Raw genomic sequence first — 144,179 nt, 5'->3', positions numbered from 1 at the left:
ATCTTAGAGATCCACGACGCATCTGCGTCCATTGTGATATAAGGTGAGGCGAGTGTTAAGTTGATCAGCCATTTGGGCTCTTTAAAATCTGATAACGACACCCGTCTGTACACGTTGTCTTTGAAGTGCAGGATGTATAATTCATCTTCCTCACCAGGCTGATCGAATCCCTCCTTATCTCCTAGGTCGTTAAGCGTAGTGTTGGGACGATGACTGGTCATTATTATACTATTACGATATAATTTCCAACTGGTTTTCTGTTAATAATTCAGGGGTGAACTTCATACCCATGAAGTGTATGTTGTCAGGCAGGAAGATCTTGGTTAGTGATATCTTGTTTTCCACGATCACGTTGACCCCCTGCAGACTGGTGTTGGAGCCGACACCCACCCGCACGTAAACGTTGCAAACTTGATACTGGTGTCGTTTCCCCCACCCGAGTTTGATCCCCTTCACGATCTCGACATCATTCCCCGATGGTTCCCCTAGGTAGACTTTGATGATCAGTGTTGAGTTTGCCGGTAGACTCTCTAGTATACTGACCACGCCTTCGAATTCAGACACCAACTGCAATGTCACGTTTTGTATGGCCGGTTTACTCGATAGCATGTGGGCTGCCATAGTGTCGAGTGGGCTGACGACTACGCTACGTCTCTGAGTTGGGACGTAAGCCACGAGCAGGGTTCCATTGTTCACGACTTTGTTTAGGTGGTTGTCTTTGTTATCCGTGAACACGTAGGGGGAGCCGAGCCTAATATTGAGAAACCAGTCGTTATCGGGTAACAACACCCACTTGTCATCTTCGGTGAAGACGAGCATATATGGTTTGTTTCGGGCGACGGTAGTGCTCTCAACATCGTCTAAGTCGAACAGTTTACCCCCGAACGATGGGTATATTATCCAGTTATTACCGGTGTTGACAAGGGCGTACTTAGTGTTGACTGTTGCTCTTGTGGTATCTACTATATCACTTAGGGTTCCACCGGAGGTGACTTCAACGCGTTTGTAAATGTTGTTTTTCAGTTGCAAGGCGTACGATTTACCATCTACTCCGGGAGCGTCGAAACTGCGCGTGTCTCCGAGGTCGGAGATCCCGATATTGACGCATTTTTTCACTCCGGGCCCTTGTGCGCTGGTCATTTTACGTGAAGCGTTAAGCTGAGGTATCCTATATTTACAGGATTATGATTTATATCTAACACCGATATTATCAGCTCAGGTATGTTGCCCTGGGTTAATCTCTTATACTGCCGCGGTGAAAACGACTCGGTTCTACCGTCGTTGTATTTCTCAGTTTTCACCGGCACTGCTCTCAGTATAGTGGAAGGGTGACCTCCTTGAATGTTGTACGTTGTGCTCACCTGACCGAGATGAATGTACAGCTCTCGGTACGGTACTAGGTCGGGTAACTTCGTGCCTGTGACGGTTGTTGTTGGTTTTATCTCGTCAGGAGACATACCGAGTATCCTCGCTAATGGTCGGCCGAGCCTCAAGGGGTTTCTTCCGTTGTTGATTAACACCACTGTACCGTTTGAGTCGTTCATCTTGAGTTCGGCTCCCAGGGGTTTGAAGACCTCGTCGTTTAGAGAGCACACGCTGTAGTAGCCGTCAGTTATCTGGCTGCGAGTTCCACTGACGAACAGCTTATTGTTGCTGGCGTTGATGTTAGTCCATTGCGGTAGGTAGGTGATATCGCAGAGTGCGACTTCGAGTTGGCCTGACGTGTTATCGATCACGTGCATCAGCTGAACGGCCTCACCGCTCGTTATTCCTGGAAGTGTTATGTACATATTATAATATATAATTTATATATTATAATATGGACTTAGCACACTTGAAAATTGTGGTGGTAGATAGTACGGGGTTTAAAGCAACCTTTATTAATATCTTTGAAAACTATATCGTGACCGTTAATAACGCGCAGGCGGTGGTAAACTGGAATCAAAACCCAATGCAGTTTTGGCAGAACCAACTCAACTTTGCTGTGTGGTGTGCGACGACAGGGTCGGGTGTGACACTAGACTACGGTATAGACGAACTGAGTAAGGCAGTCATTTTGTTTCATATTTATTATCAAACGAGACGAATATTGAAGGAAATAAGTGCTCCTCTTCCCCAAGATAAAGCGTGGAGTATGACGAATAACCCTATACCCTATGATAAACGCGCTTATGAACGTGTTTGTGGGGAGTTTGAGATTCCAACGAATAAAGACTTTCGCCTTCCTGGTGTTAACCATGGTCTTGGTATAGTTTACGTGTACTTCTACAGGTCCGGAACATATATGACCGGTTCTGCAGATGGTACATACAACCCACACCATCATACATTTACAGGCCCCACAACGAATGAAAAGATCCATGTCAGCTACATAAAGCAAACCAATCCTGATGCAGCCACAGCCTGGACTAAAATGATCTCAAAAACATCGAAAGAATTCACTCGTGCTGGTACAATACGCTTGAACGACTCGATTCGAACGTACGTGTGGGCGCTGTTGGGTGCGCAGTCGATGACGCGTTCCAACATCCTCGGTAAGGGAACTGCTTACGACGCTCAGAAACAGTTCGTTGCCAACATTGAGGATGCTATCAATTCTCCAGTTGATCTCCCGCGGGCCATCGAACGCTACCAAAACGTGTTAGAATATGCCAGATCGAAAGTCAATTACGTGTTCGGCGTGGGGCTGTACATGGCTCCGAGTGATATGCAACTGAGAGTAAAAAAAGTGGTGGGTTATAACAACTAAATAGTCATAGCCACGGCGGATCAAAAGTTGGGCATCAGCCCCGATATTAACACCCCCTATATCCCACACATCCCACCACGTGAAACGGGTATAGTGGCGCCACCCCCGGAGTCTAAAGTTCAACCAACACCACAGGAGGTGGCCCCTCATATTCAGGCCTCCAATCAGCAGCATATTGATAGTAAAACGGCCCTGGTGGTTGGTGGGGTAGCTTTGGGACTTATTTGGTTAAAAATTTCTTAGCAGTTTTAGCCAGAGCGCCCAACAACCACGAGACGATGCTACCCAGGATGCCGGGAAGGGCTTCGGCGGCTTTACCAGCCAGTTTAGCTAGACCTTCCCCGAGTTTTTTTATCCAGTCTTTAACACCACTTGAGGTTCCGCCACTTGGGGTTCCGCCGCCGGCAGGCCCCACAGTACCCCCTGTCAGTGACACCACCAGGGTTGATATGATGAAACCGAATGCAGTCAGAATGCTGGCGATGGTGATCCCTTGCTCCCGGAACAATATCCGAATCCTGTCTGCTAACGTGGTGTCTCGGTAGAGGACTTGATTGATGGTTTCCCGTATACGGCTGACCTGGGATCGAAGCTTTTCTTTGAAGCCGGACGCTGTCTCCAGCCAGGTCTGCCTTTCCTCTTCCAAATTACGTATTCGTTTCTGGATGGTGGCTTTCAGAGCCTCGTCCTCAGTTTCACCGAGTTTGTCCTTTTCATGGGCGATGTGGTCGTCTATCACGCTAATTTTGGCCGTGCTTTTCGCGAGATGTCCGCTAATGGTTTGCATCGTCAGATCCAACCCCCGCAGTTCCCGAAAGGTAAATTCGAGACCCGGGAAGGGCTTGTTCTCGTAGTCGGCCAACACCTTTTTAATATCATAAGTCATGTTTTGATCTGATGTGGCGTCCCTGATGTCTTGCAGACCTTGACGGACCTTCGGAGGAAGCTTAGGCCGCGCGCCACCGTAATCTATGAAACCTAGTTCATCGCGGATCAAGTCACTCCCATGTTTACTGCCCAATGTTGATAAAGCAAGCGGTTCTCTCGTGCGTTTATTCACGAGATCGATCTCCGGGCGAGCCTTCCAATGCAGCTTGCCATTGCTATCGATGGTAAACTTGGAATAGTCTCGCCACAGCGGCTTCAGTTTGGATTTATTTTCAACTGCGTTGTAATAATCGTCGACGGCCTGCCACGTGAGTGCGCCACCTTGCGAGAATGAGGTCTCCTGGTCATCATCGAATGCCTGGGCACTATCGCCCCGTATATCATCCATAGGTATGTCTTCATCCATTAGTATTAAAAATATATTTCCTTTATATAACAATGTACGGCAGAAAATTAGATCCTTTCAGAAGATTGAGAGAGCCATTAGGAGCCAGAGCCGTGCGCCAGTCGGTGACCATCACCAACAATCCCAGCAAGATAGACCAGAATCAAACTCTGCTGGTTAGATTTCCAAACCTTGGTGAGAATGACCTCATTGTACCAGGCACTGTTCGACTGGCGTTCAATATCACGTTGACCTCCGACAACGACAAACGCGAGCTAGTGCGGAACGTGGGTCGAGCTATCATCAAGAAAACGACCGTCAAGATCAGCGGTAATGAGGTGCTGAGTATCGACGACAGCGACGTGTTTCACTGCTACGGGGATCTCTGGAAAAGCGAGGGAGAACGAGTCAATGATGTGTACCAGGGCATCAGCAAATCAACCCGGTCGCGAATAGGGTATGCCTTCACGCCAGACAAGCTAGACAAGCTATCGGACGGTGAAAAGGCCATCGCTCGAGCATACGGGAATCGATTCTGCGTGCCGCTCGACTTCGAGTTGCTCACGGGACACGCGCCATTTTACCAGGCCGCGCTGGGTGATAGGCTCGAATACGAGCTCACGTTTAACGACTATAGCAAAGTAGTGCGAACGGTGATGAGGCCAGTTATGCCATAGACAACATCTCTCTGGAGTTCGACATGGTCACTAGCCCGGAGCTGGCCAGGCAGGTTCGAAGCCAGTACTCTGGGAAGATGGCTATCCTGTACGATCGCGTACTGAGACATAGATCAGTCGTGCGAGATAAGAGCGACACTGTGTGGAATATCAACCTGAACGTGCCGGCGCGATCGATGAAAGGTATCCTGGTCGTCCCCGTGGAGGATTACGAGCCATTCCGGAGGGACAGCGAGAAGTTTTTCAACCCCGAGATTGAAAAGGTGGAAGTGACCATCGAGGGCGTGCCCAACCAGCTGTTCAGTCATGGTATGAGACCACACCAGCAGTGGGATGAGATAAAAAAGCTACCAGTGGGGACCCCACATTATATAACAAAGGACCTGGACCTCGGCTCCGTGCAGATCGGTGAATACCTGACCACCAAGTACGCCCTATGGTTGGACATGCGATCCACGGATGATGATAAACTGCACGGTAGCGGGCGCCGTATAGATAACGGCAGCGAAGGGATAACCATCCAGATTACTAAGAAGGCTCAACCCGCTGGTAAGTTGAAATTATATCGGTACGTTATTATGGACGCGCAACTTAATATAGACAATGGGAGATTCGTGCAAGCCATCTACTGATGGGGGGTACCCCCCACTGCCCACTGACCCACACTGCGCCATAGTGTGCGGGCAGACTGGCTGTGGGAAGACCGTTTTCGTGTTGGATATGTTGGAGGGTTACTACAAGGATGTGTTCGATAACATCGTTATCATGTGCCCTACTCTGAGCATGAATAAAACGTACGCGCGACCTTGGGTGATGACGGACCCGGACGTACACAAAATCGACCCTGGAACACGCCTGCAGGACTGGTTGAAAGCTCTTCACGAGAAATTTAAAGGGGAACCGACGCTGTTTATACTGGACGACTGCAGCGCTAATCGCGAGATAACAAAAAAGAGAGACATGCTATCGTACCTGGCCTTCTCCGGCCGGCATGCAAATCACAGCGTCTGGGTGCTAACGCAGAAGGTCAACTCGGTGTTGAAAGACCTCAGGGAGCAGACGCGATGGGTGGCCTTATTTCACTGCAAGGACAGGGATTCGTTCGAGGAGTGTTTGAGAGAGAACGATGTGATGAGCAAATTAGAATGGGAACGGGTGAAGAAACAGCTCGCTGAAACTAAACACGCTAAGCTCGTGCTCAAGACCGACCAACCAGTAGCATATAGGGTGTGCTAAAGCTAAGCAAAGCTAAGCAAAGCTAAGCTAAAGCTAAGCTAAAGCTAAGCAAATGCTAAGTATAGCTATGATATTTGAAGTGTTTGTCGTGTGCAACTTAACCTTCATTTCTCTGTGTTTTGTCTGCATCGGGTATTATATAGTTAAAACTAAATCTTACTTGTTATATTATAAGATGGAGTGTGAGGAATTGCTCGAACAATTGTTGGTACCTGAGGGTGTGGGGGTCTCCCCCACTGATGATAAGCGAGAGAAACTGGTGGCGTTGGCTGTTGGCGGCAAAGCCAAACATTACTTTGGAGACTACACTCCGGATAAAATTCACAAAATGTCAGCCGAAGAAATCGATAAGCTGTACGCTAGATACGAGTCCCGGCTCGGAGCAGAAATGACAAAGACAATAGGATCGGCTATGACCCAGATATACACCGGTATTGTGTCATACTTCCTTCCCATTCCACCAGACCTCTAGAAAGACCCTTTTATCGAACACGCCGTGAGCTCTATCAGCTGCGAGCTGTACCACAAATATGGCATGTTGTTGGCTCCAGTGACGGCGGCGATTATCACGGCAAAGCATTGTCAATTTGAGAGAAAAAATAATAATAATAGTATAGATGGATGCTGCACAGGAGACCCCTCCCGAGGTGAGGGAAGTGACCCCTTCACAGGAACCAGTGGGGCAAGTGACCCCTTCACAGGAACCCCCAACAGTAACCAGGCAGAAGAATCCTAAGAGAGTAGCTGCCGGTAAAAAACGGTGGTGTAACCAACATAAAATTATCAACCCCCGACTGTTGTTGGCTGTAGGCGCTGCCGTGGTTATAACATGGTTATACGTGGGGGTACCCTCCCACAGTGAGGTGGTACCCCCCAACAGTGAGGTAACCCCCACTGTCGACCCGCATATCATGTTATAATTTTAATATTTTTATATCATATACATAATGTCTGAGGGGAAAACGTTCGTCAACGACGCATACCACGCCACAGTGGTCGCCAGTCTAGCCGTAGGGTACGCTCGGTTGACTAAAATGGTGCTTAAACAACCAACTATCAAGCTAGATTTCAACCTGCAGGATATGGGTATGCTCATAATGAACCTTGGTATGGCGATGGCCACAAAAGACATCCTAGTAAAACAAGGGATAATACCTGAAAACATAATGAAATAAATATAGGATGGCCACGATAGCTATGATGGTCGGTGGGGCGGTAGTGAATGCCCTTCTCGAAACTACGAGATGACCACGCGGCTGAAATACAGGAAGAAAGGAAGCGGCACGATCTCGCTACTGAGAAATTACAAAAGGCACAGGCCGAGTACGCTAAAAAACGCCTCCAGAGGATCGATTTCATTAACGAACAACTCCAGCGTGAAAACCATGCTGTTCAAACATTCAACGATGTCGATGAAGCAATGAAAGAATACTACCTACTAACTGGTAAACGATTGGAACCGCTCAATAAACCCACACTCGCTCAGTACTACACACCATCCAAGGGGCAAATGGATCGTGAACTGGGCTTCATAGTGTTGGGTATAGCAGCTACTGCGTTGGTTGCGAAGCAATTAAATTAAAATACCCATATAAGTAAACATGAGACCTGCTCCATACCGATGCGAATATATACTTATGGGGAAGACCGAGGCCTGTGGTAGGAAATGCAGGAATCAGGGGTTCTGTTGTTTCCATATGGGAAGTCCTAACTACACGTGTTCTGTGTGTGGTATCGGGGTTAAAGGGCACTACTGTCTATGTAAAGCTCACGGAGCGAACGTAGTCAGACATCAACTCATCTACGAGAATAAAAAGGGCTACATAAAAGAACGTAGGCGACTTCTCAAGATAGACTCCAATCAGGTGCAAACTATGACTACTGTACGCGAGCTTAAGCATATCGCAAAACACCGGGTATTCTCGAATGCGGAAGTTGAGATTACTAGGTTTAGAAGCTCAAGCGAACACGGGTACACATGATACCTCGCTGAAAGAAGACTTACGAGAATTGGTGACGAAAATCCTCACCTAGTTTTGATTGGCGGCTCTCTTAATACCAAATAAAATATTTACAATACTATATCCAACAGTGCGAGTACTGGATTCACTATATTTTTTATCAACTCCCTTTACTGTGACCCAATTAGACATTGGTTCTCTTAGGTGTAAACACTATGACTACTGTACGCGAGCTTAAGCGGGTCGCAAAACAGAGAGGTGTGATCGGGTATTCTCGAATGCGGAAGTCAGCATTGTTGAGATTACTAGGTTTAGAAGCCCCTACGGTAAAACAATTAAAAGCTCAAGCAAAACAGCTTGGATACACGGGTTATTCAAACCTGGGGAGAGCCGGGTTAACCGCATTGTTATCACATACCCCCGTAGCAAAACCTCCCACTGTAAAACAACTGAAAGCCGAGGCACACGATTTGGGTTTAGGCGGATATTCCCGTATGAGGAAACCACAACTTTTAGAATTATTACGACAGAATAGAGCTATTGACCTACAGTTCGTGCACACTGAGCGCGCTGTAGGCAACTATTTGAGAGGTTGGCACATTCACGTTGATAGAAACATAGACATTACAGATATCAAGCCTCTGATAGCTGATAAGGTCAACCAGGAACTAAATAACCTAGGAAGTATCAAGTTTCAGATCACAGTGAAAATGTCGCTCGATAAGCAGGTTGGGGACCTCACTGAGTATGTTCAGCCTTACTTCCGAGGTAAACAAGAGGTCGTCACACATACAGAGACCATTGACACATCAATCGATACCAGTTTTCAGCAGATACGAGAATACCTAGAACGCTACACACACTTGGGGTCCGGGTGGGCTGTAGATAAAATCGATAATGTCTATCTAGACATAGCTAACTACGTGCCTTTCAGAGGTGGGTCATACCTAGCCTTGCCCCCCTACTATAGGAACAAACATGCCATAGTAAACGTTAAGAATAGAGGAAACGATTGCCTGAGGTTAGCTATCAGGTCAGCCTTATTTCCAGCTGACACTAATCCGAACAGGCCTTCTAATTATCCTCAGGATGATGGGCTCAACTGGGATGGTATAGATGAACCCACCCCCATATCCCAGATCACTAAAGTAGAAAAACAGAATAATCTGGCTATAAATATCTTTGGGCACGAAGGTAACACAACAATAGTACACAGGGTCAGCGAAGTGAAGGATCGCCAAGTTATCAATATATTCATGATCCAGCGAGGTGACAAGTATCACTACACATGGATAAAACACTTTAGCAGGCTGTTGTATGACCAATCGGCACACAGAGAAAAGACCCACTTCTGTGAACGATGCCTACATGGCTTCACACGAGCTGATTTATTAGAATCCCACCGGGATGATTGTCAAGGTGTGGGGCAGACGGCCATACGAGTCGACATGCCTAAGGAAGGTGATAATATCCTAAAATTCGGTAACCACAAGAACCAAATGTCTGTGCCTTATATCATATACGCCGACTTCGAAGCCTTGGTGGTGGGGGATTCCCCCAGTGGTGCCGCCGGCGAGGCTCCCAGTGGTAGCTTCACCCACAAAACACAAGAGCATAAAGCCTGTGGGTTTGGATACATTGTCGTCCGTTGTGACGGGGAAACGAAAGCTCCGGTAGTGTATAGGGGCCCTGACGCGGCTGAAAGGTTTCTAAAGTGTTTGCAGGAGGAAGAAAAAATTATTAGGAATGCATTGTATAGGATCGCTCCCATGCGTATGACCCGAGTCGACAGGCTAGCTCACGCTAGTAGCACTAACTGTCACGTGTGTGACTCACCACTTAACGGTGATTCGGTGAGAGATCACTGCCACATAACTGGTAAGTATAGAGGCGCCGCTCACAGCGCGTGCAACCTCAAGCTTAAAATCAACCCTAAGACAATAAACATCCCCGTTGTCTTTCACAACTTGAGAGGGTACGACTCACACTTGATCATGCAGGCCATCACGAAAATCGATGGTAATATAACGTGCATCCCCAACAACATGGAGAGATACATCTCCTTCAGCTTAAACGGACTTAGGTTCATTGACTCGTTTCAGTTCCTCCTGTCGTCACTCGACAGTCTGGTCAAGGCCAACAATACCTTCCCTATCACCGATCGATACACAGACGCCGAGACTAGACCCCTGCTTATGAGGAAGGGTGTGTACCCCTATGAGTACATGGATAGTTGGGTCAAGTTCACCGAGACCAGACTACCCCCTATTGACTGCTTTTATAGCAAGCTGAATGAGGCGTCCGTCTCACGAGATGATTACTCGCACGCGACTAACGTATGGAATAAACTGGGTTGTAAGAACCTGGGTGATTATCACGACCTGTACTTGAGGACAGATGTACTGCTGTTAGCCGACGTGTTTGAGACGTTTAGGCGAACGTGTTTCAAGCAGTATAAACTCGACCCCGCATGGTATTACACCAGCCCAGGTCTGTCGTGGGACGTCTTGCTTAAAAAGACCGGAGTTAATTTGGAATTGCTCACAGATTACGACATGCACCTATTCATTGAGAAAGGCTTGCGAGGTGGGATCTCCATGGCATCCAAACGATACGTGAAAGCAAATAATCAATACGTGAAAGGTTACGATCCTAACAAGCCAACCAATCACATTCTCTACCTCGATGCAAACAACCTGTACGGCTGGGCCATGAGCCAGTATCTACCTACAGGGGGATTCGAATGGGTACCCCACGTTGATGTTATGGGGGTTGCACCAGATTCGAACAAAGGTTATATCCTCGAGGTTGACTTAGAGTATACCAAGGAATTACACACATCGCACAACAGCTACCCCCTGGCCCCCGAACGTATGAGGGTTAACCCAGACTGGATGTCTGAGTACCAACATAACTTGTTAGGTGGGCGTGTGACAGACGTTGAAAAACTCGTGCCTAACTTAATGAATAAGACCAAGTACATTGTTCACTATCGCAACCTACAGCTGTACCTGTCGTTGGGTATGAGGCTGACCAAAATACACAGGGTGCTCATGTTCGACCAGAGCCCATGGATGGAGCCCTACATCAAAATGAACACAGACCTACGAAAAAAAGCCACCAGTGATTTTGAGAAAAATCTCTACAAGCTCATGAACAACTCGGTGTTTGGCAAGACTATGGAGAACCTGAGGAAACGTGTGACCGTGAAGCTGGTTCGGTCGAGTGAGGAAGACAAGCTCAGGAGATTGATAGCCAGTCCGGCATTCAACCGTAGTAAGATATTCACAGACAACCTGGTTGCCCTACACATGAAGAAAAGCCACATAAAATTCAACCGGCCTGTTTACGTGGGGATGAGCATCCTCGATTTATCCAAACACCTGATGTACGACTTTTACTACAACGAGCTGAAGAAACAGTACGGCGACAGGTGTGAAGTGCTGTACACTGACACGGATTCCCTGCTGATGGAGATTCGAACCGAGGACGTGTACGAGGACATGAAAAAACACCTCGATTTATACGACACCAGCGACTACCCTAAGACCCATACCATACACAGTACGGTAAATAAAAAGGTCCTAGGTAAGATGAAGGACGAGTGTGCTGGCACGCCCATAGCCGAGTACATAGGTTTGAGACCTAAGATGTACTCCATACTGAAAGCCGACAATAGTGAGATCCAGAAGGCTAAGGGGGTTAAGAAGTATGTGGTGAAACAACACATCAAACACGCCAGATTCAAGGAAGCCCTGTTCAAGACCCGTACCTTTAGGCATAAAATGAACACACTTAGAAGTGATGGACATAAGATATACGGACTGACTATAAACAAGACGTCCCTGTCGCCTATGGACACGAAACGTTGGATAGCTATTGATGGGATAAACACATACGCGTATGGACATGAAAAAATTTGAGGCTATTTACTACAGCCCGCGTGGGTACTGGAAAGGAGCTAGCGCAGTAGATAAGCTAGCTAAAATAGCGCGAGTACCCCCGGAGGAAGCCAAAGCGTGGCTTGAAAAACAAGCCCTGTGGCAGATCTATTTGCCGGCACCACGGTACGTGCCTAGAAGGAGGTTCGGTATTAACATACCTAATAGCGTTCACCAGGCAGACCTACTGTTCCTACCCCAAGACAAGAGGTACAAGTATGCCTTAACCGTAGTGGACGTAGCCAGTCGTTACAAGGAAGCCGAACCCTTGACCACGAAAGATTCGGCCCAGGTAGCCAGAGGATTCGAACGCATATACAAACGCAGTCCGCTGACGTGGCCAACAGAGCTGCAAGTTGACCCCGGACGGGAGTTCATGGGTGCCGTGTCACAACTGCTAGCCAAACACGATACAAAGGTCAGGCGTGGCACGGCCGGAGCCAATCGCAGCCAAGCCATAGTTGAGAGATTTAATAGGACTTTGGCTGAGCGCTTGTTCGGCCATCAGTATGCTAGGGAGATGGTCACCCCTGGAAAACGATCGACTGAATGGGTCACGAGGTTACCCAAGGTGGTGTCGGCAATCAACCATGAAGTCACCCGTCTCACCGGTAAGAAACCGGCAGACGCTATCAAACTAAAATCAATAGTTGCAGAGTCGGCCGCTCCATTGCGTGGGAAGGAGAAACAGATACCAGATAGGGCCCTAGTGAGGTATCTATACCAGCCGGGGGAACACGAGGGTGATAGCCGTAAGCGGGCCACCGATCCTATATGGTCAGTCAAAACTTACAACATAGATAAAGTGGATATAAAAGCCGACGAACCTAACTTGTACTACTTGAGGGATGGGCCGGGTAGGGGGTTTGTAAGAGAAGAATTATTGATCGTACCGTACGGCACAGTGTTACCTCCAACACACGTTAAGTAGTAGGGGTAATAGTAGCAAGAGCTAAGGACCCAACCAAAGCCTTATTTAGTAAATAAGGCTTTGTAGAGACTTTTCTTGAAAGTGTTTTAAAACCCCCATTGTATATACTACTATTGTAATTCATTCGTTTCTGATTTTTTAAATGTAGTTCATGTTAGGTCAAGTTGTGGCCTAACCAACTGCCAAGGAGGAGAAGAAAGAAGTCGGGAAGGAGCTATATTTTCCAGCTTAATGCTAAAAGCAGCAAGAAATGGCCTTATTCTGAGCCCAAGAGGCGGGACAAGCAAAACATTTTGTTATACAAATCCTCATAAAGAGGATTAAAGGCACAATTAAATGCAGGATTAGACTCATTAGTAGCTAATTTTGAAATATAGTTTTACACGGCGTTGGTTGAGAGAAGGCTCATGAGCTTCGACGTAAAGACTGTCGATAGGAGAGGTTCTAAAAGAACCAAGACAAAGTCTTAGGCCTTGGCGGTGCACAGGATCAAGTAGTTTAAGGTAGCTTTGACAAGCTCCACCATATAGGATGGAGCCGTAATCACGTTTAGATCGCACCAGTGATGTATATAATTGAAGACAGGTTGTTTGAATTAGAATTTTGAATTAGAAACAACGTTAACCTTTAATAAATCGAGTGCCTTCGGGCATTAGGGGATTTAACATGCGGGAGAAAGGTCACATGTGAATCGAAAATAAGTCCCAAGAACTTGGCCTCCTTGCCCATTTTGATTGAGGAACCACTTAGAAATAGTTCTCGGTCAGTATGAGGTTTGTATTTACGACACAAGGGTATACAATTGAAGCTGCTTTCTGGAATCTTTATTTATTACACAAGTATATATAATTGGTTTTTCGTTTAGAAAATTTGAAGCCTTTTCCAAAACACTAATAATCTATTTTGTTTAAACACAAGAATACTTGCCATTCAATTTTCCCACGACAAGAAATATTGAAATCATCCACAAATAACGATCCATCAATTGAATCGTTTAAAACGTTTGATAAACTATTTATCTTTATGCTAAAATGTGTAACAGACAAAATACTGCCTTGTGAATCACCCTGATCATGATTGTAATGATCAGACAGGGTAGAACCCACTCGAACTTGAAACTGTCTGTCATTTAAAAAGTTGGCTATAAATTGAGGTAAACGACCTCGCAAGCCAAAGTCATGTAAATCTCATAAAATATCATGTTTCAATGTGAAAATGTTTCTTTATAATCTTCACCATTATCAGAATTGAAATTGCTAGTTTTCCTTTCCTGTTGTTTTTGATACTGCTGGAATTTAGGTACATAATTAGAGGAGGAAGAGTGTTTAGCGAGAGTTTCGCCCAGTTTATTTGCAATATCTGATTTATCAGTAATTCACCTCCATGCTTGAGATGATGGACACTATATTTAGTACATTTACCCTAAATTGCCTACACCATGTTCCATACCTTGGATTGGCGTGTATTCTGTTTAAAAGTACGCAGCGCTTTAGCATTTAAAGTTTTGAATTTATTTGAATTTTGCACCATAGGATGGCGACGGAAATAATGTTCTGCATTTTTTTCCCTTGCCTTCCTAGTTTTTTTGTTTTTTTGTTTTTGTTGCGTTCATTGTTGAATCATGGTTTTCGAATGTGTGGAAGAGCAGAGGACTTTGGTATATATGCACTTATCAGCTATGGAATTCCGTTCCTCAGAAAAACATTTAATAGCATCAGGAACGTCAATAAAACGGTCATGCTTAAGTTTTGCAGCAGATAGTGTTGCAAACAAAGCCCAGTTCGCCTTTTCAAAATTCCGCCTTGATGATGTAGGTACATCCGATGGAGATACAGATTTTAGTATAGTAGAAAAATGGTCACTTCCATAGAGGTCATCGTGGACTGACCATTCAAATTCATTGAGTAGTTTTGAATTTGTGAGTGACAAGTCGACAGCAATGTGTGTGTTAATGTGTGCTGGAACCATCATTATAAATACGTATATCATTGTCAGAACAAAAGTCCTCCAACAATTTACCTTCAGCGTTTATAGTTGCACCACCCCATTTTAGTCTCCTTATTATAATACAGGACTGCTGGAGTTGGGCATATAGAGCCATAAGATCAGTTTTGGCAAACGTCGAAGACGGTGAGATATAGAGAGAGCATAGTGTAGAGGTTAAATGTAAAGTGATTCTCACTGCAACGGCCTGCATATTAGAAATAAAGGAAACAGGGCTATGGATAACGTTTTGTCTGACTAGAATGGATGATCCGCCAGGGGCTCTATCACCCGGAGGTGCAAAACAATAATATGCATCAAAATGCCGAAGGTCAAATGTGTCTGTTTGTTTGAAATAGGTCTCTTGGGGACTGATCACTGAAGGTGTAAAATCTTGGACTAATAGCTGTAATTCGTGTAAATTAGTCCCCAATCCTCTGCAGTTCCACTGTACAATATTATTGGAATAAATTATCTTTTGGGGGGGATTTATTGGGGATCTACCCCGCACTCTTTTGGAGGGCGACAATCTATGTGCCCTAGAATGCATACGTCCATGTTTTCGAGAGACCCATATTTATTGCACAACTGCAGTACAGATCCTGTGTCACTGGAATGGGATGTTGATATGCACTGATCGTTTTTCACAAACCAAGTGAAATATATGTGCATTGTTCCTATCGTCTCATTCCCGCTGTCATTCAGTGCATGAACTTAAAAATGCATTTCAAAATCAGAAAAGCGCGATGAACAATAATCCAAGACCGAAAATAAAACTCCAAATAAAATTTACGCAATATATATATATTCCATGCACAATTCTTGGCATGACCAGCAGATTGGTTGAACCGGGACCCATTCAACCATGCGTCTAGGCGAAGTCAGGGCCAGAGTGGTGTATTGAGCAACAGGAACACGGCTACAGGCCCCGTTTGCTCTCAACCACCAGGACCCCATTCTCTGCGGACACAGGACCACAACCCACTGCAAAAGGGTTGGTGGACCAAATATTCCCAGGGTCCATAGCGGGGGTGAACGGCTGTCAGCGTTACCAAGCACCCACGAGGAGGTGGCCGTTCATGGGTGCCGGATTCTCAAGAACTTCCCTCGGCAGCAGGGTGTAGAGCAGATAGAGTGATCAGCATGCTCGCCTGACCTCAACCTAATTGAACATGTCTGCAATGAACTTTGTGTCCATTCACCCAGCACCAGTGGATCTCCGCGGAGTTTCAGCGGAGGAATGGACTGATTCCCCACAAGCTTTCTTTATGAACTTGTTAAGGATTATGAGAACAAGGTACACCTGTGATTTTCCTGTGTAGGTTGGTGCATACAATTGGTTTTTGCCAGTGGTGTTTGAACGTTTTGTCTGCATAGGGTGTGTCACGTTTGTCAGCACATAAAATATTATCATGACACTCTTATTTGCAAATAAGAACGCATAGAACCCGCTTACGAGAAGTAACAAGTTGCACGGCAATGAGTAGATTCATTTGGTTTGTGAAAGGGAGTGAGTGATTGAGTTAATATTTAACGTCACATCGGCAATATTTCAGCCATATCGTGACGACATCATGTTTGATATTGAAATGAAATATGTATACATTTTAAAAACCTGTCGTCAACGGACAGTAAAACAACCAGAATATCACAGTCACAATTAAAACTAGAGTGCAAAGTTAAAACGGATATCACTATTTGGACAATACAATACAGAATACGGGCTGTAGACCGCCAGCAAGTGAATGTAGATCACCATACGAGGGACCATGCGGACTTACAGTACCTTTGCATGGGCCCCAGATGGAAACCATCCCCTGGGCTATTGGCGATTATACTGACATTTAGCCATTATTCAAAACAATCTTTTGAAAGAGAGAGCAGATGGGGGCTTCTGCACGTGCAGTACATGACAATGACATTAAAATGACACATATTCTACGGCTAAAAAGGTTGAAGAATAATTCTGACTTCAACAGTTTTTGGACTTACATACCCTCTCAGGAGGACAATATCTTTACGGTACTTCAACCCCCTTCGAGGATACAGCCACTAACAATCGTAGTTCCTGATTCGACTTCCAATCTTAAAATATTTATCTATTTACAAGTCATGTAATAAATCTAATTCTTTTAAAAACGCAATGATTAAATGATTACTAACGTTACTAAAAAGATCCTTCATAGTTCCCGATTTAAAATAGTTATCCCTTGTGATGGAATATTCAACACAGTCAAGCAAAACGTGCTTGACTGTGATTCTTTCATCACAAGGGATACAGAACGGAGGAACTTCACCTTTAAGCAAATATTCATGCGTATATCTTGTGTGGCCAATGCGACATCGTCTTAAAATAACCTCTTCAAATCTGGACTGACAACCCAAGTAGGTGTAACCAATGTAGGGTTGTATTTCATGTAATTTGTTGACACCGACTTGAGTGTCCCACCTTTTCTGCATCAGATCACGAATGTAAGACCTAATGGTAGCTTTACAATCAGTGTGTGGAATGAGAATTCGTGTCACAGATTTGTTGAGTGCTGCTTTAGCAGCAAGGTCAGCGAGTGTGTTCCCAGAAATGCCAACGTGGCTGGGTAACCAACAAAAGACGATGTCGCATTGGCCGGTAGCAAGATCATTACACAATTCAATGATTTCTATTAAAAGTGGATGTTTACAAGAAATATTTTTAATAGCCTGAAGGCAAGAAAGAGAGTCAGAAAAGATTATATATTGTTTACGTTTGGGGTGTCTTTGAATATATTTAAGAGCTGTTAATATTGCATTTGCTTCGGCAGTAAAAATGGAGCTGTTATCTGGAATTCTAGAAGATATTGTTCTGGATCCAATGACAATGGCACAAGCAACTGCGCCACCGTCCTTGGAACCATCTGTAAATAAGGGTTTGTACTTGCTATATGTACTTTTTAATTGATTATATTCTTGTTTATATTGTAAATCATTAGTTTCTGATTTTTTACATGATGTTAATGTTAGGTCGACTTGGGGCCTAACCAACTGCCAAGGAGGAGAAGAAAGAAGACGGAAAGGAGCTATGTTTTCCAGCTCAATGCCGGCAGAAGAAAGAAAGGGTTTAATTCTGAGCCCTAGAGGTGGAACCAGAGAAGACTTCTTGCCGTACAAATCCTCATGAAGGGGATTGAACACACAATTATAGGCAGGGTTAGATTTATTAGAGTATAATTTAGTAATGTATTGTAAAGACAATTTTATACGACGTTGTGTAAGAGATGGTTCATCGGCCTCAACATAAAGACTGTCAATAGGTGAAGTTCGAAAAGATCCAAGACAAAGTCTTAAACCTTGATGGTGGACAGAATCAAGAAGTTTAAGGTTGCTTTTGCAGGCTCCACCATATACGATGGAGCCATAATCAAGTTTTGAACGGACGAGTGATCGATATAAGTGTAAGAGGTTAGTTTGATCCCCTCCCCACTTTGAGTTGGAAACAACTTTCAACAAATCAAGTGCCTTCAGGCATTTAGCTTTAAGGGATTTAAAGAAGGTTAAATGAGAATCGAAAATAAGTCCCAAGAACTTGGCCTCCTTTACAACTTTGATGGGAGTGCCATTTAGAGATAGTTCAGGGTCCTTATGTGGCTTATATTTTCTACAAAAGTGTATACAATTAGTTTTAGACTGAGAAAATTTAAAGCCGTTTTCAAGACACCATTTATTTATTTTGTTTAAACACAACTGCAATTGTCTTTCAATAGTATGCATATTTTTACCTCGACAAGAAATATTAAAATCATCCACAAAAAGTGATCCATCAATGGAATCGTTTAAAACCTTGGATAAACTGTTTATCTTAATACTAAATAATGTTTGTGGAACACCCTGATCCTGATTATAATGGTCAGACAGGGTTGAACCCACTCGGACTTGAAACTGTCTGTCTTTTACAAACTGTGATATAAAATGAGGTAAACGACCTCTCAACCCAAAATCATGTAAATCCTTTAAAATGCCATGCTTCCAGGTGGTATCATACGCTTTCTCGAGATCAAAGAATATCGATACAGCATGTTGTTTATTTACTATAGCATTTTTGACAAAGGATTCTAAACGTACCAAATGATCAATGGTTCTTCTATTCTTCCGAAAACCACACTGAATATTTGTAATGAGGTTATTGGTTTCCAGATATCAAATTAATCTGTTATTTACCATTCGTTCCATGGTTTTGCAGACACAGCTGGTTAAAGAGATCGGTCTGTAATTGGAAGGATCAGTATGATCCTTACCAGGTTTGGGTATAGGGATTACAATGGCATTACGCCAAGAAGGAGGAAAGTTTCCAGATGTCCATATTTTGTCAAAGATATCTAAAAGTGTGACCAGACATGGTTCAGGCAAATGTTTCAGCAGCTGATAGTGAATATTGTCATCACCTGCTGCTGTGTCATGAGCTTGTTCAAGAGCAGCATATAGCTCATGTAATGAAAACATTTCATTATAGTCTTCACCGTTATCCGATTCAAAATGAATGCTTGTCTTCGCCTGTTGTTTCTGATATCTCTGAAACTCAGGGACATAATTTGCTGATGAAGAATTTTTGGCAAGAGTTTCGCCAATTTTATTTGCAATTTGACATTTGTCAGTAATTAAATTATCACCATCTTTGAGATGGCGTACGGTAGATTTTGAACCTTTACCTTTAATTCTTTGAACCATGTTCGATACTTTGGACACTGGCGTGCGTGAATTAAGTTTGGAGACATAATTTCTCCACGATTGTCGTTTGTTTTGTTTAAAGGTACGACGCGCCTTTGCATTCAGTATTTTGAATTTGTCTAGGTTATGGACAGTTGGATGACGGCGAAAATAATGTTCTGCCTTTTTCCTCGCTTTTCTGGCCTGTCTACAATCTGCATTGAACCACGGTTTTCGTACATGTGGAGTCGTAGAGGACTGTGGTATACACTCATCAGCTATTTTATTTAGAATGTCAGCAAAAGTGTGAATTGGATCAGTTACATCACTGAAACATTCAGGTCGCAGTTTTGATTGACACATAGTTTGATATAAAGACCAGTTAGCCTTCGAAAAGTTCCATCTTGTAAACGATTCAGAATCGGATGGAGTAATTTCTGAGAGGATAGTTGGGAAGTGGTAACTTCCACAAAGGTCATTATGAACTGACCAATCAAATTCATTGAGGAGGTTAGAATCAGCAAGAGATAAATCCAGAGAAGAATAAGTGCCAGTTGCAGGATGCAGATAGGTGCTTGAATCATCATTAAATATGCACAGGTCATTATTTGAAATGAAATCTTCAATTATTTTGCCTTTAGTGTTAGTGTTAGTACTGCCCCAGAGTGGGTTGTGACCGTTTAGGTCACCCATAATAACACATGGTTTTGGGAGTTGGTCATAGAGTGATTGAAGGTCAGTATGTTGAAGTGTTGAAGAAGGCGGAATATACAGAGAACATAGTGTAAATGCTACACCCAGAGTCAGTCGCACTGCAACAGCTTGGAGATTAGTGTTTAGTATAACAGGGCTATGAATAACATCTTGCCGTATAAGAATAGTAGAACCTCCAGTGGCCCTATCACCCGCAGGGGAAAGAGAATGATAGGCGTTAAACTGGCGTAAGTTAAAATTATCTGTCTGTTTCAGATGTGTTTCATTCAGACAGAATGCGGATGGTGTGAGATCCTGGACTAAAAGCTGTAGTTCATTGAAATTAGTTCTTAGACCTCTACAATTCCACTGTACGATATTAGTTAAATGACCTATCTTTTAGGTGGATGGATAGGGGATCTACCCCTTGCTTTTTTTGAGGGCGACAAGCTATGTGCCCTGGGATGGATGTTTTCTGACACATCCATGTCCTCCAATGAACCATATTTGTCAAATAATTGAAGATGGTTCTCCGAACCCTTTGAAGCTCTGACACCTTTTTTCACTGTTTCTGCCCTAGTCTTGACTGTATTTTTAACTGTTTTCTTTGAACTTGTTTCTGGGCGAGTCTTCTGAGTGGACTGAGCCAATGACTGTGATTGATCCTGAACTTGGATCTGACTGTTTATACATGGTTCCGAAGTCTGAGTAGATTGTTCTTCAGGTATAAGAAGGTGAGGGGTGTCAGCTGTTACCCAAGTCAAATCTGTTTGACACTCTATGGAAAAACTAGTGACTGCCGAATTTACTCTTGACAAACTTTCAGACGGTGTCTTAATGACTGATGCATATGAAACATTGGGTACTGTTGATTCAACAATCTTTTTAGCATCAGCGAAGCTAATATTTTGAGTAAATTTAACTTCGTTGATTTCCATTTGTTTTTTCCATACTGTACAGTCTTTGGAAAAGGATGAATGATTACCGGAACAGTTTGTGCATTTTTTTAACGTACTTTCACAATCTTCAGTTACGTGTGAAGTCTCGCTACAGTGAGCACATGTTATTGGCTTTGTGCACGTGTTGACACCATGACCATATTTTTGGCATCTGAAACATCGCAAAGGATTTGGAATGTAAACATCAACTGACATAGTGCAGTAACCAACCTTGACACACTTAGGAGGATTTGGTGAAGAGAAGGAAAAGAGGTACGTATTTGTTGGAATGACATCATTATTTTTCCGGGTGGTGAATCGCTTGACATATGTGACTCCCTGATCCTTCATTTCAGAAACGATGTCAGGTTCTGACATTTCGGTCAACAAACGATCCCTGTCTCTAATGATACCTTTGCTGCTGTTCAGTGTTCTGTGTTCAGTAACTGAAACCTGGATTCCAGCAAACGTTTCTGTATTCATCAAGTTAGTGGCTTGTTGTTTCCTGCTGCATTCAATCAGAAAAGATCCTGAACGCAAACGTTTTATATTCTTCACCTCACCTGCAATGCCATATATGCGCTTAGAGATTACAAAAGGGTTTAGTTTAAGTGATGTCTTGTCTACAGTACTGAGAACCAGGAAACGTGGCCAATTGTCTGTTGAGTTGGATGACCTCTGTTCATTATCATTGTCGAGCTGACGTTTGGTTTTTTTTGTAGGGGTTTGGTAGTCCATGGTAAGATTATTTTGATTCATCATCCAGGCTCCCCACCCACCACGGAGTATCACAAGGACAATGCTAATTGCAAGTGGGTTTCCTACTTGCAGCACCAAGGATACCAGGATGATATACTCCAGCAGAAAAATTAATAATTAATAATTCTACCAGATTGGCCCATGAGCCACCGCCTTCTGACACTGGCATCTAGGCAAATTTTCTCAATTTAAAAACAAAACAAAAAAACCACATGTATCATAGCATATGTATATATGTATATTTAAATATTGTGTTGAAATTAACACCAAGCCAAAAAATGATCGAGCAATGACATTTAGTGCTCAGGGCTCGGCATGACCAGCCGATTGGTTGAACCGGGCCCATTCAACCACCCGTCTAGGCGAAGTCAGGGCCAAAGTGGTGTATTGAGCAACAGGAACACGGTTACAGGCCCCTATTGCCCTCAACCACCAGGATCCCTTTCTCCGCCGACACAGGGCCGCAACCCACGGCAAACGGGTTGGTGGACCAAATATCCCCCCGGGTCCACTACGGGGGTGTCGGCGAGCTCTTAGCATTACCCAGCACCCACCACGAGGAGGTGGCTCGCCACGGGTGCCCAAAGGTCACTGAAGTGAAATGAATCCTCTTGTGCAAATTGTACATGTATATTGTTACTGTTAAGAATTTGCCGTGGCAAACGATGTAAGAAACCCCGTGTGAACCAGCAAAACAGAACAAAGACAAGTCTAAACTATTCAGATATCATTATGCAACGAGAGCAAGGTATACAGAGTCACATGTCAATTTCACAATACTAATTTCAAATACAATACATGCACAGAGAGACAAAATCTAAGTCAATGGGTCACAAAATATAATACAGCAAACTCACCAAAGTCTTAATACGAGGGAGAAACATTTATGCAAAATGTTAACACAACGAGCGGTCTGATACCGGCTAATGTTGATTCAGGCGTTGACGGATTTGTTGGCGATGATGGATAAACTCCAGAATGTGTCTGTGTCGCAACACAGCAAGCAGCCTTTTTATATATATTCAATCATTTCCCGAAAGTTCGGGCTCATACGACCATCGCCAACACTGGTGAAATCTCTAGCAGCCTTAGTGAAGTAGCAAATAGAAAACCAAGGGCAGATAATTCCCGGAGAGTCTCCTACCAACATCTTAACAATGCTGACCATCTATTATACGAAATGTGACCCATCATAATTATTAATCAAAACACTAAACGTTGTGACCAATAATAATTATTACTTGATTCATAACAAAAATATACAGAAAATACACACTTGTAACAATATGTGCAAGCATTGATATGAGCTTATCTTTTATTTTTTATATGGGCGTAAAACTCAACTCACCCACTCACTCACTCACTGTAAGACAAAAGCTTGGGTGCCTATATTGGTGGAATAAATGCAGTGGTAATGCTCACAATAATTATGATACTGTCACTCGAAAACAAATCTAAACACTGTTACATTTTCGCAGCAATCTGAAATGAGAAATACTTACGTCTTTTCCATATTTTGATTGAAAAACATGTAAACATAAAAGTGACAATCTAAGTGGCAATTCTCTGTCTTTTACACTACACGTTATTTATAATGGAAATTTCAATGAACTATTTCCACCTTTAACGGGGTTTTTTACATTGTAAACAACCGGCATAATGTCAGTGATAGTATGCTGTGTAATGTTACGGTAGTCGATGGTAGCGCCATTTTTGTCAGTCACTAGCGGTTTCAAAACGTTTATGGACCAGTGAAGGTCCCGTATAGAATAGGCCTTCAGCAACCCATGCTTGCCATAAGAGGCGACTGTGTTTGTCGCAAGACTAACGGGACCCAAGTCATCGGTCCCCAATTGCGCAAATCGATGCTCTTGCCTGTTGATCATTGGATTGCCTGGTCCACACTCGATTATTTACAGACCGCCGCCATACAGCTGAAACAGTGCTGAGTGCGGCTGTGGCGTATAATTAAACTCATTCACTGACTCAAAACGTGAATGAATGGTAGCTTATTCCCTTTTACCTAAGTTTCATCGGTGAAATGAAAAATACCCCCGGAAATTCCTATTAACTATGAAAGAAAACAATAGTGTTATGTCCATACAACTAAAACTACGGCTCAAAATATATTAATGTCAGTAATGGAATTGAATTGTTTTGCTAAATGACCAAACGCGCCAGACAGTACCTATCAAACAATAAAGTACACTTTTTGCATGACGTCACTTTGCCATTCTCGTCTGTCCCCTCGTTATTAAACGTACACTTGGTGACCGACGTCACGAATCTTATGAGCTGTCACCGCCTCGTACCGCCTCGTACAGCCTCTTACAGTACACTACTCAACAGCAGTTGCTTCACGTCGTTCACATAAATGGTGGAAACGTTTTTGTTTTCAACAGGTAAAGTGCCTCAGGTCGATTCACAATTAAACACAAGTTGAAATGGTTTACATTCCCACAATGCATGTGTGTCACACTGTAATTCAGCAAAATATTCATGCATCATTCCACCACAATGCAGATCGTAACATGACAATGAATGGGGTATTGTAATGTCATAAAAATGTAAATCTCACTTGGCTCAGTCTCCATCTCAATGCCAGTACCAGTGTTAGTATCAGTGAACCCAAGGAATTAAGAGACGCGCAACAGTGTTTCTTTGCATATTTCTGGACCGTTACAGAAGGTCATGCAATTCGCCAATACTATGGGGATTTTTTTGTGTACATATCTAAGCATTCTATATCACAGTTCTATGAACCATTCAATTTTGGCCACACCAGTTACTATGCTGTGGTTCCCGCCCGCCCCAATGTTATATGTGTAGATTTTGTAGCTGCCCTCAGTCGTTATGATAGATGAAACCATGCGACATGTGTCAGAAAAACCCAAGTTGTCCCGTTGTCCTAAAACCAAATCTACGTTATGGATAATATTCACCGCTATTTGGTCAGTTCTTGAAACATCAACAGAGTCCACCTCTAAAGCCTTGTAAATCCCATTCTTCTGAAGCACGCCCACTCGGAGTGATCTCCCTTCATTCACCTTCAACAATAAAGTTGACTTTGACCCAGACAGTACAGTCCCGGAGTCGTCTATGCTCAAAACCTTATCCCACTGCCTAGAGTCAAGGAACCAGACTGAGAGTTTCACTTCCTCTTTGATTTCCTTCACGCGCGGGGACTCCGGAATGTGAGTACACAGTACCACGCGACCACTCGTGGACGCGATCATCCAAGCTTGAAGCGACCTGGATGAGAAGGCATCTTTATCAGCTGGTAACCAGAATTCCTTAACACCTACAGTCACTTGCCCACCGTGTAGAATTATTTCCCTTGCCTTTGCAATCACATGTTCAACTTTAAGCATGATGTTGTGTCCATACTGCACACCACTCATTAGATGACGGATGTGTTTCTCATTGTTTGTAGGTGAGGTCTTTGTGTCAAGGACATGGTGCCAACACGTGTCGGGACACCAGGACATGGAACAGTAGCGTGGTTCTGTGTTCATAAATTCCCCTCTCAAACGCCATCTCAGGACGTGCTGTCTTCCCGATGTACAGTCCTTGTGTATGAACCAGTATGGAGATGGGTAAAATGCAGTCTGATATTCATCGTGTGATACATCAACTGATCTCTGCCCACATACAGTGTTGTTACGGTCATCTACGTGGTAGGTATCAAAGAAGGGGTCAACTTCACCTTCTGACAGACAGTTAAGCACAGATCCTGTGTCACTGGAATGGGATGTTGATATGCACTGATCGTTTTTCACAAACCAAGTGAACTTTATGTGCATTGTTCCTATCGTCTCGTTCCCACTGTCATTCATAAACATATAAGAGCTCTTTCCGTCTGACACAAACAGCTCGTACTCACGTTGTGGGAATATTTCAAAGGAATCCCAGGACAATTTCGTCAACCCTCTTACCGTCTTCCCCCAAATTCCTGAGTACATTTTCACGCCATATAGACTGATGTAAGCGGCCCTGCTCCAACTGCTAAAGTCAGCTTTAACCCGAACTTCAGGTTTACAGGTTTTAGAAATTCGATCCTTCAGATCATATCTCTGGAGAATCGGAGTAGTTGATGCTGTTGTCCTGGCCACCTGCTGCCATGAACTGTGACACGACACTGCAAATGTTGTAGAAGGAACTGTTTTAGAGGCATTTTAGAAGTCGCTGAGCTAAAGATGAAGGAACAAATTTTATTGATGATCAACTTCTTCATATTCACAATGGCAACGTTTCGGTATGGATTCTTATACCGTTTTCAAGCATATGGAAGGACAAGGTGCAACAGTTTATATACAGGTACATGAGATATAGCTGAGGAGATTAACTATAACAACAACATAATTGAGGAGATAAGATAACAAAAACATCAGAGGATATAACTTTAGTTGTTGAAAATGAAGAATCATCCATAAAATTTGTTCCATCACCTTTAGTTGTAGAAGGAAAATAAATTAAATATACAACATCCGACACGTTCTTTTAAACAACTCTTTAATTATAGATCATTAGGGATGGTGTGGTGGCATAGTGATTAAAGCGTGTGCTCGTCACAATGAAGATCCGGTTTCGATTTCCAACGTGTATAGTTGCAGAATCATAAATCAGGATGTCAGATTAATGACCACAGTGAATGAGGTGTTTAGTGAGTTAAGCTTAGACTGGCCCCACAACTCTTTATATGTGCCATTAGAAATTAGATTGATAAAAACTTTGTAACATCATACCTTCTTTTATATTCTTGCATTGTAGACCTGTCTTGTTTAAAATTTACATTCAAGCTACATATAATGTACACTAACTCACCTGAACATTCAAAGTCTGCTTTGGACCATGTTCCATTAGACAGGCACACTGCCTTCCCAGTCCCCAAGGAAGAATAACCTTTAACGCAAAGATAGGTAGCTTTGGCACTAAAAGTCGTGCTGGTGTAGTCTACCATTGCGCCGTCCTGATATGGAGGGAAGTCGCAGTCTACAACTGAGGGATCACAAAAGTTTAAAATGTACACAATGATGGAATAATAAAAATTTGTTATCGACAAAACATGTGACAAGAACGCTATATAACCATGTTTGGGCCAGTTTTTACTTAAAAACTATACAAACGTCTATATATCCAAATAACTCATGCTTACAGTAAACAGCACACACCTAATACAGTTAGGAATGTAACCCATCCGTAAACACGGAGACCTGAGTCCGAACTTATATCATCAAATGCTTCATAATTCTTGTCCCTTTGTACCTTATTAACTCAAAACCCCAGTCCAATTCGAAACTCCAATCAGTACCCTTTTGAAATGGATTGGGAAGGGTGGTGCTTCCATGGGTTGCCTTTTCCAGGGATACTTGTGGGTGGCTGCATTTTTCAATAATATTTCGTCCAGTTAGGACAGAATGAAGGATGTTAGATTTTATCCATTTATGTCGTTGGGGTTGGGGTTGGGTGAGGAGGATAGGAGGAGAAACGATGCGCTTGAGATTAACTTCGGGTAGTTTGTGTTTTGGTTCTGACTTTAGAATGCCTATGGGGTGCTGGGATGTTTGCTTTTTCTTTGCGAAGATGTCCTGAAAGTTTAGGAGAGGTGATATTCAAAGGGTTATTTAAATGTTGGGGTCATACAAAAAAGAAAATCTGGAACAGTCACGATCTTTGGTTTAAAGCCTTTTTGCTTGCTTTTCATGCTTTTGTATAAATGGGGACTCCACCATGATACATCGACCTCGATGTCTTTCAATCAGAGCAGGAATATCCAAAATGCAAATAACTGCTGAACACTAAAACAACGTTATAACTGCTCATCGGTGGTGCTTCCCTATCCCTACAGTGAAAGTAGGAACTGCCATGTTGCACGAGTGCCCACAGGCTCACGTAATTAACTGTGTCAGCTGTTAAGAGTAGTGTAAGGAAACCCAGTGACCAACTTTTGCCAACTCACCATGCTTTCATCCGGACTTTTAGCAGACGTTGGGCATAACTAACTGACTGATTACCGTTTAGTAGTAACCAGTCCTTCTCACGATCAATGTGTAGGTTTAATCTATCCGACTAAAACAACTTTCTCACGAAAAAGTGCTTTAACTGTTATTCATGCACTGAACATATGAAGTGCTATCTAATACTCGGATGTGCCTCAATCTTATATACGCGGATAACAGAGTGGGTAATATTCAATGAGTGAGTGAGTGAGTGAGTTTAGTTTTACGTCGCACTCAGCAATATTCCAGCTATATGGCGACGGTCTGTAAATAATCGAGTCTGGACCAGGCAATCCAGTGATCAACAACATGAGCATCGATCTGCGCAATTGGGAAGCGATGACATGTCAACCAAGTCAGCTAGTCTGACCACCTGATCCCGTTAGTCGCCTCTTATGACAACCATAGTCGCCTTTTATGGCAAGCACGGGTTGCTGAAGGCCTATTCTACCCCGGAACCTTCTCGGGTCTATTCAGTGTAAGGCCAATGTTACAAAGGGACGTATATGCGTCGTGTACGCCATTAACTTGCCAGTTTGCATTTTCTGAAGGTCCACGTCTTACGATCTAACATCTAGGTTACTTTTACTGCTGTTGCAGTGACGGTGACTGAAAGAGTGTAGCCTCACACGGCCTGTTCCAGTAATATCACAGCTGGGTTTCACACGTTGTACGCATGTCGAAAATTGAGCGTCAGTTACCGGAGTGATCAGAAAACGTTTTAAACATTCGGATCACAACCGCCCTGTTTCAGTGTTAAGATAGTGCGGCAATCACGTCACTTACATTGCATTCCAGTTAGCATGGAGCATGGTCGCCGGTTTAGATAAAACAAACCAATGAAACATGTCACAGTACTTGTTTAATTAATGCTCATTCCTACATGTTTATTGTGTTTGGTTAGCTTTTGTTTCGTTTTTATTTCTTCTTCTTCTTTTCATGGGAAATGATGTCGTATCAGCTGGATAGCTTATGTTTCCCCGACACATGTAGAATGACTGAATAGAAATTTACATCAATACTTAGAAATAATTATTATGGAACGGCAAGGTAATTGTAGAGATAGTAACTGAATAGGCATCGTAGACAATGTAACACGTTAAGTGGTCGTCATGTGGTAACGTAGCATGCACAACAGATGCTAAACAACCACAGGAAACGGTCATTACAATGTTTCTTCACACTGGCATATCAAGTGTCCATGATTCATGGTGAATCATGATTTACAAACATGAAAGACACCTTTGAGAAATTCTTGTATTTCAAGATACTCGTTAAACTGGAATACCTTAGTAATTGTTCAGTTGACATTTCCGCCAACTCATTACATCAGCACACGTTTTATCGACGGTAAAGCCAATAAGACCAAATGGAATCCATTGGGTCAAATTAAATCAAAGACCGCTTTCTCCCAATTCTTCTTCTTACTACATGTGCATGGGCAGGAGAGGCTACTCCTTGTTCTAAGTGACTGTTACCTGACATTTATTTTCAGGTTCATACTTACATGGTATGTGAAGCTGTGACATGCAGTCAGGAGGCTATGACTGATGTAATTCAACCAACTGCTGGAGTTCGACAGGGTTGCATAGTGTCACCAGTATTATTTATCTTATATAAAGAGGAACTCGTAAACGGCATTGTAAATAGCGATTATAGTCGTGTTTAGACTAGATGCATTATCTATTTTTTATCAGCTGGCGACGTCGGCATATCTGGAGATAAATAAATGTGGAAAAGAAAACGGATCTTCTTGAAACCTATTGCTACAAATGGGGACTATCTATTAACAGTCAACAGATTAAGAATTTTGTATTCAAAACAGGTGGTGGACTTTCAGAGAGTGAAACTGGTTTATATGTTCTGAAAGACTGGAATTCGTTCCCTGTCACAAATATCTTGGAATAATGCGATATATACCCCTTGCATTGCAGCAAGCATGGACACTTGCTGTTTTAAAATGATGTTATGCATGCAACATATCACCCTTCATACACTTCACATATCTCTTACAAAATTGAGTGAGTAAAAACTCGCAATATTTCAGTCCGAAAGTGACGGAATGTGTTTCCATATACAATACAGGTTGTTAATTAAGCAGTCCCTGGTCTACCTCTACCCATCCAACCTAGGTCGAAATTGGTTGGATGGGTAAGGGTAGACACTATCGAACATTTGGCCGTCTACGAATTGGCCAGTGCACAAGAGACAGAGCAAGAAACTGTCAAGGGATCTGGTATCGTTTGAGGAAGGTGTGTCAAAAGCATCTGCGTTTTCTCTGTCGGTAAGCAAGACATGGGGACACTTCTCTAGCAGTGTCTTGAAGATTTCCGCCATATCGGAATTTGTCTCTATTTATGTTTCAGGTTCGATACTATCTCGAGCCGAAGTGGCCATTTTGAGGCTCCTATGCATGGTGCATCCATGCGTCAAAGAACCACGATAATGTTTGGTTTTCAAGTTTGTTAATGTCGGTAAAACAATTACATGGTAACTTTATTGATACCAGAGTGAAAACAGCAAACGACGGCAGTTAGAAATATTGGTGAAGGTCAGTATTAAACTTACATAGTATTGCAATGAAATAGACACTATTAACATACCTTAAAAGCAACATACCATTTCTAATTTATCATGTATTAAGCAGTTCACATACAAATGAGTGCGTGAAAAGCTTTAGGTTGAATTTAAGTGATGCTGTTTCAGGTATTTAGTTTCCTCATCCATTCCACAAATGGGATTTTAATACGTACTTGTTAAATGTCGACCCAATGTAAAGCTGACAGGTACATTTTAGCTCATAGCTCATTTCAAAGACGCTTTGGTGCACAGAGAAGAAATGTAGGACATATTCATTTCTGTTGGGGCATGTAAGGTGGCAAGGTTGCTGAACCAAGATAAAGGTCACTGGAATGTGTATTATTAATATTAGTAATGCTATATACTTCAACAACTGTACATAATCTTTCTTGAATCACTTACTGATCAAATCACGTATGAATGGGCGTACGTTATGGTTTAAGTAGAATGTAATTGCAGCTGTATGTGTTTTCTTTATTCACGTTATGATCATTCCACGAATGCGATATCATATTTTATGATACGATACAGTTGTTAGGCAAGAAGAGGACAGGTATATGTCCATCGATGCAGCTAAAATGGTGGTGTAGTTCATCCATTGGTAACAAACATGGTCTAGAAATATTGCTGTGAAGTGAGTGTGAGTGAGTGAGTTAATATTTAACGTCACATCGGCAATATTTCAGCCATAACGTGACGAGAACATTCAACGATGAAACAGACCACATGCACATTATAAAACCTGTCAACGAAGGACAGTAAAAGAACTAGATTATCACAATAATTATTAAAACTAGCGTGGAAAGTTAACATTGATACCACTATCTGGACTAAACAATACAAAAAGAGGCTATAGATCTCTGACAACCGAAGGTAGATCGCCATAGTAGGGACCATGGGGACTTACAGTGCCTTAAAGTTTGCTACTTGCATGGACCCCAGTTGGATTTACACCATCCCTTCAGCCGCTGGAGAGTGTAGGAAATGCTAGCCAAAATTAAAATAACATGAATACTACGATTAAAAACCTGGTAGACTTAGATCTAAATCAAATGTTTTGAGACTTACGTACCCTCTCAGGAGGACAATAATGCTACAATGCCTCAACCCCCTTTGAGGGTACAGGCGCTAACAATTCAAGTTACTAATCCATTTAACTACCAATCATTAAAATAGATCTATCTACAGAAACATATTTCTCAAAATTCAACCATGAAATCAATTTCCTTAAAAAAAACAACAATGATTCAATGAAAACTAACGGTATTAAAAAGATCCTTTATACTTTTGACATTGAAACATCTATCCCTTGTGATGGAGAATTCAACACAGTCCCGCGGGATATGCTTGACCGTGACTCTGTCATCACATGAAGTGAGCCGGTAAGTTCATGGAAAACGACCACTTGGGGGAAAAGTGGTTTCAAAAGCGATACGGTGCTGCACTGTGCTCATAACTCATACACAACGAGTAGGTTGGCGAAGTTTGAAAGAATATGCCTGCCTGGAGTATGAGGTCGTAAGCAGTAGTCTAATCTGGGTTGCGTACACAAACAAGAAGATAACCTACTGGTTTATTGACACCTGTATGTCTGCCTGCCTGTATGCTAGTGACAATATGCAATGCACAACTTCAATCATTGACCACATGCAATTTGAAATTAACAACTATCGGGCTTATAAGCCATAAAATAAAAAAAGCGACCAAGCACACCGGCAAATGTACCAGAAAAGGCTTCGTTATACTTGAGTGCACACCCATCGCTTTTGACTGGGTTCGGTATCACGGCTGCTTCTTTTCGAGGGAGGTAAACCTAAGTGCAAATTATTGCACTTTTGATTTGTGATTATGCTCTTATAACTTCTTCATGATCATGAATAAGTGATAACCGTGCTTTAATTATGTTTGATTTTTGTTTGGTTGTATGTGACCTTTAACAGTGCTTCAGAAACACCACACACATTCTTACAGTGGACTGACTGATTCCTGTCTCCGTTGTTGAAAGTGTTTTGAAGAATTCCTGATTCTGTAAATGTGTTCAAGTCATTTGTTTCTGATTTACGTAAAATCACACACCTATCAAAATCGAATATTTTCTAAACTATATAAATCTCACGTGTTGACAATTTACATATTGTATGCAGATTAGACATATGCATGGAGCTATACCAGAATAGGGACAAATTCGACATAAGAAACCAGTTACCAAAGTCTTATCATTTTAAATACAAAGTGACACCCGCGAACGGCCACCTCCTTGTGGTGGGTTCTGGGTAACACTAAGAGCCGTTCAGCCCCGTTGTGGACCCGGGGGGTATTTGATCCACCAACCCGTTTGCCGTGGGTAGCGACCCTGTGTCGGTGGAGGAAGGGATCCTGGTGGTTGAGGGCAATATGGGCCTGCAACCGTGTCCCTGTTTCCTAACACACCACTTTGGTCCTGACTTCACCTAGAGCGGTGATACAATTGCCCGATTCTATCAATCGGCTGATCACGCCAAGCCCTGCGCATGGTAAATATACTTGCAGAGTGAGTGAGTGAATTAATATTTAACGTCACATCGGTAATGTCTCAGCCATATCGTGACGAGAACATTTAATACCGAAATGAAATATATGTCTATTATAAAACCTGTGAACGAAGGACAGTAAAACAAGTAGAATATCACAAATGAGATAGAAACTAGCGTGGAAAGTTAAAACTAATATCACTATTCGGACAATACAATCTAAAATCAGGTTATATATTGCCAACAACTGAAGGTACATCACCATATTAGGGACCACGGGGACTTACAGTTCCTTTGCTACCTGCATGGACCCTAGTCGGATTTACATCATCCCCTCAGCTGTTAGCAATTTAGACACATCTAGCCAAAAATAAAAAATACACACATACTACGACTAAGAACAATGGACAGTTTAAATTACTGTGAATGTTTTGGACCTACGTACCCTCTCAGGAGGATAATCATTTTACAATACTTCAACCCCCTTTGAGGGTACAGCCAACAACAATTCAAGTTACTAATCCAAACTTCCAATAATTGAAATACATCTATTTACACAACATATTTTCAAATTTCAACCACAAAATCAATTTCCTTTAATAAACCAATAACTATTTGAGAAGCAACAATGGTAAAAAGATCCTTAATGGTTTTGACATTGAAATATCTATCCCTTGTGATGGAGAATTCAACACAGTCCCGCGGGATATGCTTGACCGTGACTCTGTCATCACATGAAGTGAGCCGGTAAGTTCATGGAAAACGACCACTTGGGGGAAAAGTGGTTTCAAAAGCGATACGGTGCTGCACTGTGCTCATAACTCATACACAACGAGTAGGTTGGCGAAGTTTGAAAGAATATGCCTGCCTGGAGTATGAGGTCGTAAGCAGTAGTCTAATCTGGGTTGTGTACACAAACAAGAAGATAACCTACTGGTTTATTGACACCTATATGTCTGCCTGCCTGTATGCTAGTGACAATATGCAATGCACAACTTCAATCATTGACCACATGCAATTTGAAATTAACAACTATCGGGCTTATAAGCCATAAAATAAAAAAGCGACCAAGCACACCGGCAAATGTACCAGAAAAGGCTTCGTTATACTTGAGTGCACACCCATCGCTTTTGACTGGGTTCGGTATCACGGCTGCTTCTTTTCGAGGGAGGTAAACCTAAGTGCAAATTATTGCACTTTTGATTTGTGATTATGCTCTTATAACTTCTTCATGATCATGAATAAGTGATAACCGTGCTTTAATTATGTTTGATTTTTGTTTGGTTGTATGTGACCTTTAACAGTGCTTCAGAAACACCACACACATTCTTACAGTGGACTGACTGATTCCTGTCTCCGTTGTTGAAAGTGTTTTGAAGAATTCCTGATTCTGTAAATGTGTTCAAGTCATTTGTTTCTGATTTACGTAAAATCACACACCTATCAAAATCGAATATTTTCTAAACTATATAAATCTCACGTGTTGACAATTTACATATTGTATGCAGATTAGACATATGCATGGAGCTATACCAGAATAGGGACAAATTCGACATAAGAAACCAGTTACCAAAGTCTTATCATTTTAAATACAAAGTGACACCCGCGAACGGCCACCTCCTTGTGGTGGGTTCTGGGTAACACTAAGAGCCGTTCAGCCCCGTTGTGGACCCGGGGGGTATTTGATCCACCAACCCGTTTGCCGTGGGTAGCGACCCTGTGTCGGTGGAGGAAGGGATCCTGGTGGTTGAGGGCAATAGGGGCCTGCAACCGTGTCCCTGTTTCCTAACACACCACTTTGGTCCTGACTTCACCTAGAGCGGTGATACAATTGCCCGATTCTATCAATCGGCTGATCACGCCAAGCCCTGCGCATGGTAAATATACTTGCAGAGTGAGTGAGTGAATTAATATTTAACGTCACATCGGTAATGTCTCAGCCATATCGTGACGAGAACATTTAATACCGAAATGAAATATATGTCTATTATAAAACCTGTGAACGAAGGACAGTAAAACAAGTAGAATATCACAAATGAGATAGAAACTAGCGTGGAAAGTTAAAACTAATATCACTATTCGGACAATACAATCTAAAATCAGGTTATATATTGCCAACAACTGAAGGTACATCACCATATTAGGGACCACGGGGACTTACAGTTCCTTTGCTACCTGCATGGACCCTAGTCGGATTTACATCATCCCCTCAGCTGTTAGCAATTTAGACACATCTAGCCAAAAATAAAAAATACACACATACTACGACTAAGAACAATGGACAGTTTAAATTACTGTGAATGTTTTTGGACCTACGTACCCTCTCAGGAGGATAATCATTTTACAATACTTCAACCCCCTTTGAGGGTACAGCCAACAACAATTCAAGTTACTAATCCAAACTTCCAATAATTGAAATACATCTATTTACACAACATATTTTCAAATTTCAACCACAAAATCAATTTCCTTTAATAAACCAATAACTATTTGAGAAGCAACAATGGTAAAAAGATCCTTAATGGTTTTGACATTGAAATATCTATCCCTTGTGATGGAGAATTCAACACAGTCCCGCGGGATATGCTTGACCGTGACTCTGTCATCACATGAAGTGAGCCGGTAAGTTCATGGAAAACGACCACTTGGGGGAAAAGTGGTTTCAAAAGCGATACGGTGCTGCACTGTGCTCATAACTCATACACAACGAGTAGGTTGGCGAAGTTTGAAAGAATATGCCTGCCTGGAGTATGAGGTCGTAAGCAGTAGTCTAATCTGGGTTGTGTACACAAACAAGAAGATAACCTACTGGTTTATTGACACCTATATGTCTGCCTGCCTGTATGCTAGTGACAATATGCAATGCACAACTTCAATCATTGACCACATGCAATTTGAAATTAACAACTATCGGGCTTATAAGCCATAAAATAAAAAAAGCGACCAAGCACACCGGCAAATGTACCAGAAAAGGCTTCGTTATACTTGAGTGCACACCCATCGCTTTTGACTGGGTTCGGTATCACGGCTGCTTCTTTTCGAGGGAGGTAAACCTAAGTGCAAATTATTGCACTTTTGATTTGTGATTATGCTCTTATAACTTCTTCATGATCATGAATAAGTGATAACCGTGCTTTAATTATGTTTGATTTTTGTTTGGTTGTATGTGACCTTTAACAGTGCTTCAGAAACACCCACACACATTCTTACAGTGGACTGACTGATTCCTGTCTCCGTTGTTGAAAGTGTTTTGAAGAATTCCTGATTCTGTAAATGTGTTTAAGTCATTTGTTTCTGATTTACGTAAAATCACACACCTATCAAAATCGAATATTTTCTAAACTATATAAATCTCACGTGTTGACAATTTACATATTGTATGCAGATTAGACATATGCATGGAGCTATACCAGAATAGGGACAAATTCGACATAAGAAACCAGTTACCAAAGTCTTATCATTTTAAATACAAAGTGACACCCGCGAACGGCCACCTCCTTGTGGTGGGTTCTGGGTAACACTAAGAGCCGTTCAGCCCCGTTGTGGACCCGGGGGGTATTTGATCCACCAACCCGTTTGCCGTGGGTAGCGACCCTGTGTCGGTGGAGGAAGGGATCCTGGTGGTTGAGGGCAATAGGGGCCTGCAACCGTGTCCCTGTTTCCTAACACACCACTTTGGTCCTGACTTCACCTAGAGCGGTGATACAATTGCCCGATTCTATCAATCGGCTGATCACGCCAAGCCCTGCGCATGGTAAATATACTTGCAGAGTGAGTGAGTGAATTAATATTTAACGTCACATCGGTAATGTCTCAGCCATATCGTGACGAGAACATTTAATACCGAAATGAAATATATGTCTATTATAAAACCTGTGAACGAAGGACAGTAAAACAAGTAGAATATCACAAATGAGATAGAAACTAGCGTGGAAAGTTAAAACTAATATCACTATTCGGACAATACAATCTAAAATCAGGTTATATATTGCCAACAACTGAAGGTACATCACCATATTAGGGACCACGGGGACTTACAGTTCCTTTGCTACCTGCATGGACCCTAGTCGGATTTACATCATCCCCTCAGCTGTTAGCAATTTAGACACATCTAGCCAAAAATAAAAAATACACACATACTACGACTAAGAACAATGGACAGTTTAAATTACTGTGAATGTTTTGGACCTACGTACCCTCTCAGGAGGATAATCATTTTACAATACTTCAACCCCCTTTGAGGGTACAGCCAACAACAATTCAAGTTACTAATCCAAACTTCCAATAATTGAAATACATCTATTTACACAACATATTTTCAAATTTCAACCACAAAATCAATTTCCTTTAATAAACCAATAACTATTTGAGAAGCAACAATGGTAAAAAGATCCTTAATGGTTTTGACATTGAAATATCTATCCCTTGTGATGGAGAATTCAACACAGTCCCGCGGGATATGCTTGACCGTGACTCTGTCATCACATGAAGTGAGCCGGTAAGTTCATGGAAAACGACCACTTGGGGGAAAAGTGGTTTCAAAAGCGATACGGTGCTGCACTGTGCTCATAACTCATACACAACGAGTAGGTTGGCGAAGTTTGAAAGAATATGCCTGCCTGGAGTATGAGGTCGTAAGCAGTAGTCTAATCTGGGTTGTGTACACAAACAAGAAGATAACCTACTGGTTTATTGACACCTATATGTCTGCCTGCCTGTATGCTAGTGACAATATGCAATGCACAACTTCAATCATTGACCACATGCAATTTGAAATTAACAACTATCGGGCTTATAAGCCATAAAATAAAAAAAGCGACCAAGCACACCGGCAAATGTACCAGAAAAGGCTTCGTTATACTTGAGTGCACACCCATCGCTTTTGACTGGGTTCGGTATCACGGCTGCTTCTTTTCGAGGGAGGTAAACCTAAGTGCAAATTATTGCACTTTTGATTTGTGATTATGCTCTTATAACTTCTTCATGATCATGAATAAGTGATAACCGTGCTTTAATTATGTTTGATTTTTGTTTGGTTGTATGTGACCTTTAACAGTGCTTCAGAAACACCACACACATTCTTACAGTGGACTGACTGATTCCTGTCTCCGTTGTTGAAAGTGTTTTGAAGAATTCCTGATTCTGTAAATGTGTTTAAGTCATTTGTTTCTGATTTACGTAAAATCACACACCTATCAAAATCGAATATTTTCTAAACTATATAAATCTCACGTGTTGACAATTTACATATTGTATGCAGATTAGACATATGCATGGAGCTATACCAGAATAGGGACAAATTCGACATAAGAAACCAGTTACCAAAGTCTTATCATTTTAAATACAAAGTGACACCCGCGAACGGCCACCTCCTTGTGGTGGGTTCTGGGTAACACTAAGAGCCGTTCAGCCCCGTTGTGGACCCGGGGGGTATTTGATCCACCAACCCGTTTGCCGTGGGTAGCGACCCTGTGTCGGTGGAGGAAGGGATCCTGGTGGTTGAGGGCAATAGGGGCCTGCAACCGTGTCCCTGTTTCCTAACACACCACTTTGGTCCTGACTTCACCTAGAGCGGTGATACAATTGCCCGATTCTATCAATCGGCTGATCACGCCAAGCCCTGCGCATGGTAAATATACTTGCAGAGTGAGTGAGTGAATTAATATTTAACGTCACATCGGTAATGTCTCAGCCATATCGTGACGAGAACATTTAATACCGAAATGAAATATATGTCTATTATAAAACCTGTGAACGAAGGACAGTAAAACAAGTAGAATATCACAAATGAGATAGAAACTAGCGTGGAAAGTTAAAACTAATATCACTATTCGGACAATACAATCTAAAATCAGGTTATATATTGCCAACAACTGAAGGTACATCACCATATTAGGGACCACGGGGACTTACAGTTCCTTTGCTACCTGCATGGACCCTAGTCGGATTTACATCATCCCCTCAGCTGTTAGCAATTTAGACACATCTAGCCAAAAATAAAAAATACACACATACTACGACTAAGAACAATGGACAGTTTAAATTACTGTGAATGTTTTTGGACCTACGTACCCTCTCAGGAGGATAATCATTTTACAATACTTCAACCCCCTTTGAGGGTACAGCCAACAACAATTCAAGTTACTAATCCAAACTTCCAATAATTGAAATACATCTATTTACACAACATATTTTCAAATTTCAACCACAAAATCAATTTCCTTTAATAAACCAATAACTATTTGAGAAGCAACAATGGTAAAAAGATCCTTAATGGTTTTGACATTGAAATATCTATCCCTTGTGATGGAGAATTCAACACAGTCCCGCGGGATATGCTTGACCGTGACTCTGTCATCACATGAAGTGAGCCGGTAAGTTCATGGAAAACGACCACTTGGGGGAAAAGTGGTTTCAAAAGCGATACGGTGCTGCACTGTGCTCATAACTCATACACAACGAGTAGGTTGGCGAAGTTTGAAAGAATATGCCTGCCTGGAGTATGAGGTCGTAAGCAGTAGTCTAATCTGGGTTGTGTACACAAACAAGAAGATAACCTACTGGTTTATTGACACCTATATGTCTGCCTGCCTGTATGCTAGTGACAATATGCAATGCACAACTTCAATCATTGACCACATGCAATTTGAAATTAACAACTATCGGGCTTATAAGCCATAAAATAAAAAAAGCGACCAAGCACACCGGCAAATGTACCAGAAAAGGCTTCGTTATACTTGAGTGCACACCCATCGCTTTTGACTGGGTTCGGTATCACGGCTGCTTCTTTTCGAGGGAGGTAAACCTAAGTGCAAATTATTGCACTTTTGATTTGTGATTATGCTCTTATAACTTCTTCATGATCATGAATAAGTGATAACCGTGCTTTAATTATGTTTGATTTTTGTTTGGTTGTATGTGACCTTTAACAGTGCTTCAGAAACACCACACACATTCTTACAGTGGACTGACTGATTCCTGTCTCCGTTGTTGAAAGTGTTTTGAAGAATTCCTGATTCTGTAAATGTGTTCAAGTCATTTGTTTCTGATTTACGTAAAATCACACACCTATCAAAATCGAATATTTTCTAAACTATATAAATCTCACGTGTTGACAATTTACATATTGTATGCAGATTAGACATATGCATGGAGCTATACCAGAATAGGGACAAATTCGACATAAGAAACCAGTTACCAAAGTCTTATCATTTTAAATACAAAGTGACACCCGCGAACGGCCACCTCCTTGTGGTGGGTTCTGGGTAACACTAAGAGCCGTTCAGCCCCGTTGTGGACCCGGGGGGTATTTGATCCACCAACCCGTTTGCCGTGGGTAGCGACCCTGTGTCGGTGGAGGAAGGGATCCTGGTGGTTGAGGGCAATAGGGGCCTGCAACCGTGTCCCTGTTTCCTAACACACCACTTTGGTCCTGACTTCACCTAGAGCGGTGATACAATTGCCCGATTCTATCAATCGGCTGATCACGCCAAGCCCTGCGCATGGTAAATATACTTGCAGAGTTAGTGAGTGAATTAATATTTAACGTCACATCGGTAATGTCTCAGCCATATCGTGACGAGAACATTTAATACCGAAATGAAATATATGTCTATTATAAAACCTGTGAACGAAGGACAGTAAAACAAGTAGAATATCACAAATGAGATAGAAACTAGCGTGGAAAGTTAAAACTAATATCACTATTCGGACAATACAATCTAAAATCAGGTTATATATTGCCAACAACTGAAGGTACATCACCATATTAGGGACCACGGGGACTTACAGTTCCTTTGCTACCTGCATGGACCCTAGTCGGATTTACATCATCCCCTCAGCTGTTAGCAATTTAGACACATCTAGCCAAAAATAAAAAATACACACATACTACGACTAAGAACAATGGACAGTTTAAATTACTGTGAATGTTTTTGGACCTACGTACCCTCTCAGGAGGATAATCATTTTACAATACTTCAACCCCCTTTGAGGGTACAGCCAACAACAATTCAAGTTACTAATCCAAACTTCCAATAATTGAAATACATCTATTTACACAACATATTTTCAAATTTCAACCACAAAATCAATTTCCTTTAATAAACCAATAACTATTTGAGAAGCAACAATGGTAAAAAGATCCTTAATGGTTTTGACATTGAAATATCTATCCCTTGTGATGGAGAATTCAACACAGTCCCGCGGGATATGCTTGACCGTGACTCTGTCATCACATGAAGTGAGCCGGTAAGTTCATGGAAAACGACCACTTGGGGGAAAAGTGGTTTCAAAAGCGATACGGTGCTGCACTGTGCTCATAACTCATACACAACGAGTAGGTTGGCGAAGTTTGAAAGAATATGCCTGTCTGGAGTATGAGGTCGTAAGCAGTAGTCTAATCTGGGTTGTGTACACAAACAAGAAGATAACCTACTGGTTTATTGACACCGATATGTCTGCCTGCCTGTATGCTAGTGACAATATGCAATGCACAACTTCAATCATTGACCACATGCAATTTGAAATTAACAACTATCGGGCTTATAAGCCATAAAATAAAAAAGCGACCAAGCACACCGGCAAATGTACCAGAAAAGGCTTCGTTATACTTGAGTGCACACCCATCGCTTTTGACTGGGTTCGGTATCACGGCTGCTTCTTTTCGAGGGAGGTAAACCTAAGTGCAAATTATTGCACTTTTGATTTGTGATTATGCTCTTATAACTTCTTCATGATCATGAATAAGTGATAACCGTGCTTTAATTATGTTTGATTTTTGTTTGGTTGTATGTGACCTTTAACAGTGCTTCAGAAACACCACACACATTCTTACAGTGGACTGACTGATTCCTGTCTCCGTTGTTGAAAGTGTTTTGAAGAATTCCTGATTCTGTAAATGTGTTCAAGTCATTTGTTTCTGATTTACGTAAAATCACACACCTATCAAAATCGAATATTTTCTAAACTATATAAATCTCACGTGTTGACAATTTACATATTGTATGCAGATTAGACATATGCATGGAGCTATACCAGAATAGGGACAAATTCGACATAAGAAACCAGTTACCAAAGTCTTATCATTTTAAATACAAAGTGACACCCGCGAACGGCCACCTCCTTGTGGTGGGTTCTGGGTAACACTAAGAGCCGTTCAGCCCCGTTGTGGACCCGGGGGGTATTTGATCCACCAACCCGTTTGCCGTGGGTAGCGACCCTGTGTCGGTGGAGGAAGGGATCCTGGTGGTTGAGGGCAATAGGGGCCTGCAACCGTGTCCCTGTTTCCTAACACACCACTTTGGTCCTGACTTCACCTAGAGCGGTGATACAATTGCCCGATTCTATCAATCGGCTGATCACGCCAAGCCCTGCGCATGGTAAATATACTTGCAGAGTTAGTGAGTGAATTAATATTTAACGTCACATCGGTAATGTCTCAGCCATATCGTGACGAGAACATTTAATACCGAAATGAAATATATGTCTATTATAAAACCTGTGAACGAAGGACAGTAAAACAAGTAGAATATCACAAATGAGATAGAAACTAGCGTGGAAAGTTAAAACTAATATCACTATTCGGACAATACAATCTAAAATCAGGTTATATATTGCCAACAACTGAAGGTACATCACCATATTAGGGACCACGGGGACTTACAGTTCCTTTGCTACCTGCATGGACCCTAGTCGGATTTACATCATCCCCTCAGCTGTTAGCAATTTAGACACATCTAGCCAAAAATAAAAAATACACACATACTACGACTAAGAACAATGGACAGTTTAAATTACTGTGAATGTTTTTGGACCTACGTACCCTCTCAGGAGGATAATCATTTTACAATACTTCAACCCCCTTTGAGGGTACAGCCAACAACAATTCAAGTTACTAATCCAAACTTCCAATAATTGAAATACATCTATTTACACAACATATTTTCAAATTTCAACCACAAAATCAATTTCCTTTAATAAACCAATAACTATTTGAGAAGCAACAATGGTAAAAAGATCCTTAATGGTTTTGACATTGAAATATCTATCCCTTGTGATGGAGAATTCAACACAGTCCCGCGGGATATGCTTGACCGTGACTCTGTCATCACATGAAGTGAGCCGGTAAGTTCATGGAAAACGACCACTTGGGGGAAAAGTGGTTTCAAAAGCGATACGGTGCTGCACTGTGCTCATAACTCATACACAACGAGTAGGTTGGCGAAGTTTGAAAGAATATGCCTGCCTGGAGTATGAGGTCGTAAGCAGTAGTCTAATCTGGGTTGTGTACACAAACAAGAAGATAACCTACTGGTTTATTGACACCTATATGTCTGCCTGCCTGTATGCTAGTGACAATATGCAATGCACAACTTCAATCATTGACCACATGCAATTTGAAATTAACAACTATCGGGCTTATAAGCCATAAAATAAAAAAAGCGACCAAGCACACCGGCAAATGTACCAGAAAAGGCTTCGTTATACTTGAGTGCACACCCATCGCTTTTGACTGGGTTCGGTATCACGGCTGCTTCTTTTCGAGGGAGGTAAACCTAAGTGCAAATTATTGCACTTTTGATTTGTGATTATGCTCTTATAACTTCTTCATGATCATGAATAAGTGATAACCGTGCTTTAATTATGTTTGATTTTTGTTTGGTTGTATGTGACCTTTAACAGTGCTTCAGAAACACCACACACATTCTTACAGTGGACTGACTGATTCCTGTCTCCGTTGTTGAAAGTGTTTTGAAGAATTCCTGATTCTGTAAATGTGTTCAAGTCATTTGTTTCTGATTTACGTAAAATCACACACCTATCAAAATCGAATATTTTCTAAACTATATAAATCTCACGTGTTGACAATTTACATATTGTATGCAGATTAGACATATGCATGGAGCTATACCAGAATAGGGACAAATTCGACATAAGAAACCAGTTACCAAAGTCTTATCATTTTAAATACAAAGTGACACCCGCGAACGGCCACCTCCTTGTGGTGGGTTCTGGGTAACACTAAGAGCCGTTCAGCCCCGTTGTGGGCCCGGGGGGTATTTGATCCACCAACCCGTTTGCCGTGGGTAGCGACCCTGTGTCGGTGGAGGAAGGGATCCTGGTGGTTGAGGGCAATAGGGGCCTGCAACCGTGTCCCTGTTTCCTAACACACCACTTTGGTCCTGACTTCACCTAGAGCGGTGATACAATTGCCCGATTCTATCAATCGGCTGATCACGCCAAGCCCTGCGCATGGTAAATATACTTGCAGAGTGAGTGAGTGAATTAATATTTAACGTCACATCGGTAATGTCTCAGCCATATCGTGACGAGAACATTTAATACCGAAATGAAATATATGTCTATTATAAAACCTGTGAACGAAGGACAGTAAAACAAGTAGAATATCACAAATGAGATAGAAACTAGCGTGGAAAGTTAAAACTAATATCACTATTCGGACAATACAATCTAAAATCAGGTTATATATTGCCAACAACTGAAGGTACATCACCATATTAGGGACCACGGGGACTTACAGTTCCTTTGCTACCTGCATGGACCCTAGTCGGATTTACATCATCCCCTCAGCTGTTAGCAATTTAGACACATCTAGCCAAAAATAAAAAATACACACATACTACGACTAAGAACAATGGACAGTTTAAATTACTGTGAATGTTTTTGGACCTACGTACCCTCTCAGGAGGATAATCATTTTACAATACTTCAACCCCCTTTGAGGGTACAGCCAACAACAATTCAAGTTACTATTCCAAACTTCCAATAATTGAAATACATCTATTTACACAACATATTTTCAAATTTCAACCACAAAATCAATTTCCTTTAATAAACCAATAACTATTTGAGAAGCAACAATGGTAAAAAGATCCTTAATGGTTTTGACATTGAAATATCTATCCCTTGTGATGGAGAATTCAACACAGTCCCGCGGGATATGCTTGACCGTGACTCTGTCATCACATGAAGTGAGCCGGTAAGTTCATGGAAAACGACCACTTGGGGGAAAAGTGGTTTCAAAAGCGATACGGTGCTGCACTGTGCTCATAACTCATACACAACGAGTAGGTTGGCGAAGTTTGAAAGAATATGCCTGCCTGGAGTATGAGGTCGTAAGCAGTAGTCTAATCTGGGTTGTGTACACAAACAAGAAGATAACCTACTGGTTTATTGACACCGATATGTCTGCCTGCCTGTATGCTAGTGACAATATGCAATGCACAACTTCAATCATTGACCACATGCAATTTGAAATTAACAACTATCGGGCTTATAAGCCATAAAATAAAAAAAGCGACCAAGCACACCGGCAAATGTACCAGAAAAGGCTTCGTTATACTTGAGTGCACACCCATCGCTTTTGACTGGGTTCGGTATCACGGCTGCTTCTTTTCGAGGGAGGTAAACCTAAGTGCAAATTATTGCACTTTTGATTTGTGATTATGCTCTTATAACTTCTTCATGATCATGAATAAGTGATAACCGTGCTTTAATTATGTTTGATTTTTGTTTGGTTGTATGTGACCTTTAACAGTGCTTCAGAAACACCACACACATTCTTACAGTGGACTGACTGATTCCTGTCTCCGTTGTTGAAAGTGTTTTGAAGAATTCCTGATTCTGTAAATGTGTTCAAGTCATTTGTTTCTGATTTACGTAAAATCACACACCTATCAAAATCGAATATTTTCTAAACTATATAAATCTCACGTGTTGACAATTTACATATTGTATGCAGATTAGACATATGCATGGAGCTATACCAGAATAGGGACAAATTCGACATAAGAAACCAGTTACCAAAGTCTTATCATTTTAAATACAAAGTGACACCCGCGAACGGCCACCTCCTTGTGGTGGGTTCTGGGTAACACTAAGAGCCGTTCAGCCCCGTTGTGGACCCGGGGGGTATTTGATCCACCAACCCGTTTGCCGTGGGTAGCGACCCTGTGTCGGTGGAGGAAGGGATCCTGGTGGTTGAGGGCAATAGGGGCCTGCAACCGTGTCCCTGTTTCCTAACACACCACTTTGGTCCTGACTTCACCTAGAGCGGTGATACAATTGCCCGATTCTATCAATCGGCTGATCACGCCAAGCCCTGCGCATGGTAAATATACTTGCAGAGTTAGTGAGTGAATTAATATTTAACGTCACATCGGTAATGTCTCAGCCATATCGTGACGAGAACATTTAATACCGAAATGAAATATATGTCTATTATAAAACCTGTGAACGAAGGACAGTAAAACAAGTAGAATATCACAAATGAGATAGAAACTAGCGTGGAAAGTTAAAACTAATATCACTATTCGGACAATACAATCTAAAATCAGGTTATATATTGCCAACAACTGAAGGTACATCACCATATTAGGGACCACGGGGACTTACAGTTCCTTTGCTACCTGCATGGACCCTAGTCGGATTTACATCATCCCCTCAGCTGTTAGCAATTTAGACACATCTAGCCAAAAATAAAAAATACACACATACTACGACTAAGAACAATGGACAGTTTAAATTACTGTGAATGTTTTTGGACCTACGTACCCTCTCAGGAGGATAATCATTTTACAATACTTCAACCCCCTTTGAGGGTACAGCCAACAACAATTCAAGTTACTAATCCAAACTTCCAATAATTGAAATACATCTATTTACACAACATATTTTCAAATTTCAACCACAAAATCAATTTCCTTTAATAAACCAATAACTATTTGAGAAGCAACAATGGTAAAAAGATCCTTAATGGTTTTGACATTGAAATATCTATCCCTTGTGATGGAGAATTCAACACAGTCCCGCGGGATATGCTTGACCGTGACTCTGTCATCACATGAAGTGAGCCGGTAAGTTCATGGAAAACGACCACTTGGGGGAAAAGTGGTTTCAAAAGCGATACGGTGCTGCACTGTGCTCATAACTCATACACAACGAGTAGGTTGGCGAAGTTTGAAAGAATATGCCTGCCTGGAGTATGAGGTCGTAAGCAGTAGTCTAATCTGGGTTGTGTACACAAACAAGAAGATAACCTACTGGTTTATTGACACCTATATGTCTGCCTGCCTGTATGCTAGTGACAATATGCAATGCACAACTTCAATCATTGACCACATGCAATTTGAAATTAACAACTATCGGGCTTATAAGCCATAAAATAAAAAAAGCGACCAAGCACACCGGCAAATGTACCAGAAAAGGCTTCGTTATACTTGAGTGCACACCCATCGCTTTTGACTGGGTTCGGTATCACGGCTGCTTCTTTTCGAGGGAGGTAAACCTAAGTGCAAATTATTGCACTTTTGATTTGTGATTATGCTCTTATAACTTCTTCATGATCATGAATAAGTGATAACCGTGCTTTAATTATGTTTGATTTTTGTTTGGTTGTATGTGACCTTTAACAGTGCTTCAGAAACACCACACACATTCTTACAGTGGACTGACTGATTCCTGTCTCCGTTGTTGAAAGTGTTTTGAAGAATTCCTGATTCTGTAAATGTGTTCAAGTCATTTGTTTCTGATTTACGTAAAATCACACACCTATCAAAATCGAATATTTTCTAAACTATATAAATCTCACGTGTTGACAATTTACATATTGTATGCAGATTAGACATATGCATGGAGCTATACCAGAATAGGGACAAATTCGACATAAGAAACCAGTTACCAAAGTCTTATCATTTTAAATACAAAGTGACACCCGCGAACGGCCACCTCCTTGTGGTGGGTTCTGGGTAACACTAAGAGCCGTTCAGCCCCGTTGTGGGCCCGGGGGGTATTTGATCCACCAACCCGTTTGCCGTGGGTAGCGACCCTGTGTCGGTGGAGGAAGGGATCCTGGTGGTTGAGGGCAATAGGGGCCTGCAACCGTGTCCCTGTTTCCTAACACACCACTTTGGTCCTGACTTCACCTAGAGCGGTGATACAATTGCCCGATTCTATCAATCGGCTGATCACGCCAAGCCCTGCGCATGGTAAATATACTTGCAGAGTGAGTGAGTGAATTAATATTTAACGTCACATCGGTAATGTCTCAGCCATATCGTGACGAGAACATTTAATACCGAAATGAAATATATGTCTATTATAAAACCTGTGAACGAAGGACAGTAAAACAAGTAGAATATCACAAATGAGATAGAAACTAGCGTGGAAAGTTAAAACTAATATCACTATTCGGACAATACAATCTAAAATCAGGTTATATATTGCCAACAACTGAAGGTACATCACCATATTAGGGACCACGGGGACTTACAGTTCCTTTGCTACCTGCATGGACCCTAGTCGGATTTACATCATCCCCTCAGCTGTTAGCAATTTAGACACATCTAGCCAAAAATAAAAAATACACACATACTACGACTAAGAACAATGGACAGTTTAAATTACTGTGAATGTTTTTGGACCTACGTACCCTCTCAGGAGGATAATCATTTTACAATACTTCAACCCCCTTTGAGGGTACAGCCAACAACAATTCAAGTTACTATTCCAAACTTCCAATAATTGAAATACATCTATTTACACAACATATTTTCAAATTTCAACCACAAAATCAATTTCCTTTAATAAACCAATAACTATTTGAGAAGCAACAATGGTAAAAAGATCCTTAATGGTTTTGACATTGAAATATCTATCCCTTGTGATGGAGAATTCAACAAAGTCAAGCAGGATATGCTTGACCGTGACTCTCTCATCACAAGGGATACAAAATGGAATACTTTTTAAAAAAACTGGTCGGAATCATTCAGACAAATCTCTTTAACGAGTTGTGTGTGTAAAACCATTTAACGAATGGTTAACAATAGATTAACATGGTATCTTGAAACCAATAACCTTATAATAAATTTTCAATGTGTTTTTTGTAGTACAATTGATCATTTGGTACGTTTAGAACCCTTTTTTAAAAATGTTGTAGTCAATAAACAACATGCTGTGACAATTTTCTTTGATCTTGAGAAAGCTTATGACACCACCTGGAAGCATGGCATTTTGAAGGATCTACATGATTTAGGTTTGCCTCTCTTTATATTACGGTTTTTCAAGACAGGCAATTTCAAGTCCGTGTGGGTGCAACCCTATCTGACCAGTATAATCAGGATCAGGGTGTTCCACAAGGCAGTATCTTGTCTGTAACACTTTTTAGTATAAAGATAAATAGTTGGTCAAAATTTTTAAACGATTCTATTGATGGATCCTTATTTGTGGATGATTGTAACATTTCTTGTCGTGGGATATGCATACTATTGAACGGCAACTGCACTTGTGTTTAAACAAAATAAATAAATGGTGCCTTGAAAACAGCTTCAAATTTTCTACGTCAAAAACAAATTGCATACATTTTTGCCGTAAATATAAACCCCCATAGAGACCCAGAACTGTTTTAAATGGTAGTCCCATCAAAGTTGTCAGGGAGGCAAAGTTCCTAGGTCTGACTTTCGACTCACATTTAACTTTTCTTCCGCATATCAAATCCCTAAAAACTAAATGCCTGAAGGCACTTGATTTGTTGAAAGTCGTGTATAATTCAAAGAGGGGAGGTGATCAAGCTGCCGTTCTGCACCTATATGGATCACTTGTCCGCTCGAAACTTGATTACGGCTGCACTACGGTGGAGCCTGCAAAAGCAACTTAAAGCTATCAGATTCTGTCCATCATCCAGGTCTAAGACTTTGTCTTGGCTCGTTTCGAACTTCACCTGTTGACAGCCTGTATGTCGAGGCTGATGAACTATCTCTTGAGCAGCGATGTATAAAATTAGCTTTACAATATTTAACGAAACTATATTCCAATGAGTCAAACCCTGCATCTGTGTCTTCTATCCTGCCTATGAGGATTTATACAATAAGAAATCTTCTCTTGTTCCGCCTCTTCGTTTAAGAATAAAACCACTGCTGCCGCCTTTGAGCTGCACAATATAGCCGCTTACCGTCTTCTTTCTTCTCCTCCCTGGCAACTGGTTAGGCCCCAAGTGGACCTAACATTGTCCACATTTAAGAAATCAGAAACTAATGAACCACAATATAAACAAAAATATAATCAATTACATATTATATATAATACACATAAATCCTTATTTAAAGACGGATACAAGGATGGTGGTGCTGTAGCATGTGCCACTGTCATTGGATCCAGAACAATATCTTCCCAAGTGCCTGATAACAGTTCCATTTTTACAGCGAAAACGAACGCCATATTAGCAGCCTTAAAATATATTCAAAGACACCCTAAACATGAGAAATATGTAATCTATCCAGAGTCTTTTTCTTGCCTTCGGGCGATTAAAACGTATCACGTAAACACCCACTTTTAATAGAAATTATTGAATTGTATAATGACCTTGCTACTGGCCAGTGCGACATCAGTGTTTTGTTGGTTACCCAGCCACGTAGGCATTTCTGGTAATGCGATGGCTGATCTTGCTCCCAAGACAGCACTCAACAAATCTGTGACACCACTTCCTATTCCATACTCTGATTACAAAGCCAGCATTGGAGCTTACATCCGTGATCTGATGCAAAAGAAGTGGGACACCCAAGTAGGTATAAATAAATTACATGAAATAAAACCGTATATTGGTTACACCTACTTGGCCTGTCAGTCCAGGTATGAAGAGGTCATCATGCGACGATGTCGCACTGGCCACACAAGATACACGCACGAATACATACATAAAAGGTGAGAATCCTCCGTTTTGTATCCCTTGTGATGAAAGAATCACAGTCAAGCATATTTGGTTTGACTGTGTTGAGTATTCCATCACAGCTATTTCAAATCACGAACTATGAAGGATCTTTTTAACAATACCAGTTCTCATTTAATTATTTCCTTTTTAAAAGAATTACATCTGTTAATTGATTTGTAAATAGACAAATATTTTATAAATGGAAGTTTAAATTCGTAACTCAATTTTTTAGTGGCTGAGCCCTCAAAGGGGGTTGAAGTACTGTAACCTTATTGTCCTCCTCCGGAGAGGCTACGTATGTCCCAAAACATTTGATGTAAATTTAAGTTTTCTAGGTTTTTAATCGTAGCATTCTTGTCATTTTAATGTATGGCTTATTCTCTGCATAAAAGCCAATGACTGAGGGGATGATGTAAATTCAGCTAGGGTCCATGCATGGAGCAAAAATAACGTAAGTCCCCATGGTCTCTTGTATGGTGATCTCCCTATAGTGATCTCAGTCTATAGCGCATTTTTGTATTGTATTGTCCTCTATAGTTAAATTGTTTTAGCTCTACTTGCTAGTTTTACATTCTTATCTGTGATATTCTAGCTGATTTTACAATCCTTCGTTGACAGGTTTTCACATGCCATTGATTAATATGTGTTTTAGTAATTAATCGTTCTCATTATAGTGCCCATGTGACTATAAATTCTAACTCACTCACACACTCACTCAGTTATATACAATGTAAACAGTACTTACTATAATAGCTTGATCGAAGCTCATCAACCTCGGTATCCGAGCTGAAATTCTGTTTGCTGACCAGTTTGCAGGTTCGTGTCTCGGCGTTGTAAAAGAAGGAAGTGCAACCATTCTTTGCCATGCACAGTGATGCACAGTAACGTTTGGACCTCACTGACGTAATTTGAGCTGTGACGTCTTTCTGAGCTGTTTTCCCAGAAAGAACCCTTTGTCTCCTGGATTGTGTATACTGTATACCATCTCCCCCTTCACAAATACTCGCAAGGACTGTGAACCCAAGCAGCCACAAAACCATCACTTTCCGCCAGCGACTGTGGAATCTGCAATTCCTGTATATTTCCGCGCAATAAGGATTTGTAACAACTAGTTTCATCACTTCACAACCCCTAAACACACTCCTAATGGGACACATTTGCAGTGGCCCATAGGAGTGAATGGAGTGTCATTCTTGATTTGGACGGTTTTCAAGAAGGTCGATGAATCACTATACAATATTCATTTTGACATGCATCGTGCATCATTTTGCTTGTTTCCAGTCGTTTCTGTTTGTTTGAAAATTAAAATCACACAAATGCAAAATTCACGTCATAAATCAATTCTCTTGAACACATACCTGTGGTCATAAGGAAGTGCAAGTAGTGATGCACTCTCAAAACATTTATTATCAAATTAACATTTACTCTGATGTATGCCCCACGTTTTTCAATGGTAAATTACATATGAATTTTCCGCATGTTTTACCACACTGTCTTCTAGTATACATAAACGGAATTTAAACTTTCGGAAGTGGCAACATCAACCAGTTGTCAGATGAAACAAAACTACTTTTTGTCCCTTGAAATGTTTCTTTTGTTCGTTTATCTGTTCCAGAATCGACTTTTTACAGACTGCCGCTTAGTAGTATTGCTCAGTAAAGTATTTAACAAACAAATTGTACCTTGCAACGAATAAATATAGTTGTTTTTTTAAAACCGTTTAGTTCCCCTTGGATTCCCAGTTTAATAAACGTTGAATTATTCTCTACAGAAGAATGAAGACACAAATGGGTTTCATTATTGAATGGATGGTTTAAGACCTGCTTAAAAATAAAATCTATTGAACAGCTTGATTTTTAGTGTTAAAGTTATTGTTGCTTACCGGTTGAACAGAACACAGCTTCTCAGCCGTTGTACACAACTAGGGAAGCAGAGGTGAAGCTAGCGTCATGATCTGCTTTGATCAATAAAGGTGTGCTGAGTAGTACTCTCCAGATGATAATGCGGGCGTCATGATTAATTCAAATCTAAATGCATCATATGCTGTAGGATATGTCTGAAGTAGATAAGGTAAAAGAAGTAAAGTAATTCAAAAAAATATTTCTCCCAAATGTATCATGAGAGAGAAACACGCATTTTTAAAGGCTGTTTGCATTCAGTATCATTTTCCGTCAAATTGTAACAAAACTCAGATCTAATCAATCAGTGTTTTCCAGTGACATGAAGTTTGTCACACAAACCCTTCTACTTTCGTGTTTCACGATACATTTGTAACTAATACTACGCTTGTGGCACATCAGGCAATGTGTTTATGGCGGGATATATTATGTTCCGTCCTTTCCGAAGCAGGACATAAAACAACGTTCAATATAATTTCACAATTTTTTTCACATAGATAGGTCTGTTGGTGAACTCGTGCTTTGTGAAAGTTCTGGAATTCTTAATAATGTTCTTTATGTGTTTCCACTGCAACATGTTCGACTTCAATCGAAATTAGTTTTCGTGCTCCTTTCCAGAGCAGAACTTGGAAACCATTCAACATACAACTTCCACTTTGCTACATACATACCAAAATATTTAACATAGTTATTGACATATTTCCATTTTTCCGATATTGACATGACGGGGGATATTGATCACTTTGTCTTCATTGACCCATCCTACAAAACCACGGGGCAGTTTTCATAATCACATTCTAAACTATATTCTTCAGTTGATGAAATTGTGGCATACTGATGTATTCTGATAGGGATATTGAAGCATGGGTAAGGACTATTCACCATTTAATTGGAACTGCAAAAAAGGTGTCACTCTGGGCTAAGACTTATTTTGAATAAAAGTAATGCAAGATGCATTTCAGTGGTGTTTGCTATCCAGGCTACGTTACCTAGGTATTTAGCACATGAAAACAGCATCTAAAGCTGAAAAAGTGCTGTTTCTTCCCCTAAAAATAAAAACAATACAAACCGATTGCTCAACTTGCATAAAATAGTGATAGGTGTGCACGGTAGTTTTGTCTATGACTATATATCTATTTTTGTAAGACATTTCAAGTGTGCTGATCATGAATAAACAGGATTCAAAGCTCAAAAATGCCTCACGATTGAAAACCAAAATGTCTGAGTGAGTGAGTGAGTGAGTTAAGATTTAACGTCACATCGGCAATATTACAGCCATATCGTGACGAGAACAAGTAATTATAATACTACAAATACATTAATAGCACATACATTGTAAAACCCTGTCAACGAAGGACAGTAAAACTAACTAGAATATCACAGAGTAGAATCTAAAACTAGTGAATAGACCTAAAACAATGCATCTATACAGGACAGTACAATATAAAAATGAGCTATAGGTTGCTAACAACTGAAGGTAGATCACCATACTAAGGACCATGGGGACTTACAGTACATTTGCTTCCTGCAAGGACCCTAGTTGGATTTACATCATCCCTTCAGATGTTAGCAATTGAGACAAATCTAGCCATAAAGTAAAAACACACTTATTCTACGATTAAAAAGCTGGAAAACTGAAATTTACTCCAAATGTTTGAGGACTTATGTACCCTCTCAAGGGGACAATTGTTTTACGGTACTTCAACCCCCTTTGAGGGTACAGCCACTAGCGATTTGAGTTACAAATTTAATCTTCCAATTTTAAAATATTTATCTATTTACAATTCAGTTAACAAATCTAACTCCTTTAAAAATGCAATAATTAAATGAGGCCTAATATTTTTAAAAAGATCCTTCATAGTTTGTGAATTAAAATACTGATCCCTTGTGATGGAATACTCAACACAGTTAAGCAAGATATGCTTGACTGTGATTGTTTCATCACAAGGGATGCAGAACGGAGGATCCTCACCTTTCAAAAGATATTCATGAGTATATCTCGTATGGCCAATACGACATCGCCGCAAAATGACCTCCTCAAATCTGGACTGACAACCCAAGTGGGTATAACCAATATAAGGCTTTATTGCATGTAATTTATTTATACCCACCTGGGTGTCCCACTTCTTTTGCATCAGATCACGAATATAGGATCGAATTGTAGCTTTATAATCAGAGTATGGAATAAGAAGTGGAGTCACAGATTTGTTGAGTGCTGCCCTGGCAGCAAGATCAGCCATTGCGTTGCCAGAAATGCCTACATGGCTTGGCAACCAACAGAAGACGATGTCGTATTGGCCAGTTGCAAGATTATTATACACTTCAATTATTTCTATTAAAAGTGGATGTTTACATGACAGGTTCTTAATTGCCTGAAGGCAAGAAAGAGAGTCGGAATAGATAATATACTGTTTATGTGTAGGATGTTTTTCAATATATTTAAGAGCCGCTAATATAGCGTTTGCTTCTGCTGTGTAAATAGAAATGTTACCTGGTAATCTGAAAGATATTGTTCTGGATCCAATGACAGTGGCACAAGCCACAGCGCCACCATCCTTGGATCCATCTGTAAATAAAGATTTGTATGTGTTATAGTTACTTTGTAATCGATGATATTCTTGTTTATATTGTAATTCATTTGTTGCTGATTTTTTAAACTTTGTCAGTGTTAGGTCAACTTGCGGCCTCACTAATTGCCAGGGAGGAGAAGAAAGAAGACGGGAATGAGATATATTCTCCATCTCAATCCCAGCAGCAGAAATGTATTGTTGGATTCTTATCCCAAGAGGAGGAACAAGTGAAGTTTTAGTATTATACAAATCCTCATACACAGGATTAAAAACGCAGTTGTGAGCAGGATTGGATTCATTTGAATATAACTTTGTAATATATTGTAAAGACAATTTGATACGGCGAAGTTTCAAAGACGGCTCATCGGCCTCAAGGTAAAGACTGTCAATGGGAGATGTTCTGAAAGATCCAATACATAGCCTCAGACCTTGGTGATGTACAGAATCTAATAGCTTTAGGTTGCTTTTGCAGGCTCCACCATACACAATGGAACCGTAATCAAGTTTTGATCGAACCAGAGATCAATATAAGTGAAGGAGGGTACTTTGGTCTCCTCCCCACTTTGAATTAGAAACAACTTTTAACAAATCGAGCGGCTTCAGGCATTTGGCTTTGAGGTACTTAATATGAGGCAGAAAGGTCAGATGTGAGTCAAAGATGAGACCAAGAAATTTAGCCTCCTTCACAACTTTGATGGGTGTGCCATTTAATGATAATTCGGGGTCTTTATGGGGTTTGTATTTCCTACAAAAATGGATACAATTAGTTTTAGTTTTAGAAAATTTGAACCCGTTTTCCAGACACCATTTATGAATTTTGTTTAGACACAATTGTAACTGTCTCTCAATAGTTCGCATATTTTTACCACGGCAAGAAATATTAAAATCATCCACAAATAATGATCCGTCAATTGAATCACTTAAAACCTTTGAAAGACTATTTATTTTAATACTAAATAGAGTGACCGACAAAATACTGCCTTGTGGAACACCCTGATCCTGATTATAATGAGCAGACAGGGTTGAACCTACGCGGACTTGAAATTGCCTGTCGGTTAAAAATTGAGATACAAAGAGAGGCAAACGACCTCTCAAACCAAAATCATGTAAATCCTGTAAAATGCCATGCTTCCACGTAGTATCGTAGGCTTTCTCAAGATCAAAAAATATAGATACTGCGTGTTGTTTGGTGATAATAGCATTTTTGACGAAGGATTCTAAACGCACTAAATGATCAATAGTACTTCGATTCTTCCGAAAACCACACTGAATATTGGTAATGAGGTTATTGGTTTCCAGATACCAAATTAATCTGTTATTTACCATTCGCTCCATGGTTTTACAGACGCAGCTGGTTAAAGATATCGGTCTGTAATTTGATGGATCCGTTTGATCCCGGCCAGGTTTTGGTATTGGCACAACAATGGCATTACGCCACGAAGGAGAAAAAATTCCAGACATCCATATTTTGTCAAATATATCTAAAAGTGTGACCAGACATGGTTCAGGTAAGTGTTTTAATAGTTGGTAATGAATATTGTCATCACCCGCTGCAGTGTCACGGGCTTGATCAAGCGCAGTATGTAGCTCATGTAAAGGAAAACACTTCATTATAGTCCTCACCATTAGTGGAATTGAAATTAACTTTTGTCTTTTCCTGTTGTTTTTGGTAACTCTGAAATTCAGGGACATAATTTGCCGAAGAGGAATTTTTTGCAAGAGTTTCGCCAATTTTATTTGCAATGTCCGCTTTGTTAGTGACTAATTTGTCACCATCTTTAAGATGGTGAACAGCGGATTTTGAACCTTTGCCTTTTATTCGCTGAACCATGTTCCACACCTTAGACATAGGTGTACGTGAATTAATTTTTGAAACATAGCTCCTCCAAGATTGGCGCTTGTTTTGCTTATACGTGCGTCTTGCCTTCGCACTAGTGATTTTAACATTGTTGAAGTTATGAACAGTAGGATGTCTGCGAAAATATTTTTCTGCTTTCTTCCTACGTTTTCTTGCCTGTTTGCACTCGTCAGTAAACCATGGTTTACGAATATGAGGAGTTGCAGAGGACTTAGGAATGGTTTCATCAGCAATTTCATTCAGTTGTGTTGAGAACATCAGGATGGGATCTGGTACATTACTGAAGTGATCAGGTGTTAATTTTTCAACGCATAATTGTTCATACACAGGCCAATTTGCCTTAGCGAAATTCCACCGCGATGAAGGTGGATTGTCATCTGGTGTTATAGATTCCAGGAGAGTAGGGAAGTGATCGCTTCCACAAAGGTCATCATGTACAGACCATTCAAATTCGGTGTAAACATTCGCATCTGTGAGGGACAGATCAAGTGAAGAATAGGTTCCAGTGGCAGGGTGTAAATAGGTGCTGGATTCATCATTAAACACACATAAATTATTATCAGAAATAAAATCTTCAATGACCTTGCCTTTATTGTTTGCACTTGTACTGCCCCATAGAGGGTTGTGCCCGTTTAAATCGCCCATGATGATACAAGGCTTCGGTAGCTGATCATACAGCGTCTGAAGATCAGATTGTCTTAGAGAAGATGATGGTGGAATGTATAATGAGCACAGTGTAAGTGTAATATGCAAAGTCAGTCGAATAGCAACGGCTTGAAGATTAGTATTTAGATGAACAGCACTATGGGTGATATTCTGTCTTACTAATATACTAGAACCTCCAGTCGCTTTATCTCCTGGAGGAGAAAATGAATGGTAACTCATGTACTGCCTTAAATCAAATGAATCGGTATGCTTAAGATAGGTCTCTTGTAGACAGAAGGCCGAAGGTTTAAAATCCTGGACTAACAACTGTATCTCATTAAAATTCTTTCTAAGTCCTCTGCAATTCCATTGGACTATATTAGATGAATGACTCATGGAGGTTCAATGGGTGATCTCTCACGCGAGCGTGATGACGCAGAACTCCTCACAGAACTCTGTGATAATGGAGTTACATCCATGTCCATAGCACTGTAGGTGTTGTGGACAGGTACCTCGGATGAAACGGGATTCCTGGGAGATTGGTTTCTATTTAACTTTTTTCTATTACTTTTTGTGCTTTTTCCATTGGATGGGTGTTCCACGACTGGTTGCGTCTGACTTTCAGCCTGAGCAGTAGAAGATGAAGTCGATGTTTGGCTATCAACCATGATGACAGGTGGTATTACAACAGGTTGTTCCGAATTGATCCAAGTGAAGTCCGTCTGACATGAAACAGACGAAGTTGGAGCCGCCTGAGAAACAGCATTAGCATATGTGAGTGTGGACTGAGATGTGGATTGAGAGCCTAGTTGAGAAGTCAATAGCTTCCTGGCTTCTCCAAAAGTAATGTTGTTCTCACATTTTAGTTTTAAGATTTTTGATTCGGTTTGCCAAACAGGGCAGGATTTGGATGAGGCCATATGTTGGCCACCAGAATTTGTACAGTGCAGTGCTTGTTGACAGTCGGTGTAATCATGATTATCGCCACAGCGTTGACAAGCTACAGAGCGAGTACAAGTCTTTGATCCGTGGCCAAACTTCTGACATTTAAAGCATCGGAGTGGAGTGGGGACATACACCTCCACTCCGATGTTGACATAACCAGCTTTGATAGAGCGTGGTAATGAAGATCTGGCAAACGTAAACAAGTACGTATTTGTTGGTTCTATTGTTGAATCTTCCTTCCTCCGAGTAAAACGTTTAACAGAAGACACTCCTTGTTGTTTTAATTCATCAGTTATTTCCTGCTCCGACATACCAGACAAGGAACGGGTCCGGTCACGTACTATGCCTCGGCAGGAGTTGAGTGTCCTGTGTTCAGAAACAATCACCGGAATATTGGCAAATGTAGTGATGGATAACAGATTGAGGGATTGTTGTTTCCTCACACATTCTACCAGTAAAGAGCCAGAGCGCAGCCGGGTGACATTCTTCACCTCGCCACAATGTCCATGAATAGCCTTAGAAATGGCAAAGGGGTTCAGTTTAATTGGTAAGTGGTCTTCAGCTTCTATCACGATGAATCGAGCCCAGGAATCAAAATCTATAATACTCTCGTCAGAAGAAATTGATTCTAGATGCCTGCGTTTTGAACCAGTGTGATTATGAGCCATGGTGACATAAATATAAATTCAACAACCCTGCTCCCCACCCACCATGGAGTGTCAACAGGGACGGTGTCTAACTGCATCGGATTTCCAGCATGCAAACACTAGGGATACAGGGTTGCTATACTCCAGCAAATATGACTTGAATAGCAATACTTGTTTACTAAAACGATTGCCAGGCTGGTTCTACCCGTAACAACTATTTAGAAACAGAGAGTATTCAGCGGTCAACATCGCCAGATTGGCCCATGAGCCACCGCCTTCTGGCATAGGACTCTAGGCAAACGGATAGTTTATAAGTTCAAATACAAAAACAGTCAGTTTCAGAAAAATGCACAATAAGATGCAATAGGTGCATTAATAATGTTGTCCATGCGCAGGGCATGGCGTGACCAGCCGATTGATAGAACCGGGCCAGTTCTACCACCCGTCTAGGTGAAGTTAGGGCCAAAGTGGTGTGTTGGGCAATAGGAACACAGTTGCAGGCTCCTATTGCCCTCAACCACCAGGATCCCCTCCTCCACCGACACAGGGCTGCAACCCACGGCAAACGGGTTGGTGGACCAAATATACCCCGGGTCCACAACGGGGGTGTTGGCGAGCTCTTGGCGTTACCCAGCACCTACCACGAGGAGGTGGCTCGCCACGGGTGCCCCAAAATGGCTGAATGGTCGCTGCAAGTATTGATTGGTGTGCACGGTATACCATCACTTGTGACTGTGTATCAATGTTCGAAAATTTTGAAACTTGACACTTTTGGACATTCAAAACATCGCTTTTCTGCGTTTTGTTTCGGTTGTTTTTCTTCTTTCCTGTTGAGATCCTTCTAATTATAGGCCTATTTCCTTGACTAGCTGCGTTTGCAAAACCATGGAACGTATGGTTAATAACCGACTAACTTGGTACTTAGAGTCAAATAATTTAATCACAAATATACAATGTGGTTTTCGTAAAAATCGCAGTACCATAGATCATTTAATTCGATTGGAGTCATTCGTTAAGAACGCCATCATTAACAAGCAACATGCAGTGTCAATCTTTTTTGATTTAGGAAGAGCTTATGATACGACATGGAAGCATGACATTTTAAAAGATTTACATGATTTTGGTATACGGGGTCGTTTGCCTCAATTTATATCCGAGTTTTTAACTGACAGACAATTTCAGGTACGCGTGGGTTCTACCCTGTCTGACCATTATACTCAGGACCAGGGCGTCCCACAAGGCAGTATTTTATCTGTCACACTCTTTAGTATCAAAATTAACAGTCTATCAAAGGTTTTAAATGATTCAATTGATGGATCACTCTTTCTGGAAGATTTTAATATTTCTTGTCGTGGAAAAAATATGCATACTATTGAACGACAACTGCAGTTATGTTTAAATAAAAAAGATAAATGGTGTCTCGAAAACGGCTTTATATTTTCTAAATCCAAAACTAATTGTATACAATTCTGCCACAAATACAAACCACATAAAGACCCTGAAATCTTTTTTAAATGACACTCCCATCAAAGTTGTAAAGGAAGCAAAGTTCTTGGGTATACTTTTTTATTCCCATTTAACTTTTCTTCCACACATTAAATACCTAAAAAACTAAATGCTTGAAGGCACTAGATCTATTAAAAGTTGTTTCCAGTTCCAAGTGGGGAGGGGATCAATTTACCCTCCTACACCTGTATCGATCACTGGTACGCTCGAAACTTGATTACGGCTCTATTGTGTATGGTGGAGCCTGCAAAAGCAACCTAAAAATATTAGATTCAGTCTATCATCAAGGTCTAAGACTCTGTCTTGGCTCCTTTCGAACTTCACCTGTTGACAGCCTGTACTATGTCGAGGCTGATGAGCGATCTCTTGAACAGCGACGTATAAAATTAGCTTTACAGTATATAACAAAACTGCATTCTAATAAGTCAAATCCTGCATATAACTGTGTCTTCAATCCTCTGTGTGAGGATTTATACAATAAGAAATCTTCTCTTGTTCCGCCTCTTAGTTTAAGAATAAAACCACTTATTTCTGCTACCAGCATTGAGCTGGATAATATAGCTCCTTCCTGTCTTCTTTCTTCTCCTTGGCAGTTGATTAGGCCACAAGTCGATCTAACATTAACTACATTTAAAAAATCAGAAACTAATGAATTACAATATAAACAAGCATATAATCAATTAAAACATAGATATAGCAGTTATAAATCCTTATTTACAGATGGGGCCAAGGACGGTGGCGCAGTGGCTTGTGCCACTGTCATTGGATCCAGAACAATATCGTCTAGATTGCCCGATAACAGCTCTATTTTCACAGCTGAAGCTAACGCCATATTAACGGCTCTCAAATTCTCTTTCTTCCCTTCAGGCTATTAAAAACACTTCTTGCAAACAAAAATTGAAATTATTGTATTGCATAACGAACTTGCTACTGGCCAATACGACATCGTCTTTTGTTGGTTACCCAGCCACGTTGGCATTTCTGGTAACACGATGGCTGATCTTGCTGCCAAGGCAGCACTCAACAAATCTGTGACAAAACTTCTTATTCCCTACACTGATTATAAAGCTTCCATTAGATCTTATATCCGTGATCTGATGCAGAATAAATGGGACACCCAAGTGGGTATAAATAAATTACATTCAGTAAAACTGTTGGTTATACCAACTTGTCGATGTCGTATTGGCCATACGAGATATGCTCATGAATACCTATTGAAAGGTGATGATCGTCCATTTTGTATCCCTTGTGATGAAATAATCACGGTCAAGCATGTCTTGCTTGACTGTGTTGAATATTCCATCACAAGGGATACCTATTTCAAATCACAAACTATGAAGGATCTTTCTAATAATATAAGTTCTCACTTAATCATTCAATTTTTAAAAGAATTAGATTTGTTAAATGACTTGTAAATAGATAAATATTTTAGTATTGGAAGTTTAAATTCGTAACTGTGCTTGTTAGTGGCTGTATCCTCGAGGGGGGTTAAAGTACTGTAAAATTATTGTCCTCCTGAGAGGGTACGTAAGTCCGCAAACATTCAAAGTAAATTCAAACTGTCCATATTTTTAATCGTAGAATATTTGTCTTTTTAATTTATGGCTAGATTTCCTAAATTTCTAACAACTGAAGGGATGATGTAAATCCACATAGGGTCCATGCAGGAAGCAAATGTACCGTAAGTCCCCATGGTCTCTAGTATGGTGATCTACCTTCAGATGTTGGTGATATATAGCCCGTATTTTATGTTGTATTGTCCAAATAGTGATATTAGTTTTAACTTTCTACACTAGTTTTAAATTATAACTGTGATATTCTAGTTATTTTACTGTCCTTTGGCACCCGTGGCGAGCCACCTCCTCGTGGTGGGTGCTGGGTAACGCGAAGAGCTCGCCGACACCCCCGTTGTGGACCCGGGGGGATATTTGGTCCACCAACCCGTTTGCCGTGGGTTGCGGCCCTGTGTCGGTGGAGGACGGGAGTCTGGGGGTTGAGGGCACTGGGGGCCTGTAATCGTGTTCCCTTTGCCCAACATACCCCTTCGACCCTTACTTCACCTAGACGGGTGGTTGAATGGGCCCGGTTCAACCAATCGGCTGGTCATGCCAAGCCCTGTGTATGGACTATATATATATGTCAATGCACAAATTTTATTTGGAATTGTTTGATTTTCGGACTTGGCCTTATTATTACAGTGACATTATTTGGATTTTGCAATATGATAATTTGTACTTGAATTTTGCCTAGAGTCTTATGCCCAGAAGGCGGTGGCTCATGGGCCAATCTGGTGGATTAGTTATTCATAATTCTTCCGCTAGAGTATATCATCTGAGTATCCTTGGTGCTGCAAGTCGGAGACCCACTTGCGTTTAGCACTGTCCTTGTGATACTCCGTGGTGGGTGGGGAGCTCAGATGATGAAATCTAACTAACTAACCATGGCTTACGAAACCCCTCAAAAAAAGAGCAAACGTCAACTTGATACTGATCCCGTTGAAACTGACCACAGACTGCCCAACTCAATTGATTACTGGCCACGTTTCCTTGTTGTTGAGACTATTGACAAGACCCCTTTAAAGTTGAATCCTTTTGCCGTAGCTAAAGGTATACAAGGCATCGCTGGTGATGTTAAAAACATTAGGCGATTACGTTCCGGTGCCCTACTGGTTGAGTGTGCAAAAAGACAGCATGCCACTAATCTTATGAGTACTAAATCTTTTGTCGGCATTCCAGTTACGATCTCGGCTCACAAAACACTTAACACGAGCAGAGGAATTGTCAGGGACCGTGAACGTTTGTTTGCTGACATGTCAGAACTTGACATTGCCTCAGAGATGAAGGAGCAAGGTGTCCTTTTTGTCAAACGTTTTACAACCCGTAGAAATGATGCTACTGTCAACACAAACACATATTTGTTTTCTTTCTCTTCTCCAAATGTTCCAAAATCACTGAAAGCAGGATACTGCAACATCCAGGTTGAAATGTACACTCCAAACCCTCTTCGATGTTTCAAATGCCAAAAGTTCGGCCATGGGGTTAATAACTGCACATTGTCTGTTGTTTGTGCTCACTGTGGTGAAAAGACACATACAACAGAAGATTGTGACAGTAACGTTAAGAAATGTACAAACTGCACTGGTGCCCATTCATCCTTTTCTAAAGAATGTCCTGTCTGGAAGTTTCACATGGAGATCAACAAACCAAAAATTCACCCGAAACATTAGTTTTGCAGATGCCAAAAAACTGGTCCAAAGTTCTGAACCTAAAGAAAGCTATGCTTCTATAACTAAAACACCGTCAGAAGCAAGGATTACAAAATCAACCACAAGCTGTCAAACTGACTTGACGTGGATTACATCAGAAGCTCCTCTGATTACTTCACCTACAATATCTACTCAAACGCCAGAGTCACACTCGTCTCAAATCCAATCAGTAGCATCCTCTGATCATGAGGCATCTTCTCAGCCAACTCCAAAATCTTCGGAAACCGTTAAAACTAAACCTAAAAGGCCAGATCCTTTGAAAAAACTAAGTGGCAGAGCCCCGAAAGGGTCACAAAACAAGATTCAGTTGTTTAATAAATATGGGTCACTTGAAGACATGGACGTTTCTGAAAACGTCCATTCTAGGGCACATAGCTTGTCGCCCTCCAAAAGAGTGCGGGGTAGATCCCCAATAAATCCCCCTAAAAGATAGTTTATTCCAATAATATTGTACAGTGGAACTGCAGAGGATTGAGGACTAATTTACATGAATTACAGCTATTAGTCCAAGATTTTACACCTTCAGCGATATGTCTCCAAGAGACATATTTAAAACAAACAGATACATTTGACCTTCGTCATTTTAATGCATATCATTCTTTTTCACCTCCGGGTGATAGGGCCACTGGAGGATCATCCATTCTAGTGAGACAAAACGTTATTCAAAGCCCTGTTTCACTTAATGCTAATATGCAGGCTGTTGCTGTGAGAATTACTTTACATGTAGCATTTACGCTATGCTCTCTTTATATTTCGCCGTCTTCGACGTTTGCTAAAACCGATCTCCAAGCTCTATATGACCAACTCCCGAAGCCCTGTATTATAATGGGAGATTTAAATGGGCACAACCCACTCTGGGGTGGTGTAACTACAAACACTAAAGGTAAGTTGTTGGAGGACTTTTGTTCCGACAATGACTTATGTATTTATAATGATGGTTCCAACACATGTTTACACCCTGGTACAGGGACTTATTCTGCTCTTGACTTGTCATTGACAAATTCCGAACTATTAAATGAATTCGAATGGTCAGTCCACGATAACCTGTGTGGAAGTGACCATTTTCCTACTATATTAAAAGCTGTAACTCCATCTGATGTTCCTCCATCATCAAGGCGGAATTTTAAAAAGGCTAACTGGGCTTTATATGAAACACTGTGTGCTGAAAAACTTCAACCTGAACGTTTCATTGACGTTCCTGATGCTATTAAATCTTTTTCTGATGAACTGAATTCCATAGCTGATGAGTGTATACCAAAGTCCTCTGCAGTTCCACACATAAGAAAACCAGGGTTCAACGATGAGTGCAAACAAGCTAGGAAGGCAAGGAAAAAGGCAGAACATTATTTCCGTCGCCATCCTATGGTGCATAATTTAAATAAATTTAAAATTTTAAATGCTAAAGCACGGCCAAGGTATGGAACATGGTCCAGAAAATCAAAGGTAAAGGTACTAAATCTACTGTCCATCATCTTAAACATGGAGATCAATTGCTTACTGATAAATCAGATATTGCTAATAAACTAGGTGAAACCCTTGCTAAACACTCTTCCTCTTCAAATTATGTACCACAATTCCAGCAATATCAAAAACAAGAAGAAAAGAAAATTATTAATTTCAATTCTGATAATGGGGAAGACTATAATGAAACGTTTTCTATTCATGAACTCCATACTGCTCTTGATCAAGCTCATGACACTGCTACTGGAGCTGATAACATACATTATCAACTCCTGAAGCACTTACCGGAATCCTGCCTAGAAACTCTTCTCAATATTTTTGATGATATTTGGACATCGGGTAACTTTCCGCCGTCATGGCGTGACGCCATAGTAGTACCAATACCTAAACCTGGACGTGATCATACGGATCCGTCCAATTATCGACCTATTTCACTAACTAGCTGTGTTTGCAAGACCATGGAACGCATGATAAATAATCGACTCGTTTGGTACTTGGAAACAAATAATCTTATCACAGATATACTGTGTGGTTTCCGTAAAAACAGAAGTACTGTCGATCACTTAGTGCGTTTAGAATCATTTGTTAAAAACGCACTAATTAATAAACAACATGCTGTGTCTATCTTTTTTGATCTTGAAAAAGTATATGACACAACCTGGAAACATGGTATTTTGAGGGATTTACATGACTTTGGTTTGCGAGGTCGTTTGCCTCAATTTATCGCCAACTTTCTAAATGACAGACAATTCCAGGTCCGTGTGGGTTCTACCCTGTCTGATCATTACAATCAGGATCAGGGTGTTCCACAAGGCAGTATTTTATCTGTCACTCTTTTTAGCATCAAGATCAACAGTTTGTCAAAAGTTTTAAACGATTCAATTGATGGATCGCTTTTCGTGGATGATTTTAATATTTCTTGCCGAGGTAAAAATATGCATACTATTGAACGGCAACTGCCGTTGTGTTTAAACAAAATAAATAAATGGTGTCTTGAAAACGGCTTCAAATTTTCGAAGTCCAAAACTAATTGTATACATTTTTGCAGAACATATAAGCTACATAAGGACCCTGAACTATCTCTAGATGGCACTCCCATCAAAGTTGTAAAGGAGGCCAAGTTCTTGGGATTAATTTGTGACTCACATTTAACGTTTCTACCACATATCAAATCCCTCAAAACTAAATGCCTGAAGGCACTTGACTTGTTGAAAGTCGTTTCAAATTCTAAATGGGGAGGGGACCAAGCTACCCTCCTGCAACTTTATCGATCACTGATCCGGTCAAAACTTGATTATGGCTCCACTGTATATGGTGGAGCCTGTAAAAGCAACCTGAAACTTTTAGATTCTGTTCACCATCAAGGTCTAAGACTTTGTCTTGGCTCCTTTCGAACTTCACCTGATGACAGCCTGTACGTTGAGGCCCATGAGCCATCTCTTGAGCAGCGACGTATCAAATTAGCTTTACAGTATGTAACAAAATTATATTCCAGTGAGTCAAACCCTGCATATAGCTGTGTTTTCAGTCGTCTGTGTGAGGACTTATACAATATGAAATCTTCGCTTGTACCGCCTCTTAGTTTAAGAATTAAACCATTTCTTGCTGCTGCCGGCATTGAGCTGGAAAATATAGCTCCTTCCCGTCTTCTTTCTTCTTCTCCTTGGCAGTTGGTTAGACCCTAAGTGGACCTAACACTGACCACATTTAAAAAATCAGAAACTAATGAATTACAGTATAAACAAGAGTACAATGAATTGAAACATAAATATAGCAGTTATAAATCCTTATTTACAGATGGGGCCAAGGACGGTGGCGCAGTAGCTTGTGCCACTGTCATTGGATCCAGAACAATATCGTCTAGATTGCCAGACAACAGTTCTATTTTTACGGCCGAGGCTAACGCCATATTAACAGCTCTTAAATATATTCAAAGACGCCATAAACATAAACAATATATAATCTATTGCGACTCTCTTTCTTGCCTTCAGGCGATTAAAAATCTTTCTCGTAAACATCCACTTTTAATTGAAATTATTGAATTATATAATGATCTTGCTACTGGTCAATACGACATCGTCTTTTGTTGGTTACCCAGCCACGTTGGCATTTCCGGTAACGCAATGGCCGATCTTGCTGCTAAGGCAGCACTCAACAAATCTGTGACACCACTTCTTATTCCTTATTCTGACTACAAAGCTAGTATTAGAGCTTACACTCGTGATCTGATGCAGAAGAAGTGGGACACCCAAGTAGGTATAAATAAACTACATGAAATAAAACCCTACATTGGGTATACATACTTGGGTTGTCAGTCCAGATTTGAAGAAGTCATTTTGCGACGATGTCGTATTGGCCTTACAAGATACACTCATGCATACCTTTTAAAAGGTGAGGATCCTCCGTTTTGTATCCCTTGTGATGAGAGAGTCACGGTCAAGCATATCCTGCTTGACTGTGTTGAATTCTCCATCATAAGGGATAAGTATTTTTCTGTAAAAACTGTTAAGGATCTTTTTAACACAGTCAGCGCTCATTTAATTATTGGTTTTTTAAAGGCAATTGATTTCTTCGTTGAATTTTGAGTAATATGTTCTGTATATAGATGTATTTTAATGATTGGTAATTTAGGTTAGGAACTAGAATTGTTAGTGGCTGTACCCTCAAAGGGGGTTGAAGCATTGTAAAAGTATTGTCCTCCTGAGAGGGTACGTAAGTCCAAAAACATTCGATGTAAATTTAAATCTACCAGGTTTTTTAATCGTAGTATTCTTGTTGTTTTAATTTTGGCTAGCATATGGTACACTCGCCAGCAGCTGAAGGGATGATGTAAATCCAACTAGGGTCCATGCAGGTAGCAAAGGTACTGTAAATCCCCATGGTCCCTAGTTTGGTGATCTACCTTCAGTTGTTGGCGATCTATAGCCTGATTTTATAGTGTATTGTCCTAATGGTGATGTTGTTTTTAACTTTCCATGCTAGTTTTAATTCCATTTGTGATATTCTAGTTGCTTTACTGTCCTTCGTTGACAGGTTTTATAGTAGACATATAATTAATTTTGATATTAGGTGTTCTCGTCACGATATGGCTGAGATATTGCCGATGTGACGTTAAATTTTAACTCACTCACTCACTACTGTCCTTTGACGACAGGTTTTTATAGTATATGCACATTTCATTTCAATATCAAACATGTTCTCGTCACGATATGGCTGGAATATTGCCGATGTGACGTAAACTATGAACTCTCTCACTCTTTCCTGTTGATTACGCCATTGTTACCTCGAGGCACCCGTGGCGAGCCACCTCCTCGTGGTGGGTGCTGGGTAACGCCAAGAGCTCGCCAACACCCCCGTAGTGGACCCGGGGGACATTTGGTCCACCAACCCGTTTGCCGTGGGTAGCGACCCTGTGTCGGTGGAGGAAGGGATCCTGGTGGTTGAAGGCAATAGGGACCTATTGGACCTAACGGTGTTCTTGTTGCTCAGCACACCACTTTGGACCTAACTTCACCTAGACGGGTGATACAATTGCCCGATTCTATCAATCGGCTGGTCACGCCAAGCCCTGAGCATGGTGAATATACTTGAAGAGTGAGTGAGTGAATTCATATTTAACGTCACATCGGCAATGTCTCAGCCATATCGTGACGAGAGCATTTAATACCGAAATGAAATATATGTCTATTATGTAACCTGTCAACAAAAAACAGTTAACAAGTAGAATATCACAAATGGGATTAAAACTAGCGTGGAAAGTTAAAAATAATATCACTATTCGGACAATACAATCTACAATCAGGCTATAGATTGCCAACAACTGAAGCTAGATCACCATATTAGGGACCATGGGGACTTACAGTGCCTTTGCTACCTGCATGGACCCTAGTTGGATTTACATCATCCCCTCAGCTCTTAGCAATTTAGACACATCTAGCCAAAAATTAAAAATACACATATACTACGACTAAAAACAGTGAAAAGTTTAAATTTACTGTGAATGTTTTTGGACTTCCGTACCCTCTCAGGAGGACAACCATTTTACAATACGTCAACCCCCTTTGAGGGTACAGCCAACAACGAGGCAAGTTGCTAATCCAAACTTCCAATAATTAAAATACATCTATTTACACAACATATTTTCAAAATTCAACCAAAAAATCAATTTCTTTTAAAAAAACAATAATTAAATCAGACCTAACGCTGGTGAAAGATCCTTAATTGTTTTAACTCTAAAAAACTTATCCCTTATGGTGAAGATTCAATACAGTCAAGCAGGATATGCTTGACCGTGACTCTCTCATCACAAGGGATACAAAATGGAGGATCCTCACCTTTTAAAAGGTATGCATGAGTATATCTAGTATGACTAATACGACATCGTCGTAAAATGACCTCTTCAAATCTGGACTGACAGCCCAAGTTGGTATAACCAAAGTAGGGTTTTATTTCATGTAGTTTATTGATGCCTACTAGGGTGTCCTACTTCTGCATCAGATCACGGATATAAGATCTAATAGTAGCTTTATAATCAGTGTAAGGAATAAGAAGTGGTGTCACAGATATGTTGAGTGTTGCCTTAGCAGGAAGTCGGCCATTGCGTTACCAGAAATGCCTACGTGGCTGGGTAACCAACAGAAGACGATGTCGTATTGGCTAGTAGCAAGATTATTACTCATTTCAATAATTTCAATTAAAAGTGGATGTTTACAAGAAATATTTTTAATCGCCTGAAGACAAGTAAGAGGGTCTGAACAGATTATATACTGTTTATGTTTAAGTGTCTTTGAATATATTTAAGAGCAGTTAATATGGCGTTTGCTTCTGCAGTGAAAATAGAGCTGTTATCTGGAATTCTAGACGATATTGTTCTGGATCCAATGACAGTGGCACAAGCTACTGCACCACCGTCCTTGGAACCATCTGTAAATAAGGGTTTGTAATTTCTATATTTACTTTTTTATTGATTATATTCTTGTTTATATTGTAATTCATTAGTTTCTGATTTTTTAAATGAAGTTAATGTTAGGTCAACTTGTGGCCTAACCAACTGGCAAGGCGGTGAAGAAAGAAGACGCAAGTTTTCCAGGTCAATCCCGGCCGAAGAAAGAAAGGGTTTAATTTCATGTCCTAGAGATGGAACAAGAGAAGACTTCTTGTCGTTCGTACATATTCTCATAAACAGAATTGAACACACAGTTATAGGCAGGGTTAGATTTATTAGAATGTAATTTAGTAATGTATTGTAAAGACAATTTTATACGGCGTTGTGTTCATCAACCTCAACATAGAGACTGGCAAAAGGTGAGGTTCTAAAAGATCCAAGACAAAGTCTTAGACCTTGGTGATGGACAGAATCTAATAGTTCAAGGTTGCTTTTACAGGCTCCACCATATACAATGGAGCCATAATCACGTTTAGATCGTACCAATGGTGTGTAAGTGAAGGAGGGTAGCTTGATCCACTCCCCAGTTTGAATTTGAAACAACCTTTAACAAATCAGACATTTAGTGTTAGGGGATTTAATGTGTGGCAAGAAGGTTAAATGAGAATCGAAAATTAAACCCAGGAACTTGGCCTCCTTTACAACTTTGATGGGAGTGCCATTTAAAGATAGTTCAGGGTCCTTATGCGGCTTATATTTTCTACAAAAATGTATGCAGTTAGTTGTGGATTTAGAAAATGCAAAGCCATTTTCAAGACACCATTTACTTATTTTGTTTAAACATAACTGCAGTTGTCTTTCAATAGTGTGCATATTTTTACCACGACAAGAAATATTAAAATCATCTAGAAATAATGATCCATCAAATGAATCATGTAAAACCTTAGATAAACTGTTGATCTTAATACTAAAAGTGACAGACAAAATACTACCTTGAGGGCCACCCTGATCCTGATTGTAATGATCAGACAGGGTAGAATCAACTGGGACTTGAAATTGCCTGTCTCTGATATAAAAAGAGACAAACGGCCTCTCAATCCAAAGTCATGTAAATCCTTTAAAATGCCATGCTTCCAGGTCGTATCGTAAGCTTTCTCAAGATCAAAATTTATACAACATGTTGTTTATTTACTACTGCATTTGTAACGAAGGATTCTAAGCGTACCAAATGATCAATGGTACTACCATTTTTCCTGAAACCACATTGAATATTTGTGATAAGACTATTGGTTTCAAGATACCAAACTAATCTATTATTCACCATACGTTCCATGGTTTTACAGACAGCTAGTGAGAGATATCGGATCTGTGTGATTCCTGCCAGGTTTTGGTATTGGGACTACAATGGCATTACGCCACGAAGGAGGAATTTTTCCAGACGTTCATATATTGTCGAATATATCTAAAAGCGTGACCAGACATGGTTCAGGCAAATGTTTCAGTAGCTGATAATGAATATTGTCATCACCATTTGCAGTGTCACGAGCTTGGTCAAGAGCTGTATATAACTCATGTAATGAGAAAACTTCATTATAATCTTCACCATTATTTCATTCAAAATTAACTTTTTTCTTTTCCTGTTGTTTCTGATATTTATGAAACTCTGTGACATAATTTGCCGATGAAGAATTCTTGGCAAGTGTTTCGCCAATTTTATTTTCAATATGAGATTTGTCAGTAATTAAATTATCAAAATCTTTGAGATGGTGATCTGAAGATTTTGAACCTTTACCTTTAAGTCATTGAACCATGTTCCATACCTTGGACATTGGCGTGCGCGAATTAATCCCAGAAACGTAGTTCCTCCAAGATTGCCGTTTGTTTTGTTTGAAGGTACGACGGGCTTTCGCATTGAGGATTTAAACGTTTTCAAGTTGTGGACAGTTGGATGATGGCAGAAATAATTTTCTGCCTTTTCCTCGCTTTTCTGGCTTGCCTACAATCGGAATTGAACCATGGTTTCCGTACATGTGGAGCTGTAGAGGACCTTGGTATACACTCAATAGCTATTTCATTTAAAGTGTCAGAAAAAAAGCCGAATAGGATCAGTTTCATCACGGAAACACTGCGGCCGTAGTTTAGATGTGCATAACGTTTTAAATAACGACCAGTTTGCCTCGGAAAAATTCCATCCATCATGGAGAATCAGATGGATTAATTGCTGATAAGATAGTTGGAAACTGGTCACTTCCACAGAGGTCATTGTGGACTGACCACTCAGATTCATTTAGTAGAGAAGAGTCTCCAAGAGACAGATCCAGAGAAGAGTAGGTGCCAGTTGCAGGGTGCAGATAAATGCTTGAATCATCATTGTATATACATTATTCATGATCGTCTATAAAATCTTCCAGTATTTTACCTTTAGAGTTTTATAATTGTACCACCCCAAATCGGGTTATGGCCATTGAGATCACCAATTATAATACAAGGTTTAGGAAGCTGGTCATAGAGAGCTTGAAGATCAGACTGCTGGAGTGCAGAAGAAGGTGAAATATATAAAGAGCATAGTGTAAAGGTAACGTTATTCTCACTGCAACAGCTTGGAGACTAGTTGTGAGTGTTACAGGACTATGCGTAACATCCTGCTTTACAAGAACTGAAGTGAGTGAGTGAGTTAACATTTAACGTCACATCGGCAATATTTCAGCCATATCATGACGGGAACAAAACACTGAAATGGAATATGTGTGTTATAAAAACCTGTCGACAAAGGACAGTAAAACAACTACAGTATCACAATTTAAATTAAAACTAGCATGGAAAGTTAAAACTAATATCACTATTTAGACAATACAATATAAAACCAGACTATAGATCGCCAACAACACAATGTAGATCACCATAGTAGGGACTATGGGGACTTCCAGTACCTTTGCTACCTGCATGGACCCTAGTTGGATTTACACCACCCCTTCAGCTGCTGGCGATTGTACGAAAAGTTAGCCGAAATTAAAATAACATAAAATACTACGATTAAAAACCTGGTACACTTAAATTTACTGTGAATGTTTGTGGACTTATGTACCCTCTCAGAGAGGAGGACAATAATTTTACAATACTTCAACCCCCTTTGAGGGTACAGCCACTAATAATCAATGTTCCTAATCTATACTACCAATCATTAAAATTCATCTACAGAACATATCAATTACAATTCCACAAGGAAATCAATTTCTTTTACAAATCCAATAATTAAATCCAATAATTCAAATCTGGACTGACAACCCAAGTGGGTATAACCAATGTAAGGTTTTATCTCATATAATTTATTGATACCCACCTGGGTGTCCCACTTCATTTGCATCAGATGACGGATATAAGATCTTATGGTGGCTTTGTAATCACTGTAAGGAATAAGAAGTGCTGTCACAGATTTGTTGAGTGCTGCTTTAGCTGCAAGGTCAGCCAATGTGTTCCCAGGATTCCTACATCGCTGGGTAACCAACAAAAGACGATGTCGTATTGGCCAGTGGCAAGATAATTATACAATTCAGTAATATCTATTAAAAGTGGATGTTTGCAAGAAATGTTTTTAATCGCTTGAAGGCAAGAAAGAGAGTCTGAAAAGATTATATATTGTTTACGTTTAGGGTGTCTTTGAATATATTTAAGAGCCGTTAGTATGGCGTTAGCTTCAGCTGTAAAAATAGAACTATTATCTGGTAGTCTAGAAGATATTGTTCTGGATCCAATGACAGTGGCACAAGTCACTGCGCCACCGTTCTTGGAACCATCTGTAAATAAGGGTTTGTAATAATTTCTTGATATATCTAGTTTTTAATTGATTATATTATTGTTTATACTGTAATATATTAGTTTCTGATTTTTTAAATGAAGATAATGTTAGGTTGACTTGTGGTCTAACCAACTGCCAAGGAGGAGAAGAAAGTAGACGGGAAGGAGCTATGTTTTCCAGCTCAATGCCAGCTGAAGAAAGAAAGGGTTTAATTCTGTGCCCTAGAGGCGGAACAAGAGAAGACTTCTTCAACTTCTCATGAAGGGGATTAAACACACAGCTATATTCAGGGTTAGATTCATCAGAGCGTAATTTAGTGATGTACTGTAAGGATAATTTTATACGACGTTGTGCAAGAGAAGGTTCATCGGCCTCAACGTAAAGACTGTCAATAGGTGAAGTTCGGAAAGACCCAAGACAAAAATCTTAGACCTTGGTGGTGTACAAAATCAAGAAGTTTAAGGTTGCTTTTGCAGGCTCCACCATATACAATGGCGCCATAATCAAATTTAGATCGTACTAATGATCTGTATAAGTGAAGGAGAGCTTGATCCCCACCCCACTTTGAATTTGAAACAACCTTTAACAAATCTAGTGCCTTCAGACATTTGGTTTTAAGGGATTTAATGTGTGATAAGAAGGTTAAATGAGAATCGTAAATTAAACCCAAGAACTTGGCCTCCTTGACAACTTTGATGGGAGTTCCATTTAAAAATAGTTCAGGGTCCTTATGCGGCTTATATTTTCTGCAAAAATGTATACAATTTGTTTTAGATTTAGAAAATTTAGAGCCGTTGTCAAGACTCCATTTATGTATTTTATTTAAACATAACTGTAGTTGCCGTTCAATAGTATGTATATTTTTACCACGACACGAAATATTAAAATCATCCACAAAAAGTGATCCGTCAATTGAATCGCTTAAAACCTTGGATAAACTGTTGATCTTAATACTAAATAAAGTGACGGACAAAATACTGCCTTGTGGAACACCCTGATCCTGATTATAATGATCAGACAGGGTTGAACCCACTTGGACTTGAAACTGTCTGCCACATAAAAACTGTGATATAAAAAGGGGTAAACGACCTCTCGACCCAAAATCACGTAAATGGTTAAAGATATCGGCCTGTAATTGGAAGGATCAGTATGATCCTTACCAGGTTTGGGTTCAGGGATTACAATGGCATTACGCCATGAAGGAGGAAAGTTTCCAGATGTCCATATTTTATCAAATATATCTAAAAGTGTGACCAGACATGGATGAGGCAAGTGTTTCAGTAGCTGATAATGAATGCTGTGTCATGAGCTCGCTAAAGAGCAGTATATAGCTCATGTAATGAAAACACTTCATTATAGTCCTCACCTTTATCTGAATTAAAATTAAGTTTTGTCTTCTCCTGTTGTTTCTGATATCTCTGAAACTCAGGGACGTAATTTGCCGATGACGAATTTTTGGCAAGAGTTTCGCCAATTTTATTTGTAATTTGACATTTGTCAGTAATTAGATTATCACTATCTTTGAGATAGTGAACACCAGATTTTGAACCTTTGCCTTTAATTCTTTGAACCATGTTCCATACTTTGGACACTGGTGTGCGTGAATTAATTTTGGAGATATAGTTCCTCCAAGATTGTCGCTTACTTTGTTTAAAGGTACGGCGCGCCTTTGCATTCAGTATTTTAAATCTGTTTAAGCTGTGGACAGTTAGGTGATGGCGGAAATATTTCTCTGCCTTTTTTCTTGCTTTTCTAGCATTTTTACAGTCTGTCGTAAACCATGGCTTTCGTACATGTGGAGTTGTAGAGGATCTTGGTATGCAGTCATCAGCAATTACATTTAAAACGTCAGAAAATATCTGAATAGGATCAGCAATATCACTGAAATATTCGGGTTTTAGTTTAGATGTGCACTGAGTTTGAAATAAGGACCAGTCCGCCTTGGAAATCAGATGAAGAATCAGTCGGAGAATATTCAGATAACATCGTTGGAAAGTGATCAATTCCACAGAGATCGGTTGCACGATGCAGATAAGGGCTTGAATCATCGTTAAAAATGCACAGGTCATTATTAGAGATAAAATCTTCCGGTAGTTTGCCTTTAGTGTTAGAATTTGTACCACCCCAGAGTGGATTGTGACCATTAAGATAGCCCATTATAATGCATGGTGTCAGAAGTTGATCATAGAGAGCTTGGAGATCAGTTAGGTGAAGTGTTGAAGAAGGCGGAATATACATTGAGCATAATGTAAGTAGAACATGAAGTGTAAGTCTCACTGCAACGGCTTGGAGATTAGTTGTAAGTGGTACATGGCTGTGGATAACATTCTGTTTAACAAGGATTGAAGATTCACCACAGGCCCTATCACCCGAAGGTGAGAAATAATGATATGCATCGTACTGACACAGATGAGTTTCCTGCAGACAAAATGATGATGGTGCCAGACCTTGAACTAACAGATGTAACTCATTATAATTAGTTTTCAATCCTCTACAGTTCCATTGTACTATATGTTTGGAGGACATTATCTTTTAGGTGGGTTGATTGGGGATCTATCCCTCACTTTCCGGGAGGGCGACAAGCTATGTGCCGGGTGGTGGGTGTTTTCTGACACATCCATGTCTTCGAGTGAACCATATTTATTGAGTAATTGTATACGATTCTCTGAACCCTTGGGTGGTCTATCAGTCTTTTTCCCATTACCTGTTCTCGTTTTGACAGTACTTTTAGAGTTTGAGTTTGTTTCAGATCGAGTATGTTCTGTAGATTTTGACAATCTCTGCTCTTCACCCTGAACTGTAGATGGCACACGGGCGTTCACATTTGTTTCTGAAGTCTGAGTAGTTTGTTCAGGCGTAAAAAGTCTCGGATTATCAGTTTTAACCAAAGTCAGGTCTGTATGAGTCACACTTGATGAAGTGGATACTTTTTTAGTCATGGTGTCAGAAGGTAATCTGATGACTGATGCATAAGTCGTATTAGATAGTGTTGATTCCACAATCTTTTAAGCATCTGCAAAGCTAACATTTTGAGTGAATTTCACTTTGTTTATTTCCATTTGCTTTTGCCATATTTTACATTCTTTGGAAAAAGATGAGTGAGTGCCTGAACAATTTGTGCATTTTTGTGCATTTTTGACACTGCTAGTACAGTCTTCCGTTACATGAGACGTTTCACTACAATGAGCACATGTCACTGGCTGTGTACAGGTATTAACTCCATGACCATATTTTTGGCATCGAAAACACCTCAGTGGATTTGGGATGTATACTGCAACTGCGATGTTACAATGATCCACTTTAACAGACTGAGGGAGACTTGGAGATCAGAATGAAGAAAAGATATGTGTTTGTGGATATCCGTTCATTGTTTTTCCGGGTAGTAAATCGTTTAACATATGTCACACCTTGATCTTTCATTTCAGACGCAATGTCCAGTTCTGACATGTCAGCTAACAAACGGTCTCTGTCTCTTATGATGCCTTTGCAGGTGTTCAAGGTTCTATGGGCTGTGACTGAGACAGGAATGCCAGCCAATGTTTGCATTGACAATAGGTTGGAGGCCTGCTGTTTTCGATTGCATTCTATCAGTAGAGATCCTGAACGCAAGCGTTTGATGTTCTTAACGTCGCCTGCAATGCCATATATACCCTTAGAAACAATAACAGGGTTCAACTTCAGTGGAATCTTGTCAACAGTGTAAAGAGCAACGAAACGTGACCAATTTTGTGTTACAGTGGATTCATTCTCTTCATTGTCAGTATCGAGCTGACGTTTGGTCTTTTTCGAGGGAGTCTGGTAAGCCATAGTGAGTTTATAATTGTTTCATCATCCGAGCTCCCCACCACGGAGTATCACAAGGACAATGCTATAAACAAGCGGATCTCCAGCTTGCAGCACCAAGGATACCCGGATGATATACTCCAGCAGAAAAATTAAAAGTATAATCATTCCACCAAATTGGCCCATGAGCCACCGTCTTCTGGGCATAAGACTCTAGGCAAAGTCTATGAAAAACGTACCACGAAGTAAATTTTTTTCTATGAATAAGGGTGCCAAGACCATATTTTCAAAAAGTCCAAGTAAAAAGGTTGTGCAATCATAAATAATCTATGCACAGGGCTTGGCATGACCAGCCGATTGGTTGAACCGGGCCAGTTCAACCACCCGTCTACGTGAATTAAGGGCCGAAGTGGTGTGTTGGGCAAATGGAACGCAGTTAAAAGCCCAATTGCCCTCAACCACCAGGATCCCGTCCTCCACCGACACGGGACGCAACCCACGGCAACAGGTTGCCCAATTTCGTCGCCTCTTACAACCAGCAATGGGGTGCTGTGGACCCATTCTGCCCCGGGTCCACACGGAAGAAGAGCACTTGGCGTTACCCAGCACCTACCACGAGGGGGTGGCTCTTCACGGGTGCCAATTCAGATGTAAGCAAAAGACCAAACTCTGACAATTGGATCCATTCATCACAAATTTTATATCATTAGTATCCATAAATGCTATTTTTACAGATTCGTGACTGGTTTGAGGCTTCTGATCAATCAGGAATTCCAGCCCTTGAAAGATGCAGAAATATGTGGAGGTAAATACTTTCTTGACCAGAGTAAATTGTTATTATTCACTTTCAATCATTAAATGATTATTATAAAGTGCGAAATGTGGTCCTGGCCCTGCTGGTTGAGTAAAACAACAGAATTCTACTACCGCTGGAAAATATGCAGTGATCACACTTTCTTGATGCTTACAACTGTAAATGAGAATGTAATATCTTTCCATTTAAGATACAGAGAAAAGCTGTTGTCCTTTGTGAATCTGCAGAGATTTCCTCCACCTGGAATGCATATAAAGGGATACCCAAAGCAATTATGGGAAGCAGCAATTGCAAGCATTGATGTGGATCTGCAGCTTCATAGTCTGACCAAACGTCGAACCTACAATCAGCGTGCAGTCAGCAGCCAGAATTGCGAAGCAATCTATTCCTCTCTGACCGCTCTTCCTGGTTCAAACAATGGAGTACCTACCTGTATTGGTCTGGAAACAAACATGGCAAAGTTTTGTGGGGAGAGCCTTGTGAGGCTAGACCCTGACAGGTACTTGATCATCTCAACTAATTTATACATGTCAAACAAGGCATAAATGTGAAATTGAATCAACAATGCTTCACCCTTTAAACTACAACTCTAGCAATTGTAACCCTTCAAATAATGGCGGGATCGGGTGGTCAGACTAGCTGACTTGGTTGACACATGTCATCGGTTCCCCATTGCGCAGATAGATGCTCATGTTGTTGATCACTGGATTGTCTGGTCCAGACTCGATTATTTACAGACCGTCGCCATATAGCTGGAATATTGCTAAGTGCGACGTAAAACTCAACTCACTCACTCACTCAAATAATGGATTATGTCTTTCCATGACTTTCTATGTGGCTGTTTTGCAGGAATCATGAGAATGATGTCATTCCTTTTTTAAGGTAACTTAATTGTTGTAGAGGATTCCCTCTCCGTATGCTCCTGTGTACCCTGAACAAACTCTTGAGAAAGTCAAGAAGCCACTCCCTGCTGCAAAACCTCTACCTTGCTTTATTGATGACATCAGCATTGAAGTGAGTATAATGGTTGGACAGAACAAGTCAGTTCACAAAGCAATGTTTAGCTCTAGATACCAATGTATAGATCAGCATTGACAGGAGTGTCATAGGCTCACTATTTCATTGCATTTGGGATTAGGAATGTTATATGTAATGTGTTACATTTGTTGCTTGGTACGTATATTACTTTTAGTATTGGTTAGTATGTGCTCGTCACCATCTACACGGACTCTCCAACATCCATGAGCCACCTAAAGGAATCTCTGGGGTGCGTCAGCACCACAAAGTTGACGATTCAAGAGTAAATCCACTTGTAAGAATGGGCAAAGCTAAAGACACTGCTTTTTGAAAACTGTTCTTCATGCAGTTAGATTTGAGTGTAATCCTTCATTGAAATTCTGTGCAGTACCACCGCTGGTTTGCTTGTGAATATACGATTTAAAACAGTGTTAAACCCAAAATCACCTCACCCACGGGCACATTTGCAAGTAAACCTAATAACATAAGCTGACCTGTTGGTCTTGTTTTCAGAATGTCGATCACCTAATGTTACTGAACTTGAGGGTTTTTCCAGGTTGAGTCTTGTTATTTTATTCGTTATATATCATGTCATGTGAATGTGAAAGTACTGCTACTATGAGGATGTAATCTTGAATAAATCTATACCAGATTGTTGAATGAACTTTTTCATGTTGTCAATTGAAAATCATGTGGAAATAAGTTTCAAATAAATTTTATTGATAAAGTAAAACTTGGCACTTGGACAATACATTATACATTTATGACACAAACTGGTGGTAAACAGTAAATCTGTTCAACAAGAAATAAATCGCAGGTCATCACAAACAAAATGTAAACGAAACAATCTGAAAATAACATATATACACATCACAGTCCCTCTCTGGATGATCACAGAAACATATATTCACATCACAGTTCCTCTCTAGATGATCACAGAAACATACATGCACATCACCATGATCACAGTCCCTCTCTGGATGATCACAGAAACATATATACACATCACAGTCCCTCTCTGGATGATCACAGAAACGTATATACACATCACAGTCCCTTTCTGGATGATCACAGAAACATATATACACCTCATAGTCCCTTTCTGAATGATCACAGAAACATATATACACCTCATAGTCCCTTTCTGGATGATCACAAAAACATAAATACACATCACAGTCCCTCTCGGGATGATCACAGGAAATAAACATTGCAGTCTCTGGATGAAATCTTCTGCTATCCTACTTTTTTGCTGCGCTGCAATGGATGAGGAGGTCTGAGTCTATTTCAGCAATGTCAACATCTTCGTCCTCCTTCGGTCCTTGGCAGACTTCTTCATGCCTCCGTCTGGAGGTCCCACACTTAAAGTCCTTCCCACATGACGAACAAATTTCAATCTTGGTGGGTCTGTGCATCGCCCCCTGCCTCATCAAATCAGCCTCTCTGTTGGTGGCGTATGGACACAACTCGGACCGGTTTTGTTTCTACCCTGAACTTCACGCATGTGCTTATGAAGTGTTTTATGATGAAAGTCCTTGCCACATACCGCACTCCTTTCTGTTTTTTCTTCATGGGAAATTTGATGTTTTGAATGTGAATCTTTCGTATGAAAAGTTTTTTCACAATGTTCACATTGAAAAGTTGTTCCATTGTGTAAGGCATGATGTCGCTTTAATGCTGACGGACTACCTTAAGTTTTTCCGCAAAGTTTGCAAATTGCATACGGCTTCCCTTGATACTTTGCAAGGTGTGCTTTCAAGTGGACTCTTGTGTTAAACCCTTTGCTATACTGGCTGCACACATAAGGATACTTATTTGTATGCTGTCGAGTGTGAATTTTATCCCCATCGTTGTTGCCAGCACCTTCTCATAGTACTTGGACTGAAGCTCGGATGTTGAAGGTCTGGTAGTGGTTCAGGTGATGTGGCAGGCAAATGTGTAAATGTACTACTAGCAGGTGACTCACTAATTCCTGTAGGTGATTCTGGAATCGTGGTTAGTTCATGACTTGAACTTGGACTTGTAGGATTTGTCATATCTTTCAGGAGCATTGCTGGAAAACCAACACCTAATAATTATGTCTTCATCGAACAATTGTTAAATATTGAAATTCCAGTTAAAAGTGAAACACGTATTTGAAAAAAAAAATCAAAATTAGCCTCATAAAACGTATCAAAATATCCCATTTTTATATATATATATAATAAATATAGATAATACATGTCATCTTGGTAATACAAAAAACGAAATATAACAATTCATTTTGAAAAGATATTAGTGCAGACTATATTAGCCAATCAATATAATTACAGATTTTACAGACACATGCATTTGATATATTTTCCAAAGACGTACATGTTAATATAGTGACGCATAAATAAATTTCATTCCGTTGACTTCACATTTGACTGTGACCAAAAGTTAACTTCATAAAACTTGTTTAATTAATTAGTCAGTGGTAATTACATAAACTTTAATAAAGTGACAACGATGCGTGTCAGTAATTATATTCGAAATATTTAACATATTTCTACCATGAAAAGATATAAGTTCGGATTACATTTTTTGACAAAATACATATTGAAAATATATACAATCAGTTATTCATTTGGGTCTTGTGAAATAATACTATCATGCTCAACCGAAACAAGAATCAGAATCGGTTGGTCGTTTTTAATACGGACTAAAGCGGTTCCGCATGGACATCACGAAATGAGTTATATTCTTCGATGTAGCAGGCTAAATGATGTGATCGTTTACAGTTTCGTTTTAAGAACCTTTATCTAACTTTTCTAATTCATAAAATATCTTTAACCAAGATATATGAAGAATAAAAAACATTTTCACTTACCAACCGCAGAAGTCAAAGTTTCATTCGCCATTTGGAAATTTCTTTCGGAACGCGTACTCTATTCTTTAATTTTGCTGATCGTCGAATTTTTATGCAGTTTCAATGCTTTCAATCCCGCATCACTGTGTTTATATGCAAATTCGCCTCAGAATGTACACATTTCAATGCTTTTTTAGGCAATTCGGTTTTTTCTTTGGTAGGCCTGTAAAAGGTATGCATGAGTATATCTAGTATGGCCAATACGACCTCGTCGTAAAATAACCTCTTCAAATTTGGACTAGCAGCCCAAGTAGGCGTAACCAATATACGATTTTATTTCATACAATTTATTTATACCTACCAGAGTGTCTCAATTTTTTGCATCAGATTACGTGTATAAGTTCTAATGCTCGCTTTGTAATCAAAGTATGGAGTAAAAGGTGGTGTCACAGATTTGAGTGCTGTCATGGCAGTAAGATCAGCCTTTGTGTTACCTGAAATGCCAACATGGCTGGGTAACCAACAGAAGACGATGTCGTATTGGGTAGTAGCAAGATTATTATGCAATTCAATAATGTCAATTAAAAGTGGATGTATACGTGATAAATTTAGAAGACAAGAAAGAGCGTCTGAATAGATTATATATTGTTTACGTTTAGGGTGTCTTTTAATACATTTAAGAGCTGTTAATATGGCGTCAGCTTCTGCTGTAAAAGTAGAACCTTTATCTGGTAATCTAGAAGATATTTTTCTGGATCCAAGGACAGTGGCACAAGCAACTGCGCCTCCGTCCTTGGACCCATCTGTAAATAAGGATTTATAATTGTTATATTTATGTTTCAATTGATTATATTCTTGTTTCTACTGTAATTCATTCGCTTCTGAGTTTTTAAAATGTAGTTAATGTTAGGTCAAATTGTGACCTAACCATCTGCCAAGGAGGAGAAGAAAGAAGACGGGAAGGAGCTATATTTCCAGCTCAGTGCCGGCCTAAGGAAGAAATGGTTTAATTCTGTGCCCTAGAGGTGGAACAAGAGAAGAATTCTTGTAAAAATCCTCATTAAGTGGATTGAACACACAGTTATATGCAGGGTTCGATTCATTAGAGTGTAATTTAGTAATGTATTGTAAGGATAATTTAATACGGCGTTGTGTAAGAGATGGTTCATCGGCCTCAACGTAGAGACTATCAATAGGTGAAGTTCTGAAGGAACAAAGACTGTCTTAGACCTTGGTGATGGACAGAATCTAATAGTTTCAGGCTTTTTGCAGGCTCCACCATATGCGATGGAGCCATTATCAAGTTTTGACCGGATGAGTGATCTATATAAGTGAAGGAGGGTAGTCTGATCCCCTCCTCACTTTGAATTAGAAATAACCTTTAATAAATCGAGTACCTTGAAGCATTTGGCTTTAATGGATTTAACATGGGGCAAAAAGGTCAAATATGAATCAAAAATAAGTCCCAAGAACTTAGCCTCCTTGACAACTTTGATAGGGGTGCCACTTAGAAAAATTTCTGGGTCTTTATGAGTTTTATATTTACGGCAGAAGTGTATACAATTGGTTTTTCATTTAGAAAATTTGAAGCCATTTTCAAGACACCATTTAAGCTCTAGTTGCCGTTCAATAGTATGCATATTTTTCCCACGACAAGGAATATTAAAATCATCCACAAATAACGATCCATCAATTGAATCGTTTAAAACTTTGGATAAACTATTTATCTTTATACTAAAAAGTGTGACTGACAAAATACTGCCTTGTGGAACACCCTGATCCTACGAGATTGTAATGATCAGACATGGTAGAACCCACTCGGACTTGAAAAGGTTTGTTTTTTACAAATTTTACTGTGAATTCAGGCAAACGACCTCGCAAACCGAAATCATGTAAATCTCTCAAAATGCCATATTTCCAGGTTGTGTCATATGCCTTCTCAAGATAAAAAAAAGATAGACACAGCGTGTTGTTTATTAATCAGTGCGTTTTTCTAAACGCACTAAGTGATAGACAATACTTTTACGGTGGTTTTTTACGGAAACCACATTGTATATCTGTATTAAGGTTATTTGTTTCCAAGTACCAAACAAGTCGATTATATATCATGCGTTCCATGGTCTTGCAAACACAGCTAGTTAATGAAATCGGACGATAATTGGATGGATCCGTATGATCACGTCCAGCTTTAGGTATTGGTACTCCTATGGCATCTCGCCATGAAGAAGGAAATTTCCTTGAAGTCCAAATATCATCAAAAATTGATAAGAGCGTCTCTAAACAGGATTCGGGTAAATGCTTCAGGAGCTGATAATGTATGTTACCAGCTCCTGTAGCAGTGCCATGAGCTTGATCAAGAGCAGTATGAATAGAAAAGGTTTTATCATAATAATCCCCATTATCAGAATTGAAATTAATAGTTTTCTTTTCTTGTTGTTTTTGATATTGCTGCAATTTAGGTATATAATTAGAAGAGTAAGAATGTTTAGCAAGGGTTTCGCCCAGTTTCTTCACAATATCTGATTTATCAGTAAGTAATTGATCTTCATGTTTAAGAAGATGGACAGTAGATTTAGTACCTTTACCTTTAATTTTCTGGACCATGTTCCATACCTTGGACATTGGTGTCCGAGAATTTATTTTAGACACATAATTTTGCCAAGATTGGCGTTTGTTCTGTTTAAAAGTACGCCGTGCTTAAGCATTTAAAATTTTAGATTTATTTAAATTATGCACCATAGGATGGCGACGGAAATAATGTTCTGCTTTTTTTCTTGCCTTCCTAGCTTCTTTGCATTCATCGTTGAACCATGGTTTTCGAATATGTGGAACTGCAGAGGACTTTGGTATACACTCATCAGCTGTGGAATTCACTTCCTCAGAAAAACATTTAATAGCGTCAGGAACGTCAATAAAACGTTCGGGTTCACGTTTTTCAGCACACAGTGTTTCATAGAATGTCCAGTTAGCCTTTTTAAAATTCCGCCTTGATGATGGAGGAACATCAGATGGAGTTACAGTTTTTAATATAGTAGGAAAATGGTCACTTCCACATGGGTCATCGTTGACTGACCATTCGAATTAATTAAATAGTTCTGAATTTGTGAGTGACAAGTCGAGAGCAGAATAGGTCTCTGTACCAGGGTGTAAATATGTGTTCGAACCATCATTATAAATACATAAATCATTGTTAGAACAAAAATCATCCAACAATTTACCTTTAGTGTTTGTAGTTACACTACCCCAGAGTGGGTTGTGTCCATTTAAATCTCCCATTATAATCGGGCTAAGCTTGAAGACGGTGAAATATAAAGAGAGCATAGCGTAATAGGTACATGTAAAGAAATTCTCACTGCAACAGCCTGCAGATCAGTAATAAGTGGAACAAGGCTTTGAATAACGCTTGGTGTGACTAGATTGGATGATCCGCCAGTAGCTCTATCACCCGGAGGGGAAAACAATGCTGTGCATTAAATTGACGAAGGTCAAATGTACCTGTTTGTTTTAAATATGTCTCTTGTAGACATATTGCTGGTGGTGTAAAATCTTGGACTAATAGCTCTAATTCATGTAAATTAGTCCTCAATCCTCTGCAGTTCCACTGTTCAATATCATTGGAATAAACTGTCTTTTGGGGGGATTTATTGGGGATCTACCCCGCACTCTTTTGGAGGGCGACAAGCTATATGCCCTAGAATGGACGTTTTTCAGAAACGTCCATGTCTTCAAGAGATCCATATTTATTGAACAATTGAATTTTATTTTGCGACCCTTTAGGAGTTCTGCCACTTTGTTGTTTTGAAGCATCAGGCTTAGGTTTAGGTTTACTTTTAACAGCTTGTTGACTACCAACTCTCGGTTGAGACTTGGAGTGTGACTGAGATGATAATGATCTGTGATCAGAAGAAGACTTGGATGTACTAGGAAGCAATTCCTCAGTCTGAGATGATACAGCAGGGTACAAAAGCTGTGGAGAATGGCAATGTACCCAAGTCAAGGTAGTCTGGCAGCCTGTGAATATTTTTTATTTATTTTAGAGGTAGACTCCGATGATGTTTTTGCTACTGTAGCACAACTTTCTGGAAGATCACACCTCTTTACCATTTTTTTACCTCAGAAAAGGAGATATTTTGAGTAAACTTAATTCTGTTTATCTCCATTTGCTCTTTCCAAATAGGACACTGTTTAGAAAATGAAGAATGGTCGCCTGACCAGTTGGTGCATTTTTTTAAATCACTGTCACTTAGTGAGCACACACAACAGACAATGTGCAAGTATTTACATTGAATACCCTTGAATACCCTTAGCCAGAATTTACACCGTGTCCATATTTCTGGCATTTAAAACACCTGAGCGGAATGGGGAAGTAAGTATCAACTTGTAAGTTACAATAGTCTACCTTCACTGATTTAGGAGCATTTAAACATGAAAAAGTAAACAGATACGTATTTGTTTGGAATGTTTCATTGTTTTTTTCGGGTTGAAAAGCGCTTTTAAAACAACATACCTTGATCTTTCATTTCTGATGCTATGTCAATTTCGGACATATCAGCAAACAATCGATCACGATCTCTGATGATACCTTTACTAGTGTTCAAGGTCTTATCAGCAGAGACCGTGACCGGAATGCCCACAAAAGATTCAATACTCATCAGATTGCATGCTTGTTGTTTCTTGCCGCACTCAACTAGTAGCTCACCCGAACGTAAGCGTCGAATGTTCTTAATATCCCCAGCAATAACTTGAATACCCTTAGATACTGCGAAAGGGTTCAGCTTTATTGGTGTCTTGTCCGGAGTCTCAAAAACAAGGAAAAGAGGCCAATGCTCAATCGATAGAGGCGGTCTGTGGTCAGTATCAACAGGATCAATTTCAAGTGGGCGTTTTGCTTTTTTGTTGTGTACTTCATACGCCATGGTTGGTGTCATATGCTTCATCATCCGAGCTCCCCACCCACCACGGAGTATCACAAGGACAATGCATACATTCTGGGCATACATCTATTTCAAATCATACGTGTGCAATGATATATATATATATATATTCCATGTACAGGGCTGGGCATGACCAACCGATTGGTTGAACCGGGCCCATTCAACCTCCCGTCTAGGTGAAGTAAGGGTCGAAGGGGTGTGTTGAGCAAAGGGAACGCGGTCACAGGTCCCCAGTGCCCTCATCCCCCCAGACTCCCGTGCTACGTCGGCGAGCTCTTAGGGTTACCCAGCACCCACCACGAGGAGGTGGCTCGCCACGGGTTCCAATGTCCCTTTTGTGCTGGCACAGGCGATTAAACCAGAAATGCGGAGAACAAGCCATCAACCTGAGGTGCTGCCCCTCAACATTGTCCTGCTGGAGGAGATGAAATTGAGAGCGCACCTACGTGAGAAAGCTTCACAGAAGCAAACCCAACCCTGGTCATTGTTTAAGGATGACAAAATCACCGCAGGAGAACTTTTCACTAAGTGCAGCAATATCCACGGATCAGTCATTGATTTATAAACTATGAAATCACAGAATGTGAGAAGGACAAACTTCAATCAAGTGATAAAGTGATGATAATAATATTGAAGGAAGGAAGATAATGTGTGGGTGTTATATCGTTATATTATTATGATATTGAACGGGGGATGAAGAAAGAAGACAATGTGCGGACAAATGTGAGACAGTGTTAATATTGTTATTAAAATATTGAAGGAGAGATGAATAAAACTGTTACAATGGCCGTTTTCTCTGAGCTTAGGGGCCGTTTTATCGATTTCTGTTTTGGCCGTTTTTGCTGGGTCAGTTTTCACTATAACCCATATTACGCACATAAAACGTCACTAGGTTAGTAAATGAAGTGAAAATGGTGTGTTGCAGAAAGGTCTTAATTATATGTACCATATTTACATGCTAAGCAATGGTCACTGAAATGAAATGAATCATCTTGTGCAAATTGTACATGTAGATGTGCAAGCATTGATGTGAGCTTTTCTGTTTAAAACGGGCGAAAAACTCACTCACTCACTCACTCACTCACTGTAAGACAAAAGCTTGGGTGCCGATTTCTTACGTGTATGTATAACCTGTCCAGACATGACTGTGTTCACTGATTGGTTGTTATATGAATATTCAAGTTGTTATGTCCCTCGTACAAACTGTAATAAAGTCTTTTGAAAATTGTATACGTTCATATATTTTCCTATTGCCATGTCAAAGGGAAGTAACTCAACTGTAGTGGTGTTCATAAAAGTTCGTTTCAGTACAGTCCGTACATTTCACTATCCGAACGTTTTTGATGAAAAACAGAAGTGTCCGGATTAACGCGGCCTGACTGTATGTGCAGTGGTGATACTAACAACAATTATGATACTGTCGCTCGAAAACAAATCTAACCACTGTTACATTTGCGCTGCAATCAGACATGACAAATCGTTACGTCTATTCTATATTTTGATTTATAAATATGTAGACAGGCTGTGTAGTCACCTTAGGCAATATCGACCGACACAGCACCAGTGGTGAAAGTAACAATCTTAGTAGCAATTCTCCGTCTTTTACACTGCACGTTATTTAGTATGGAAATCTCAATGAACTATTTCCACATTTAACGTTTTTCACACTGTAAAGACCCGGAAAAATGTTAGTGACAGCATGCTGTTATAAGTTACGCTAGCCGATGTTAGTGCCGTAGTGGCCAGTCACATGCGCTTTCAAAACGTCAATGGACCCGTGAAGGTCTGGGATAGAATAGGCCTTCAGTAACCCATGCTTGCCATAAAAGGCGACTGTACTTGCCGTAAGAGGCGACGGACGGGATCGGGTGGTCGGGTGACTTGGTAGACCCAAGTCATCAGTTCCCAAATGAACAGATCGATCTTTATGCCGTTGATCACTGGATTATCTGGTCAAGACTCGATTATGTACAGACCGCAGCCATATAGCCGAAACACTGTTGAGTGCCATGTAAAATTAAACTCACTCACTCAAAACGTGAATGAATGGTAAATTATACCCTTTCACCTAACTTCCGTCCCCACGGAAATTCCTATTAACTATGAAAGAAAACAAGGATGTTACGTCCATACAGCTAAAAGGTAGTGCCTCTCATATATATGTTCATGTCAGTAATGGAATTGAAATTTGTGCCAAATGACCAAAGGCGTCCGACAGTACCTATCAAACAATAAAGTACACACAAGACGTCACTTTGCCATTTTCGTCTATCTTCTCGTTATCAAACGTACAGTAGATGACCGACGTCACGAATCATATCAGCTGTCATCGCCTCGTACAGCCTCTTACAGTACACTACTCCGTAGCACGATAATTCTTGGTTTGGAGTTGCTTCACTCGGGTCAGATCAATGGTGGAAACGTTTATGTTTTTCCACAGGTAAAATGTCTCACCTCGATTCACAAGTTAACACAGTCACCACAAGGTCTAGCATTCGTATCAAATCATGCATATTCAACACACTGTAATTCTGCAAAACAGTTATGTATAAACGTAACATTCCTCAACAATGTAGATCATAACATGACAATTAGTAGGGTATTGTTATCTCACAAGTATTTGTATGAGTGAATCAAAGGAACCAAGAGGCACGATACAGTACTTCTTTTTATATTTCTGGACTATTACAGAAAGCCATGCAATTTGCCAATTCTATTCATATTATACTATTTGTGTACATATTTAAACATGCTATATCACAGTTCTATGAACCATTCAATTTTGGCCACACCAGTTACTATGCTGTGGTTCCCGCCCGCTCCAATGTTGTATGTGTAGATTTTGTAGCTGCCCTCAGTCGTTATGATAGATGAAACCATTCGGCATGTGTCAGTAAAACGGACGTTGTTTCCCCGTCCTAAAACCAAGTCTACGTTATGGATAATATTCGCTGCTATTTGGCCAGTTCTTGAAACATCAACCGTGTCCAAATCTAAAGCCTTGTAAATCCCATTTGTGTGCAGCACGCCCACACGGAGTGATCTCCCTTCATTCACATTGTTTAACAAAGTTGACTTTGACCCAGACAGTACAGTCCCGGTGCCATCTATGCTCAAAACCTTATCCCACTGTCTAGAGTCTAGGAACCAGTCTGAGTGTTTCTCCTCCTTTTTGATGTCCTTTACACGAAAGGACTCCGGAAAATGAGCACACTCAACTACGCGGCCAGTCGTAGACGCGATCATCCAAGCTTGAAGGGACCCGGATGAGAAGGCATCATTATCAGCTGGTAACCAAAATTCTTTAACACCTACGGTCACGTGGCCATCGTGTAGTATTACTTCCCTTGCCTTTGTAACCACATGTTCAACTTTAAGCATGACGTTGTGTCCATACTGTACTCCACTGAATAGATGACGTATGTGTTTGGCATTGTTTGTAGGTGAGGTCTTTGTGTTAAAGACGTGGTGCCAACATGTGTCGGGACACCAGGGCTTTGAATAGAAGTTTTTTTCAGTGTTGTGAAATTCCCCTGTCACATTCCATCTCAGGATATGCTTTCCCGACGGACAGTCCTTTCGTACATACCAGTAAGGTGGTGTTTGGAATGTCATCACTGGATTGGTTGATACGTGAACTGTTCTCTGACCACAAGCAGTATTGGTATTTTCATCTAAGTAGTAGGTATCGAAGAAGGGATCAGCTTCCCCTTCAAACAGACTGGTGAATACAGACCCCGAGTCACTAGAATAGGATGTGGACATACATTGGTCGTCTTTTACAAGCCAAATGAAATTTCCGTCATAACTGCTCTTCGTGACTGTCCTGCTGTCATCCACTGACATATGGGTGCTTTGAGCATGTGGCACAAATATCTCGAACTCGCGTTGAGGTGATGTTTCAAAGGAATCCCATGATGACTTAGTCAGACCTCTTACAGACTGGCCGAAACATTTGCCATCCATTCTTTTGTCATACGAACTGAGGTATGTGACCCTGTCCCAAGCTTTAAAGCCAGCTTTAACGCGGACATTGGGTTTACAGTTTGCAGACAGTCGATTCATTAACTTCTGTTTTTGGTGCAATGTTGTAGACGATGCTTTTGTTGTGGCCACCTGCTGCCATGTACTGTGAAACGACGCTGCAACATTTATTTAACGCAGGTCAAGGATTCATACAACATTCGACACTGATTTGAATGAACTTGCGAGCAAATGAAAGCACAACACCTATAGTGAGTGAGTGAATTAATGTTTTAAGTCACATCGGTAGTATTTCAGCCATATCGTGACTAAAACCAATTAATAATTTCAAAAGTTAAAGGTAATTTATAAACCTGTCATCAAATATTCAAATTAGCAATGAGTCTTGAAACATTCAACTATACGGAGTCAAAATAGAAACTTCACAAATGTAATTTTTTAAAATTAGTCAATATTTTTTTTCTCTGATGATACAATACATGTGTATCCGAAATGGGATCCCTATCTTTCGACTCTAGAAAAACGTTAGCAAAACACTTTCAAACCCATTCAAATCCATTTCTGGTTTTCCACGTGCAGTCGATCACGTGATCTTCGCATTGAAGTTTTCTTCATTTACACGTGTTTGCATTGGCCTCAACAACTGAAACAAAACACTTCTAAACCACAGTTCTAACGGTACTTTAAATGCCACGATTGTCAAATGAGCAACGTGAACGTGCCGTTGGCATGTTGCAAGCGAGAAGATCAGTTATTGACGTCGAAAGAGCAATGGGATGCAGCAGTCGTACTGCGTATGACTTGCGAGGTCGTCTACAACAAACTGTCACCACTTCTGATCCCCCAAGGTCGGGTCGTCCACGTGTGACGTCACGAGCAAAAGACCGCCAAATCGTCCTACGCGCCAACTATGTGACAGATTCCGTCGGCTTGGATGTTTAGAGGTCGACTGTCCTCACAGGCCATTTGAGGTAGGTTGCGGGCTGTCAGTCTCCATTATCGACTTCCATATATTTTGACTTGACAATCTGTATGCCTATGTTTTGGAACGGCGCTGTAGCGTGATGGAACTGATTGTGACACTGTCAGTGTATCCAGTACATCACACAGATCTCTGCTCAGCAAGGAAATAATAACTTAACCATGTTACCATCTTTTGTTCTTATAGAGCCCTGAAGAAAGAATGTGAAGTTTCTTTTTTGACTCAGTATAGATCAGAATGTCCGAGTAGCGACCACAGGGAATGGGGCCAGTTTGGCGAAACCATGTCCAGTAGGATGACCTACGATCAGCAGTACAAGGTGCTGGGTGCCAAACAGTGGCACTAGCCACTGCAGGTGGGACATATAAACTTCTCAGCCCATAGATGCAAAGCACATCATTTGGCTGACACTGGCTAAACTTCTGGATCTGAATAACGACTACTTTGTTTGAACACCGTTCCACCATGCCCACTGCGCACCAAAGAATCAATTCATCTACCACTGCTTTGAGAACATGCCATTAGAAATCACATATTGTAGACATATCTACAGTTTGTTAAGCTTGACCTGAGTTACTCTACACATGCATAACCCGGGAGGTCAAATGGCACAAACGACAGGTCGAGTTAACTTATTTAAATAGGGGAGCAAAGAATGTTATTAATGTTGCGTTCACGGAAAGCTTGCACAATTCGGAAACATTATTCGAATTTTAAGAAAGTTGCATTGTACATTGCTGACGTTTTCTCGACACCAAAATGTCTAACGGCAACCTTGCCTTGTCTGCTCGGACATACTGACAATCAACTGACAAAGAGGCACCCCTGTACAATAATAGACCAAACCAGTTGTGACACAGTGACGCAATGCATTAGTATTCACTTGATCAGGTCAAGCGTGTTGTATTCATGTTGAATGTATACTTGCTCACCTGAACATAATAAGTCTGTTTCAGACCAAGATCCACTAGAAAGACACACTGTCGTTCCGTTTCCCGAGGAGGAATACCCTTTAACGCAGAGATAGTTAGCTTCGGCACCAAACACTGTATTGGTGTAGTCGACCGTGGCTCCATCCATATATGGAGGGAAACCGCAGTCTTTAACTAAAAAACACAATAGTTCACATGTATTGTATACAAATTACTTTTTGCATGATTTACCAAATGTCATAGATATACAGAAAGTTTAGCGAACAGCAGTGAGTGAGTTATTAGTTGGCGTCACATCGGTAGTATTTAAGTCATATCGTGGCAAGAACAATCTAATTTATATCAGTAAGAAAGCAATGTTTGAACATAAATACTGTCAAACGAAGGAGAGTAAAAATGCTGGGTATACCAGAGATACATAAATTTAAAACTAGTACGCTAGTACAATTAAATGACTACTGGCAGTACAAAATAGAAACGGACTATTGATCATCAACAACTGATGGAAGATGACCATACGAGGGACTACGAGGACCTTTGCTACCTGCAAGGGCCTTAGCTTGATTTAAACCATCCCTTCAGGCATTGATGACTGAAGACAAATCTAGTCATAAATTGTAAGCACACATATCCTACGGTTAAAAAGTGGCAAGTTTGAGTTTACTTTAAATGTGTTGGGACTTACGTACCCTCGCAAGGTGACACAATTTTACGGCACTTTAACCCCCTTTGAGGGTAGAGCCACTAACAATGTCAGCTAATATTCTAAACTACCAATAATAAAAGCACAGCTATTTACAAAACATATCAATCAAATATTATCCGTTATTCAGTTCCTTTTAAATATTCAATGACAAAATGGTAATTAATGTTATAAAGAGATCCTACAATGTTTTAACATTGAACTATTTATCCTTTGGGATGAAGCGAACAGCAAAACATTGACATGACACATGCTGATACATTAATTTACCCTTGTAAACCAGGTATTTACGTGAACCATAATCTCGCTGAAATATTGCTGATGTACCGTTGAATATTAAGTCACTCACTCACCCATTCACGAAAACTGAAACCTCTTTTCCAGGTATGGAAGTCCATGTCTCTCCAAATATGTTCATGTCCACAAGGTTGTAATTCTAATATCGAAGTATACAGTTGCTGTAATTTATAGCTAGATTGTTCAACGATTGCTAACGACTGAATCTATGACGTAAATCCAACTAGGGACCATGTGGTTGGCAGTCTATAGCCTGTTTTATATTGTATTGTACTCTGTAGTACTGTGTATGGAAAGAAACCAAAGAACCGAGTCACTGTACACAGGCAGTAAATTCGAGATCCGAAAGTGCAATGTATGAATGCGAGCAAACACATTGATGAATGCGGAAACGTCCAGTTTACTATCACTCCGTTTTGTCAGTTGTTGAATAATGATAAAACGGTATGGATGGAAAAGGTTCATATTGTTCATAAGGCTGTTTAAACCTAGGCTCATTTCAAAAGTATAATTTTGTATCCTTCCTAAAGTAATTCAGTGTGTATTTGTGCACTGAAACAGTTATGTTGTTTATCACTATTGTTTCTAAGTATGAGGCACCCGTGGCGAGCCACCTCCTCGTGGTGGGTGCTGGGTAACGCCAAGAGCTCGCCAACACCCCCGTTGTGGACCCGGGGTATATTTGGTCCACCAACCCGTTTGCCGTGGGTTGCAGCCCTGTGTCGGTGGAGGAGGGGATCCTGGTGGTTGAGGGCAATAGGAGCCTGCAACTGTGTTCCTATTGCCCAACACACCACTTTGGCCCTAACTTCACCTAGACGGGTGGTAGAACTGGCCCGGTTCTATCAATCGGCTGGTCACGCCATGCCCTGCGCATGGACAACATTATTAATGCACCTATTGCATCTTATTGTGCATTTTTCTGAAACTGACTGTTTTTGTATTTGAACTTATAAACTATCCGTTTGCCTAGAGTCCTATGCCAGAAGGCGGTGGCTCATGGGCCAATCTGGCGATGTTGACCGCTGAATACTCTCTGTTTCTAAATAGTTGTTATGGGTAGAACCAGCCTGGCAATCGTTTTAGTAAACAAGTATTGCTATTCAAGTCAGATTTGCTGGAGTATAGCAACCCTGTATCCCTGGTGTATGCATGCTGGAAATCCGATGCAGTTAGACACCGTCCCTGTTGACACTCCATGGTGGGTGGGGAGCAGGGTTGTTGAATTTATATACATGTCACCATGGCTCATAATCACACTGGTTCAAAACGCAGGCATCTAGAATCAATTTCTTCTGACGAGAGTATTACAGATTTTGATTCCTGGGCTCGATTCATCGTGATAGAAGCTGAAGACCACTTACCAATTAAACTGAACCCCTTTGCCATTTCTAAGGCTATTCATGGACATTGTGGCGAGGTGAAGAATGTCACCCGGCTGCGCTCTGGCTCTTTACTGATAGAATGTGTGAGGAAACAACAATCCCTCAATCTGTTATCCATCACTAAATTTGCCAATATTCCGGTGATTGTTTCTGAACACAGGACACTCAACTTCTGCCGAGGCATAGTACGTGACCGGACCCGTTCCTTGTCTGGTATGTCGGAGCAGGAAATAACTGATGAATTAAAACAACAAGGAGTGTCTTCTGTTAAACGTTTTACTCGGAGGAAGGAAGATTCAACAATAGCACCAACAAATACGTACTTGTTTACGTTTGCCAGATCTTCATTACCACGCTCTATCAAAGCTGGTTATGTCAACATCGGAGTGGAGGTGTATGTCCCCACTCCACTCCGATGCTTTAAATGTCAGAAGTTTGGCCACGGATCAAAGACTTGTACTCGCTCTGTAGCTTGTCAACGCTGTGGCGATAATCATGATTACACCGACTGTCAACAAGCACTGCACTGTACAAATTGTGGTGGCCAACATATGGCCTCATCCAAATCCTGCCCTGTTTGGCAAACCGAATCAAAAATCTTAAAACTAAAATGTGAGAACAACATTACTTTTGGAGAAGCCAGGAAGCTATTGACTTCTCAACTAGGCTCTCAATCCACATCTCAGTCCACACTCACATATGCTACTGCTGTTTCTCAGGCGGCTCCAACTTCGTCTGTTTCATGTCAGACGGACTTCACTTGGATCAATTCGGAACAACCTGTTGTAATACCACCTGTCATCATGGTTGATAGCCAAACATCGACTTCATCTTCTTCTGCTCAGGCTGAAAGTCAGACGCAACCAGTCGTGGAACACCCATCCAGTGGAAAAAGCACAAAAAGTAATAGAAAAAAGTTAAATAGAAACCAATCTCCCAGGAATCCCGTTTCATCCGAGGTACCTGTCCACAACACCTACAGTGCTATGGACATGGATGTAACTCCATTATCACAGAGTTCTGTGAGGAGTTCTGCGTCATCACGCGCACGTGAGAGATCACCCATTGAACCTCCATGAGTCATTCATCTAATATAGTCCAATGGAATTGCAGAGGGCTTAGAAAGAATTTTAATGAGATACAGTTGTTAGTCCAGGATTTTAAACCTTCGGCCTTCTGTCTACAAGAGACCTATCTTAAGCATACCGATTCATTTGATTTAAGGCAGTACATGAGTTACCATTCATTTTCTCCTCCAGGAGATAAAGCGACTGGAGGTTCTAGTATATTAGTAAGACAGAATATCACCCATAGTGCTGTTAATCTAAATACTAATCTTCAAGCCGTTGCTATTCGACTGACTTTGCATATTACACTTACACTGTGCTCTTTATACATTCCACCATCATCTTCTCTAAGACAATCTGATCTTCAGACTCTGTATGATCAGCTACCGAAGCCTTGTATCATCATGGGCGATTTAAACGGGCACAACCCTCTATGGGGCAGTACAAGTGCAAACAATAAAGGCAAGGTCATTGACGATTTCATTTCTGATAATAATTTATGTGTGTTTAATGATGAATCCAGCACCTATTTACACCCTGCCACTGGAACCTATTCTTCACTTGATCTGTCCCTCACAGATGCGAATATTTACACCGAATTTGAATGGTCTGTACATGATGACCTTTGTGGAAGCGATCACTTCCCTACTCTCCTGGAATCTATAACACCAGATGACAATCCACCTTCATCGCGGTGGAATTTCGCTAAGGCAAATTGGCCTGTATATGAACAATTATGCGTTGAAAAATTAACACCTGATCACTTCAGTAATGTACCAGATCCCATCCTGATGTTCTCAACACAACTGAATGAAATTGCTGATGAAACCATTCCTAAGTCCTCTGCAACTCCTCATATTCGTAAACCATGGTTTACTGACGAGTGCAAACAGGCAAGAAAACGTAGGAAGAAAGCAGAAAAATATTTTCGCAGACATCCTACTGTTCATAACTTCAACAATGTTAAAATCACTAGTGCGAAGGCAAGACGCACGTATAAGCAAAACAAGCGCCAATCTTGGAGGAGCTATGTTTCAAAAATTAATTCACGTACACCTATGTCTAAGGTGTGGAACATGGTTCAGCGAATAAAAGGCAAAGGTTCAAAATCCGCTGTTCACCATCTTAAAGATGGTGACAAATTAGTCACTAACAAAGCAGACATTGCAAATAAAATTGGCGAAACTCTTGCAAAAAATTCCTCTTCGGCAAATTATGTCCCTGAATTTCAGAGTTACCAAAAACAACAGGAAAAGACAAAAGTTAATTTCAATTCCACTAATGGTGAGGACTATAATGAAGTGTTTTCGTTACATGAGCTACATACTGCTCTTGATCAAGCCCGTGACACTGCAGCGGGTGATGACAATATTCATTACCAACTATTAAAACACTTACCTGAACCATGTCTGGTCACACTTTTAGATATATCTGACAAAATATGGATGTCTGGAATTTTTCCTCCTTCGTGGCGTAATGCCATTGTTGTGCCAATACCAAAACCTGGCCGGGATCACACGGATCCATCAAATTACAGACCGATATCTTTAACCAGCTGCGTCTGTAAAACCATGGAGCGAATGGTAAATAACAGATTAATTTGGTATCTGGAAACCAATAACCTCTTTACCAATATTCAATGTGGTTTTCGGAAGAATCGAAGTACTATTGATCATTTAGTGCGTTTAGAATCCTTCGTCAAAAATGCTATTATCACCAAACAACACGCAGTATCTATATTTTTTGATCTTGAGAAAGCCTACGATACTACGTGGAACCATGGCATTTTACAGGATTTACATGATTTTGGTTTGAGAGGTCGTTTGCCTCTCTTTGTATCTCAATTTTTAACCGACAGGCAATTTCAAGTCCGCGTAGGTTCAACCCTGTCTGCTCATTATAATCAGGATCAGGGTGTTCCACAAGGCAGTATTTTGTCGGTCACTCTATTTAGTATTAAAATAAATAGTCTTTCAAAGGTTTTAAGTGATTCAATTGATGGATCATTATTTGTGGATGATTTTAATATTTCTTGCCGTGGTAAAAATATGCGAACTATTGAGAGACAGTTACAATTGTGTCTAAACAAAATTCATAAATGGTGTCTGGAAAACGGGTTCAAATTTTCTAAAACTAAAACTAATTGTATCCATTTTTGTAGGAAATACAAACCCCATAAAGACCCCGAATTATCATTAAATGGCACACCCATCAAAGTTGTGAAGGAGGCTAAATTTCTTGGTCTCATCTTTGACTCACATCTGACCTTTCTGCCTCATATTAAGTACCTCAAAGCCAAATGCCTGAAGGCGCTCGATTTGTTAAAAGTTGTTTCTAATTCAAAGTGGGGAGGGGACCAAAGTACCCTCCTTCACTTATATAGATCTCTGGTTCGATCAAAACTTGATTACGGTTCCATTGTGTATGGTGGAGCCTGCAAAAGCAACCTAAAGCTATTAGATTCTGTACATCACCAAGGTCTGAGGCTATGTATTGGATCTTTCAGAACATCTCCCATTGACAGTCTTTACGTTGAGGCCGATGAGCCGTCTTTGAAACTTCGCCGTATTAAATTGTCTTTACAATATATTACAAAGTTATATTCAAATGAATCCAATCCTGCTCACAACTGCGTTTTTAATCCTCTGTATGAGGATTTGTATAATAATAAAACTTCACTTGTTCCTCCTCTTGGGATAAGAATCCAACAATACATTTCTGCTGCTGGGATTGAGATGGAGAATATATCTCATTCCCGTCTTCTTTCTTCTCCTCCCTGGCAATTAGTGAGGCCACAAGTTGACCTAACACTGACAAAGTTTAAAAAATCAGAAACAAATGAATTACAATATAAACAAGAATATCATCGATTAAAAAGTAACTATAACACATACAAATCTTTATTTACAGATGGATCCAAGGATGGTGGCGCTGTGGCTTGTGCCACTGTCATTGGATCCAGAACAATATCTTTCAGATTACCAGGTAACATGTCTATTTACACAGCAGAAGCAAACGCTATATTAACGGCTCTTAAATATATTGAAAAACATCCTACACATAAACAGTATATTATCTATTCCGACTCTCTTTCTTGCCTTCAGGCAATTAAAAACCTGTCATGTAAACATCCACTTTTAAGAGAAATAATTGAATTGTATAATAATCTTGCAACTGGCCAATACGACATCGTCTTCTGTTGGTTGCCAAGCCATGTAGGCATTTCTGGCAACGCAATGGCTGATCTTGCTGCCAGGGCAGCACTCAACAAATCTGTGACTCCACTTCTTATTCCATACTCTGATTATAAAGCTACAATTCGATCCTATATTCGTGATCTGATGCAAAAGAAGTGGGACACCCAGGTGGGTGTAAATAAATTACATGCAATAAAGCCTTATATTGGTTATACCCACTTGGGTTGTCAGTCCAGATTTGAGGAGGTCATTTTGCGGCGATGTCGTATTGGCCATACGAGATATACTCATGAATATCTTTTGAAAGGTGAGGATCCTCCGTTCTGCATCCCTTGTGATGAAAGAATCACAGTCAAGCATATCTTGCTTGACTGTGTTGAGTATTCCATCACAAGGGATCAGTATTTTAATTCACAAACTACGAAGGATCTTTTTAAAACTATTAGGCCTCATTTAATTATTGCATTTTTAAAGGAGTTAGATTTGTTAACTGAATTGTAAATAGATAAATATTTTAAAATTGGAAGATTAAATTTGTAACTCAAATCGCTAGTGGCTGTACCCTCAAAGGGGGTTGAAGTACCGTAAAACAATTGTCCCCTTGAGAGGGTACATAAGTCCTCAAACATTTGGAGTAAATTTCAGTTTTCCAGCTTTTTAATCGTAGAGTAAGTGTGTTTTTACTTTATGGCTAGATTTGTCTCAATTGCCAGCACCTGAAGGGATGATGTAAATCCAACTAGGGTCCTTGCAGGAAGCAAATGTACTGTAAGTCCCCATGGTCCTTAGTATGGTGATCTACCTTCAGTTGTTAGCAACCTATAGCTCATTTTTATATTGTACTGTCCTGTATAGATGCATTGTTTTAGGTCTATTCACTAGTTTTAGATTCTACTCTGTGATATTCTAGTTAGTTTTACTGTCCTTCGTTGACAGGGTTTTACAATGTATGTGCTATTAATGTATTTGTAGTATTATAATTACTTGTTCTCGTCACGATATGGCTGTAATATTGCCGATGTGACGTTAAATCTTTACTCACTCACTCACTCTAAGTATGAAGTAGAAAACATGATGGCGTCACAAACGCACTGTTACCCTTGACTACGTTGTGTCTCCCACTAGAGTCACGAACTGTAACTCACGCATGATGACGACATATCTATTACACTTGTGCGTTGCCTATGACGACACTCCGTTTTCATTAACCACCTGAAGAGCCGTTGAACAGAGAAAGATCTTGTGGCGATACAAAGGAGTTTTTGCAATTAGAATTATCTGGACACATATCACACACACACACTCGCGCCTAAGCTCATACATTTACACGAAAACAATTGTTATACAGTGTAATTTATGGTAAATTTACAATGAACGTGCCTCTCCGGAGCACATTGAATAATTCCGCAATACTTCAACCCCCACTAAGAATATCAGTTACTAACCTAAACTACCAGCAATAGAATATTTATGTAGTTTCAAACCAATTTTAACTAATACTTCTATGTCGTTACAAATTCAATAATTGAATGAAAATTAGCAGTACTAAATCAATGCATAATTATTAAATGATTAAAATTAAGAATGGATCTTTACAAGACAAGAAATTATATATTGTTAATATTTAGGGTGTTCGTTTAACATCGTTTAAGAACTGTTTATGTAGCATTTCACAGGTGTGAAAATAGAGCTATCGCCTGTTACTTTTGAAGATATTGTCCTGGATCCAATGACAGTAGCACAAGCAAGAGCACCACTGTATTTGGACATCTGTAAACTTTTCAATTGATTAAATCCCAGTAAATATTTTAATTTATTTGTTTTGGATGTATTCATTCATCAAGAAATGATAGGTTTTATTCTTATCCCTAGGGGCGGAATAAGACGACCATTTGCTGTACAGATCTTCATAAGGAGCATTAGAAAAAGTTAAATACAGGGTTAGATTCGTTAGAATATATTTGTTATTTACCGTCAGGATAATATAATACGGCATTCGTTAAAGGGCGGTTTAAAGGGCTCGGCATAGAGACTGTCAACAGAAGTTCTGAAAAACACCAGACAAAATCTTGGGCCTTGGTTGTGGACAGAATATAATACCTTTGGGTTGCAATGAAGCCGTAACTTAGTTTCGAGCGAGTGGGTCACCTGTATGTGTGTAGGAGGGTAGTTTAATCCCGCCCCAGTTTGGAATGAGAAACTACTTTCAACAACGTAGCATATGGTTTATTTGGGATTACACTTTCTTTGTAAAGTGCACATTCTTGTGCTTTTGTCGAGTCCCGTCCTGCACTCACACCCCAAGGGTCAGGCACCAAGTCGCCACTACACAAAGTCAGCCGTTTCACCCGCTCAGCCACTGCTAATTTCAGAAGATTGATAACTGGTAGCCTGGCCTGCTGATTTTATGTACCCCATGGTAAGTGTTAAATTGGCACGGCTCCCACGGACGAGTGAGTGAGTGTGTTGTGAAGGATTTGATTTATTCCGCTTAGGTTATTGCATTCCGCTTACCATTCCCTATTTTCAAAAAAGGTTCATGTTTTCGTAGAACACAAGATGGCGGCCTCCATGTACCCATTGCCATGTGCTCTGGAATAAAGCCTTGAAGCATGAAACATACACTTCTTTTCATGGTCCCGCGAGCCGGATGCGTTGCCAAATGGATGGACAGCCACTGAACCGTGTCTTTAGTGATGAATCTCTATTTTCCAACATGGAAAGACTAACCGACCCAGTCTCCCATGCAGTTACCAATGTCATCACGAAGACAACCCCACTCTGGACATCAACGGTGACAACCTCCACTACCAGTGCCCAAGGTTTGATTCAGAGTACTATGCCTTTACGTCAATCCTCACGAGAGAGACATTTACCAAACCATTTGACAGATTATGTGTTAAATCTCTCAGATGGGAGGAATATAGACAAGTCAGTTCGCTCTGTAGATAAGTCTGATCACTGCAAAACTAAACACTCCATGATAACCAAGACTTCAAATGTATCCAGACGTTCAGATATGTCAGATGTGTCACTTACCTCTAAACTCAGTGATCTCCAATCAGCAGAATTAACCAGACAAAGAAGGCAACTAGAGTTAGCTGAACTAAAGAGACAGGCTATAGAAGATGCCAAGGTTGATGAGGATGATAAAGCATATTTAGCCCGCATGGAAGCAGAGGAGCAAATGCTTAGGGCTCGAAAGCAAGCAGAAGACATTGAACGTCTAGTGATAAGGCAGCATGAGAAACGGAATACTGAACTGGGACGAGAACGCAGGATCCGCAAAGCAGAGAATTCCTTGAAGGAGGCAGATCTTTTGGCATCCATGATAGGAATAGGGTTTAATCCACCAGCTGCAGTAACCACTTCCACTACTATTACCTCATCAACACATAATTAGCAGGCTGTAATGGCAAATGTTGAAAACCAGGTTGAACAAGTTGTTTTCAAAACTGAGAAGACTAACCAAGAGGTGAATCCTTCCACTCTGCATTCTGTTCACAGTGTCATGCCTGTACCATATGAGAAGGAAACTTGTGTGAAACGGGATGAGCCATCCTTGCCACCGAATTTCCCAAACATAGCCACTAAACCATTCCAAAGTGCTCCAGTTCACCCTTCTTCTGGGGACACATCCCTTGGACCCCAAACTTATGGTCCACCAAGTTTCCCTCATGGACAAAGTCCACCTATGATACCAAACATGACTGAACTATTGATTTCCTCGTCATATGGGATTCCACGACCTACTTTGCCTTTGTTCAACAACGAGAAGGAAAAGGACTTTGCCATTCTCAAAATGGACCTGGATACTCTGGTCAATGTCCATACTCATTTAACTGAACAGTACAAATACCAGTTGTTGCTTGATAGGCTGGGTGGCAGAGCTAAACGTTTAGCAGAGGCATACATTTATGCACCACAGCCTTACTCTGAAGCCTTTGAAGCCCTCAAGAATAAGTACGGTCAGCCTCGTCAGTTAGTTCAAGGAGAGCTTGGAGCAATTTCGAGTATGCCCTTTGTAACGTTTGGAGATAATGAGGCATTTGAGAACTTTGCCCTTGCTGTACATTCCCTGGTTGGGATGCTGAAATCTCTGGATGGTGAGAGTTGTGCAGAGTTACAGTGTGGTTCTCATGTGGACAAACTGTTGAGTAAGCTACCAGTGAGCTTAAGAGATAGTTTCATTGAACATTGCATCAAGACAGGTGTGATAGGAGAGCACTCAAGTCAAACCTACACTCTTTCTCAGTTTAGTTATTGGCTTCAGATTAAATCTCTATCTGGTCAAGTCACCTCATCATATCATAATGATGACAACCGATCAGGCAGTGGCAACAAACCCTTGAACATAGGTCGATTCAGACGAGTACCACCAAGGAGAAATGAACCAACAATGATGACCAGTTTCCATACACGATCTGACTCACGAAACCCAAGTACCCGTGCTCCTACATCTAGTACAGTAAGTACGGATGAGACAAAGATGATGACCAACTTCAGAGCCTACTGCCCTTACTGCTCTTCCTCAGAACACTATTTGAACTCTTGTAAGGAGTTTGAGAAACTATCATTGGATGAAATTGTCAGATGGATGAAAGAAGGGAACCGATGCTCAAAGTGTGCACGTACTCACAAACCGGTAGACTGTACACTCAGGAAAGTGTGCCACACCTGCCAAGAACTGCACTTGACTGTACTCCATGATGCTGTTAAAGCCCAAACTAACAAAGTATATTCAGTCATGACAGAGAAACCAGCAGTTTATGTTGATCAACCCTCCAAACCATGCTCTGTTATGTTAAAAGTTGTGAAAGTTGTCCTACATGGCCCAGGTGGTCAGATGGAAACATACGCTGTCCTGGATGATGGATCACAGCGAACTATGATTTTGACATCAACTGCAGAAAGGCCTAAACTCTGTGGTAGAACGGATGAAATCCTCCTGTCAACAATCTGGCATGAATCTTACCGTTGTACAGGGAAGAGTGTCAACCTTTCCATATCGCCAGGTGACTCGCCACAGATTCAGTATCCAATATCAAATGCGTTCACCTCACCTTCACTTTGCCTGTCAGAGTACACTTATCCAGTGAAGGATTTGCAGATCAGATGGCCACATTTGAGAGATTATCCTCTACCCTCCATCTACAATGCACAGCCTGTGATCCTGATTGGCTCGGATTATGCAGACCTAATTCTCCCACAGGAGCCTGTGCACTTTGGACCCAAGGGAGCACCGGTCGCTGTACATACGCGACTAGGCTGGTCTTTACAAGGTCAAGCAGACATGCACTTACCACGGATGTCACAGACAGTTGAGCAGTGTCTACTCACTTCCAGTGTTCACCGTGATCCTGAGCTTTGGAGTAATGTTGAGAAACTGTGGCAGATTGATGCAGTTCCCAATGGAACAAAGGATGTGACCAGGTCAAAGCAGGACAAGCAAGCCTTGGAAACTTTAGAGACATTCACAGAAAGAGTTGAGATGTATGAAGTAGTGCGATATGCTACCCCCTTGCTAAGGATTAAAAATGGAGTTTCCCTTAATGCCACAGAAGAATCTGTTAAGCATAATCTCATCCGTACAGAAAGGAGACTTCAGTCAAATCCTGAACTAGCTCATGTGCACAAGGAAGAGATTCAGAAGTTGGTAGATGCAGGTTACGTGAAGATTATCAGCCCGGAAGAGGCAGGGAAAAGTGCTGAATCTTGGTACATTCCACATCATATTGTGCAACACAATGGAAAGAATCGTTTGGTGTTCAATTGCTCGTACAGCTATGAAGGCAGAACCCTGAATGAGAATTTACTTCCTGGGCCTCAACTTGGATCGTCCCTGATTGGAGTCTTACTGCGTTTCAGACAGCATCGCGTAGCAATCTCAGGTGACATAAAGGCCATATTCCACCAAGTGCGACTACTGCCAAAGGATCGACCCTTACTACGATTCATCTGGCGTGACATGGATCAGACAGTTCCACCAAACATTTATGAATGACAGGTGCTACCTTTCGGAACCACCTGTAGCCCTTGCTGTGCCATATATGCACTGCAGACACATGCACATGGTCACAAAGAGGAAAACCCTGATGTATACGGATCAAGTACCACAGCTTTCTATGTAGACAACTGCCTGCCTAGACAGTGTTCCCACAGCAGCGGAAGCGAAAGAGTTAGTACATGACATGAGTGCTTTGCTGGATAAAGGCGGATTCCACCTCAGGCAGTGGATTAGCAACACACCCTCAGTTGTGGCTGATCTATATACAGAGGACCAGGCAGCCAGTTGTGAACGTTGGCTCAGTCTTGGTGAAGCAGGACTTACAGATGGAACCTTGGGACTCCAGTGGCAATGTGACAGTGATGTGCTTGGATATAGGGTCAAGGAAATTAGCCATGATTGCCTCACCATGAAAGTCATATATCGAATCTTGGCAAGCCAGTGTGACCCCTTGGGATATTTAACTCCTTTCACAGCAAGAGCAAAGGTCATTGTCCAAGATCTGTGGAAATTGAACAGAGGCTGGGGTGCACCTATTGTGGAGGGAAGTCAATATGAGAAGTGGCGTTCATGGGAAAATGAGCTACCAAACACTGAGAACGTGAATCTACCTCGATGTTACACGCCTCATCATGTTGATACCACGAATTCAGTTCAACAGCTACATATCTTCTTGGATGCCTCGGAGCGTGTGTATGGAGCAGTTGCCTTCCTTAGGACATTGTATCAAGGAAAGGTTTATGTCAGCTTTGTACAAGCCAGATCCAGAGTTGCTCCAAAACGTCAGCTTTCCATACCTCGACTTGAACTCTCAGCAGCACTGGTGGGAGCACAACTTGCAGACATGCTAAACAGAGAACTTACCTTACCTATTGAAAGAGTCACCTTGTGGAGTATTTCAACAACAGTGCTGTCTTGGCTGAAATCTGATTCGTGCAGATATAAAGTATTTGTTGGAACCAGGGTTGCAGAGATTCAAACTCTGACCAACGTTGCAGATTGGCGATATGTGAACACGAAAGATAACCCTGCTGATGATCTTACTAGAGGCAAGACACTGGAGGAGCTTGCAAATTCTTCCGCTTGGCAGAATGGTCCATCCGTCCTTCAACAATCACCAGATGAGTGGCCGCCTGACCTAGGAATGAGTAGCTCCATCAAGGACACAAGCGGTGAAGTGAAGACTACGTTTTGCGCAGTTACCATGACTGAAAGCCCAACAATTCCAGAAGTGAGCAAGTACAGTAACTGGAGCAAGTTTGTGGCAGATACCATGCAGATCCTTAATGGGGCGGCCAAAGACACACAAGTATCGTTTGACTGGATCAAAACAGAGATGTTCTTATTTCGTAAGGTCCGGTGTGACTCCTCTCCAGAGGAACTCAGTGCACTTCAGTCTCATAAGAAGTTACCAACCGACAGTCGACTGGCTCAGTTGGATCCTGTTTATGATACTGAAAACAATGTTATCCGTGTTGGGGGGAGACTGCGGAGAGCAGAATCTCTGAATTGTGATGCTCAACATCCTGTTGTATTGGATCCTCATCATCAGATCACTCAACTTATAATCAAAGACTTTGATGGAAGACTGTTGCACTATGGTGCTGAGCGAATTTTGGCCGAAATCCGGCGAAAATTCTGGATTCTACGTGGCAGAGAAGCCATTCGTCAACATCAGCGTAAATGTGTCACCTGCAGAAAGAGCCGAGCTCAACCTCAACTTCCCAAAATGAGTGACCTACCTCCTTCACGGTTACGTTTGTACAAACCTGCCTTTTACTCCACAGGAGTAGATTGTTTTGGTCCAATGACAATCAAGATAGGACGGCGCACAGAGAAAAGATGGGGAGTGATCTTCAAGTGCATGACAACACGTGCAGTACATCTCGATTTACTAGACAGTATGAGTACAGATGCCTTCCTAATGGCGTTCCGGCGCTTTGTGGCTCGTCGTGGCAAGCCCCATGAACTCCTCTCAGATTGTGGCAGCAATTTCAAAGGTGCAGAACGAGAGCTGCGAGAAACTTGGTTGACCATGGAACCAAGTCTGACTAGCCAACTAGCTGGGTGCAATGTAAAGTTTCAGTTTAATCCTCCATATGCTCCTCAGTTCGGTGGAGTGTGGAAGAGGGAAATCAGGTCTGTCAAGGATGGACTGAAGGTGGCCTTGGGTGATCAGTCAGTAACGGAATCTGTGCTTCAGACAGTGCTAGTCGAGGTTGAAGGAATACTCAATTCAAAGCCACTAGGCTATGTGTCTACTGATGCCAAGGATGTTGACCCTATAACTCCTAACATTCTCTTGATGGGACGTAGAGACGCATCCCTTCCTCAGGTAGTGTACCCTGCTGATGAGCTTCTTGGTCGGAAGAGGTGGCGCCACAGCCAAGTGTTGGCAGCTCAATTCTGGAAACACTTTGTGAAATATTACCTACCAACCCTACAGGTGCGACAGAAGTGGCGAGGAGATAAACCCAACCACAACAACTTGGAGTGTAATGATGTTGTCATAATAGCAGACCCTCAGACCGTTCGATCCTTATGGCAGGTAGGAAGAGTATGCAGGACTTATCCAGGTGATGATGGGAGGGTTCGTTCTGCAACTGTCCTTGTGGGAGACCAGGAAGTCACCAGACCGGTGACCAGACTCATACGCTTGCCAGAATGTACTGACAGTGATGTCAAGTGACTCTTTCAGTGACAGTGATGTCAAGTGACTCTTTCAGTGACAATGATGACATTTTCAGTTTGTCTAAAGCAAATTTTGTCCCAAAATTTGGGGGCGGCTGTGTTGTGAAGGATTTGATTTATTCCGCTTAGGTTATTGCATTCCGCTTACCATTCCCTATTTTCAAAAAAGGTTCATGTTTTCGTAGAACACAAGATGGCGGCATCCATGTACCCATTGCCATGTGCTCTGGAATAAAGCCTTGAAGCATGAAACATACACTTCTTTTCAGAGTGAGTTTGGTTTTACGCCGCTTTTAGCAATATCCAGCGATATCACGGCAGGGGACATAGGGGACATTGTACCAATGTGGAGAATCGAACCCTGGTCTTCGGCGTGACGAGCGAACGCACTTAGTGAGTTTTACATCGTATTGAAAATATTGCTGCCATACAGAACAATGTCAGTAGCATTGTATGTTTAATATCACAGTTTCAATATGAAAAACAACAACTATTTAATAAAGTAATATTACATTATCAACCTATTCCTCAGTGTGACTTAAAAACTTGGTCATGGTCCACTAGTGCACAAAGGTAGACAACCCCCTGAGATCAAGCACGTAGCTTGATGCAACAGTAATGCAAGTCACCATGGTTTGTAGTATGGTGATCTACCTTCAACTGTTGGCGATCTATAGCCCGTGGTTTATATAGTATTGTCCGCTACAATTAAAAATATTTTAGATTTCCATACTAGTTTTATATTCATACCTGTGACACCTTAGTATTCAAATCTTAATTTTATGTTGTGTAAATTGTTTTCGTCCCGATATGGCTGAGATATTGTAGCTGTGACGTTAGGTATTAACTGGTTGACTGTCCAGTGAGTGATGGTGAGTGAGTGAGTGAGTTCAATTTTACGTTGCACTTGGCAATGGTGGTGGTCTGCAAATAATCGAGTCTGGACCAGACAATCCAGTGATCAAGAGCATGAACATTGATCTGCGCAATCCGACCCCGTTAGTCTCCTCGTCTGACAAAGCAGTATGGCAAGCACTGGTTGCTGAAGGACTATTCTACCCCGGACCTTCACAGGTCCTTTTGCTGTGCAGAGTTTGTTATATCGGTATTATCAATTATGGAGAATGACTTGTTTAGTCATGATATGGCTAAGTTGATGCGGATGTGACCTTAACTCTCATCACTGTGATGGTACAATGTCCTAAGGCTGACAACACTTAAACATGTTTATCTGTAACGTATCATCGTCGTGCAGGCTGCTGTTCATCCTATAGGGTAATGGCCCTTCATTATCATGTCTGAACCTGGATCTCAGGCTGTAATGGTATTAACGCATCATTAGGATGGTTCAACCACACTAGAAAATACCCTTGTCTAAACGAACCAACTTTAAAAATCATTAAACCACCCCAAAAGCTCCAAAGGAGTTCCTTCAGAATTAGTTTGGATGTGCCTTATAAGTCTTTGCAACACAGAACGGTGTGAGGATACATGTGAAATACGAGCGGATTTGTTGAAAATATTTCTCGAACTTACTTGTACAATTCAGGTCAATAGATGACCACGTAGAGTCGGCAGTGCAGGTGCTTAGCATTGACCCTCCATACTCTTCATAGCCTTCTTTGCACATGTATGTGGCGACGGAGTGGATTGACGTGGCTGTAAACGTTGCTCGTTGGTCCAACGAGGCAGGGGGCTCCCCACAATCAATCGCTGAAAGGAAAACCAGTTCCATATTATCTGACAAACTGGTACTCTTTTGTTATTTGCTCCAACTAATACTGAACAAGTGCATACAGTCTCAATTTATTTGGTCCCTTCGTCAGTGAAGTCAATCATGAACTGGTGCTTCTTGATGCATAAATCTCGCAGACGAAAATACGAATCCGTATATCATCGTCTCTCAATATCCGTAGGTTCCATGTATCCTGTCTGTTCCAAGCATTAACAGCACACTCAATTCACATGATATATATGCACAGGTTCCGATCTCTCGAAACAACCTTAAGTCTGGGTTTTCACTTTAGTTTTAATTTTACTCAAATTTGAGCAAAACACGGGAAAATGTATATCGCAAATGAACTGAAATCGGTATTAAACTGAAACTTATTAGACAATTTGTGTTCGGTGTATAGACAGCTTAAGTTCTTTGGGTTTTGATATTTTAGAAATGCCCTTAAGTGAAAAACCTCTGCTTCATTGTCCATGACGATTTTTTTTTTATGCTGGGTAACGCATTCCAGTTGGTTTTGGGGTTGACGATCAGTGAGGCCAGGAATACGATACGGTTATGTCGCAGAGGTTTCTTCCGTGCAATCGACAATGCAGTGTATCGGCACTATTGGATCTGTTGTGAGTCCCATTGGCTTCCCTTCGGGCAGTCTGACCAACTTGCAATCGTCCCAAGGCTCGGTTCATCTGATCTTGTCGTACGTCGTGTCATGGCGATTGTGTCAAAACAGGTTTGGAACTCGCTTCCATTTGGTTTGTTACGATATGCACGTGCATTTTCATTTCACCAATGTCACACGGAAATGAAAGAAATAACTGTGTTACAACCTTTCTATTGCTTCTTTCATGATCATGGCCTATCATGACAGCTACAGTGGCTCTTAGCTACATTTAGAGTAGAGCTACAGTGATGTGTTATGTGGTGATACGTATGAAGAATCCATAACCAGTGACAAAGAGGACACACAAGACAGATGGAAGACATGCGATCGCCTCACATCAACGCCGAAAAGTATGCCAGGCTCGGCAGCAGATATCGATCCCAGCATGCAAGAGATCGATTTCTTCAAGCTGTTCTTCGGCGATGACGTCATCAAAAATCACCGACAGCTAAACTGACCTGCATGCCCAGCAACAGCTAACAAAACATGGACGAGACGAAAACTGGGTTCCTCACACTAACGAAGAATTCCGAGCCTGGCTAGGCATACTAGTGTAAACTTCTGTGAACCATCTATCGAACACTGATAAGTACTGATCAGAAGACTGCCTGCCACGATACAGCAGCTATCATGAAAAGAAACCGATTCAACAAGACATCCACCACAATGCGCGACGAGTTACACAAGACTCGACCTGTTTTGGAGATTGTGTGTGGCAAGTGCCCACTCTGTACAACCTACAGAATATCAGTGTAGATGAAGGTATGGGGCCTTCATGGGTAGACTTGCATTCAGACAGTATCTGCCAGCCAAGTCCACCAAGAACGAAATCAAGGTGTGGATGACAGCAGATCCAGTACACGGTTACGTCAGCCTTTACGGGGTGTACACCTGCAAGGACAACCGTACAGCAGGAACGGGACTTTCACAGCCGTAATGGACATGCTATCCAGTGTGGGGGATAGGAATCACATTTTGAACTCTGACTATTTGTATGAGTCCTCAACTCGACCTCGGCACATACTCAATAGGCATTGTCAAGAGCAACAGGGAGGAGTTTCCGAAGAACCAAGGAGACATGTTGGTCGTCCAGAAGGGAGATTTGGTGGCAGTCGAGTGGAAGGACAAATAGTTGTGTAACATTAAAGTGATGTTTCTTTAAAATTAAAATGGCATAATGGAAGCTTGCAGATTTCGCGAATGATAGTGACCTCATGCTAAAGACTGTATTGGCTTCAACTACCTGATACATATGAGTGAGTGAGTGAGTGAGTTAATATTTAACGTCACATCGGCAATATTGCAACCATATCGTGACGAGAGCAATTAATGATGAAAATACAATTGAATTAATAGCATTGTAAAAACCTGTCAAGGAAACACAGTAAAACTAACTAGAATATCACAGAATGGAAAGTAAAACTAGTGATCAGACCTAACGCAATGTATCTACAGAGGACAGTACAATATAAAAATGAGCTATAGGTTGCCAACAACTGCAGGTAGATCACCATACTTAGGACCATGGGGATTTACAGTACATTTGCTTCCTGCATGGACCCTAGTTGGATTTACATTGCCCCTTCAGTTGTTAGCAATTTAGACAAATCCAGCCATCTGTAAATATTGATTTGTATGTATAAAAGTTACTTTTTAATTGATTATATTCTTGTTTATACTGGAATTCATTTGTTTCTGATTGTTTAAACCTCGTCAGTGTTAGGTCAACTTCGGGTCTAACTAACTGCCAAGGAGGAGATGAAAGTAGACGGGAAGGAGATATATTGGCTAGCTCAATGCCGCCAGCAGAAAGAAAAGGTTTCACTCTATGTCCCAGAGGCGGAACAAGAGAAGACTTTTTATTGTATAGGTCCTCGTAAAGAGGATTAAAACACAGTTAAATGCAGTATTGGCCTCATGAGAATAGTTTTGTTATATACTGAGATGACTCATCGGCCTCGTCAATAGGGGAAGTTCTCAAAGACCCAAGACAAAGTCTTAGACCTTGATGGTGGATAGAATCAAGTATTTTGAGGTTGCTTTTACAGGCTCCACCGTAAACGATGGAGCCGTAATCAAGTTTCGAACGGATGGGAGATATGTGTAAGTGGAGTAGGGTAGTTTGGTCTCCTCCCAACTTTGAATTGGAAACAACTTTTAACAAATCAAGTGCCTTCAGGCATTTAGTTTTTAAGGGATTTAATGCGAGGTAGAAACGTTAGATGTGTAGATGTGAGTGGAAAATAAGACCGAAGAACTTGGCCTCCTTTACTACTTTGATGGGGGTGTCATTTAAAAATAATTCTGGATCTTTATGCGGTTTATACTTTCTGCAGAAATGCAAGCAATTTGTTTTTGTTATAGAACATTTAAACCCGTTTTCAAGTGACCATGTTTCAATTTTATTGAGACAAATTTGTAATTGCCTCTATTGTATGCATATTTCTACACGTGATTATAAACATTTGCGTAACATCTTATTTGCATGATGCCTAGAGATATATGGCTGCTAGGTGCTGTACAATAAATACTATTTTGTGACATGACTGCCATTTATTAATCATTATTATTATTGGTTCTGATGATTACAGTGTTATATTTCCAAAGGTTTGGTCCATATAGATTGATGGAGTACACATATTATATCATTATTATGATAATAAACATGTATAAGTTAATAAAAGAGAAATATGACATCAGGTTAATATGGTTACATCATACGTTCATTAAAGTACACGGAGGAGAGGGTCCTATTTATGATTGAAGTGGGTTTGTTTTATTATTATCATTTTTATTTTTATTTTTTGCATATATGGTTTTCCGAGGAATATTTCTGTCAGTGTTTTGATAAGGTTATGTCAGGATACATATTCTTAATACTACATATGTAGTGAGTTAGTGAGTGAGTTAATACTACATATGTGTCTTTTTTCAGGAAATGTACCAAACCAAACCATATGTTTGATAGTAGCAACGGTTGAGGGTATAAATTCCTAAGCCAATTTTTTTGTTTTTTTCCGAAATGTTTGTGTCAAGTGACATTACACATGACAAACACTCTCATTTAGATCATTGCAGAAAAAACAAACACTGCTATCAGCTTTTTTTCCATTTTGAGTAATTCTCTTTCTGTATAAGTAGATACAAATCTATATTGACAATCTGTTGTGTGCCTTGCAATATTTTTCTGTATACTGTTTTCCAGTCAAAGTCTGTTACAGGGAATAACAACTGTCACTTTAATACAAATGTTTGGGTGTGTATCATTGGAAATCAAAGGGTTTGCATCCTTTAGATGTTTCTACGGGACAGATTTGGCATTGGTTTATATTTAAATCCCTGGCTCGTATTAAATGACAGTGGTTAAGAGTATGTTTTCCAAAGGTCAAGTAATATATATAGTAAATACATATAATCTAACAGACCTTTATATTTCTTTCAAAGATTCTAATGACAACAATCCCGTTCACAAGCATCAAGAGCTCAGCACCTACGGTATCAGCAAGAAGTGGTCGCCAACGCCTTTGTCTTCTGGAGAAACTCGCAATTCCACCGCCAGACGACTAAGTGGCTCCTTCCCCTTAACAAGCTTACTGTGGGGAACAATAGAGAGTGAAAGATTGTGGAAGGTGAATTTCTTAGCCACGCTTAGGCTGTGACATAACGTCATCCAATCAATCAGGGCCAGTCAAAGCAATCTCATGACCACCGGTGAAGATATTTCACAAGATATCAACAATAAAGATAGCCGTAGTGATATCTTACAAGGGTGTGCACAGCTACCAGCCAGACTTGACTCATCGAGCAGTTGAGACCTTCCTTGCATATATCAAAAACATGGTTCGTGGGCAGTCCAAACCGATGTCAACTATTTACCAGAAGAGGTATCTGGTGACGCATCTTTGCTTTCACTTCAAGTCTTCACCAATTCTGAAATAGCAGCATAGAAGGCTATCCATCTGCGTTACCCGAAATCCAGCTTAAGGGGTGTGCTTTTCATTGTATAACCCTCTTTGAATGGAAGCGCGTCCAGAAGCATAGACTTACTGCTGTCTTCTGAGGCTAGTTCGCCACGCGATGCCCTAGGATGAGAAGATATGTTGAACTGAACCATGCCTTGGATATGAGAAAATATGTTGAACTGAACCATGACATGGATATATATTTTCTTTTAAAGACAATTAACAACTGTGACTGAACATATGTTGCATATGATGTAAAACCAGGTTCTTTGTCCTTTAAAACAACGCCATTGTCAACATCAAACGTTAAAGGATTTCTACCTCGACCAAAAGTCTAACTTTCGGGACTAAAAATAAACAGGTAAGATAATGATTTGTTGTACACGTGTACATGCCAAGCTGAAAATTAATTACGGACATGACATTACATCACAATCAGTTATCTAAAAGACTGCATTGGATTGGCAATTATCAGAAAAATACTTTGGACCAATATCAATGTCCTAATGTACTAATATTCAGGTATTTGCTCTTTTGAAGTGAGGTTTTGTTACAGGCGACAGTAACAAACATATCAAATTGACCGATTACCGTAGCTGTAGCAAATATACTTACTTATATACTTGAAGTTATGGTGACTGTTTGTGCATTCATATTTGTTGGACAGATAAGGTGCCATTATCCAACAATACTGATAATAAAATGTGCTTTATTCCTCTTTAATGAAAATGTGTGAAATAATCGAAGAATTTCAAATGCTAGCACTCAGCAATGCACACGAATACACAAAAAAGGTTGCCCAATTCGATCGCCGCCTACGACCAACAACGGAGTGTTGTGGACACATTCTACCACGGGTCCATACGGACGACGAGCGTTTCACCAAGCACTCGTCACGAGAAGGTTGTGTCCTAGATTGGAAGAGGTCGTTATGTGACGATGTCGTATTGGCCTTTCAAGATATACAGATGGCTATTTATGAAAATATGATCTTTCGGTTTGGTTTGGCTCTTTTGGGGACATATTGTAAAGATCACCGAATACGGTGATATTTTGGAGATGGTTCGTTGGCTTCAACATGTAGAGTATCAAAAGTTCAAGTTTTGATCTTAACAGTGATGCAAAAGGCGCAGAAGAGTTGTTTGATCTCCTCCATATTATGAGTTGGAAACAACTTTCAGCAAAACGAGTGTCGTCAGGTATTTATCTCAAAGTGATTGAAAGATATTTGTTAAGAAGGTCTTTCTTTCATTTCTGGGATATAAACATCTTATTTCGGTGACGCGTTTCTAATATTTAAGTATATCAAAATGTTTGAAATTATATGGTGTTGTGCATACATTCTTAATGAATACATAAGAGATTTGAATACATTCTCCGGAAAGCCTATATGATAACTGAACCCATTTGTGATAAAGGCTGACAGAGAACTAAATAAAATATCTTGTTTATATGACAACTATCACTTATACATGATTGACATAACGTTTATCACGACATGTTTAACATATAATTGAATGAATGTTAGGAACAAATTCTGAATGATTATTATTCAGTTGTTTAAGTTGTATATTAAGGCTGTAATGTTAACAAATGTAAACATTAACATCGTTGATAATATTATAAAATTTGTATTGGATTACAAATAATGAACACAAATGAATAGAGATTAGTGAAATCTTCCGCAGGAGCATTTTCGTGAAAACGAGATTGGTTTAAGTTACATGGGATCGTAGACTGTGTAGTGTCCCCAGTTTTGGATCCTTTGGGACAGAAAAGGCAAGCCAGATAATCAGACATCAGACCAGTCAACCAGTTTAAATCGCAAATATATTTATAAGCAGTACAATATTGTGTTTGTTAGTTTAATCAGAAACACGATTATCCGAGTTGTAAGACATATTTGTTCCAGAGTGAGAGAGTGAGTTTAGTATTACCTCGCACTCAGTTGTATTCTAGGTATATGACGGTCTGTACATAACTGAGTCTGGACCAGACAGTCCAGTGACCAACAGCATGAGCATCGATGCAATGACGTGTCAACCATGTCACCTAATCTAATCACCCGATCCTGTTAGTCGTCTCTTACGACAAGCTTAAGTATGTTATTGAAGACCAATTCTACCCTGGACCTTACGCTGGTATTATCAGATTCAGAATCTAGGTAATTTGCTTCAAATTGCCAAGAACGGTGTAAGGCATCGTTGATTTAAAGTGGATAAAAAAATACAGTATATATGACGTGCACTCGCAGTTTTATGTCTGATATGGCTGTCATTTGAAATAGCAATACCCTGACAGAAAATGATCGGATGTCAAGTAAAACAGATGCAGCTTTAGTCGGTTTGATTATTAGTGTGTATCCACGATTTTAAAAACTCCAACGGAAATACAGACGAACATTCTATGGTAAAATAGACCACGATCTATTTTTGTTTTCTTTGCCGACAAACAGGGAATTGACATGAATAGCTTTAACCTGAACTTAATGGTATAATGTTGTAAATACGTATTCCAACAGATGCTGGTGTCCCACACAGTCTTACTGGTTATTATGCGTTGCATGTTGCAAACCCATTGTAAAAATGTAAATTTCCTTGTTCCCATGTATGACATGATGCCAAATGTTTCCCGCTAGACTGTTTGTTTGTTCTTTAAAGCCACACTGAGGAATATTGAGCCAAGAGCCAAATAACGAAAAACATACCAAACAATGATTTGGTTATCAGGTCTGTAGCATATTTCCATGATCACTTGAATCATACCACGGGTGTCTTGAAAACAGTCTAGGTAGAATTTAATTACTGTTGTTTCAAGTGTTTTTCATCCATGTGATGCTGAACTCACCAATCGAATTTCACAAGGCTTGTATGTCTTTTTAGTGGATGAAGAGTACTGTGATACGCTTACAAACGTATGCTCAATTGTAGCGGAAAAAAGTCTAGATTCTTCTCGCTGACGCCACAGACATTTCATCCTGTTTGAGGGAATCTGGTAAGTGTTCATTCGTTTTGGGGGCAAGTGAAGTGGTACGGTTCCAGAACCATGGTAAAGGTCTCTGGAATATTCATTCTCGCTGAAGAAGTATCTGATGTAAGTTTGAATCTCGTTGTGTTATAGCATGACTAAGGATCATGAGTCATTCATCGACAAATCAAGAATATGATTAATTAGCAAGCAAGCCATGATCATTTAATGACTGTGCAAATATGCAGTTTAACAAATTCAGATGTTGACTGATTGCTGATCTTTAACTATGGAGGTGAGGTAACCAAATGGTTAAAGCATTCGCTCATTACGCCGAGGGCCCTGGTTCAAATACCCCACTTGGATACAGTGTTTGACACCCATTTCTGGTGTCCAGAATGTTGTTGCAATATTGCTACAAGCGGCATAAAAGTCACATCTTTCACTCTTACTTTGGATCCGTGACACAATACGCGTGCTTGTTTTAGATACAGTTGACTAACTGTTCCCTTTCTCCGTTGGTGAAAGTATCGAAGAGAATTCTTGATCTGCATTTTTTCTATAAAACAAGTGCCGGCCACAATGCAACTGATCACTAACTTAATGAGCGGTATCACAGAATTTCTGAAATCGATAAATCGATAGATGTACATGTTTGATGAATATTTGATGAATTTACATAGACGTGTCCACGCAATATGTGGGGTCAATTTTAATAATAACAGTAACTGAAGTGGGAAACGTTCGATTCACTGAAGAAACTTTAATCTAAACTTACCCCTCTTACCAAGCCCTTGTCCTTGTTAAGCACTGTAGCCAATACTTACTGTAATACCGTGAATGGATCTCATCAAGCGGTATACCCGAGCTCAAGATCTGTTTTCTGATTAGCTTGCAGGCACGTCTCTCGGTGTTGTAAACGAAGGAGATGCAACCAGTGTTTGTCATGCACAATGATGCACAATGACGTTTGGACCTCACTGACGTAATTTGAGCTGTGACGTCATTCTGAGCTGTTTTCCCAGCAAGAACCCCTTGTGTCGTGGATTGCGTATACTGTATACCATCTTCCCTGCTACAGATGTTTGTAAGGAGTGTGAACACAAGCAGCCATAAAAACATCCCTTTCCATAAGTGAGAGTTTTGCTCTTTCTTCATTTCAATTCATATATATTTCCCTGAAATAAGGATTTGTATTTAGAATTCCGGACTTTCACCCTACTCATATATTGGAGAGAATGACCGTAGTCTTACGTCTCGCTCAGCAATATTCCAGCCATTTGGCGGTGATCTGTAAGTAATCGAGTCTGGACCATACAATCCAGTGATCAACAACAAATGCATCGATCTGCACAATTTGGAACCGATGACATGTGGCAACCATGTCAGCGAGTCTGTCCACCCGATCCCTCTAGTCGCCCCGGATCATCACAGGCCTCCTGTATTATAATACTGCCACCTTGTATAGAAATATGCAATTTGGACATTTTCAGAAAACACGTTTCAGCCTTCACCGCTTGGTTATTTTTTCGAACACTATATTTTGCAAGTTGCAATGTTTATGTTTCATTTCTCGGTTTGTCCATTCTTTATTATTTACAGACTGACTCCAACAAGCATAGTCGCCCCGGATCTTCACGGGGATCCTATATTGGAACACTGCCTCCTTGTATAGAAAAATGCAATATTTAGACAGTTTCAGACAAAAACGTTTCAGCCTTAAGCGATTGGTTATTTTTACAAACACTATCTTTTGTAGCTCCAATGTTTATGTTTCATTTCATGTTTTGTCCAGACTTTATTATTTTCTTACTGCCTCCATGTAATGTAAGAAACAAACAAAACCTTGCAACGAACAAAAGATGAAATTCTTTTGTTTCACCTTGGATTCTTGACTTCATGAACTTTTCTTTATTTCCAAAAGGAGACATACGCTTCGTCATTGTAAGGAGGATTTACAGCCCAATTGTAAAATCTAAATTCAATGCAAAAGTTTGATGTTTTTCTGAAAGTTATTGTCGCTCACCGGTTCAACAGGAGGCAGTTGGTAATCTTCTCAGTCTTCTCAGTCTTCTTGTGCACGGTTCGAAACGAAGCGCCGATTAGGCTGCCGCCTTGATCTGCTTTGATCAATAAATGTATATTACGCGATAGCGTTCATTTTGAATTCATGTTCGTCAGCCAATCACGGTTAATTCAAAGATAACATGACTGTTGTGTGATACGTCGGACACGCGAACAGCTAACATTTTACCTGTCGCCTCACCCAGCACGTGCACTACGTCATCATTTAACCTACTGACCTCATTCGTGATATCACCATAGTCATATAGTGACATTCGTAGACTGTTGTTTTATTAAAGCTAACTATCACCAGTCGCTGGAGGGATGATATAAGTCCAACTTGTGTCCATGCAAGTAGCCAAAGTTCTATACATAAGTTCCCATGGTTCCTAGAGTGGTGGTCTATTTACAGTTGTTGGCAATCCTCACTCCCTATTTATAATGTATTGTCCTAATTTGAGGTCGTATTTTAAAGATATATGATACTTTTATTTTCTTATATTGTGATATTCTAGGCTGTTTTACTGTCCTTCGATAACAGGTTTTTATTATTTACCATAAATTACTTTGTAGCGCAATTAAATGTTCTTGTTATAATATGGCTAAAATATTGCCGATGTGACGTTAAATCTTCCCTCCCTCACTCACTCACTAACATGTTTCAGTCACTATATGGCTGAAATGCTGCCATTATCACTTAAAATATTAACTCACTCGCACACTGTTAACAAACGACGACATCACGTGTGTTGGGAAGAACTGGTCATATTTAATTCAGCCCTATTCGGATACAAGTTGAAAAAACATGATTTTCTATGGCGCCCTGTACATGTTCGGGGTCGCCCTATGAGTGTATTGCGTATCAAAGCCACAGGTAACCAAGAGTCAAAACATTCCTCAAGACATCCGTCGGCCTATGTTTTCTTCTGTGGGTCGCCGCTGCCAAGCGGTTATCGATGATCATGGTTTTCGCACCAGATACCGACATTTTACTCTGGCTTTGATAGCGCTCTGTGGTTATATCAAACTGTTGCCGGATAATCATGCCTTGGAAATTTGTAAAGTGATGATTTTACTATAAGTGAGCAATGATGGTACGAATGAATCTGTTGTATGCACCCAGTAAGTAAACTCAAAACTGTTACGTCCCTTTTTTTCTCTTTCTTTTAAGAGTATATACACGTTTTTCATACTTACTCTAACATATATACATTAACTATTTCCTTGGCAAGACCTCATCTTGTTTGGAGGGTAGGAACAAAAATTGTATGTGACAAGTTTGTTTTCCTTTCTATAGCAATACTATATAAGCATAAAATGGCTACTTCGTGTTACATTTCCTTTAAACTTTGCCATGGCCACTTCACTTTCCTTAAATGCACTCGAAGAAATAACTCGCGAAGAAAAAAAGGTAGAAGAGAAAAAGGAAATGGCTGTGAGAGACCCACAGTGCCACGACCGTGTCAGGTAAGACCAAATTTGTGTTGTTGTTGTTGTTGTTGTTGTTGTTGTTGTTGTCAAATAACGTTTAAATAATTATATACGTTATATAGGCAAACGGCTCATCTCGCGAACATATGGTTTACCTCCAAATATTTTCAAAGGTTGATCAAGTAAATTATGTCTAACAGTATACTCCTGATTCACATTCTATTTCCTGGTATAGAATACGAAAAGGCAGCATTTGTAACTAATGTTCACATTATTTTAAACTTTATTAAGTTTGATGATTTTCGTGCTGGTGTTAAATTACCAGCAATTATTAACATTGCAACTCGGTTAACACTTGACCATAAGTGGGGCTGAATTACTATCTGTATCACAGAGATCCTCCATATGTAATGGTAATGTTCATTCATATGTCGTTACTGGGTATTGCAAGATCTTTTTCCCTTTCCACAGACCCGTGACGGTCCAGGGTAGAACAACCCATGCATACCATAAAAAGGTGACTCTTCTTGTCGTAAGAGGCAACTAACGGGGGGTCAGACTCGCTGACTTTTGCCACATGTCATCGATTCCCAAATGCGAAGATCGATGCTCATGCTGTTGATCACTGGATTGTATGGTCCAGACTCGATCACTTACAGACCACCGCCATATGGATGGAATATTGCTGAGCGAGGCGTAAAACTACGGTCATTCTCTCCAATATATGAGTAGGGTGAAAGTCCGGATTTCAAAATACAAATCATTATTTTCAGGGAAATATATACGAATTGCAGATGAAGAAACAGCAAAAGTCTCACTTATGGAAAGGGATGTTTTTATGGCTGCTTGTGTTCAGACCCGATATTTTACAGACCACCACGCTAAAGCCGGAATATTGCTGGGTGCAGCGAAAAACTCACCCACTCATGCACATTTCAGATATATTTTATAGAATGATAAAACGTATCGGCTTATAACTTCTACAACTGGAGCATTTCCGTGTAAATTATTCTGGATGAAATGAAATTTCAGATGACGTCAGATGTCTTTCTCAATTATTTGAGGCAAACACTAAATTCATATGAGAAAAATGGAAGCCAGGTAACTCTGTTCAATCTACATTTAAAAACTGTATAGTTTTTTTTTAAGTTTTATATATTGAATATAATTATATAATGTATTTGGTATATTTCATGGATTTGGGGTTTTTTTCGTTTGGACTGTTGTGAGAAACATGCTGACACGACTGCTCCTGGAGGGAAAGATCACCAGAACAGATGTTACACTTTGATCTTAGCCAGAAAGCCGAGTGGCGAAGGTATGTGTTTATGGAACTAGCAAACACATAATTTCATTTTGAATATTTCATTAATCCACTTACATTTTGCAAATGAATTTGAATAACCATGTGAAACTGCACCCAAACTGACCCCTTGATTTTACCGTACGTAATTAGTGCAAAGTTATGTCATACGATATAACTTCATTTATCGGGATCTTTATGCCAGGCTGTTCACTTTCTGGTTGCTTAACTCTGCAAACATGATGTACAGCTGGCCCTGCACCACAGAGTGAGTGAGTGAGTTTAGTTTTAGTTTTCAGCAATATTCCAGATATATGTTGGCGGTCTGTAAATAATCGAGTCAGGACCAAACAATACAGTGATCAACAACATGAGCATTGATCTGCGCAATCGGGAACCGATGGTTTGTGTCAACCATGTCAGCGGGCCTGACCACCCCGATCCCGTTAGTCGCCTCTTCCGACAAACATAGTCGTCTTTTATAGCAAGCATGGGTTGCTGAAAGCCTATTCTACCCCGGGACCTTCACCGCTCCTGTACATGGAGTGGCAGGGACAAACATAATGGATGGTTACGCTACATGTAAGTCATTGTAGATCATTGAACTGCAAAATGGTAGTTTTTCAGAACAATATATTTATTCAAAGGGATAAATCTGTTGTTTGCTTGGAGATTTTTACTGGAAATTTCGGTGACATTGTTCTTTTCTTTAAATTAGATACTATCTAAACATGATGCAGACCCGTGAAGGTCCCGGGGTAGAATAGGCCTGCAGCAACCCATGCTTGCCATAAAAGGTGACTATGCTTGTCGTAAGAGGTGACTAACGGGATCGGGTGGTCAGACTAGCTGACTTGGTTCGCACATGTCATCGGTTCCCAATTGCGCAGATCGATGGTCCAGACTCGATTATTTACAGACCGTCGCCATATAGCTGGAATATTGCTAAGTGAGACGTAAAACTAAACTCACTCACTCACTCTTTAAATTAGATATTACATGTTCATTCTATTAATGAATGAGTGACTGTCAGACTGAATGGATGAATGAATGAATGAATGGGAAAGTGAAAAAATGGCATTTTATTGGGTTTTTTTTCATATTTTTCAGCAAAGCTGATTGCGAAGATTCTATGAGAACAGTAGTCAAAGAATTAGGGAGATATGTCATGACCAAGGGTGGTCAGCAGGAACAGATGAAAGTAGTTTTTATACATCTGTAGTGACTTTCATTATGAATAGTTACTAATTTAATTAATAGGGTAAAGACGAAATGCATGTTAACTTCATTATTAGGTGAAAACAACGTTCAGTAAACGGGCCAATATGGATTAAATAAATACCTTTCCCTAACAAGTGAACTAAAATATATGAAACAAACTGCATGGTAGTGAAAACAATTATTTCAAACCTGAAACGTGAATTGTACAGAAGCGTTTGGACTGTGTGGCGGAACAAGCGTGACGATCTAAAGACGCACGAAACTGGAAAGAAGGCATCACACAGAACAGCAGGTAGGAACAAAGAATCAAATGCATAAGGTCTGATGATATCACAAGGTCTGACGACAGACATTAAGTTCCAAGAAAATACATTTAAACGTTTGTATCTAAAAACTTCAGTATGCATTTTTCTTTCATACATTATAATTATGTAGCAGATGATTCAGAAGATTATTTGATTAATGTTTCCAAATAAGAATCATCATAACTGCATAATCCATACAAAATCTGTAATACAACTGGTAAAGATGATTGCGCGCAGTGTGAACTGTAATAGATTGAATTACATGTCAACCGGTGAAAACATGTTTCTAGTACCATTATTACTTCTTAGACAAGTCAGTAAATGAAGATATATAAACATGTAACTTCAGAGCAACAGACCTGATGAAACGATGACATTTCATTAAGTGTGATGAATTGCATAATTTGAGAAATCAGTGCTAAGTGTGATTATTCAAGTTGGTATTTTTTCATACCTTCATAACTAATTTGAAATCATTCTTAGCATTGGCAGTTCTTTGTCTGATTTTGATTGCTGATTACACTTTCAGAAACTTGCACACCGCGTGCAAAGCCTGGCAACCATCGATTGGCCAGATCGACGAAAGGCAAAGGTTGCAACAATGCTCATCTTAGACATGACTTTTCCAGATGTTAGTGGTGAAGATGGCAATTTAGCGTACTCGATCCCCTTTGCCTGGGAATCCAGTAAGCTCAATACCTAAACGTCGACACTGGACGCGGTCAGAATTTACACCGCCACCCCCGCTTAGGCCAACAGGAAGACGAGGATGAGGCATCCAACCGAATGGGCCATTAAATAACTACATGATCATCTCTTGTAATTTGATGACTGTTCCATTCAATTTTATTTATTTTCAGTTTAATAGTTTCATAGATTTATTGTAGGAAATCATTTTAATTTCATTTCAATCATCACAATGTTATTTATTTCTTAATTTTACATAATCTTTCCAGAATCTTGCCTTCAGGCGTTTACAAAATGTCTTCACACCATTCACTTAAAACTGAAAATCTATTATATACATATGGAAATTAATTAAGCAACACCAAATTCAAAGACACATAAAAACTTAACAAAGTTTAACGAAGTAATTTTGATGATTGATTATTCAATTTTGATGTATTGACATACAGCATGAGCTTTTCATGGGTTGATATGACGCGCGTGAAGCTTGCACAGCGCACGTGCATTGCTTTAACCTCAACTTCCGAAAAATGCACTTTTCCCTGGGGTGTTTACAAGCGCAGGTTGTCGATTGCATTCGGTTTTTCATTCATTTCAATGTCATGGCACGTAGGAAATTATCAGAGGCCACTCGTTGGCAAATAATCGGCATGAGGAATGCTGGTATGTCTCTAAGACAAATCGGGACTCAAATCGGACGACATCATTCCATAATTTCAAAACTTTTGAAAAAATACCGGGCCACTAATGAAGTTAAAGACCTGCCTAGACCAGGAAGACCCAGGAAGACCACAGTCCGGGAGGACAGAGCTTTACTGAGACTTGTAAGGCGCAGGTCCTTCGACTCGAGCTCTCGGTTGAGACAGGAGTGGCTTCCAGGGAGACCCATCTCGAACAGGACTGTTCGGAATCGTCTGAAAGCTGCAGGATACCGGGCAAGGAGGCCAATCAAGCGACCCAGACTGTCTCCAGCCCATAAGGCAGCCCGACTGGCCTGGTGTAATGACCGTTTGCACTGGAACATTGCCTCTTGGAGGAAGGTCCATTTCTCAGATGAGAGCCGGTTCTTGCTGCACATGGTGGACGGTCGTACTCGGGTCTGGAGGCAGAGGAACACAGCAATGGCTCCACGGAACATCCAGGAGACTGTGGCCTTTGGGGGAGGTTCCGTTATGGTATGGGGTGCATTTCCATGAACTGCAAGTTGGATATCATTACCATCCGTGGCAACCTTAACGGTGTTCGTTACCAACAGGAGGTTCTTGACAGGGCTGTGGTACCTCATTTTGAGAACCATCCTCTGGCAACGAGACCCATATTTATGGACGACAATGCTAGACCTCACAGGGCGCATGCTGTAAATGATTTTTTGCGGCAAAATGCAATTGACAGAATTCCATGGCCTGCCATGAGCCCTGACCTCAACCCCATTGAACATTTGTGGGACTTTATTGGCCGTCGTGTGAGGCAGAGAGACCCACCAGTCCATAATCTCAACGAATTGACGGCTGCCCTGCATGAGGAGTGGAACAGGATCCCCCAGAATCAGATCCGGAGACTCATCCAAGGAATGAGGAGGCGTCTGGAATCGGTGGTGCGTGCGCAGGGAGGACACACTAGATATTGATGAAAGTCGGTGTGCAGACTCTCAGATGACTGTTCTTTCTTTCCATGTGACATTTGTGTTAATACACCTGACAACAACGTCTGTGGATGAATAGTAAATTGTGTCCATTTTTTCATGAATTTAAGACAGTTTTAAGAATTTGGATTTCGTTGCAATAAAGCAAAGTCTTGATACTTTTTCCCTTTAAGTTGTTTGTCAGAGATCGTCTGTTGAATAAAAAAGTGTCAAACTATATCAACCCGGCATATTTTGATTGTCAGAACACTTCAAAGTTGCTCCAATAGAAAAAATTGGGGTGTTGCTTGATTAATTTCCAGGTGTATATAATGATCTTGCTATGAGCTAATGCGACACCGTCGTTTGTTGGTTGCCCTGCCATGTGGTAACACAATGGCTGCTGCTACTAAGGCAACACTCAAAAAATCTGTGACGCCACTTCTCCTTACATACACTGATTATTAACCCGTGATTAATTCATACATCCGAGATCTATTCCAAAAGAAGTGGGACACTCAAGTAAGTATTAATAAATAAAAGCACTCTGGGTTTAAGTACAGATTTGAGGAGGTCATCGTGCAACTATGTCTCATTGGCCATATAAGATATGCACATGTGTATGTATTGAAAGGCGAGGACTTTCCATTTTGCTGAGAATATTACAGCCAGGCATGTCTTACTTGATTGTACTGATGTTTCCACGACAAGGGACAAGTATTTTAATGTCAGAACAATAAGCGATCTTTTTGACGTCAATTATCATATACTAATTTCATTAATAACAGGACATAGGGATACATAGGGCAGCGATCAACAAAACCCCGTTGCAAGGTGAGGATCCCCCGTTTTCCATCCCTTGTGATGAAAAAAATCACTGTCAAGCATGCCTTCCTCGTATTGATTTTCAGAAATAGATACATTTGGATAAATAGATTTTACCAGGGTAGTTTAATTGAGCTGCTTAGAATATGAGTGACTGTAGCCTCACACGTCGGTGGAGCATTGTAATGTTATTGTTCTCTGGAAATTTAGAGATATTATTATATTAACCGTAAAATATTACGTTATTTTTTATTTATGACTAAATTGTCTAAAGGTGCTGACAGCACCTGGGATGGTTTAAATCACGACTGTAAAACTGAAAGCGAGGAGATAACTTTAGCTCAGTCACTAATGTCTGTGATACGCTAGTAGTTTTTATGTTCGTCTAATTTCTAATTTTATTGATCAATAATATAATAATTAATTCTCGTCACGATGTCAGAAATATTGCCGATATGACAATAAATGTTTTCTCACTCGAGTGTAATACGTTTGATTATATACTTATCGTATTATATTGTTATTATCTGTGCAGTCTTATAGTTTGTGATGCTCCGACATGTGCCAAATGACAAGTGCGGGATAAACATTTACATGTATAGTTACAAGTGTTTATTGTGGAAATGGCAATATTACGGTAATGTCACTCATTCAACAGGCTTGTAAACGACGTTGCAACAAGTTATGTTTGATATATTTGTTTGATGCAACTGTCACCTCACACGCTAAACAACCTCAGGAAATGGTTATTAGTACAATGTTCATACTGCATCATATATCAACTGACGACAATTACTTACACTACTTCCCAAAAGGTTTTCCACCTTACACGCGTGTGCAGCACGTGCCACAACCCAGTGAGTCAGGTTGATCACTCATGTGGACGCCGGTGTTTGTACATGTTGTGACATGGATTTTTTTTTCTCGCTGAAAGGTTTGTGTAAAATCACATTAAACAAATGGATTGCGACTTCCAGTGAATTTATACATGGATGGATGCGTTGTCTCTGTTCGATCTTAATTACTTTACGATGTCTTCGGTCATCTTGTGTCAACTCCATCACCGTGATGTTGGGAAGAACAGTATTACTGAAGGATAAAACACAAAGATTGTCGTCCCATTGTTTGAGACCATTACTCGTGAGCGCGGAGTCGTGTGTGACATGGCCATGGCACAATGCAGCACAATGGCCGGCGGAAGAGGAGAAGAAATACTAGTACTAAAGACTGCTGCAGTTAAAACACATACCAGCCGTGATGTTTGCTCTGGACTGATGAATATAATGCCAGCACCACTGTCAACATGTCTAATTAATCGATGCAACATTATGCGGGCATTTACAATGTGTACATTTTGAAGTTACATAAATAATTTTTAAGTAAAAAAATGTGTTGTTGAGTATTTGTCAACTTTGCAAAGCTGACAAGCAAAAACTGTATGGTAACATGTAAACATAAACATCTGATGTACAATGTAGTAAGTCAACAAATAATATTCGGATCACTTTAATGTACATTGACAGCAAGACAATTCTGTGATGTTGGAGTTAATTTCCCACGGGTCTGTCTGAACCCAAATGAGACACTAATATAGCTCATTAATACATATTGTCCCTTTTTTTCGGACGGGTACTTCAAAATAGCATCTTTGTCCTCTTGTAGAAGATAGAAACCTTCACTATAAACGTCAATGAAGCTGAGCAATTTAAGTGGTTGAATCATTCACATCTCTTGTTTTATGGCTAGAATTGTCTAAATTGCTACCAGCTGAAGGGATGATGTAAATCCAACTAGAGTCCATGCAGGAAGCAAATGTACTGTAAGTCCCCATGGTCCTTAGTATGGGGATCTACCTTCAGTTGTTGGCAACATACAGCGCATTTTTATATTGTATTGTCTTCTATAGATGCATTGTTTTACGTCTAATCACTAGTTTTACATTCTTCTCTGTGATATTCTAGTTAGTTTTACTGTCCTTCGTTGATAGGATTTTACAATGTATGTGTTATTAATTCATTTGTATGTTTACAATGAATCGTTCTCGACACGATATGGCTGCAATATTGCCGATGTGACGTTAAATACTAACTCACTCAATCACTCTTGCAGAGTTAAGGTTCTGTAAGTATGACCACTTCCAGTGACAAGGCAGGTCCCCTGCACGTCGAAGTGTGAGGTACGATGGCTTTTTACCATTTATTGGCACCCATGAAGAGCCACCTCCTCGTGGTGGGTGCTGGGTAACGCTAAGTGCTCTTCTCCCGTGTGGACCCGGGACAGAATGTGTCCACAGCACCCCATTGCTGGTCGTAAAAGGCGACCAAATTGGGCAACCTGTTCGCCGTGGGTTGCGTCCCGTGTCGGTGGAGGACGGTAGTCTGGTGGTTGAGGGCACTGGGAGCCTGAATCGTGTTCCCTTTGCTCAACACACCACTTCGGCCCTTACTTCACCTAGACGGGTGGTAGAATCGGCCCGATTCTATCAATCGGCTGGTCACGCCAAGACCTGTGTGTATGGCCTATATTTTATTTGTCATAACACGAATTGGATTTGTAAATGTTCACCTTTTGGTCTTGACAAAATTGTTCATATTCGATGTTTATAATTTTGAACTATGATATTTTGCACTTTGCCTAGAGTCCTATGCCAGAAGGCGGTAGCTCAGGGGCCAATCTGGTGGATTTGTTATTTGTAACTCTTCTGCTGGAGTATATCATCCGAGTATCCTTGGTGCTGCAAGTTGGAGACCCACTTGTTTTTAGCATTGTCCTTGTGATACTCCGTGGTGGGTGGGGAGCTCGGATGATGAAATCTAAACTATAAACCATGGCTTATGAAACCCCAAACAAAAAAAATAAACGTCCTCTCGAAATTGACCTTGCTGACAACGATCTCAGAATGTCCAAACCAATTGATTACTGGCCTCGATTTGTTGTCATGGAGACAAAGGATTTGACACCATTAAAACTGAACCCGTTTGCTGTGTCTAAAGATTGCGTTCAGGTGCCCTGTTGATTGAGTGTGCCAAGAGACAACAGTCAACTAATCTTTTGAACACAAAAACATTTGTTGGCATTTCTGTTAACGTCTCAGCTCACAAGACCCTCAATACGAGCAAGGGAATTGTTAGAGATCGTGAGCGATTGCTGGCTGACATGTCGGAACTAGATATTGTTTCCGAGATGAAGGATCAGGGTGTACTTTATGTAAAACGTTTCTCTACCCGTAAAAATGGCACAACCATCCAAACTAATACTTATCTGTTTTCCTTTTCTCTACCTAATGCACCAAAATCTCTGAAGGCAGGTTATTGTAACCTCAATGTTGAGACATACATTCCTAACCCTCTTAGGTGTTTCAAATGTCAAAAGTTTGGGCACGGTGTAAATACTTGCACATTGTCTGTTGTGTGTGCTCACTGCAGTGAAAAGACACACACAACAGAAGATTGTGACAGTAATGTCAAAAAATGTGCTAACTGCAAAGGGGAACACCCATCATTCTCAAAAGACTGTCCTGTTTGGAAAGAGCACATGGCCATCAATCGAATAAAATTTACACAGAATGTTAGCTTTGCAGACGCAAAGAAACTGGTTCACAGCTCGGAACAAACACAAAGCTATGCTTCCATTGCCGGAACGTCAGCAGCCACCCCTACAGTTACCAAATTGTCTGTAAGTTGTCAGACCAACTTAACATGGATGACAACAGATACTCCTCAACTTATTTCACCTGCCATATCCACTCAGACAGCAGAGCCACTTCCCAGTACATCCCAAATCCAATCACAGGCATCCTCTGATCACGAACCATCTTCTCAGTGAACAGTTAAGTCTCAACAAATTACTACCAACAAAAGTAAAAAGCCAGATTCCTCGAAATGGCTCGGTGGCAGAACCCCTAAAGGATCAGAAAACAAAATTCAGTTGTTCAACAAATATGGATCACTTGAAGACATGGACGTGTCTGAAAACGTCCGCTCTAGGGCACACAGCTTGTCGCCCACCAAAAACGTGCGGGGTAGATCCCCAATAAATCCCCCCAAAAGATAAGTTATCAGAATAATATTATTCAGTGGAATTGCAGAGGACTAAGGACTAATTTTAATGAATTGCAGCTTTTAATCCAGGATTTTACACCGTCAGCAATCTGTCTACAGGAAACATATTTAAAACACACAGATACTCTTGACCTCCGTCATTTCAATGCATATCATTATTTTTCACCTCCGGGTGATAGGGCAAGTGGAGGATCGTCAATCTTGGTACGGCAAAATGTTATACATAGTTCAATAGCGCTTAAAACAAATCTCCAAGCCGTAGCTGTGCGACTTACATTGCAAGTTGCATTTACACTTTGTTCATTGTATATTCCACCTTCATCTACTGTCCAGTCAACTGATCTACAAGCTCTTTACAATGAACTTCCCAAACCCTGTATAATCATGGGCGATTTAAATGCCCACAACCCACTCTGGGGTGGTACTACTACGAACACCAAAGGTAAATTACTTGAGGATTTTCTTTCAAACAATGATCTCTGCATTTTCAATGACGGGTCACATACATATTTACATCCTGGCACAGGAACATATTCAGCTCTTGATTTATCAGCTACTGACTCTCGTCTTTTAAATGAATTTGAATGGTTGGTTCACGATGACCTGTGTGGGAGCGACCATTTCCCTACAATACTAAAGCTTGTGAACCCATCTGATGTACCTCCATCATCACGATGGAATTTTAAAAAGGCCAACTGCACTTTATATGAATCTCTCTGTACTGGCAAACTTAAACTTGAACGTTTTATTACTGTTCCTGATGCTATTAAATGTTTTTCAGATGTACTCAATGACATTGCTGACGAGTGTATACCAAAGTCTTCTGCAGTTCCACACATAAGAAAACCATGGTTCAATGATGAGTGCAAACAAGCTAGGAAGGCAAGGAAAAAAGCAGAACATTATTTCCGTCGCCATCCTATGGTGCATAATTTAAATAAATTTAAAATTTTAAATGCTAAAGCGCGACGTACTTTTAAACAGAATAAACGTCAATCTTGGCAAAATTATGTATCCAAAATAAATTCTCGGACACCCATGTCCAAGGTATGGAACATGGTCCGGAAAATTAAAGGTAAAGGTACTAAATCTAGTATCCAACATCTTAAACATGGAGATCAATTACTTACCGAGGAATCTGATATTGCAAATAAACTGGGTGAAACTTTGGCTAAACACTCTTCCTCTTCTAATTACGTGCCTAACTTCCAACAGTATCAAAAACAACAAGAAAAGAAAACTATTAATTTTAATTCAGATAATTGGGAAGATTATAATGAACTATTTTCTATTCATGAACTCCATACTGCTCTTGATCAAGCTCATGATACTGCTACAGGAGCTGATAACATACATTATCAACTCCTGAAGCACTTACCAGAATCCTGCCTAGAAACTCTTCTAAATATTTTTGATGATATTTGGACATCGGGTAACTTTCCTCCCTCATGGCGTGACGCCATAGTAGTACCAATAATAAAAACCTGGACGTGATCATACGGATCCGTCCAATTATATACCTATTTCACTAACTAGCTGTGTTTGCAAGACCATGGAACGCATGATAAATAATCGACTTGTTTGGTACTTGGAAACCAATAACCTTATAACAGATATACAGTGTGGTTTCCGTAAAAATAGAAGTACTGTCGATCACTTAGTGCGTTTGGAATCATTTGTAAAAAACGCCCTGATTAATAAACAACACGCTGTGTCTATATTTTTTTATCTTGAAAAAGCATATGACACAACCTGGAAATATGGCATTCTGAGAGATTTACATGATTTCGGTTTGCGAGGTCGTTTGCCTGAATTCATAGCCAACTTTTTAAATAACAGACAATTTCAAGTCCGTGTGGGTTCTACCCTGTCTGATCCTTACAATCAGGATCAGGGTGTTCCACAAGGCAGTATTTTGTCTGTCACACTTTTTAGTATAAAGATAAACAGTTTATCTAAAGCTTTAAACGATTCAATTGATGGATCGTTATTTGTGGATGATTTTAATATTTCTTGCCGTGGTAAAAATATGCATACCATTGAGCGGCAACTGCAGTTGTGTTTAAACAAAATAAATAAATGGTGTCTTGAAAACGGCTTTAAGTTTTCTAAATCCAAAACTAATTGTATACATTTTTGTAGAAAATATAAGCCACATAAGGACCCAGAATTATCTTTAGATGGCACTCCCATCAGAGTTGTTAAGGAGGCCACGTTCTTGGGCCTAATCTTTGACTCCCATTTAACATTTCTGCCTCATATTAAGTTCCTTAAAACTAAATGCCTGAAGGCTCTTGACTTGTTGAAAGTTGTTTCCAACTCAAAGTGGGGAGGGGATCTAGCAACCCTCTTACACCTGTATCGATCACTCGTACGTTCAAAACTTGATTATGGCTCCATCGTATATGGTGGAGCCTGCAAAAGCAACCTTAAACTTCTTGATTCTGTCCACCACCAAGGTCTAAGACTTTGTCTTGGGTCCTTCAGAACTTCACCTATTGACAGTCTCCACGTTGAGGCTGATGAGCCATCTCTTGAGCAGCGGCGTATAAAGTTAGCTTTACAGTACATTACTAAGTTATACTCTGATGAATCTAATCCTGCCTATAACTGTGTTTTCAATCCCCTTTATGGGGATTTATACAACAAGAAATCTTCGCTTGTCCCTCCTCTAGGACATAGAATTAAACCCTTTGTTTCTTCTGCCGGCATTGAGCTGGAAAACATAGCTCCCTCCCGTCTTCTTTCTTCTCCTCCCTGGCAGATAGTTAGGCCACAAGTCGACCTAACATTAACTTCGTTTAAAAAATCAGAAACGAATGAATTACAATATAAACAAGAATATAATCAATTAAAACATAAATATAGCAATTATAAATCCTTATTTACAGATGGGTCCAAGGACGGTGGCGCAGTGGCTTGTGCCACTGTGATTGGATCCAGAACAATATCTTCTAGATTACCAGACAACAGTTCTATTTTTACAGCTGAAGCTAATGCCATACTAACGGCTCTTAAATATCTTCAAAGACACCCTAAACATAAACACTATATAATCTATTCAGACTCTCTTTCTTGCCTTCAGGCTATTAAAAATATTTCTTGTAAACATCCACTTTTAACTGAAATAATTGAATTGTATAATAATCTTGCTACTGGCCAATACGACATCGTCTTCTGTTGGTTACCCAGCCACGTGGGCATTTCTGGGAACACATTGGCTGACCTTACTGCTAAGGCAGCACTAAACAAATCTGTGACACCACTTCTTATTCCATACACTGATTATAAGGCTACCATTAGATCGTATATCCGTGATCTGATGCAGACGAAGTGGGACACCCAAGTGGGCATGAATAAATTACATGCAATAAAACCTTCTGTTGGTTATACCTACTTGGGTTGTCAGTCCAGATTTGAAGAGGTCATCATGCGGCGATGTCGTATTGGCCACACGAGATATACTCATGAATACCTATTGAAAGGTGAGGATCCTCCGTTCTGCATCCCTTGTGATGAAATAATCACGGTCAAGCATGTCTTGCTTGACTGTGTCGAATATTCCATCACAAGGGATACCTATTTCAAATCACGAACAATGAAGGATCTTTTTAATGATATAAGTCCTCATTTAATCATTCAGTTTTTAAAAGAATTAGATTTGTTAAATGACTTGTAAATAGATAAATATTTTAGTACTGGAAGTTTAAATTCGTAACTGTGCTTGTTAGTGGCTGTATCCTCGAGGGAGGTTAAAGTTCTGTAAAATTATTGTCCTCCTGAGAGGGTACGTAAGCCCACAAACATTCAAAGTCAATTCAATTCAAACTGTCCATATTTTTAATCGTAGAATAAGTGTCTTTTTAATATATGGCTAGATTTCCTAAATTGCTAACAACCGAAGGGATGATGTAAATCCAGCTAGGGTCCATGCAGGAAGCAAAGGTACAGTAAGTCCCCATGGTCCCTAGTGTGGTGATCTACCTTCAGTGGTTGGTGATATATAGCCCGTCTTTTATGTTGTATTGTCCAAATAGTGATATTAGTTTTAACTTTCTACACTAGTTTTAAATGATAACTGTGATATTCTAGTTATTTTACTGTCCTTTGACGACAGGTGTTTATAGTATATGCACATTTCATTTCAATATCAAACATGTTCTCGTCACGATATGGCTGGAATATTGCCGATGTGACGTTAACTACGAACTCACTCACTCACTCAATTTTACCATTTATTACCTACAAGGGCGATCATATCAGGGGTCATATTTTTCATACAATTCCCTGGGGCAAAATGTCACTATGTCATGGTAACGTGATGTCATGAACAATGCTATGCCGTCACTGTTCTTCTGTGATGCCAGCCCTTGTTGGAAAGTAGATTTGGGTTTATTTTCCTAAATATAACAGCTTTGATAATAAACAGAATATTATATTGGTGCCGATGACTTACTATGTTTACGACTCTTGTGCCTATATATCGGTATACCCCTCGCTCTCGCCCGGGACATACACGTGGACCAACATTTAGGCACTCGTGTCGTAAACATAGTAGGGGATGAGCGCTCATATAATATTCCCTAGACCCGTGAAGGTCCCGGGGTAGAAAAGGCCTTCAGCGACCCATACTTGCCATGAAAGGCGACTATGCTTGTCGTAAGAGGCGACTAAGGGGATCGGGTGGTCAGACTTGCTGACTTGGTTGACATATGTCATCGGTTCCCAATTGCGCAGATCTATGCTCATGTTGTTGATCACTGGATTGTATAGTCCAGACTCGATTATTTACAGACCGCCGCCATATAGCTGGAATACTGCTGAGTAAAACTAAACTCACTCACTCATTAATATTCCCTAAGTTCTTTAGGATGTTTTGCACAAATAAAACGAAAATGGTTTGCATGTTTTTCCAAACTGAAATTTCACGTTCACTCATGTGCAGTGTCCCATTTATGGGACTTACTTTTGTAGCGTAGAAATATATAGAACAGCTTTATTTACTGGTACAATGACACCTCATTCTTTTCATTGCTTGCCAAAAGCAACCAACGGTGTCACGGGATCAGGGGCATGGCAGCTCTTGTGATTTTGCTGTGGGTGTTTTTAATCATCTCAAGATACCCAGGGATACATTCCGTCAACGATCTTGTGAATATCCTTTCTTAACATACAAATAAACCTCTGAGCGAATATGGGGGCGGATATTCTTGAATGGAGTGGGGAAATTGGATGTTACAGTCAGCGAAGCAGGCCATGTTATACACCGCGATATAGCAATACCACACGGACGCGTTTGTGTTTGCGTCTGCATCTTCTGTCAATGACTCTCCTACTCATTGCTGGCGATGTTGAGGAAAATCCAGGGCCTCCAAAATCCGCATCAACCAGAATTGAAACGCGTCCATCCGTGCAAAAATGTGTCTGGACAGTGCATAACCTTAGACCCCACCATCAAAACACAGAGGGACCAGGATGGCCTAAACGTCGGGACGGGACGGGACGGGCCTAAGCGGGCCAAATATATTATTGGCTAATGAATCCATTAACGAACACCATGCCTGCAATTGGTTAATGCAGTACACGCTCATGATAATAATGATTAATCGAAAGCCGCAAACGCGTACCATAAAAGAAATATAACTTTTAAATCGCTTAAGACTCAGGAACACGAGCAGCCTATGAACTGGCTTACCAAGGTTACGTCTAAAAGAGGAATCGTTAAGTGAAACAGGATTTAAAACGTCGAAATACTTACGTCAGTTCCGATATACATTTCCTTCGGCTTGAAATGTTTTTACATCTATGTCCAGCCAAATACCAGCCTGGTCCGTGTATTTAAAGCATGCCCATTTGTAATGCCTATCTTTTGCGAAAACGTTTTCCCGGCCACAAGTGTTCGGTATGGTGGCTCGAGCAATCTAAAGCAACTTGAATGGTGTTTAAATCCATAGATTAGCAGTATATCTACTTAAATGTCATTTTGCGATGTTACAAAATGTCACATGTAAAGATACCTGGTCCGTTAAAGTGAAGCCCCTTTCTCTCTCCGTTCCCAACAAAGCTTCAATCAAAAGTATTTAATCGGTGCCCCGTGTCGGCCTTTTAGGCCATCCATGAGTAACCTTGCAGTAACGCTAGCATCAATACAGCATCAGATAACTCAACAGTTAAACATATTTGGTCAGGACTGAAACAAAAACATATATATATATATATATAAGATAAGATATAAGCGGGATGAAAGTGGAAAGTGTGTTTCATGGAAGCTTCACTTCATCTAGATAATGAGTGAGTGAGTGAGTTAATATTTATCGTCACATTGGCAATATCTCAGCCATATCGTGACGAGAACATTTAATACTGAAATGAAATATATATATCTATTATAAAACCTGTCAACGAGAGACAGTAAAACAACTAGAATATCACAGATGAGAATATAAAACTAGTACCTATACCTAAAACAATTGATCTATAGAGGACAATACAAGATAAAAAATGGGCTATAGATTGCTAACAACTGAAAGTAGATCACCATACTAGGGACCATGGGGACTTACAGTACCTTGGCTACCTGCATGGACCCTAGCTGGATTTACATCATCCCCTCAGCCGTCAGCAATTTGGGAAACCTAGCCATGCAAATAAAAAGACACTTATGCTACGATTAAAAACATGAAAGTTTGAATTTACTTTGAATGTTTGTGGACTTACGTACCCTCTCAGGGGGACAATAGTTTTACAGTACTTCAACCACTAACAAGCACAGTTCTCAATTTAAACTTCCAATCATAAAATATTTATCTATTTACAAACCAGACAATAAATCTAATTCTTTTAAAAATGCAATGATTAAATGAGAGCTTGTGTTATTAAAAAGATCCTTCAGAGTTCGTGAATTAAAATACTGATCCCTTGTGATGGAATACTCGACACAGTCAAGCAGGATATGCTTCACTGTGATTCTTCCATCACAAGGGATACAAAACGGAGGATCCTCACCTTTAAGCAAATATTTATGTGTATATCTTGTGTGGCCAATACGACATCGTCGCATGATGACCTCCTCAAATCTGGACTGACAACCCAAGTAGGTGTAACCAATATACGGTTTTATTTCATGTAATTTATTGATACCTACTTGAGTGTCCCACTTCTTCTGCATCAGATCACGGATATACGTTCTAATGCAAGCTTTGTAATCTGAATATGGAAGAAAAAGTGGTGTCACAGATTTGTTGAGAGCCGCCTTGGCAGCAAGATCGGCCATCACATTTCCAGAAATACCTACGTGACTGGGTAACCAACAAAAGACGATGTCGTATTGGCCAGTAGCAAGAGTATTATACAATTCAATAATTTCAATTAAAAGCGGATGTTTACAAGAAATATTTTTAATAGCCTGAAGACAAGAAAGAGAGTCGGAATATATCATATACTGCTTACGTTTAGGGTGTCTTTGAATATATTTAAGAGCTGTTAATATGGCGTTAGCTTCTGCTGTAAAAATAGAACTATTATCTGGTAATCTAGAAGATATTGTTCTCGATCCAATGACAGTAGCACAAGCAACTGCACCACCGTCCTTGGAACCATCTGTAAATAAGGATTTGTAATTGTTATATTTATGTTTCAATTGATTATATTCTTGTTTATACTGTAATTCATTAGTTTCTGTTTTTTGTAAATGTAGTTAATGTTAGGTCAACCTGTGGCCTAACCAACTGCCATGGTGGAGAGGAAAGAAGACGGGAAGGAGCTATATTGTTCAGCTCAATACCAGCAGCAGCAATAAACGGCTTTATTCTGAGCCCAAGAGGTGGAACAAAAGAAGACTTTTTGCTATACAAATCCTCATAAAGGGGATTGAAGACACAGTTATATGCAGGGTTAGATTCGTTAGAGTATAGTTTTATGATATATTGTAAAGATAATTTGATACAGCGTTGTGCAAGAGATGGTTCATCGGCCTCAACGTAAAGACTGTCAACAGGTGAAGTTCTGAAGGACCCAAGACAAAGTCTTAGACCTTGGTGATGGACAGGATCAAGAAGTTTAAGATTGCTTTTGCAGGCGCCACCATAGACGATGGAGCCATAATCAAGTTTAGAACGAACGAGTGATCGATATAAATGGAGAAGGGTGGCTTGATCTCCTCCCCATTTTGAATTTGAAACCACTTTCAACAAGTCAAGAGCTTTCAGGCATTTAGTTTTAAGTGATTTAATATGTGGTAAAAACGTTAAGTGTGAATCAAAGATTAGACCCAAGAATTTGGCTTCCTTCACAACTTTAATGGGCGTCCCATCTAGAGACAGTTCAGGGTCTTTATGTGGTTTGTATTTACGACAAAAATGTATGCAGTTAGTTTTCGATTTAGAAAATTTAAAGCCGTTTTCAAGACACCATTTATTAATCCTGTTTAAACACAACTGCAATTGCCGTTCAATGGTATGCATATTTTTACCACGACAAGAAATATTAAAATCATCCACAAATAACGATCCATCAATTGAATCGTTTAAAACTTTAGATAAACTGTTGATCTTGATGCTAAAAAGAGTGACTGACAAAATACTGCCTTGTGGAACACCCTGATCCTGATCGTAATGATCAGACAGGGTAGAGCCCACGCGGACCTGGAATTGTCTGTTATTTAAAAACTTGGCAATAAATTCAGGCAAACGACCTCGCAACCCGAAGTCATGTAAATCTCGTAAAATGCCATATTTCCAAGTAGTGTCATATGCATTTTCAAGATCAAAAAAGATAGACACAGCGTGTTGTTTGTTAATCAGTGCGTTTTTTAGAAATGATTCTAAACGCACTAAGTGATCGACAGTACTTCTGTTTTTCCGGAAACCACATTGTATATCTGTGATAAGGTTATTGGTTTCCAAGTACCAAACAAGTCGATTATTTATCATGCGTTCCATGGTCTTGCAAACACAGCTTGTTAATGAAATCGGACGATAATTGGACGGATCCGTATGATCACGTCCAGGTTTAGGTATTGGTACTACTATGGCGTCACGCCATGACGGAGGAAAGTTACCCGATGTCCAAATATCATCAAAAATATTTAGGAGAGTTTCTAGGCAGGATTCTGGTAAGTGCTTCAGGAGTTGATAATGTATGTTATCAGCTCCAGTAGCAGTGTCATGAGCCTGATCAAGAGCAGTATGGAGTTCATGAATAGAAAACGTTTCATTATAATCTTCCCCATTATCAGAATTGAAATTAATAGTTTTCTTTTCTTGTTGTTTTTGATACTGCTGGAATTTAGGTAAATAATTAGAAGAGGAAGAGTGTTTAGCAAGGGTTTCGCCCAGTTTATTTGCGATATCTGATTTATCAGTAGGTAATTGATCTTCATGTTTAAGATGATGGACAGTAGATTTAGTACCTTTACCTTTGATTTTCTGGACCATGTTCCATACCTTGGACATGGGTGTCCGAGAATTTATTTTAGATACATAATTTTGCCAAGATTGGCGTTTGTTCTGTTTAAAAGTACGCCGTGCTTTAGCATTTAAAATTTTAAATTTATTTAAATTATGCACCATAGGATGGCGACGGAAATAATGTTCTGCTTTTTTCCTTGCCTTCCTAGCTTGTTTGCACTCATCGTTGAACCATGGTTTTCTTATGTGTGGAACTACAGAGGACTTTGGTATACACTCATCAGCTATGGAATTCAGTTCATCCGAAAAGCATTTAATAGCATCGGGAACGTCAATAAAACGTTCAGGTTTAAGTTTTTCAGCACACAGTGTTTCATATAAAGCCCAGTTAGCCTTTTTAAAATTTCGTCTTGATGATGGAGGAACATCGGATGGAGTTACAGCTTTTAACATAGTAGGAAAATGGTCACTTCCACAGAGGTCATCGTGGACTGACCATTCGAATTCATTTAGTAGTTCGGAAGTTGTCAGTGACAAGTCAAGAGCAGAATAGGTCCCTGTACCAGGGTGTAAATATGTGTTGGAACCATCATTATAAATACATAAATCATTATCAGAACAAAAGTCCTCCAACAATTTCCCTTTAGTGTTTGTAGTTACACTACCCCAGAGTGGGTTGTGCCCATTTAAATCTCCCATTATAATACAGGGCTTCGGGAGCTGATCATATAGAGCTTGAAGATCAGTTTTAGCAAACGTCGAAGACGGAGAAATATAAAGAGAGCATAGCGTAAACGCTACATGTAAGGTAATTCTCACTGCAACAGCCTGCATATTAGTATTAAGTGAAACAGGGCTTTGAATAACGTTTTGTTTCACTAGAATGGATAATCCGCCAGTGGCCCTATCACCCGGAGGTGAAAAACAATGATATGTATTAAACGGACGAAAATTAAATGTATCTGTTTGTTTTAAATATGTCTATTGGAGACATATCGCTGAAGGTATAAAATCTTGGACTAATAGCTGTAATTCATGTAAATTAGTCCTTAATCCTCTGCAGTTCCACTGTACAATATTATTGGAATAAACTATCTTTTAGGGGGATTTATTGGGGATCTACCCCGCACTCTTTTGGAGGGCGACAAGCTATGTGCCCTAGAATGGACGTTTTCAGAAACGTCCATGTCTTGAAGAGACCCGTATTTATAGAACAATTGAATTTTGTTCTGTGACCCTTTTGGAGCTCTGCCACTTTGTTGTTTTGAAGCATCAGGCTTTGGCTTCGGTTTATTTTTCGCAGTTTGTTGACTATCAGCTGTGGATTGAGACTTTGAGTTTGACTGAGATGATGATTTGTGATCAGAAGAAGACTTTGAGGTACTAGGAAGTGATTCCTCAGTCTGTGATGATATAGCAGGGTACAAAAGCTGTGGAGAATCGCAATTTACCCAAGTCAAGGTAGTTTGGCAGCCTGTGGTTGATGTAGTGTTAGATTTAGATCCCGATGATGTTTTTGCTACTGTAGCATAAGTTTGTGGAAGATCAGATGTCTTTACCAGTTTTTTGGCCTCGGAAAAAGAGATATTTTGAGTAAATTTGATTTTATTGATTTCCATTTGCTCTTTCCAAATAGGACATTGCTTAGAAAATGAAGAATGGTCGTCTGAGCAATTGGTGCATTTTTTATAATCACTATCACAATCTTCTGTTGTGTGTGTCTTCTCACCACAGTGAGCACACACAACAGACAATGTGCAAGTATTCACGCCATGTCCATATTTCTGGCATTTAAAACACCTGAGCGGGTTGGGGATGTAGGTATCAACTTGTATGTTACAATAGCCTGCCTTCACTGATTTAGGAGCATTTGGACATGAAAAAGTAAACAGATAGGTATTAGTTTGGAATGTTTCATTGTTTTTTCGGGTTGAAAAGCGCTTCACATACAGCACACCTTGATCTTTCATTTCTGATCCTATGTCAATTTCGGACATATCAGCAAACAATCGATCACGATCTCTGATGATACCTTTACTAGTATTCAAGGTCTTGTGAGCAGAGACCGTGACGGGAATGCCCACGAAAGATTTCATGTTCATCAGGTTCGTTGCTTGTTGCTTTTTCCCGCATTCGACTAGCAGGGCACCCGAACGCAAGCGTCTAATGTTTTTCACCTCTCCTGCAACACCTTGAATACCCTTGGATACAGCAAAGGGGTTCACCTTTAACGGTGTCTTCTCTTGAGTCTCAATAACAATGAAACGCGGCCAATATTCAATAGATGCAGACGGTCTATGGTCAGTATCAACAGGGTCAATATCAAGTGGACGTTTTGTTTTTTTGGTTGGGGTTTCATACGCCATAGTTAGTGTAATATGGTTCATCATCCGAGCTCCCCACCCACCACGGAGTATCACAAGGACAATGCTAAAGCAAGCGGGCCTCCAGCTTGCAGCACCAAGGATACCCGGATGATATACTCCAGTAGAAGAATTACAAAGAATTAATCCACCAGATTGGCCCATGAGCCACCGCCTTCTGGGCATAAGACTCTAGGCAAAATTCAGAACTTCAAATACATTCCAAAACCAGAAAAGTCGATGAATAATTCAGCCAAGACCGAAATTAAAAGTCCAAATAAAATTTGTGCAATGACATATATATATAATTCATGCACAGGGCTTGGCATGACCAGCCGATTGGTTGAATCGGGCCAATTCAACCACCCGTCTAGGTGAAGTAAGGGCCAAAGTGGTGTGTTAGGCAAATGGAAAGTAGTTAAAAGCCCAAATGCCCTCAACCACCAGGTTCCCGTCCTCCACCGACACGGGACGCAACCCACGGCCAACAGGTTGCCCAATTTAGTCGCCTCTTACGACAAGCAATGGGGTGCTGTGGACACATTCTATCCCGGGTCCACACGGGAGAAGAGCACTTAGCATTACCCAGCACCCACCACGAGGAGGTGGCTCTTCATGGGTGCCTCTAGATAATGACACATCGATCGATCGAGAGAGAGAGCTAGCTCATAAGCTACGTTCAAAGTCTGGAATATATATGTGGGGTTCCGGCCGCTGTCAAAAAGAATCTCAAGGGTAATAAATACTTCAGTTTCAGAAGATTTTAACTGGGACCGATACAGAAACCTCTAAGAATACTAATGCAGATCAACATGCTGTGATCTGAATGAAATGACCA

At 40.4% G+C, this 144,179-nt stretch overlaps 5 protein-coding genes across 5 annotated transcripts; 3 read left to right on the top strand and 2 right to left on the bottom strand.

The window, feature by feature from the left end:
* Positions 1-24,565: 24,565 nt before the first annotated feature.
* LOC137260806 (uncharacterized) lies at positions 24,566-81,137 on the bottom strand. The gene is made up of 5 exons (XM_067798371.1): positions 80,968-81,137; positions 79,136-79,145; positions 58,172-58,355; positions 26,643-26,816; positions 24,566-25,956 (listed from the first exon to the last, which is right to left on the bottom strand). Exons 1-5 carry the CDS (start codon positions 81,135-81,137, stop codon positions 24,566-24,568), a joined length of 1,929 nt encoding a protein of 642 aa, XP_067654472.1.
* Positions 81,138-90,243: 9,106 nt separating this feature from the next.
* LOC137261083 (uncharacterized) lies at positions 90,244-93,583 on the bottom strand (the record flags this gene model as incomplete). The annotated part of the gene is made up of 2 exons (XM_067798756.1): positions 90,244-91,628; positions 93,385-93,583. Coding segments are annotated over 2 exons (1,584 nt in total), but the record flags the coding sequence as incomplete, so codon positions are not given.
* A 2,044-nt stretch (positions 93,584-95,627) lies between these two features.
* LOC137260805 (uncharacterized) lies at positions 95,628-96,848 on the top strand. Its single transcript, XM_067798370.1, has one exon. The coding sequence runs from the start codon at positions 95,628-95,630 to the stop codon at positions 96,846-96,848; it is 1,221 nt and encodes a 406-aa protein (XP_067654471.1).
* Positions 96,849-103,445: 6,597 nt separating this feature from the next.
* On the top strand, positions 103,446-106,037 carry LOC137260804 (uncharacterized). The gene has a single exon (XM_067798369.1). It carries the CDS (start codon positions 103,446-103,448, stop codon positions 106,035-106,037), a length of 2,592 nt encoding a protein of 863 aa, XP_067654470.1.
* Positions 106,038-106,224: 187 nt separating this feature from the next.
* LOC137260803 (uncharacterized) lies at positions 106,225-108,729 on the top strand. Its single transcript, XM_067798368.1, has one exon. The coding sequence runs from the start codon at positions 106,225-106,227 to the stop codon at positions 108,727-108,729; it is 2,505 nt and encodes an 834-aa protein (XP_067654469.1).
* Positions 108,730-144,179: the final 35,450 nt, after the last annotated feature.

This window comes from Haliotis asinina, chromosome 14 (assembly GCF_037392515.1).
Source record: "Haliotis asinina isolate JCU_RB_2024 chromosome 14, JCU_Hal_asi_v2, whole genome shotgun sequence".
Classification (NCBI taxonomy): Eukaryota; Metazoa; Mollusca; class Gastropoda; order Lepetellida; family Haliotidae; genus Haliotis; species Haliotis asinina.
The sequence above is the reverse complement of the archived record's forward strand: the minus strand, read 5'-3'. Positions and strand labels throughout refer to the sequence as shown.

Coding starts and splice junctions, on each gene's coding strand:
- LOC137260806 (XM_067798371.1), bottom strand. CDS start 81,137: ATGCACAGACCCACCAAGATTGAAATTTGTTCGTCATGTGGGAAGGAC. Junction 26,817..58,171: donor CAATGGAAAAAGCACAAAAA/GTAATAGAAAAA, acceptor GTGATCCCTCAG/TTGTAGACTGCGACTTCCCT. Junction 25,957..26,642: donor AGCAGACTTTGAATGTTCAG/GTGAGTTAGTGT, acceptor CAACATTTGCAG/TGTCGTGTCACAGTTCATGG.
- LOC137260805 (XM_067798370.1), top strand. CDS start 95,628: ATGGCTCATAATCACACTGGTTCAAAACGCAGGCATCTAGAATCAATT.
- LOC137260804 (XM_067798369.1), top strand. CDS start 103,446: ATGGCAAATGTTGAAAACCAGGTTGAACAAGTTGTTTTCAAAACTGAG.
- LOC137260803 (XM_067798368.1), top strand. CDS start 106,225: ATGAGTGCTTTGCTGGATAAAGGCGGATTCCACCTCAGGCAGTGGATT.